Raw genomic sequence first — 137,613 nt, 5'->3', positions numbered from 1 at the left:
TGCACTCCATAGTACAAACAATCCTGTGTTGCATTTTGTTTTCCTCTCAAATTAATTCTTCAGCCATGGATTAATCTTTGTTTCAAGAAAAGAAGGTGGAGCAGGAAATCAGTCCTATATTGCATCAAGCATTACGTGGGCATCAACTAAAAGTCTAACCACTCACTCAAAGCTGTATCAAACAAAAGGGAATTAGAACATGATGTGATTTAGAACAGAGATTCAGAATCTGATTTCAGACACCACTGCATCACTCTGGAAATAACTACTCCCTTACTTGGCTGAAAATAATAGTAATACTAGTCAACATAAACCCTGTCAAGATCCATGACAGGGAATATAATACCTTCCCAACCCAATACAGTAATGCATCATTAAGCACAGTAGTGCATAATTAGCTCTGGTATTAGAGGCAGGAAAGGAGTCTATACCTCTTCTGTGGTAGAGGCTGTGTCCTGAAGAATCCAGCTGCTGCTTTCAGAAGTCTACTCCCTCAGGAAAAATGTGCTTGCTCTGGTCTTTGGGGCTGTTGCAATATTCCTGACCCTGTAATCAATGGTGAAGTACAGATGTAATCTTGCTACTTGTCTGAATACAGGGACTTCATGACATTGTACATATGATCAAGCACAAGCAGAAAACTGCTTCTTAAGAGAAGTATTTATGTTCAACAAGAACAGAAATTATGTATCTGGTATCAGGAGTACTGAGTGATCTTTGCCACTTTAAACACACAGTAGGTTTTCATGTTTAACTTTTTCAACTCTTCTCCAGACACTGATTTTCAGAATACACATAACACCTACCACAGAAGGGAATTGCTACTGCACCTGAACAACTCAGGGAGAGATCACAGAGAGAGATACTTCCCAGGCCATTTACTTGTAGTTCTCTTCATAAAACCAAAAAAAGAATCATGTTGAGTTAATAATCAACCAAGACTGATGCTTGCTCCCCAAACTCTAACATATGATCACCAATAATACAAATATTTGTCTGGTTGCCCAGTTAGTAATAATGAAAAAAGAACCCAGCTGAAGATTCTGTCACATCCAACCCATTCCTGAATCTGTTCTATAAGAACAAAGTTCTCTGCAGTGCAAAATAGCTCAAAAGAGATTTTGGATCCCAAAGAAACAACTGCAGAAATACATTGTGACTTGTAATGTCTTTTGGCAGCTGAGCTCTGTAAAATTTCCTTGGTGCTTTGGGATTGGAGCCATAATGTTTGGTGGTGGTTGGTTTTACTCTTCCAACATTATCACCTATGTCCTTCTAGGTGAAATCTGCTGCTTTTCCACCAACAAATCTGACTCAATCTTACAAACAAGCCAGCACATGGTACTTGGAGGAGTCAGAGACAGAGAACAGAACTGTTTATATTTGTTGGCATTATCTACATTCACCCTACTTTAAGTTCTCTGATACAGGCCACAAGAATAAAAGCTGAGCATCTGGAAATGGAGCTGCAAAATTCCACACTAATTCATTTGAAAGGACACAGGCAACTTAGTACATGTGCATTGTTATCTTTTTCTTCACAGATGAAATAATTGATAGATTTTTGGCTGTACATCATTCTGGTAAGAGAGCAATAAAGACAAAGCCAGCAAATGGCAGGGGGAAATACAGAATTTGGTAGCATATGTCAATAAATTTTAGAATTTGTGGACACAGCAGCAATACAAGTGAATTTTCTCTCTCATCCTAGTTATACCACGGGCATTTACTTTAAGAAGCAGTTTGAGATATGCATTTAAACACTGATTTGACTCAATAAAAATTTCTTGGATCAAGGCTTCTCATTTAATATTGAGAATGACTCATTGTATCCTAAATATCTGACCTGCTAAGGCGTTATTTACTGTATATATGTAACTAGTAAAACTTCATAAATACATACATCAATTATAAAGGTGTTTGCTGTGTAAGTGCAGGGAGGAATCTCACATTTCCAGTAATTCCCCTTCACCCTGTTTGACATGCTCATCAGGTCTTTATTATTCCAGCTTCAGGTATTCCTCACATCCAGGCTCTGATAACAAAGGGTGGGTTAGTGATGAGTCCAAAGGGAAGTGGAGGACAATGCTCCAACCTGCTTCTCTGCCTGGGGCTAATGTTAATTCTGAAAGGCTTAATATCACTCACATTTTTAACACAGAGGTAACAGCATTCCCCTCCAGAAAGCTCTTCTACAATCTGCCTGCTGGTCCCAATGCAGGGAAGGACAAGCAGCATTTCTACCTCCTCTGATGCTCTTTTTCCATGTTGCTGGAGAGCTCCAGGTATAGGAAGGGGACACTATATGTGCATAATTTGGAAGCTGCTCTCTTCTAATGGTTTGCTGGATCTTCAGCTTAGTTCTAAACAAAATTGTTTTCAAGGGTTTAATCCATTATTATTTGGTTTGTGATCTATGATTAGTATTTGCTGTGTATGGCAGGGACCCTGCTCTGGAAGCAGCTGTGCATTTTACTCCTTGGGAAGATCCCCAGGTGTCAGAGCTACAGATAACAGTGGTAAGCTTTCAGACAAAGACTTTCCCTTCAGTTATCCATCTGTTTTCACAGGAGGCCAGGATCAACCTGAGATAATTGGCCTTGGCAGTCTGGATGTGTTTGCACAATTCCTATTTACCTTACATGTGGCTCATACCAACACAATGAGCTACTTACTTTCATTATCACCAGATACATTACCAAGCTTGAAAGAATGCAGCTGTTAGAGATCGAGGAGGATCCCAGAGCATTCCTTTGTTGAGAGCAATAAATTTTGCTCTGTAAAGCACCTGTATTTTTTCAAACCTCAAAACCCAGAGCCAGCCTGAATCAAGATAACAAAAAGGGGATGTTCAACATTAAATCACTATAATTAGGCAACAGCAAACACCATTCACAAGGGCCTGTGAACTGGAAGGTGGGCATCTATTTTACTTACCAACTTAACTTCTTAGCTTGCTTCCACAAAACTTAAAATTTATCTGCCAAAACCTACAGTAAGGGCTTTGTCACCCTCACCCAAACATCACCTGTTTACCATAAAAAGCTTACAAAATACCAAGAATATCTGAAAAAGAAAATATGTGACAGAGGTCAATGTCTTGATGCTGTTTATGCTGATAAATAAATTTACAGGAGATTCTGATGACTCAGTGTAACAATATTATGCCACACTTCAGAAATATACAGCCATTGAAAAAATGTGTAAGAATCAAAACTGACTGTGAGGGTGGAAGTTGATAAACATTATTTTGTGCCTTACATGCTACCCTTGTTTTGCTGAATCATGGGTTCCTATCACAGAAGCAAAGCAAAAGCAGAATAGCACTTACCATCACCTGGCTGAACTTACAACTCAGTCACAGAAATCAAAAGCATTTTTCTAGTCTACTCTAGCACAGAATATTCTATTCTCCACCATATTCTGTGGTAGAGGTGTAGCAAAGCTCAGCTCTGGTCAGGGAACCCTTTCTTACTTGCACATTCAGCAAGTAAGAACCTTATACAGCAAAAATAACCTTGAAATATATACCAAAGAGGCCAATCAAAATGTTCCCCACCCATGGCAGGAAACAGAAAACTCCAAACAAACCATTTCCCAACCCTTTCCTCAGGATCTCCTTCCAAACCCCATATTCAAATATAAGATATGCCAATTCAGACAGCAAAAATTCCCCTGTCTGCCCTTCCTGCTGAAGGAGCAGGAAGGAAATTGGAATACACTTCTTCTGATAACCTCAGCCCCAGAGGGGTTGTTTGCCCAACACCTTTAACTTGGCTGAAATGTGAACCAGAGCACACCAACTATTCACTGTACAGACCCTGGCTCAGGTCCTGAGTGTGAAAATGAACACATGAACACCACTGAGGAGTGTTTGCTTAATCATTCAGCTATGCAGGCACAGGATCCTTACAAGCAAACAATTCTGAACACAGAAGAAACAGAATACTTAATACTCCTTTCTATAAACAGTATTTTTCCTCTAGAAAAATCAATGCTCTTGTCTCAAACTGGAGTATAATAATTTTTATTTTTTAAAATTAATTTCTGTGGTCAAGCTAATTAATTTGTGTGGTTTTGAAAGGAAACCTAATCCATGGAAAAATGTGAAATATAATCTAAGAATGTCTTCCAAAGCAAAGGCTAGATCAAAAGAGAGCTCCTCCAAGACAGAAAAAGTAGCTCAATTTGATTAATTATGTACAAACTAAATAACTTGGGAGACCTGCTCTGTTGGCTGCAGTTTCAGATGACTGGCATACCTCCTGCTTTAGTGACATTTCATATACAATAATGCATTTGAGAAAAAATCAAACTGCCTGAAAAAAAAGGGAAGAAGTGAGAGAACTGCTTAGTGAAAAGAAAGGATGAAAGAGTACATTTATTTTTTTACATGGCTGTGAAGAAATTTCAGTATCATTACTAACTTAATTTACAGATAATCTCAATATAGGATCCAAAACAAACCACGAATGTGCAAACAAAATGTATTAAAAGCAAAAGACATTGAAAACAATGGAACTTCTAAACTTGAGACAGTGGCCTATAGTGGCCTTTGAGTAACTTACTTGATTTTGTCTTGTGATTTAGGATAAACCTCACTTTAAAGGTCCTGAACTTTCAGAGACTTTTCATCAGTGTGGCACCACTAAATGTTTTTCTTAAATCACCTGTTTATTGGACCCCCAAGTTTGTAATCACCTAATTGACTACTGTAGGAAGAACAGCAACAGCTCCTTAGAATGGTTAGAACAGTCATTGAAACAATATCAACAATTCACCTGCTGCCCATTCTGCAAATCTGAGGAAAGACTTGTTTAATCGTCAATGCAAACAAAAAATAAAGCTTTTCTATGGTATATTAGGGTTATTAAAACCAGATATTTGTGTGGATGAGGATTACTTTATGGTATCTACAGAATTATGGGATTCAATCCCTCCTGCAAATGCAGTGTAGGCTAGAGTTTTGGCACCATTTCATTATTAACTACACTTTTACAGTTGTGCCCAAACATGTCCATGTAGAATTTACTGACTGAAGTAAGAGGTACTTGTGACTTAAAGTGTCTTAAAACAAAAAAAAACAAAAACAAAACAAAAAAAAAAGGTGGTTAGAGTACTATGCAAAAATAGCAATACACTCAGTGGGACTCAATGGCCCATTAACAGAAGATATGTCCCTGGAGGGAGGATGGGTCATGGAAGAGATAAAGAAAACTGCCCCACCTGCTTTAATTGCTGGCCCATTAACAGAGGATATCTCTCCAGGAGTTACAAGGTATGGGTCATGGAGGAATTAAAGAAAACTGCCCCACCTGCTTTAATAGCTGGCCCATTAACAGAGGATATCTCTCCAGGAGTTACAAGGGATGGGTCATGGAAGAGAAAAGGAACACTGCTCCACCTGGTTTAAACAGATGGAGATAAAACACACACTGCTGGTTACACCTTGCATTGCAACCTAAGGCATTGTCAATAAAAAAAGAGTTTACAAACTGCCTGTGCTTCACTGCACCTGAGTGTTCTCCCTGTCAATGCTAAAATGCTGCTTGCCTATATTAAAGCTGCTGCTGGCTGCATCCAAAACTCAGTGTTTATTTTAACACAAGTGAAAGAGCTACCACAAATGGCAGTGCACATAGTCATCAAAGTGAAGGAATGGCAAACACACAGAGGAGAGAATCCTCTGATGGAATTCAGTCTTTAGGAGAGAGCCAAGAGCTGCACAGCCCTCCATCTCCTTTAGGTCTTGGCAGAGAGTTTCTGAAGAGAGGCAAAAGTCTCAGAGGGAGCTCACAGCTGCAGTCATTCCTGGCAGATAGAATTTCATAGCCATACTTGGGATTTCTCACTGGTTTAAACTTCTGGCTGGTTTCTGCTCTGAATAAGGAAGTGTGAGTGAACACTGCCTCATATTGGCCTCCTCATTTTGGGATTATTTGAAGTCTCTTCTAAAACAATGACAGAACAAGTCAAAAGTAGTAAAATACTGTGATAGCAATTTTCATTAAGGTAATTCCTCTTCCTGTTTGAAATTTTGATGCTCAAAAATACCTTTTTTGAAGGTATTTCTCCATAGCAGACAGAATGGAAAAACTATAAATAACAGAGAAATTTAGATTATGTCTGAAATTAAACAACTACCCTCAAAACCTGCTGTTATGGAAAACTTCAGGGAAAGCAAGACTGTGACCTTTCATCATTAACCCCATTTATAAATTGAGTCTTATGCCCTCCCACATTTCCTTATCCATTGTTAACTTGAAAGTTAAACATTGAAAGTGAAAGTTCTCTTGTTCATTGTTGCTAATGACAAATACCAACTAACTATTTCCAACATCCCACTTTGGGAGCTTGATTTTTAACATATCCCTTAATATGGAAATACTTTTACTCCTTTTGAATGAATCTGTGACAGGGTTTAATCCCAGCATTCATTTTTGTATGCAATCATTCCACTTAATGGGTGGGTTATTATTATAACACTTTTATGAGAGACTGAAAAAACATTACAGTGAACTACCCACTTCAGTCCACACACAGAGGTGGACACCTCACAGTCAAACTGGAGTCCAAAGGAGCAATCAGAACACATATTTCTCTACCAAGTATGTTACTTGAATTTAGGTTTCCTCATCTTTAGGCTTGTGAATCCCACTACTTAAAACAGCTCCAGCTATTCCTTGGGCTTGCTGAAACTCATATTGTAAAGAACATGGGGAGCAGCCAGCAAATTTAGCTGACTATAAAGATACTGTAATATTTAGGAAAAATTACTTGCTGAAGCTATTTATATACTTGAAGATTAACAAAGAGATTCCCATCAGAATTACACTCCTGCATCTAAATTGCTAAATCTAAATCTAAAATTAAATCTCAAATGCTAATGAAGATGGATGTTATCTGCCACTGGCAGTGCAATTTGGTGCTGTGGTAAGTGCTGTACCATTCTTCTGAAAACCATTTGCAGAGAAACCCTCAGTACCCTTAGATCTCAAAAAACAGAATGACTGCACCAGTAATTTTTGTTACACACATGCAGCCTGACCTTTCTCTGTGTTTAAATGCCATTTCAAATTCATTGCTGGCTAGCAGAGTTTTAAATTATGTTTAGCTTTCTTGTGGCACCTGGAGCTTGTAATGCCACACCATAAATGCTGCCCACTGTCTGCAGAGTGAGAAACTGTTTGCTTTCCAGGGTTTTTCATGAACAGTCTCTAAGTCATTAGTCAACTTGCTCAATCTCTTTTTTCCCCTGACTTATAAACTAAAAGGGAAAGCAAAATATGCTAAGTTGATGCTAAAATGCCATTACATACCTCAGTGATTTAGCAGGGAATAAACAAAGGGCAGATCTTGCCTTTTATAGATGCAAGCTTCTCTTTGTCAAAGTTGTGTAACCTGCCTTTGCCAAAGTTTAATTACACACAGGGTTTGTGGGCTTTTGGAATCACAACTTCACTTAATTTTCATAAAAATAAAAAAAATAAATCTGTGTTAAAGCATCTCCCTGTAAGAATTTTTTCATCACAGGCAGGTGTCATGAGGGAATCAACTGAAAAATGACAAATTAACTGTGACTCTGCATCCTTCAAAGAGACAACACAAATATGTAGACATCTTTGATCTATCATAGCAAATATTTTGCTCCATCAATGCCAAGGACAGGAGGATAAATTCTGATACCCAGGTCTTATCTGATTATTTAGAATTGATCAGTGTCAAAGAAGCAGGAGTTACCAAATCTGGCCAGTGGCCCTGCACTTCTCTGAGCCACAGTGATGAATGAAATGAGAGCTTGAGCATATTTCATCTTTATGTTTTCCAAAATCTGGACTACATTTTTCTTCCCAGAACAGGTACTAAAGGACTGATTCAGATCTCCAGGGTTGCATAAACTACCACAGCCTGTGTTAAGGTAATTCTAATGAAACCATTTCCGTTTACACTGGTTAAAAGTCCCATGAAAAATCTTACCCAAGATGGCCATTATTTCATTTTGGCACATTTACACTTCTGTGTTTCATCAAATGACTGGCATTGGTGTGGAAAACTGAGAAAAGAAAAAACACTCAGATATTTGCATCCAAAACTAGATGTTACCAACTTGTGTTCCCAAACCCAAGGGAACTTGCAAGCGCAGGGAATTTTTATTGCTTTGAATTCTTACAGAACACACCAACCAAAAGTTAAGGGAATCAGGGATGTCAGAGTTTCTTGCATGCTGTCCTGGGCTCAGTGCATCCCCAGTGCTGGCAGACTGTATCTCACCAGCAGAGCTCTGGCTGTAACCTTTCCAGCAGCAGATTTGAGAGTTTGACAGCACTGAGTGCCAGACAAAGTGTGTTACTGAGCTGGGCATGATAAGCCTGTCTACAGCAACAACTACTGTAACTCACCCAGCTCATTCCCACACCAATTGACATTTTAACTGCACACACAGTGCCTAAAGGATCTAGGGAATTTGACAAGGGATTAGTTCAGATAACTTGGCATTATCACTGTCTTACCAGCATTGTATCTTCTCTCTACAATGATATGCTTAATGGCATTTTCTGGTAAGCAGCAAGCCTCAGCTTGTTACTGTCCTTCAATGTTAGGTTTTTAAATCTTGGCAAACACAAGTAGGGACACTCCTGAGTTATATTGCACAGCATTCTATTAACTCACACTGACCTGCTACAGAAATGCTTCCAGGAGAGCTGCCTAAGTAGAATGGCACTGGGTTGGGATGTCCTCTTTAATCCTGTTTATCTGCAATTATCTATGGTAATAAAAATTAGAGATTGGGTTGAACTCCTCCTGAAAATACAGACAAATATTAAACTAAAAGGCAGCATGGTCCATGGGAATCCTTCTTCTCCAGGAAAATTGGTTCATTCACATTCACATCCCTGCAAAGCTCTTTAGGAACTTGAGCAGTGTAAGATCAAAAACCCTCTCATTTAATCTTGCCAAATATCTCTGTGAGGTTTACATGCAATTACCCAACTTTACAGATGAGGTAGAGGCCAAAAGACACGAGTGAGGTCATACAGGAAGTCTGTGGGAGGATGAGGTATTGAACTGGTTATTTTCATATTGATTTATTGTCATTGGAAGAAAATAGACATAGCTCCTCTCCCTGTCAGGGTAGGGTCTGAAACTGCTTGGGATGAGAATCTTGGTTCAAGCTGTAGGATATTTATTAATGTAAAATAATAAGTGATGCTTTTTCAGTGCCTTTGATGGTCACACACTGTACACTAGAATTTGGTGTTGTGGTTGTGGTATTTCTGACAGGGCTACATGAAGAGTCAAATGTTGTGTTGGTCCCACACCATTGATGCTGAGGGAAGGAAATGTGGCAGCAATTAGGAATGCAATGATTCCATGTGGAATTTAGCCAGAAACACCCAGCTTCTTTTAAAAAAATCCTAATTATATGTTCAGTTACAAAATATGGGAAGATTAAAAAACCCCAGGACCATAAGCTTTTCCCAAGTTTCAAGGCAAGGACTGGTAATTTTCTCAGAATACTGTTATCAAGACTGACACAAGTTTATCACTGTATTTCAGAACTGCTACCCTAACACCTACATCTTTAGGCAAAGATGCAGCATCTCCCTCAGTGGCAGCATTTTATTTCTTGCACCATGTTACTGGAAATTCCCCAATTCTTTGGGCATGTCTGGGGGCTTTTCCAAGGTGTGTTTAAAGAAGGTAATTCACTGCTTGGTCTACCTCACCCAAATGTCTTTGGAGAAACAAATAAAGAGGAAGCAAAATAGGTTAAAAGATAATCTAATAAGAGGCAAAATTACCATTGAAGGTTATCTCATTTTTCAAATTATGCTCTTCTTTTTATTGAAATTAGTTTAGAGGTTATACCAAATTAGGTCTTTGCCCAAGTTAAACCTTAATTACCTCTCTCTAAAAAGAAAAATTAATTCAATTATCTATATTCACTAAGAGAAAAGAGAGGAAAACTGCCAAGGCCCATATAACTCACTGGTAGAAGAAATTCAGCTCTCAGGCTTAAGGGTTCTAAATCCTCCAAGTTTTGCACAGTGAAAGAGTGAAAGTACAATTTCTGTGGAGCAGTAGTGACAACAGTATGGGGGAAAGCTTGGCATTTTAAAGCAGACACACAAATTCCACCCTGCTCCTTTTTCCTTTGTTTCCCAACATTTGTTGGATTCTTCCCACTTGCCATGGTTTATTTAGGAGTTCTTGCAGATGTTTTAGATTTCATCTCATCACAGCTAGGCACTGCTTATGCTGGTTTCTTTAAAACAATATGAAATACATAATTTAGTATTAAGCTCCATTTTCCAAAGCCTCTGTTCCCCTGTGCCTTTTGTTCTCATATTACCCACCATAAAAATGGACTAACTAGAAATTATTCCACTAATATTTTCAAGCTTTGGCCATTCTGTCTGCTGGTAGACATTTCATCTATCTCTGTAGTACAAGAATGCTGTGTGGAATTGTGCTGACTATTATATCTGCAGTTTCACACTTTACCTGAATAAAAACTGTGATGCAGTTTGGCTTTGCTTGCTGAAGAGGTTGATCTGTGGTTTGTGGAGCACAAGCAGCAGCTTCCCTAGGCATTGAACCAGCTAACACAAATGGGAGAAATCAGAAACAATCAGAAATGACACTTTTGCAGCTTTCCACTGCACATCCCTGCAAAGAGCACCAGTGAGCCATGCAGGAGCTTTGCTGGTTTCTGCAGCCCCTTCCAGGATGTGGTTTGGTCTCAGGCTGTGCTGTAGCTCAGACCCTGCAGGTTCCAAACACCTTCATGCCAGAGGTGCTGACAGCTCCAAACAGCTCTGAGAGCAGACAGGTCTGAGCAGCAGTGACAAGCTAATTCTGTTTGGTAGGATGAGGTCAGCTGTGAGCTGCTGCTGAAAGAAAGATCCTCCAGAGAGGCCATTGTAGGATGATGAAGTTTTTCTACTTCCTTCCTTCTTTATTCCCTTCAGTCTGCTCCTCTCAAGCAGAGCCAAGTAAAGAGGTCCCGAGCAGCTCTATGCCAGAAAAATAAAGTTTGACAGAGCTTTTCTCTTATGTTCAGTCCACAGGCAAGGAACAAATGGAATATACAAAAGTGAAGCTTCACTTCCTGAAACAATCACTTCCTCAACTCACCTCTCTTTGGTGGGCAAAAAGAGAGCAAGCAAACAAATGTGAGCAGGAAATGCTTTCCAGCCAAACATGCCAGAGATCAAGGGCAAAGACAGTGGAAATGGGTTATCAACACAGGTATACAGGAGCTGTCAGGCTGGGTGGAGAGCTGGGGAAAGCTCCAAGCTCACAATCACACCAGCAAGTGGGGAGAGAGTCTGAGATTGCAGGGCACAATGTATTTGAGTTTCTACAGTGACAGCATTTTTCTGCTATTAGTAAGTTTAATCTTGTATGTTGTGGCATTTGTCCAGTAGGTGAGAGGTTTCCTTAAGTCCCAGGATTTATTCCCTGCTGAAAAGGTGCAATCCAGCTGAAGAACAAAGCCATGGAATTGTCCTTTTTGGTTTGGTACACAAATACAGATACAGTTCTGTCCCTCAAATGAAAATAATTCACAATTTACATACAAAGAATATACAGCACTTGCAAGGGAAGACACAGCACTGCTCTGCATGAAGCTTCAGCTATCCCTGCACTCTGTGAGTTTGCTTGACACATTCTGGAGGCAAATAGGATCTTTATAGTGACTTTTCTCCATTTAACAGAGAGAGATTGAGAGCTCTTTGTAGCAGAAAATGCAGTTTTCAACTTGTATATTACAAGAAGTACTAAACTTCTAGCTAACTCATGTGGACTCTCAGCTATTTTTCTCCTTGGCTCCTGGAAGCAGCTGGTTTTAAGTGATATTTATAGAGCAGGGTGTGCTGCTAACTCATCCAAACAGTAGGCCTCCTGCAAACTTTTAAGAGGCCCCATCTTGTAGCAGGCACCATTTCCCAGATCTTATTAAATGTTAGTCTCAGCACTAGTCTACAGCCTTGCAAAATTCCTTACTGAGCAGATTATAAGGACAGGCAGTGACCCAACAACCCTCATTTTCCTGGGATGATGCAATAACCACTTCATGCTCAGGAAGTTGGAGTGGGCTGAGCACAACGTGAAATGAGCTGCTGAAATTCCCAAGTCAGTGTTTTGTTTCCATGCCACTGGGGGTAGAATTTCAAAGTGCAGAATGCTTCAAGTTCTGTCTTTTATGAGGTCAGGCTAAATGCTTCCCTTTTATATATGAAGAGGGGGTGATCTTTGCCAGATCACCCCCTCTCCTTATATTAAAGAGAAACATTAACACATTCTGCACTTGGTTTGCTCTTATTTTGGTTTCTGCTTTGGTTGAGAGCTCTTTGTGGCAGGAAATGCAGTTTTCAACAGCAGTTCAGGCTCTGCTGGGAAGTGCTGCAAGAAGCAGTGGGCTGCAGAAGCATCAAATCAATTGAGCAGCAGCACATTCTATCACTCAAATTTCTTCTTTCTACTCTGTCTCAGCTTCAAAACTATATTTGATTTGGGCAGTGAAAATTATGAATGAAGGAATAAAAGAATAAAGCTTTGAAGAGCTGGACAGGCTGTGAGAGAAGTGTAAGGATTTCAGCATAATTCAATACCACCCTGTCTCTCAAATCTGCACTTACCTTCTTGATATTTTTATGTAGAGGAGCTACATCTGGCTCAGTCTCTTATGTTTAAACAAAACACTTCTCCCTTTGGCTCTCAGAACAGACTCTCATTTTCTTGTGGTTTCAGAATTTCTGCCCTTTGAAATGCTGTGCTTAGCAGCTCAGGATTTCTGACCATGGAAGTTTCTGTAGGGGGGAAAAAAAAGTTGTCAGAGCGTTCAAAACTGGAACCTAGAATGAGTCCTGCAGGAAGCAGCTCTTTAAAGAGATCCCAGGGACTCTGGGGAAGCAGTTATGCTGAAGAGCTGCAAATGCTTTTTGAGCAAAGAGATGCATTTTTCTTTAAAAATCTAAACCAAGCAACAGGAACTCACTGCTGATGGAAGGGGCTGGACATGAGATGGAATCATTACTGCTAACACAGTAGAATTTTCCAGGGACTATTTAACATGTAGAAACAAAGCAGCAGCAGGATGCAAAATTTCTCCTTAGGGCTGCAACATAAAGAATAGTCTGTTCTTAGGCCAGAGGGAAATGAAATCAGATTAATTTGATCCCAAGTAGTGAACAAAAAAATGCCAGGCATTTTCTGGAGGTCTCTGTTATTACAATGAACAGCCAGGGATGAGTTATTTGTCTTTGAGCAGTACAGCTGTTGAAGTTCTAAGAAATTAAGTCATGGTTTTTAACATGCCCCAGTTATTGCATATATTTCTGTTTGAACTCTAAGGTGGCTTGGACTCTCAGAAATGCACAGATGTCTCAAAAGCCACTATTTACTTTTCTGCAAGATCAAAAGGGACTAAAAACAACATTTGAGTTCATCTGATTTTAAACATAATTCTGTAATTCATCATAAGTAATGTCACTGCAAGTTTGACTTACCCTTTCACCACTGCCATTTTTACTGGCAGGGAACAACCAGGGATGGTACAATCCTTGTCTGGAAGCAAATATCTGAAACAAGCCTCAAATGGACTGCTTGCTGTCTCAATTTATGTACTTTTGGAGTTTTACTAGACCATTCTATGAACCTGAAAGTAACACAGCATTTACCTGCTAGGAAAATCCAAGCAGAGTTCCCCCAATCCTTATCCTGTTTCCCTTTTGCCATAAAGCAAAGATGCAGCAATATATTTCATTGTGTCTATTAAAGGATGGAAAGCTGTTTCTACACAGGGATCAAGCGGTTTGAGCTCTGCTGCAAGCAAATACCTTTGAAAAATGACTAATTGGAATGTTCTCTTTTAATTGGTGTTGTCCTTAAGATAAGAAAGAAGATCTGAATAGGCTCTGACTGCTTCCGAGGTGGGTACAACAGCAGCCTGGTTTATTTTGCAGAACATTCAGTCTACAAAATACTCACCATATTCAGTTTTTCCAGTTCCAGGAGAGAAGTAAGATATCCTTTGAAGATAAATTTTTGCATCTAGCCTATTTTCAAACAAAATAACCTTGGACAAACCAAAATATGAGGGATCTGGTCATGAAATAAGGAGTCACTCCTGTGATTTGGAAGAGATCTGAGATGACTCCTGAAGAGTCAAGAAACTAACCAGAACATTTTCTATGTGGCTTGAATTGCTGAGCTGCAGCATCTGGAAGCATCACAGGCATGTCACAGCAGTGTTTTAGTTTGGGAATTACCCTAAATAGCCTTATTATCACCACTAAATGATAGAGTATGGCAGCTGGAATGCAAGGCAAACACAATGGAATGACCCATGAAGTTCTTTTTCTGAGGTCATCTTTTTGAACTCTTACTTTTTCCCCCCACAGTTTTCACATGTGAAATGTCATTAACACAAATTCCCAGACCAGAAAAAAATCAGCAATAGATATGAGATCAGCAACATGTCAATAAAGTTCTCATTCACTTTCATTTTTCTAAGGCAAAAATAAATATTTTCAAAGTTACACTCACATGCAAATATTTAGCTAACATCACCACTGACTTCATAAAGGAAAAGTTCAGTCTTAAAAAAAACTCTGTTTTAAAACATAATCACCAGACTGGATCTCAAGAAACTGTGCTTGTCTTTTAGAAAAATAGTCTCATTTAAACTAATTTACCATTAGAAAAATTAAAAAAAAAAAAAAAAAAAAAAAGGCTGAATATTTAGGAGAGAGAAAATATTCATGCTTATATAGCTGAAGGCAAAAAGTAATTGCAGACAGACCAAAATCACTGCAGCTGACTCAAGGCATCTCTGAATAAACTTCAAAACAGGTTCTGTGGCTAAAAGTATCACACTAAAGGCTTCAGTGCCTCAGGATTTTCATCATATATTTCACAAAACTTTGGGAAAGCAGGAGGCTGATTGAAATAAACTGCAGAGCTTCTGTCCAAATTATTAAAGCTGTCACTTCTCTTTTAGAAAAAGTTAGAGCAAAAGAGTGCAGTAAATCCTAAATGGAAGGGAACTAAGGCTGGTGCCTTAACAGAAGTGGTTACAGCACAAGGCAAAGCCAAGGAACTGAGCAAAGATTTTTGCAGATTAAATTCAACTCTGGAAGACAGGATGTTTGTCTAAAACCTTGGCAGTGAAAGATGGTTGTTCTTGGCTCTAATCATAATTATTGTTTAAGTCTCTCTGCTATACAGTTACCAATAAAGAATGCATTTGATTTCTCTGGAACTGAGTGTAGAAATATTAATGAAAAAAATAGTGTATAGATGAACTAGATGGGAATATAAGTATTAACCCTTTCCTGAATGTGGCTACTACTGGGCTATCAAATTCTATGGAGATCACATGAACTGGTTATTGCATTCAGGCCAAGCTGCTCTATGGATTTGAACAAATTATCTCCCTGTCTGCAACATAATTTTGCCATCTATAAAACAGGAGTGACTCATTTGTCGTGCACTATAAAGGACAAATAAGAAATGGTTTCTAAAGGATTAATTTTCCTAGAGCCTCTAAAGTAGTGCCTGGAATGTTCTGAACACAAATTAAAATAGTGCTACACAGAAAATACAAACAGGCAGCTGATTTTTTTTTCTCTAGTAGTTTAAGTATCTATTTTAATAGATATTTTAAAATATTTTAGCCTAAAACATGCCTAGGGCCTCTATCACCCCATTGGTTCATTATTCAGTTAACAACCACTAAAAAAGGACTTTCTTCTGTCATGAAGAATGAGTGGAAAAAGCTATTGCATCATCACAGACATAATGTGCACATCTGGTGAGCCACTTGATGAGCACATAATGCCCAAAAATCCCACTTTGACATGAATGTAACCATGCCAGAAACAGCCCCTCTGGTAACAACATTAAAGTTCCTGTAGTGCAGCTGAGCAGTGGTGAGATTTTTGGCACAGTTTTTGTATGGAAAACTGGAGTAGCTACACACAGGGACTTGTATTTGACTTGGAAAAAACACTGAATGAAATGTAAATCATGAAAATATAAAAGCAAAACTTTGCTTTCCCCCCAAAAAAACTGAACAACACCAAGTATCCAACACCCTTGAATAACTGGTGTTTGATTTTTTGATATATTTGTGTGGTTAATATGTACTTTAAAGATATTGAATGGTCACGAAGATACTGACATATCAAAGTAAACACTCCTAGTTTTGCCTGAGCAGCAGAACTTGAAATGCAACATTCCCCTCTGTAACTTGGGAATTTTAATCTCTTACAGGCAACTTCAGCCTTATTTTGCTTAAAGAGCAAAATAACCCTTTGCATGACCACCAGTGCAACACAAGCCACAAGTACCTGCAGGCAAAAAAAAACCCCAAAAATTCAAGGGATTATTGTTGGTGAAGACCAACATAAAAGTTGGTCTAAAATACATTACTTATTCATTTTTATGGCTAGATAAATACTAAATATTATACATAATGGTGTGGCAGCATGACTACAATTTTCATTGTGCCTCTCTTGGGGTTAAAGGAAAGGAAGACATTAAAGTGAGAGCTCAGACTCCTAAAAACTCCAGCACAAAATTTCAAAGAAGGTTCTTCCACTGCAACAAAATGCACTAATTTGAGAAAAAAAACCAGGTACTGCTTTTTTATTTTTTTAATTTTTTTTTTTAAGTGACAAAATGACATTAATAGCCTGGTAAATGAGGGCAATTTGTAACAGTGCTGTGACTCATATTTTGTGAGTTGGAGTTGTGACTAAACAGTTTTTGCATTTGGCATCATAAACTGTGCCACAGAAACAGTTGTTCCATTAACATGATCAGCCACAATGCATTTTATGTAAATAACATGAATATGAAAAAGCAGGTTTCAGAAATCATGACAATTCTGGGCAGATAACTCTCTTTGTTAACCATGATGCAATTAACTAAGGAGAAAACTTTTACAGTGTAAAGTACCTGCCCCCAAACCAAACCCACTTCCAAAAGGGAAAAACCCAAACCCCAAGAGGTTAAAAAATATGTAGGGATGATAAATATCATACTCTTGGGCTGAATATCTTATCAATTGGATAAGGACTGATGAAAAACAAAAATGCACTCATTATTTGAACATACTACTGAGGAGGTTTCTCAATTTACATATTCCTCCCTTCATTAGGAATTAAATAATGAACATGCAGAAAATCAAAGGGAAATATGAAAAAAGTCTGGAATTCAATTATTGTTTCAAAACTTTTCTAACTTTTGAGGCATCTGGTGTATAAAACTTGAGACATTCATTTTTTTGAATATTCTTTTTTTGAATAGTTGGTGAAATGACATTAGACTATTTGTACACAAAGAACTTGGAGGCATTTTGTTTTTAATTTGCATACAATTCTCAGAGTGAATTCCACATGAAGAAGGGTGAGATTTAACAGAGCTCATTCATCATTTCACAAGTTAACAGAGCAAAGTAAACATCTGTCCTCTTATTTATTAGCATCTACCCCTTACTCCAACTTGTCACTTCCTACTGCAAGTTCCCATGCTGAAGAAATTGATGGACTAGTTCCAAACTCCACGTGTGAACTTCAGCAATACTGCAAATTATAACAGCAAGAAAAAAAAAAACCAACAAACTGAAAGACTTTTGATGACCTTATATTTTCTTAATGGTTCACAAGTGAAGACCCAAAATTCTGAGTAAAAAAATACATCAGTTGTCCAGCTCAGCTATTCACCTGACTGTGGTTCCTCTATGGAGCACACAGCTAAGGAAAAAATCCTTTCTGTCATGTAAGAAGGGGCAATAAATCAGAAACAGAGAAGTCTCAAAATGCTTTTCCCAAACACTTTCCCCTGGAGCACAATTTGAACATGCTCTTACCTTCTACATACTGATAATTTTTTCTAGCTATATAATTTCCATACATAGTTGCATTTGACAAGGTTTTTTGGCTTATATCAAAGTGGCAAATACCATCCTGACCAAAGGACATTGGCATTATGCCTACAATAAAACAGTGGCATGGTGTTAAAGACAGCATCAGCTTTCTCCATGCTTTAATGAGATCAAATAACAGCTAAAGGTAGGTTGAAAGGGAAGCAATAAAAAAAATCTGTCTTGCAGGTCTTTCTGAAAAAGAGATTGGAAAGTGAGGCTATTCCAGATAGGACAAGAGAAAGGCATAAACTGCAAAGGAGTTGAACCTACCAACAGCAGCAGAAAACCCCCATCACTAGAACAGTCTTTATTTAGGTCTTACAGCAGTAAATACCAGTTTAGCCTTCTGCTCAGACTTACAGGAAATCTTTTTCTTGGTGTAGAATTCCAGACTGTGACACTGTTCACAGTGAGCTCAACAAAAACCCAAATTGATTGTGTTGAAGTGGCAAATCAAAGGACTCAGAACTGCACATCTCTGATAGCACAGGGTTTGTATTTACACACAAGCCTACACATCACAGCACATCTGTCAATGCCAGTGATTCCATCTGGGATATACCAGTTTTTTACCTCTCATGATAGTGGATTCTCCAGCAACTCCACTAGTAGAGTCTGAAATATGTCAGTATCAGAGAAGAGACAATAAAAACCTTTTTACACTTCAATATTTATTAAATCTCTAGCAATTTTTTTTTTTTTACTATATATTTAGTACTAGTGTGATAAAATTCCTGATAATTCTGTCTCATGCAGATAACTTAAATGAGGAGTTAGCACTATCTAAACTGATGGACCTAGCACTACTGGGGAGTCTACAAGACAAGTATTTTCTGCAGCAACAACAACTAGGTGAGTATGCACAGAACACAGGAGGCTCAGCTGAATATCATGGGCAGGACCTAAGGACAGCACAGCCTCCAGAAGGAATGGAGGGACAACACCCTCTGACCTGAACAGACTTGCCATTATTGTTTGAGTGGAGTTGGAGACATGTTGGGAACTATTATTAGGAGAGATGGTGTTTCTGTAGTTAGTCAAGTAGTTTAGATTTTGCTACTTGAAGTTGCTGTGATTTGTGTTCTCTTTGCCATAGTAAAATATGTTACTCTACTCAAATTGCTGTTGTTTTCATCACAACAGAAATACTGAGAGCACACTGCACCTTCCTGCAGATGAAGACAAAAGATTGCTGAGAGACTGCTGCTATCCCTTCTCTGCAATTCCTTGGTGAATACTTTTTCATCAATAGCAACTATGAAAACAAACTCTCTAGAGTCCAATTTTTTAAAAAATATATTACAGGAAAAAACTGTAAATCTACTTGTAAATCACTTATTATTTTCTCCTACAATTCCCACAGGTTTCAAAACATAATAATTATAAATGCAATTATTAAAATAATAAAAAGAGTTGATAGTCTTTTTGTTGTACTGGGCATTTCCCTTTTTTTAACTGAGATACATTCTAACAGAAATACCACAGTACAAGCCAGATAATTTCAATTAGAAAACATAATGCAAACTATTCAGTCCAATGTTAGAGCATGCATATGTGTGTGTAATACTGTAAAAAGTAGTCACACATCAGAGGTATATAATTGAAACTGCATTTTCTTTCATGAACCTGCTATTGAGGCAGTGACAAGGTTTCCATTTCTTTGTTTTTTGAGCTCTTTAAAGAATGGCTATTGCCACATTTTGTAAACCTAAATATTGTACAAGAAGAAGCTTGTTGGTATCAGGTAAGGAATAATATTAGTAGTGCAAACAGCTGCAGAGACAATTCCTCCAGTTTTGGGGTGAACCAGCTATAACACTGAAAGAAGAGAGGATTCTTCAAAACCACATTTGTGTTTCTTCACTCAGCCACGTGTGCTTCTCCATCTTGGTCTTCTTTTTACAGGGGTACTTGGGGGAGAATCACCAGCTCATGTGATATTTATTGTATGAAAAATTTCTTGACTCTTTTCCTACTTAATATTATCCATGTTTTAGAACCAGTCAAGGAACAATAAATACCTCAAGCATCAGGAAAGTGACAATAATACTGACTTAGTATCTTTAGCAAATAGTGAAACATTCTCTTCTGAGATATAAATTGAGGGAGGAACAGGAAGGATGAACATAACACTGTACCATCATTTGATCACCATGCACCTCAGCTGAGCAGAGGGGAAGGAACAAATTTATTTATTGCCCTCTGCTCATCCAAAGCTATGACAGGCAGTTTATTCAGCTAAGTGCTTGGCATAGCAGTATGCTGTCAGAGCAGTTGTCCCCCTTTAGCTTATTTCTTTAAAACAAAAAGAGAGGGAAAAAAAAAAAAAAACAACCAAAAGAATAAAAAGGAAGAAAAATCTCAGCAGGTTAACAGTTAACCCTCATCTTCTCTCAGCTCTGTGGGTAGAAATTTGTATTGCTGCTGGCGGATCTGAGCCAGTTTTTTCCTTGCCTCTTCCAGCTCTCTCTCCTTCTTCAGCATTTCTTCCTGGGCTGCAATGATCTAGAAAACAGAAACAGCAAGGGATCCTGTCTGTAAAATAATATTTCTTTCTCTCTGACACCACAGTCACAGTTGGCCCTTGTGAGCATTCTCCAGAGAAGCACCAAATTTTAATGACTTCATCAGGAATTGCTCAAATTTTTTCAGATTCCAGGACTAGGCCATCAAGAAAACTATTGTATTCCCACTTGTTTCTTAAAGAGGACTAAAAAAAGAGAAAAATAATTTATCCCCATAGTTTTACCATGCATCCATGATGAATTTCACAGCTCTGCATTCTCCCAACAATCAGTATGGTGAGGGTTTAGAACATGTAGAATAAGCACCATGAGTGACAACAAAATTGGACATTCCTTACTGCAGGTGTCCATAGTATTTTCTTACATCTCAGAATGCCAAAGAAAATATTACAGTAGTACAGACATGCAGAAATAATCAAGTCCAGGATCTTTTAAGTAGCAAGTACAGTATATGATGGACTTTATTCATTATAAGAAATCTAGAAGTTGGTAACTCAGAGCCTTGAAATCTACTTTGTTATTATTTCCTAATAATTATTGTGGTCACAGCAACAAAACACCATAGGTTTCTATCTCTCACTCTCTATTTCTTTGCTTAAATATATGCAAAATCATTGCTTCATTAAGATTTGGGAATGTTTAAAGTACACAAGAGAATTCTGAGAAGATCCATCCATTTAATAAGAACAAAACTAAAAGCTAATGGACAATGGTGATTGCTATTACAGCAAATGCTCAGTGGAAAAGTGCAGACACCTCAGATACATCATCATGATAATGAGAAGCAATCAAGCAATTTCTCATAGATTTCTAAATAGATTTGTCCAGCCTGCAATGCAACAGGACACTGTAACACTGCTCATTTCTGGGATGGTTTTTCTCTGCTTTATTTCTGGAGTGATTGTACCAACCTGAGCAATGCCACCCACAAACTTGGTTTTGACCACAACATCATCATCCTCTGCTTTTCCAAATGCTGCTTTTTGGGCTGCCCTGACAAGGTTGTCTGATGCACGCTTGACAGCATTTCCTGCAGCCTTTGAGAAACAACAAAGTTAATAATAAGGAAAATAAATAACTAACATGGATTTTTCTGAGCATCAAAACAAACAACTTTGCTTGCTGCATAGGAAAGGTATAGGGTTTTTTTTTTCCCCCCAGTGAAAAGCAAATTAATATTTGAAAATCAGTAGTACAGAGAGAATAAAATTCCTCTGTTTAAGAAGCTGGAAAAGTCACAAATGAGTTTTTTCTTCTTACAGTTTGAAATAAAGCAGTAGATGAAATTAGAAGTTATATTATGCTGATAAGACACTTCTTTTTGAGAAAGAAGAACAGAAACAAAAGGTTATGTATATTATAAAATAACCAAGTTTTTAAATTAATGGACTTTAATCAGGGCAAGTTAGCAACTTATACAGCCATAGCTACCTCACATTTAAACTTTTATTTCCTAAAACTTCTCAGATTTCTAAAGAGAAACAGTCAAAGGTTTGTAATACATCTTTTGTTGTGTGAACAGAATAATGCCAGCAGGCTCACACATGCTAGAGACACACTGGCACTAGGAAGGGAAGGCACAGCTTCCAACCTTCCATCCCTCCTAGCAAAGATCAGCTCTGAATTTGTCCTTTCCCCAGCCCCATCCCAGATTTCCAGCTGAATTTCACTTTCAAGTCTTCCTCACTGAAATGACTCAAGGATAAATTATTTGAAATTTGCTCTGCTCAGTCTGGAGCTCATCCAGAAAGAATGAAAACATTTCCAATTGTTTGGAAGGTTCTGTAACAGTGCATTCCAAATTAACATTCATGGGAAACACAGTTCAAACTGGGGTATGAAGGAAAAAACCAAAACACTCAAAGTGCTGAACCCAAGCTATTGATTAAAACCATGTGAAAACATTTCTGCTGGGGGCAAAGCCAGGTGAAAAGTCTCAGTTTTGACAAGTCTACCAGTAAAAATATTTAGTATACATCAACATTTTCTGCTATGATACAGAGCATGATTTCCAAGTGCAAACTGCTCTTCCTTTCATTATTCATTCTGGGGCTAAAATGAAGCTTGGTAAAATGGCAAAGTTACACTTCAGTCCATGCTTGGGCTTGTCTCCTTTTCACATTCCCTTCCAATTTCTCACATTCAATGTCTATTTAATAATATTTGCCCACAGTGACTGAGAACCCCAAATTTCCTGTCAGAGCTGAGAAAAGTCTCTTTTTCCTTTGGACCATCTTGGCACCCAGATATTCCAGAGCAAATTGCACTGTGGACAGAAGCACCTTCCAGTTACTGCCTCCTTCCCCACACCCCTTTGGCAAGCTCAATTTACTTGGATAAAGCACTAAAACCATCTCAGCCCTATAACATACCACTGTTTTCTATAGAAACAAATAGATTTTTCACTCAGCTATTAATTTTTTCCTCTTAAATATTTAAACCATTTTTCTACTGTGAAAAAAAATGATGACATCAGTTCCTCATACTCAGACAGATATTTAGTCATATGTACTTCTGTTGGATTTAATTCTGCTTAGCCATATGTGAACTGTTGCACTGAGTGTCCATTAGTAGCAGCTGTGCAAGTGCAAGAAAAATGGGAATTTTCACACCAAAGGTGGTATAAAAAAAGCAGCTGAAATAGTTTTGACATTCCATTCTGAGCCTGTAGGGCACGAGGTCAGAGAAGACTGCAGTAATTAAAAAAAAAAAAACCAAAAACATGGGTTTTCAGTAATTAACAACACAAGTACCTGTAGCCTCCTCATGGCTTCAGAGTCATGATCAGCCTTCACTTTGCAAGCCACAAGCAGCTGTGCTGTAGAAGCTGCAACTTGTTTGGCAGATGAGATGAGTTTCTCCTCACTAGCATGGCCTTGAACTGAGGCATTTGCAGCTTCACAGAGATTGCTGGTTGCAGCTGCCACCATCCGGGCCTGGAAGGCAGTTCAAAAAAAAGTCACTGTGTATTCTCACAGGATATTGTTGCTTCAGAGAAGGTGCCAGTTTTCTCAAGAGAAGTTGTTACTCACAGCAGAAATAAGTCCCTGAGACCATTGTCCATCATCAGCTGCATTTGCAGGGATTGCTCCAACCTGGAAAAAACAGTTCAGAGATGGTTTACAAGAAAACAGAAAATGCAATTGCTTTGTCTCAGAATTAGACAAGCAGCAATCCATGAAAAAAGGAAACTCCTGTACCTGTGACTGTGCCCAGCACATTCAAGAGCAGAAAATCCAACTGGAAGTCAGTTGTCAGAGTAACTGTGCTTCCAGCACAATCTGCCTGCTCAGCAAGTGTCCACCTCACTACACTGCTTCAGCTGACCCATTCTTGGAACACACAGAAGTAATTACCAGAACAACCAGCAATTAGCAATCTACTGGTGGTTGAAGCCACAGCTGAAGCAGCAGTTTCTTAAGTCCCAATCTTTAAAATAACTTATTATCTTTCCATAATACATTTGAATTTACATTATTCTTTCATCTCTTTTGATTCAAGCACTGTGGGAAGATCAGAAAGCTTCACAGGGAAGCCCCTTAAGTGCTTTCATGCCTAATAATGGCACTTTAGGAGAGCAGCCCAATTTCTGCATGGGCTTTTGCACTGAAGTGCTCATGGCATCAGCAGTACCAGCAACAATTTGGAGACAGTTTTCTTCCCATATTAGATGAAACTCTATAGTTGGTTGCCAGATCCACACTCCCAGCTGCCTGGGTCTGTGTGGTTTGGGGAGAGAAGCTGAAAGATGTAAAATGTAAACATGGTCCAGAAACTTGTGTTTTAAAAGAAATGGCAACAGGCATTCACACATAATGATTTTCATTTCATCCTCTGGAATTCTCATTAAGTGCAGCATCAACATGAACAGAAGATATGTTCTCTCATGGCTATGGTGACACTTTCATGTAACTAAAAAAAAGAAACCAAGAGCCAAGCACTTGATTACACTTGTGAGGTTCAAATAAACATAACTGTGGGATTTTTTTAAACAGAACCAGGTCTGGGCCACATATTGTAATGAGCAGTGAACAATTTACATTTTCATCAGCCATTCCCAAGCTTCTTTCCTACTGTTTTTAACAGAGCTATTAGGAGACTAGATCAAATTTTGATGCTTTTCCCCACTACTGTTGCTACATGTCCTGTTTACCCACCTTTCCCTGAGCCACCAGTTCCCTCTGGGCTGCTGATGCTGACTTCACAAGGGCACTGGTAGCAGCTGCAATGGATTTAGCTGCTTCCAGGATCTGTTCTTCAAAATCCAGAGTCTCATCTGCTTGCTATAATCAAGAAAAAAAAATGTTACACATTCACTTGAAAGCAATTATACTTTGAAGACTGAGGACATATAAAAAGACAAGAAGATTCTGGGACACATCAGTAAAGTCAGTAATACCTATAACATAATTTTCTGCAAAGGAGTTTTGTGAAGACTAAAGCTGGGAATCAACATAAAATATTAGCTTGCCCTTACACTAAAACAGAGTATCACACAAGATACTTGAACAAAGCCATCAACTTCCTAACACATTACCTCCACTAGAGCTACTCTCAACTACATTCAGAAAAATGCAGGTCTGAAAAGAAATTCTTGTTTTTCCTATCAAGATTATCTCTGCAGTGCTATAATAGTGGCTTCCAAGATGGCTAAACTGGGGAAAGCATTTCCTAAATATTTAAAGACTTAAGACATTGAAAAAGAACAATGATAAATGTGTGTTGTCTCATTCACCTGTACTAAGAAATGCAAAGTAGACACTAAGCAAGAACACAGATTTCACAGCTTTCAGTAAGAGCTGTCATTGCACAGAAAGCAGCTTCCTGCAGAGTCCAGTTTAGTGATCTTGGACATAGGAAGCTACAAATGGACTGGAAAATGAAGCCACTAGAACAGACAAACATTAGGCTCACTACATAGTCTTTAGAATGAAATATGCTAAAAATGTTGATTATGCCATTGAAAACAAAACAAAAAAAGATATGTTTTTGTTGTTGTTTGCTGTTAGTGTATTTTAACAATTTTTCTACAGCATCTCCATTATTAGAGGTAGCATAAATAAAGTCAGGGTTAACAAGAAAACAGATGAGTCCCCAATCTCATTGCAAAACAGTAACAAAAATTACAAAAGACAAACTGTTTTATTTTCAAGCACCTCTCATCTTCTACTTTACAATGAGCAAACCAACACTAGTAAGTTACTGCACTGAGCCATGGAAAGCACAACAACCATTTCAGTGAAAGTCAGTTCTTGGCACAGCTGCTGCTCACTGCCACAAAGAGCCCTACACAATTTAGAAATCTCTCCAAGAGCAGCTCTGCTGATAAAGAAGCCATCCATGTATTTATTTTATACCAGATTAGATTAGGAATCTACAGGAAGTTTCCTAAACCTGCTTGTGGGTGACTGTGTTCCTTCACATTGCCTTCTACTAGGTTAAAACCCCCGGAGACAGGGCAGGACACTGTAGGAATATGTTTGATATATAGTTGGATTAAATAACAACCTAATATATCAAACATATCACACAGAGTCCTGCAGAAAAAGGCATCCAGGTTTGATTCATCTTGGTTTAAAAAAAAATCAAAGGATCAACTGCTGGAAGCTACCAGCAGGGCAGGGACAGCAATGCTCTCTCCTGTTGTACCTTATCTACCACACCTTTTTACTTAAAAGTGGGGTTTTTTTGCCCAGTATTAGCATGAAGGTGTTATTAGACAAAATAGTTTTCTTCTTCAGAAAATTACTGGGTTTGGGGGTTGTTGTTTTACAGGAAGCAGAACATGTGCATAACAGAAGGAATGTGTGCATTGCAACACACCTGACTCTCCATATGGAAAATGGAAAAAAGCATTCAGGAAAAATGATTCTACTTAAAGGAAACATGACAGCCAAATCCTGCTTTAAAAACCATAAAGATCTCATTGCTTCTCAGATAATGCCCCACCTTGAACACTGCAAGAAGAACACTGAACAGGTTTTGTGTTACAGAGAGTGGTAACAACATCTGCTCAACAGAGTCCTTGAAGATCTTCCAAGACAGGAGCTTAGAAGACACACAGATATTTACAGAGTGTCAGTGGGGCTGTGGACTAGTGGACTAAACATTTTGGGGGCACATTTACCTGCAGCCAAACAACCAGGATTTAAGGCAAATAAAATAAACATTGTGCAATAAAGCACAGGCAGCAGTTAGCAGGATTGTGTCTCATCAGAAATTGCTCTCTGGGATAAAATGATTCCCAGCAGCAGAAAAATTAAGATGTCTCATGCTATTTGTGTCTGGTTAAAGCACCAAGGGGGGTATGACAGGTGCAAAAATATGAGGAAGAAATAAGGAAAAGAAGCAATTAAAAAATTCCAAAAGTTAAAAAAATTTAAGATAGTGGAACAAATGAGAAGAAACCCTACCTTCAACTACTGGGGGTTTTTTAAAGGTAAAAGAAAAACTGGAACACAAAGATCAAAATTTCAAGCTTAAATCAAATTACTCCCACTCCCTGAACCAATTAAAAAAACTTTACCAAAAAACAGAGAATCAGCCACTAACTAGTAATGAAGATGATAGATTTCCTGCAGGTAGACATTCTAAAATTACCAACTGAGGACTTCTCTGTGAGTTCACTGGATGATGATTCCTGTTAACCAAAGCAGGATATTGTCTAGATAGTCTGTTCCATTGTAGAAAATAATTTATATTCCTGCATTTCATAGACTGAGCACAAGACAAAGCAACCCTTAGCTGGTTAAGTATTCCTACTACAACACTCTATACACTCTGTGTGTTGTCAAAGATGGGCATTAGAAAGACACAGCCTGTTCACCACAGGAAATCCTGCTCTGGGAGGATACAAACTACTAGTCTGCAGCAGAAAAAGAGAATTGGATCCAAATCCCTGGATGTGGATTATAATCCCAATTGTGAAAGAGATTGAACATCAGAAAAGGATGCAAAGGCTGCTGAAATTTCAAATCAAACAAACAGCCGAATGTGATTTTTAGTTTAAGAAAACGACAAACCATTAAGTCACAAGCAGACTGGATACTCAAATTAACATGTTAAATGATGAGCAGGTGTGAGAACTGCATTCACTGGGAAATTACAATGACTCTGGAGGGGTTTAGATGTTGGAAGGAAAACTGCTCCATGGTTTCCAAGCAACACAGATGCTATTTATTGTGCAGTGATCCTACAGAAAAGGTGATGGAGCACTTTGCCACTCCTCAGACTCAGCCTGTGGAATCTCATTATAAAGGACCATTTTTCTTTTTAAACAAAATGGATGTAGTTGTTAAAAATGCAGACAAAGAGCATTCCTTTTTCATGAGCTAATTTATTCCTATCACTAAGCAGGGAGGTGGGAGGGGAAGGTCCTCAAAGGCTGAAGCTTCCAAGAACTATTACATCTGATGCTCCTAAATAACAAAATACTACCCTGCACTAATACAATCATCCAACAGTGAATGAATGGTCTTGAGGCTCTGCTTTTTAGAAAGACTCCCCATTAGCTTGACTTTGAAAATAGTTTTGCACCTACAAAGCAGAATAAAGAGGAAAATAGATACATAGTCCTTTCCTGAAGTTAATTACACAGCCAAAATATATTTTTTCATTTTAAAGAGATGCAACATAGTAATTTCTACTAAAACCTGCCTGTTAACACCAGACAAAAAATAGCAATTCTCTGGGATTAACCAGTTTCATGTATTCCCTCTCTACTGCACAATGAAAATAGTTGGCTTAATTTTATAATATCTTCAGAAACACATTTGAAATTACCTGGCAACATGCAACACTATTTTATATCATAATGAACCCTAGTTTAATTTCATTGAGGAACATGACACAGAAATGATCATACAATGTATCTGATTCTATACTGAAACAGCTCCTCTCTAAGCACAACATAAAATGCTGGTTTTAGCCTAGAAAATCCTGCAGAAAATCCTCAGAAAAATCTTTGAATCCAACTGTGTGTTACTGCTGCTTTCTCCTGCTATACCACACAAATTCAGATGTGAACAAAGGATCTCCAGAAGAAAGTAAGAATGACTAGACACCAGTAAAAGATGTTTGGAAACAGAAATAAATAACAGTAATGATGCCATAACTCTTACAAGCATTTCTAACATTTGGCTTCTCTTCCTTGGCTCGCTTATGGCTGGTGCTTGACTGAAAAATCACCTTTTTACCCTCAGGGCTAAGTGCCACCCAGAGCAGTGTTTTGAACACTGAGACTCATGAAAGGTTTGATTTTTTTACACCATTACAGTGGCCAGTAGCAAAGCACACACCAAACTATGGGACATGTGAATCCTCTGCCTTGCTAACCTCAAACAATGGGGATGGACACTCACCTTGGGCTTGGCTCTTGGTTTCAGCTGCTCTAACTTCTTTGCTGCAGCCTCAATGGATGCTGCAGCCCCTAAGAGCTCTGTCTCTGCAATGACTGTGGGGTCTTCTGGATCCACCCACTCTGTCCCTGAAATTAATGGAGACGGAGACAATAACTTCAGTGTCACTGTGAGCTGCCACTCAGAGGGAACTGCAGTCACACCTCAAGTGTCCAATACAGAATGTACATCACAGAAAACTGATTTTAGTGCCATAACAGCATGAAATCAGTGGTTTATGTCACAGAGAAAACTGTAAAGCAGAGGGGAAAGAAGGATTTGGCAGGATTATTTTCTCATGAAAGCAATTTATTAAATAATTGTGTTAGCAAAGAAGCTTCAAAAAGGGACACTGTCCACACTGGGAACAAAACCAGCTGTTTTGTTGAGTTTGTAAACTCAACTTTGTGTTTATCAGAGATGGTTCCTAGCTTGACAAAGCCATAGGGTACATAGGTCTGACATGGTGGTAGGGAGGACAGGCTGCAGCCAACAGTGTCACCCCAGCCCAGAGCTGGCAGTGTGTGTGACAGTGATGTGGAAAAGGCCAAAGCAGTTTTATCACATCTCAAGGGCAATTTTTTTTTTGCTATTGACTTTTTCATGTTTCTCTTCTATCAAAATTTTTTTGTAGATTGAGTAAATGAATACTTGGTTTGCAGTGGTTTCAGAGTTTTGGAAGTTGTCAGTGCATTATTATTTTTGATTTCCTAACACTATTCTCTGAATTACAAGATTCATAATTGAGGGAAAAAATGAAACAGCCAGAAGAAGTTCATAAGATCTAAGTGTACAGTCTAAAGACCATTTATCAGCTCAAAAGCTGTACAGGATGAAGACATTCTATACTAAACCCTAATACTGGCAGATAAACAGGGAAAAAAGAAAAGAAGGCAGGAAGAATAAATACAGCCAACCCCAAATTTGTTAAATGTAGCAATTCCTCTGCCAAAAAAAATCCCAAAAGATATTTCACAAAGGTTAAATCATTTACATGTTAAATTTGTTTGGAGACAATTTTATTGTGTACCTATAAATGAAAATGAGGAAAGGAAATTGTGAGCAGTTAAAAAACATTTTACTTCCTATAAAAAAAAAATGGTTCTAAAGTGAATAAAGACATCCTCTATGGGCAGCAAGTGACAAAAAGAAATAAAAAGTGTTTTTTTGTTTTAATGAATATGAATATTTAAAGAATACTGAATTAAATTGCAAAAAAATTCCCAGAAATTAATAAATGTGTCCAAATATGAGCCTAATATAAAGATTTTTGAAAAGCACTTAGGCAATAGAAGTCTGATGTTGGCTTGCTTTTTAGCAAATGGAAACTAAAATTTTGAAATACAAAAGAGAATGCAGGGAAAGCTGAAGAATTCAATAAAGCTACTTGAACAGGGAAATAGCATAGTGTAGATCATTGTTCTACAAAAAAAGAGTAACTATATTAAGAGATAAGGAAAGAAGTAGGAAAGAAAAATGGATTCCCATCTATGAAAATTGCTCATAGCTCAGATTCATTTCCAAGGAGAATGTACTGATAACAGCAGGAAATAACTGAGCAGATCTGTGTATATACAGAATATCAGATGATCATCTCTGGGGTAATGAGCCCAGCACCCCAACTCACCCTTCATTGCTTCTGCTGACTGGATGAGCTCTGTGACTGCAGCTGCAACCCGCTTGGAGAAAGAGGCCAGCTGATGCTTCAGCTCTGGGGTTGCTTTCTGAAGAATCTAGAGGAAAAGAATGCACATTAGTAAGGATTCCAGAATGGCAGATTCCAAAGGCACTCTAGTGAAAGGTTTATTTTGTGTAGCAATTGTCTGAGAGCCCAGTGAGAGAAGTGTAACACTGGAAGCAGAGACTTGCACCACAATTCTGGATGCACAGCAGCAAGTGGCACTGCCTTGCAGTGACAGCTGACACTGCTGTTGGAAGCTCTCAATCCTAAATCTGGGACAGAATCATCCAGAACAGAGGCACACATTGGAGTATCTGGGAGGAATATGCAGATGGCTCCTTACCAGGAGGACATGCTCCAGGAGCTCCAGGTAGCCCAGGGTACATTCTGTCCCAAAGCGCAGCGCTCGCTCCCGAACCTCTTCACTCACATCTGGGTGATAGGATGCTTGCTGAGGAGGCAAAACAACATCAGTATCCAAAACAGCTCCCACAAGAGAGGATCAGCACAGGGATATGGGGGAAAGAGTAGGGAGCAGATTTTTTTTATAGTATGGAAACAACATTTCAACTTAAGGACCAGCCATTTCTGCTGTAAGCAAATGGTGCTGGAAGAGCAGCAGAGCTCCAGTTCTGTGAAGGTTCATTAATGCTTGACACAGAGATTTATATGACAATAGCAGTGCTGGAATCATCTGTTAAATACAGAGAGAAGCTGCAGCAGAATCAGGTCTGTGTAAGGATTTCCACCAAGTGTGATATCTGGCAACTGACATAAGCCCGACTAATTCAACCATTTTATTTTTAATAAAAAGTGAAACCTGCAGCCTCTTCAAGCTTTGTGCTTTCTACAATAAACTTCTAGGGAAGTTTTTAATTGAGCAGAAGTACTTCACTGTAACACAGGGAATTACAGAAAGCATCAACAGGAGGAAAACAAAGCTCCTTCTATGTTTTGCATGCAAATACAAGACTGGTGTCAGAGTATTTTGAGGGCATTTTTAAGGTGCAATATAAATTCTATATACTTCACAGCAGCCCTAAAGAGGTGACAGAAGTAGTTTTAGGAAACCCAGAAATATCTGAACATCTACACCAGTGGGGACTCACAACAGAAATGTCTTCTCCTCCAGCCTTGGGCAGAAGGTTTGCCCAAATATCTCAAACTGAAACATGTCTGAAGAGCCAGAACATCACTACCATCACTATAAATAGTGATACTATGCACAGGTTAATTTTATACAAATACCTAATAAATGCAATATCCACTGACTTTAATGAGAGCTGTCTCAGTACAACCCACAATGAGCATCATTTTTATCTTTTGAAATAGCATCTGCTTACAAGAACTGAATTAGTAATCAGCTCTGTAAATTCATCCATAGCAGACCAAGCACAGGCATCTACATAACAGTTAATTCAAACTCTTTCTACTACTTGTCTTAGGCAACAGGCAATTAAATAGAACTTATATTTAAATTCCTGACACTGGGGAAGTCAGAGCTATGTTGTGTACAATTCTACCATAGATCATATAACATGCACTTTTGTTCTTGGCCCAAAGAATAAAAAAATTTGATAATTTCCCAGTGTTCATTCTACAAAGTAGCTTAATATCACTATAAAACTCCTCCAGTGTTTGTCAAATATAAAGAAACCTCAAGTCTCATTGCATCACACAGCTTTTACAGCATAGTGGGCTAAGACTGCTGGCTCCTATTCCTAGAATTCCCTTATCATGTAAATGCCACCTCCAGTAATCAATTTGTAAAATTAATGGCATAAGATTTCTAAGACTCTGAGCAAAACCTGTAGAAACAAGATTTTCTGAATCAAGTCTGGTTCAAGCTGTGTATTTAAAATCTTGGTTAAATGGTATAGCTATTTTCTCATACATTTAAGATAATGCATAAAATTAGTATTCTTGGATACTTTTGTTCCTTATTCCTTTTATGCCTAGATGTTTTTATCATCAGAACAAAGCCAAATGGCTTAACAATCATTTATGTAGCATATAGTGTAGCAAATAGAGCTACACTATTTTTATAGTGCTACAACAAGTTTTATAAAAAATTTGCAATAAAAATTGCACACATTTTTGAAAAGCACAAAAGAAAACAGATTTAGTCAGGGGGAAAAGAACTACTAAAGATAGATCAGAGTGATTTCTTTCACCAGTCCTTTCACTGTTCCAGGAATATTGCAATTATATTTGCAACCACAGGAATATTTGTATATCCTACCACTTGCACAGATTATTTGTTTTCTGACTGGAAACCAAGTAATCTCAGCTCAAATAAGATTCCTCATTATCACAAAAAGAAAACAGTGAATATTAATACCGAGCACAAAAAAAATCCTCTCCGACAGAAGCTCCCTTAAAATCATCTTACCCATTAACTTCCTCAGATGAAAAGCAGAAAACTGAACAAAATAGATGATGGATTTGAGGCAGCCAAGCACAAAAAGCTCTGTCTGAGGCAAGGAAGGGAATCTTTACCTTACAAGCTGTCAGCATGTCAGCCACTGCCTTTCGACTCAGGTTTGCTGTGGCAATCACATCCTCCTGCCTGCACGAGTTCCCAGCTGCAACAGCTTTGGCAGTTGCCATGGTGATCCCTTTTGTCATCCTGATGGATTCTTCAGGTGATGATGTCTTTTCTGGAACCTCACTCGACTGGAAGACCTAAAAGTGAAAGCAAAAGGAAAGTCTGGTATCAGTCAAGTCAGAGCAGAGCAGCCGCGAGAAAGAGACAGCAAATGGAAGCAGCCTTGGAACAGCAGGAAATTAGAAACATATTTGGAGTACTTGGATATCATTCCTGCATGTCATGGGCATGGATTTGAAAAGCCTGCTTGCCTACAGACATCAGAGAGAAACAGGGAAGGAGACAATAAAAAAAGGTTAACCCATTCATTTCATCTGTATTAAAATACCTGCATGACAGCACAGGCAGCTGTTCAAAGCCTTATCAGATGAAAAAATTTACTGTTCCTTTATTATATTCTTTTCTCATCCTGGCTGCTGTTTAGGCTGGTCTACTCACATGAAGAGATCCTTCCCCTGCAAAGACTGGACCCTACCAAGCACAAGCCAATAGCACAGAGCATAAGAGACTGAGAACATCACCACTGAAATATTCCAATGTGTCTGAAAACAGCAGAGGTGGAGCATTGTCTCTTAGACTATATTTAGTTTCCCTTAGAAACCTAATGTAACACCACACCTTCATGAGGATACAGGACAGGAACTTTGAGATATTGTACAGAACATGCCTGGTCAGGTACCAGATCAGGAGGTTTTACAACTGTCATGTGAATTCCCCATGACTATAAACAGATATTTAAAAGAAAATACTTTCTTTAAAATAAACTTGCTCATTACAACAGCTTTGCCCACACAGTGAAAACTGGGTGTTTGATAGAGAGCATTTGACAAGACAAAATACTTGCCACAGTGGAGTTATAGTCTAAGAACTGCTAATCCACAGCCTATACAACAAATCATTTCCTGCTGAAGACTGTCTACAGGGCCTTTTCTACAAAAATGGACTGTAAGGAAGGAAAAAAAACATACTTCTTCACAAACATGCAGGTATTAATTTATGTTACTCATTACCATGCTAGTAAAAAAACCTCTAACTACACTTTTATGTCTTAAAGAGGATGGAAAACAATTGTCATGGTATAACATCTAACTTAGGAGAGAATTCCACACTATCATTAATTCCTGCTTATACAGAATATTAATAATGGGCCATCACAGGTAGGATCATTCCATAATAAGGGAAAAATAGAAACAAGTTTTAACTGCAGACACAGTATGAGAGTGATGCTGAGGAGACACTACCAAAGCCAGGACCAAAACCAAAGTGAACAGCATCAGATTAGAAAATAACATCATACTGAAAGCTTAAGGTCTAAAGAAAAAGGAAGAAGCTGCTCCCAGCTTTGTGTAAGGATATACTTGCAAAACCAACAACAACTATTGAGTTCTGTACCGTGAGCTCCTGTTTGATGTACTCAATTGTGGCCTCAAGGGCTCTTGTCCCTCGAGTAGCTTCATCTTCTACTGCTTTAACAGTCTTCAAGAGGGATGTGACATTTGTGACCATCACCTGAAGAAGAGAGAAGTGAGTACAACAACATGTGAATGCTTCCTCCTGTTTTCTGAGATGGCAGGGTATGAAGCAAGGCAAATTAAATTTCTAATAGGACCTAAGAGACTTCATGAATTCTAATAAATATCAACTCTTGTGTTGTCCATGATATCATGATAATTAAATAAATAAAGGAGTTTTCAGGCAATCAAATTGCTGAAGTTCCACATGTTTATCAAATGTGATTGCACAGACCCTGTCAAATAAAACTTAAGAATAAGGTTTTACCTTGGCAGCACCTTTCAGCTGGTACATGGATGGATCATCTGCTGGTTTGCTGGCAGCTCCTTTGGTAGCACTGATGAGATCAGAAAGGGCCTTTGCAACATCCTTGATAGCATTGATCAGAACAACCTATGGAATGAGAAACAGCTATAAGGCTCAGCCAATAAAGGGTGTCTGTGTGAGGGTGTGATTTTTAGAACACAATTAAAAAAAAAAAAATCTATGTTTTTGCAAACATCTGCAATATGCTTGCTGCCTCCATTTCACTGAGATCCAAACAAACAACTGAAGAAATATTAGGAGTAATCCACATGGAAAATTTGTAGAGTTAATTGAAAAACAAGCTAGATATAGCTGGAAAATGGCAAGAGTTTGTCAGCCTCCACAAATAATACACAGCACAGTCCATACATAATCTGGATAAGCAGCTTTAAATACCTGCAAGCTCTTCAGAACAAAAATGGGATGAGCCAGAGTTCCAATCACAAGTTAATACTATGAGACAAATAATTTGTCAGAAGCATCCCAGCTGGAACACAGCAGTGAAATAAAAGCAGGAGGATTACACAAAGGCCTGACTAGTTCCACTCAATGCCTCTTGATTGTATTCTAAACAAGTGATATCTGAGTATATCCAGAAAAGACCCAGAGGAGACAAACCATATTGTATTGCTTGAAAATGTAAGTCACACAAAGTTCTACCATATGAAAACTTTTCTCTGCAAGAGTATCAGAAAATCTTAAAACATCTCACCTGTGTTTCAGGATCATCAGATCCCAAGCTAGCTGCTCCCAATTTTACTACCTCAGCAAGCTGAGTGATGGTGTTAGCTGATGACTGAGCTGCTTGGGCCAGTTTGTCCTGACTTGAGGCAGCACCAGAAACCAACAATTTTGTGTCTTCAACTAAAGCTTTTGCTGTTTTCAGAATATTTTCCCTGTAGCAAAAGAAGAGGAAGGAGGGAAGGAATGGGAAAGGAGAAAAGAGAAAAAATGTTTTTTCCAGTGTTATGGTGACTAGCAGCTACATGAAAGAGCTGATCTAAATCATCATACCAGTGTCCTTTCATAACATAATACAGGACAAGGGTGTAAGTAAATAACAACAAAAATAAGTATTAATATACAGCAGCAGAACATTTGGGGCAAATGCAGGGGAGTGTAATAAAATGAGCCCATCTTGAAAAGAAACAGGTTGGGCAATAGCATTGGAGAGCATTGCATTTGAATACTAAGAGAAAATCTGTCTGTGAGAAAAGTACCAGCTGTTAAACATCCACACTAGCCAGCATATTGTAAGAAAAACTAAAGCAATCATGGGCAAGGAAGGTAGAAGGAAGAATGGCAAAAGGAACAGAGAGTGTGTCCTGGTCAGGGCTCCCCACCCCCCTCCCACCCATATCCATGTTTTGACATGTGAAGACAAATCCAAAGCAATATCTGGGTAAAAGAAGAAATAATTTTGAATATGTAGTTCATAAACAAGTCAAATCCCAGGTTTCCTATTCCTCCTCTCTCTCCCCTGCCTCGTTTAATTTCATTCATAGGAATCCAAAAAGACATGTCCCAATCTCTACTGCCAGTTCCTCTGTTCCCCTGGGCATTCACTCTTCCATTTTCAGCAACACTGACCTGTGATCTGCAAATGATTCATTGTTCTCAGCATTAAGGGTTCCAGCAGTAGCAAACATGATAGTGGTATCCAGATCTGCAATGATCCCAGACACAGCACTGGCTGCAGTAATACAGGCTTGTGTGCCTTTGTTCCCTGCCTGGAGGGCAGACAAAACCAAGGAGACCTAGAAACAACAAAAAGCAACAAGGTGGTCATTGAAAGAAAGTTGGTCCTGTGAATCATTACTACTCTTTATCAGCTTTAACTTTACCTACAAGATACTGTCTACCCCTGTCTAAATTTGGAATTGTCACCATTCCTGGGATACATGTGAAAATGGTGCAGCTGAGAGCACATTAACACAGGCTGAAGCCATGGTGAAATCTGAAAGCCACTGGCACCAACTCTTCATGTTCATGTCCAACAAAAGGAGAGAGATGCCATCAAAAGTGTTCAACAAAGCTACCCAGGCCATTTATTTGAAGGAGATGATTCCAAGGAATGAGAAGCCCCACAGAGTTTAAAGACACAGTTCTAGGCAGTTCCTGTCCTAAAGGGGAGGATATTGCTGCATGAAACATGTCACTGACCAACCTCACAGTGACTATGGCCAGGGAGTGTCTCAAAAGGCACAAGAGCCATCTCACATCCTAAAATATTGCTCTGGACCCATCTCCCTCTGATAGGAGGTTGAAGTTTTATTGCAAGGCCTAGGAAGGACTAATCATGGGCTAATCCAGCATATGAACACTGAGAGCTTGAAAGAAAAGACCTTTGGGTAATTCAGACACTGTTGTACTACAACATAAAGTTAAAAGAAATAGTTTCCTGAATCCACTTTGACTGGCTGACTCACAGTGGAAGCTTTGTAGATAAACACCATTATTATTATTATTATTATTATTATTATTATTATTACTATTACTATTATTATTTTACCTTTTCTGTGACAGCACGAGCACATTCTATCAACTCCTTTTTGGTGTAGCTGTCTGTAGGGCAAATCTGGAGAGCTCCAGCTTTTTGCACAAGAAAGATACACCCATGGCCAAGTTCCTGCACCCGAGTCCTGATCTGAAACCCAATCTAGATGGTAAAGAAGGCACAGAAAAAAAGGAAGAAAGAAGAAAACAAATAAATAAATGTCATGCTGGTACACTGTGTCAACAGAAATGGAAATACTGTCTCTCTGGTGAATATCTATATTCCATCCACCACTATACCCTCTGCAAACACCCCAAAAAAAGCACAGATGTAATTCCATCTACACATGAAGGACAGCCTATAAAAGGCTCTCTGATCAAACAGGGCAGGAATGGCCCTGGGAGAGCCAGGGACAGAGAAGGGGTAAGGCAGGTACCCCAGTCAAAGGGACATAATTCAGGCACACACAACTTCACATTTAACAATGCTACTTTATAATTTACACAATGCTACTTCATCATTTAAACAATGCTACTTCATCATTTAAACAATGCTACTCCATCACCCAGAGCTGCACTCAAGGTATGTGCAACAGGTAAAAAGCACATGGTCCTGTACATTGCTGCCACTGGGTCAAAAAGTATCTAAGTGTGTGATTCTCTTTGCTTGGTTTTCACTTGGTCTTCACACTCCACAATCAATCACAGCCATGTGGAACACTGAAATAGGGAAAATCCTCTTGTTACTGATTTATTAATAATCCTACACCCCAAAATGTGTGGTCCTTGTTTTGAAACTTGGTAGCTGTAGTCCCTGCATGTATGCTGTCATTCCAGTGGGATGTAGGATTAATACTTAAGCAGGAATCACAGCCATTAGTATCACAAATGGAATTATTTTAACCTCAGGCACAAAGTAACATGCAGAAATGGTAATTCAATTTAAAAATATCAAGCCAAGTGCAAGCCATTGCTTTTCACATAGCCACTGAACACAAAACATTTAAGTAAGTGCATCAGCAGGATGTGTAAGCACAAAGTCAAAAACTCTTTAAAGGACTTTTATGTAGATAATCTGATACATCTGCTGAAAGTGAGATACCCTCTTATCCCATCTTGACAAAGGTTGTCTATGCTCCAGCAAGAAGAGAGAGGTGAAAGAGCTGTGCAGTTTGCTCAGAGAAGATGCAGCAACTCCCACAACAGGTTAATGCAACTGAGGCAACAGCCTGTCCTCCTCACTTAGCACAAGGTGAGTAAGATGCTTCTCCCACTTTACATTCCACTCTGAGCTATGGAGGATGTCCTTCAGCAAAAGACACTTGTGCTCTGACTGCTTGCACGAATCCCACTTTCAGGATGCAAAGTTATACTCAAAATCACTTAGAGGTAAGATTTAAAAAAAAACCATGTACATATTTGTAACTTGTCAAAAAACATGCAAGATTGAAGGAAAGCCGCAGAGCAACAAGTTCAGAGGTATCTTTGTATTTGCAAGAATTATCTTTGTGTTTGCAAGTTGACTGTAAGTGAAAACCACAAGCAATTTAGGAGGTTCTGTTGTGGAATTTATCCACTTTTATCCTGAGCTGTTTCTTTCTAAAGCCAGACAGAGGTTCTGACAAAGCATTTCTGTTTTTTGACTGGGCAACTCTTACAACAAGGCTTGTCACCTTTACTGTGTTGGTGACAGTAAAAGCACACCCTTGCTAACACCACCGTGTGCAGAGAATAAAGAGGTCAGAGGCTGCAGACCTCCTCAGGTTCTGCTGTAGCTGCAGCCATCCTGCCCTGCAGAGCCAAATGCCCATAGTCACTGCTCATTTGCGATGCAAGTCCTCCCAGCTCCTCCGGGTTAGTAACCGACTTAGTCATCTGGAAAAAGAACACAGGCAAGAGAAAAAAGAAAAATGGACAGGCATGAGGATAACTTGTTAATACACCCCCAGATTAGAAGCACACTCATCTGTTTGTCCACACTGGTAAAATGGGCTAATCTGCTTGCCATGGAAGGGATGTGTCCTCCAGCAAGAATTCCAGAGGGAACTCAGGCAAACATGCTTTATTAGAGTCATGGCAACTGGGCAGTTGCTGCACAAAGAATCAAAGAGCAGCAGTTAGAGCCAATGCTTCACTCTTCCACACACAGGGGCCATTGGCCAGGTACAGCTCTTCAGATTTGGATGGAAAGTGGGTTGGTGTGCCAGCCACCTTATTTTGTCAGAGGTGAGCTAATCCCCATCAGCCTCAGCTGAGATGTGGAAGCATGGAAATGGTAAAAGTCTGAGGACCAATGCAAAACACATCTCAGATGAGGGGAAAAGATGGAGAAGAAATAGACAGGATGACACAAAATGTCTGAGTAGAATGTCAGTATAACTGAATCTCTCCTTAGAAAATTCCTACCTTTTAATATAGATAGTTCTGCTGTCTCAAATTAATTTAAGTAAAAGCAAAGGAGGTCCATCCCTGGGCAAAACTAGTTTTAGACAAATTTCTGCTGTCATAGATAGCAGAATCATGGACCTGTCTTGACTGCCAGAGCAATTGACTTTGTAAAAAATCCTGTCTGTGGCACTCATGAACAGTCACCTCAACTCTCTCAACAAGTTACAAACCACAGTACTGTTCCAAGGGGGAACACATTATGCATTATTGTGAAACACAAATCAAGAAAAATCTCAGTTCAACAGCTGTCACTTTTTTCTTTTTTTAAACTCAGGTGAGTTATAGAAATTAAAGAAAAGGACAATGTGTGATGTTGATCTGCATCCATTCATTAAGCATTATAGGGCTCTGAAAACACTGATGTTATTTCACTGGCTACATGAAACAGTAAGTGTGAAAGAATATCCTGGAGTCATTGATAAACAAAAGGTGGCATTTCAGCCCACTTAAATGGGCTGATGAGAAAGCATGTGTTTTTTCTTTTATTTTTACTCAAAAATGAGCCAGATAAAGAGCTTCTGTGGAGAAGAACAACAATACAATCCAGTGCTCCTCCTGTAGAGGACCCCTCTGTGATCACACCACTAAGATGCAAGAGTTAAAAAGACAAAATCATCACTCCTTTTGCTCTTGTACCCCAAAAGAGATAAGGTTATTGCAAATTTGATGATCAAGAGTGTCTCAACATTGTGCAAATAATTCCAAGTTCCTTATGTACACAGAGTTTGGACCCTGTTAAGGTAATTTCTTACCATTTCCTGGGCTGTAACAGCAATGGCTTTAGAATATTTCACAACAGTGGTCTGATAATCAACAAAAGTTCCTTTTGGATCTGGAGGTGTCCCTTCATCCAGCTGCAAGACAGAGGAAAAAACACAACATTAAAAAGTCACAATAAACAGCATACTTTACAGGCAACAGTAAAATATTCAATTCTATGATCTCCTCTCTCTCAAGATACACAAGAGAAAATAGTGCACTAGGATGTACAGAGAAACTCAGCAAATTTTTGAGCCTAGGTTATGGAAGATACAGAGAATATACAGTGCAAAGTTTTTGAGCATGAGGTTTGCTTCTCATGCAAGGTCAAACAATCTGCTCTTCTCAGCCAATAAAGGAAAGTGCAACAATTAATAACAAATAACAAACCAAAAAGTTCATGCCAGAAGATAAAGTAAGATCTCTTTATGTGCTAAAGTCTTCAATCTCTAAGTCAGGATAGGACAAGCCAAATATTTGGATTGAACTCATACACTTTGCAACTACACAGTTCTTCTACTTCAGTAGAATACACTACAAATCACAGCAGAGTGTTTCAGGCTTTGACATCTTCTCTGAAAGAAACTTGCTTCAAGGCTGGCCTGCTGTTCCTTTAAGAGACTAACATGAAAAATAAGGGGAAAAAAAAAAGATAACCTTCCTTAGGTCATCTTCTTGACCTAAGATGATAGTTAAATGCCAGAATATTACTGAACAAACTACTTTGTAGGAAATCTACTAATATGTAGGTTGCAAATGTAGGTTGTAAATATGAGCACTATGGCTCATATCAGTTTTATTTTACAATATGCAAAATCAAATAATCTTCAGGTTTCCTTTGACAACATTTCATGACTGACCACTGAAACAGTACTAGTTTGTCCAAAGCTCTGCAATGTGGATCACCTTTCAAGCACAAAGTGAGGAAGGGGTCAATTTCTATGCTCACCTTGGTCATTGCCTCTGCAATCAAGTCTACCATACCTCCAACCATGCCAACTTCACTTGCAGCTTCATTTAAAGTGACCATGATGTCATCCACAGCCTCCTTCATCAGCTGTGCAGCCTCAGTGATGGCATCATGAGTATGAGATGCCTGGAGAACACAGAATGAGAAAACCAAGACAGTCAGAGGATGTTCTCTCTGCAAAACAACGTGTGAAACAGAACTGTGAGAAATTAAAACAGTAAAGGCACTGAAAATAACACTTCAGCAAAGTGGGCAGAACAAAACTTGTTAACTCCTACAAGGAGCCATGGCACATGACACTTTCAGCCTCAGGTGCCAGTGTTTTTAAATGTCCTCTGAAGATGAAGATGTGCCTCTCTGTAAGGCACAAATCACACCTGAGTTATGAACAGCTGTTGCTCTTTCCTGGCAAGGGTCCCATCCCATTGGGTCATGCACCAGACAAGCCCTGGTTTTTAACCATTTGTTTCCTCCATGAGAGCCTAGATAGCTGCTGTCATACCCTGACTTTGTATTCCCTGAGAGGATGCTGTGAGAAGACTGGAATCCTGTCTTGGAGAAATTTTTCCAGACTCAGGAGACATCAGGAGAGCTGCCACTGGCACTTTGACTGCAAACATATCCCTTGACTGTACAGCAGGTGTGTGCTGGGTTTTCTGCCATTCCTCTCACCCTTAATGCCACACAACCACCTTACCTTGGGGTTTCCTCCCCCTTCTTTGGCAGCATACAGTATCTGTAAGGCAGATTCTGCTAGAGTCTTGCTCTGGTCCAACACAGTCATCTGCTGCTGGTGATTCAGTGTCTTGGATGCCAAACCAACTGCAGCTAAAACAAGGGGCTCAAAGTAACTTGCCAGCTGTGTTACCTAAGAAAGGCAGAAGAACCCCAGAAATTCATTAACCACATTTCTCAGGTGAAACTGAGAGAAAACATTCCCTCTTTACCATTGTGATGTGGGTTAGCTCAAGGAGCACAATGCTTAACTGTACATTGGGTTTGGATCATGTGCCCAGGGATTGTGTCTCCCCTCACTGTCCAACTCCTCTCAATATTTGTTGCCTCTACAGTTTTTACTCTCAAGAATATATGGGATAAGAACTTACTGAGTGAGAAACTCCTAAATCTTGCAATAACCATGGCAAATATACTTTTGGAATGTGCATTCCAACATTTTTTTTTTTTTGGACAGACATTTTATAAGCATGAGTCTGACTCTACTTATAATCCATATAACAGAGGAAGACATTTACAAAATGCCCTTATCCAAAAACCTCAATAAGAATATCTTTCCTCTGGCCCAGAATGTAAAAAGGTTTATTTGGTCTTGGCTCTGAGAATTAGAAAATTCTGTATGTTTTCTCCTTACAAATTTGTTCTTCTGCTCCCCCATTGGAAGAGAAACTGCTATGAAATTGGGGTCTTCCCTAACATTCACCTTCCAAGACTCCAAATGCCTTTGTCATGGCAGAAAGTACCTTGTGGCCCAGCTGAGCTGCCTCACCCCGAGCTGCAGTGGCTATGGGATCAATGAGGTGCCCAATTTCCTGTACAACTGATGTCAGCTGCTCCTGTAGAGCCTAAAAGAAAGAAACTGTCAGTTGCTGTCACAGCTGTTCTCTTATCCAGTTGTGCCACCCTTGACAATCACCCTCAGACATTCAACATCCTCAAAGCTCTTCAGGTGACCCCTATGGCAGAATGCAGAAATCCACACTATGAGTTTTCCTCTCATACTGCTCATTTCTTCTCCCTTACCCTCTTCTTAGGTTTATATAACAAATCTGGGGAGAGAGTGTTGAGAGTAGCAAACTCAGGGCTAGGTGTCCTTTCTCACCCTGATACCTCCCCAGCTATTTTTGACCTTTGAGTATCACTGCACCAATGAGAAAACTGTTAGGAACACTGATTTAAGTGTGAAGAAACACTTTTCATAGCAGAAAATACAGTGCAAGAACAAAAAACTTCAAAGTTTGTGGGAGAAATCCACTGGCAAAGAAAAATTTCACATTTCTGAAGGACAGAGATGAGGAGTGGCCTCCTGAATACAATCTGCAGGACAGAAGTAAACATACTAAAAGAATATTAATGGCCTGGTCAAGACATCAATACTGTTTTAATTCAGAGATCCTTCAGAGATTCAGAGCCCTTGAGATCTTGGCAGCCATTAAGATTAAGGTCACTCTCATAGGCAAGAGAAAAAATTTTCTTTTTGCCCTTTGTTACATTCCTTTACTGCTTTATAAATAACTGCCAATTTTGGTAACATTTACTTCAGTTCAACATGGTGAACAAGATAACTTCATAATTTCAATTAAAATTAATTATGACATATCTCCTGCAATGACTTCTTTAGCACAGCTTCATGTGGTCTGACATGTTTCTAGTGTGCAGTGTTACAGCCCAAAAAAAACCACTCCAATAAACATGTAATTCCAAAAAGCAGCAGGATGAAAAGAGTTAAATACCAAGATGAGAATCTCAATGTGAATTGAGACACAGAAGAGGGCAGAGAAGGAAGCTTTCTTAAAGTGATCATACTAACATCAACTTCAAATTTCACTTATTAAAGGACAAACTAGGCAATAAGAAAATAAAACACTGACATTTACATTATTATGCTTCTAACAGTAGACTAGCTTCAGAAACAAATATATTATGAATCTTCAGAAACTAATCCTGGCCTCCACATGGCAAGGCACCATAAAAACTATGTCATATAAGCATAGGAAGTCAGAGCAATATGTGGGTGGCAGTAAAAAACAACTACTTTCACCCTACTATTCCCTATGATTCTGGGATCTTGGAAGAAGTGAAGCACTTTGGTCTGACTTTGCCTAGAAAGATCCCAGTCAGGACATTTCTCCCCTCACTGGCTGAACTGTGAGTGAGCAGCAGGGTGTGCAGCTCTCCTCTGTTAGTGCCTGTGCCTCACCTCCACTGAGATGTCATCCCTGGTGGCCAGGCTCTGGCTGACAGCAGCCAGAGATGCCTGCTCGATGTCCCTGATGCATCTGTTGATCCCATCAATGGAGAAATCACATTCTCTCTGCCCTGGGGCCTTGTCCCTGCAAGACAGAGACCCTAGACTGAGCATGGTGACAAGGAGCAGCACTTTTCCTGAGTTCACATAGGGTCACTTAAAAAAAAAAAATACAATAAAAAAAGATATTCCCACATATTGCATGCTGGTACACGATCTACATGGAGGTAATATTAGCTACTGTTCATTTTCTACAGTGTTCTTTATTGCATTCACCTTAGAGTGAATTGAGGGTGGAACCAGAGAAGGAGAACAGAATACAAACACCCTGCTGTGCTGCAGGGTGCTGCAGTCATCAATTATAATTAAATACCCAGTGTAACTGGGGAGATATTGTGCATCACAGAATAATTCCCATCATTGAAAAATAACACAGTGCTAACGGCCATATGGCATTTTTCTTTATGAACAGTTGTTCAGTTACTACAGAAGACATACCTGATAGAGGTAATAAGACTCTTGATGGAATCTGAGACTGTATGGGAATGCCCTGCTAGTACAGACCATGTGGGAGGGTCTTTGGGATTGATAGCCAGAGAACGAGCAGTTTTGATCAATAAGGATGAGCTCTCCAACATTGTCTTAGCAGAAACCAGAATTGGCTCCTGTGCTCGTGATCCCTGTGGTCAGGAAGGTATAAGAACAGAAAGAACATTGAAATTATTATTCAAGTTGATCCACACTTTCTGGTCCTAAAACTCTATTGAATTAACAGCATTAAAATGGAATTGTAATTTCCTATTATATTCATAGTCAACACAGAAATAGAACAAAAGCAATCAGTCCAACAGCTTTCTCTGAAACATATTTAAACATGTCTCCCATTAAGAAATGCATTTTCCAGCTGAGATACAAGAGAACCAATGACACTTGTCTAGTTGCAGACTACAGAAAACACACTTTGTCACAAAAATTGTCGTCATCAACAGATGTGCCCTTTCCCTAGTCAGACTACTAATTCCAAGTGATGACTGACTCCTGACTGGATTATCATCTGTGTATGTATTTTACTGCAAATAATCTGATAAAACCAGGTACCACAGACCTGGAGGACACACTTAGATTTCAGTTACAGCCCCACAGCTGTTAGACTGCAACAGCTACTGCATCATCTGATATTGCCATCTGGATCAGAGCATGACAAAAGCAGGAAGCAGCCCTTGGAGGGCCAGTAACAACACATGACCTCCACTCCAAAGCTTTTACAAAGCTGGAGGGGTTTGCTTTTTTATATTGTTTCCCTGTGGAAAATGTATTAATCCTTTATTAGTCTCTTCACATTCTAGTCTGCTGCAGTTACACAGTTTGAGGATGCAGAACTTGTGGATGAAAAGGAAAAAGCCCAGCAACATCCCTTCAATTCTTTTCAGAACTATTTAGGTTCCATTTGTTAAAACTGCTCCTGAGAGAAAACAAAGGGGATATTTACTATTGTATTGCATGGAAGAATCCAGCTACTAAAACATGCAAATCATCTGTGCTGTATGGCTTTGCTAGCAGCAGATTTGCAGCACTTAGTGTAGCCAAACTCTGCATCCTACTGGTAGAAAAGTCAAAGGTTAAACAAAGGACAGCAGAATGCCCTGTGAACACCCAGAAACAAAAGGAAATACTTTGGAATCTTTACATTCACTCTCTCCCAACATGTGATTAATTCAATATTTATGGAAATGCAGTATCCTGCCTTACCTCAGTGCTGATCTGTGCTGGGATACTGACAAATTCTGGGTTAGAAGCAAATGCTGTCAAATTCTCCACAGCCTCTATTAAAGGTGCAGTGGCAATTCTGCACTTGTTGCGGTTCTCCTCAGAGAAATCTCCATCCAGGGCCTGGAAATGAAATTAGGATTGAGCTCTGCCTGAATGGGTTTCTTAAGCCATTTTCCTTCAATTTTGCTAAAGTTTTCCTAGTTTTAAACTGCTGTGTGTTGATGATATTTGAAAACTCCTCCATAAACAAGGCTGATGCAAAGAATGTGATATTTTAACTATATATGTTTCTTTGCTCAGCTGGTCACTGACCCTAAACTTTAAACTACTGCAGGTTTTCACTCATTGTACCTTGATGAGTCTCCCAAGTCTCTCTGATGGGACTCAAGTCTCTCATGTGTCCCAGGACCTCATACTCCAAAGGCTGGAAGGGGCTAACTCCCACATTTTTGTGGTTTGTCAAGGTGGTTGTTTCCTACAGACTGATTTTGAAATTTTTTTCTTCATTTCAGCCAATGAAATCAGATTAGATCAGTTAATGGCTTCCAGAAGGGCTCAGAATTGTGAATTCTTTATGGCTTCACAAAGATTACTTCTGCTTGCATGAAAAAAAACCTACCCCCAAGCAAACTGCTACCAGGAATCTGGAAAATAAAAGATGACTATTAATAGGAGACTGGCAACATAAATGACTTCTGTTTGGTTCTCACAATTATTTATTTCCTTTTTTTTTTCTCTCCTATAGATAAGGTAAAGTTGTCAGAAATAGCTCCAAAAAACTCCATATGCTGGGGAACTTAACACCATTAAACACCTTCACATTCAGCTGCTTGCAGATTCTTATAGTGAAAGCTCATTAAATACATCAGTCCTGAGGAGTCTCATACTGGATGGGCCAGCTGCCTCTCCTAATATTAAAACTGCTGAGTTTTTTTCAGCTTGAACTCAGCAGTTACACCACTGAATACGTTTTACAATTCAGATTTTCAAAAACATAATTAGTGATTTTTTTAAGCCAGGCATATCCAAGATGATAAAAAGATGTTCCAAACTGTTCTGATTCTATCTCAACGGGGGAAAAAAGCAAAAAAGAAAATCCCCAAAAATAAGAAAGGAAGAAGAAAGCACAATTGAGCAGCATTTGTACCTTGATAGTTTTAACCAGGTTAGCAGTGCTGTTTGCAACTTCCTTGGCAGACTGCACAAAGTGTCTCTTGGCAACAGGATTTGCTGTTTTAGATGAGGCAATGCGACAAGCGTTGCACAGAGCAGACGTGTGCTTGGCCACGATGGTGGCAGCTGACAAGACCTGCAGAAACCAGCAGAGAACAGGCAGTGTTGGAGGGGGGGGGACAGTAATCATGCTGCAGCTCTGCAAGATCAGCATCCAAGGCCAGTGTGTTGGGCTGATGTGGCCAGAAATGTGAATTCTGTCCCCATCTGTTAACCCAGCTGGGGCAGTGCCCCTGATCTCCTGGCACACATTATCTGCTAATGGGCCATCTTTAAACCAGCTGGGCAATCATCTTTATCTTCCCATAGCCCATCCTCCCTCCAGGAGATATCTCCTGTTCATGGCTCAGGTGTTAAAAACCAGCTGGGGCAGTCATCTTTACCTTCCCATGACCCACCCTTCATCCAGGAGGTATCACCTGTTAATGGGCCATTGTTAAAGACTGGGTGTGTCAGTGACTCTTATCCCTGTGGGGATATCTCCTGTTAATGGGCCAGGTGTTAAAAACTGGGTGTGGCAGTGACTCTTATCCCTCTGGGGATATCTCCTGCTAATGGGCCATTCTTTAAAACTGGATGTGGCAGTGACTCATCACTGTGGGGATATCTCCTGTTAATGGGCCATTCTTTAAAACTGGATGTGGCAGCTATTCTTACCACTGTGGGGATATCTCCTGTTAATGGGCCATTGTTAAAAGCAAGCTGGGGCAATCCTTATCTTCCCACAGCCCATCCTCCCTCCAGGAGATATCTCCTGTTCATGGCCAGTAAGTCCCAGTGCATGACTGATAAAATTCCATCATCCCACTGGGAGATGCTCCAGCCAGGGGAGGAGCCAAGCCTTTCCTACCCAGATAAAAACTGAGATTTTGGACACCAAGGCACCTTCTTTCCACTGGATTCCAGAGAAAAAACAGACCCTTCCACATCATCCCTGGAGCTTCAGAGGAAACTGCACCTTCTCCAGGAGCACTGCTCCAGCTGAGCCACATCTGCCACTGCAGGAGGATGCAGCCACTGCTGCTAACACCCTGACTGACTGACGGGTGTCAGCTTGGATTCTGACTCTGTCAGTGTTTTTGGGATTGTTCTCTGTAATACTGTATTTCTATTTTAATTTTCCAAGGAAAGAACCGCTATGCCTAATTCTCCTATCTTTGCCTGAGAGTCCCTTAATTTCAAAATTATAATAGTTTGGAGGGAGGGGGTTTACATTCTGTATTTCAAAGACAAACTTCTGCCTTTACTGGCAGATTCCTGTCCTTCAATCCAGGACAGCCAGGAACAGAGTCAAACCAAAATGCTTTGACTAGACATGAACAAAGCCAAGTGCTGTGTGGTGACAGGGATGGTGTCCCTGCAATCCTCTGCAGTCACCTGTGATGGGCTGCTTGCTGGGTCAACCAGGTTCTGACAAGCCATCTGGATTGCTTGGTTGGCACGGGCAAACTGGATTGGGTCAACAAGGCCCTGCTGACCAGCCTGGCTGTTGGGATCCGAGATACCAACAAGGTAAGCAGCCTAGAAATGAGGAAAATAGAAAACAATCCTAAATAAATCATGCTACATGGGTTTGGGATCTCTGATAAGCTGGCCATGTGTCATAGCACATGGTGGTCAGAGATTATTCAGACATCTGTGAAATACAATTACCATTTGTTTGTAAAAATACATCTCCAGAATTCACTGAAACCAAGAAAACCCTTTCACTTGAGAAATTTAATTAGTTGAAACAAAACTAATAGTCTACTGTTTAGACAGCTGCTATCCTTAAAAACATTACTTGTCACTTGCACAGCCAGAGGAGAGAGTTTTAATGGTTATAGATAGTAGCAAATTATTCACTCTATTAGCCATGGTTGGAGGCAGTGGGGTTTTTGTCAAGACTACAAAAACAATCCAGCACAGGCACTTCTGCTGAGTGCAGGTCCCATCAGGCCTGCAGCTGCTGGTCTCACTGCAGCTCCAGGTGTCTGATGGCCAACGTTACCTCCTCTCTCAGTTTTAAGTTTCATGCCTCTCAACAACCACAGCTTACCTGAACTGTCACAATCATACATAAAGATTCCTCACATCTATTACAAATTACCTGTTACCTTAACATGCCAGTAAGGCAACTCAGAGTTAGATGTGGAGGAGATTTAGTCCATACCAAGGCATTACACATTTGGGGAAATCAAGAAGTTTTCAGATGCAGAGCACAATCCCCCCACAGCAGCTCTTTATAGTTCACTCAGTTATCAGATCAGTGGCACCACAGAGATCAGACCCTAATTTGTTGTAGCAGCTTAAGAATTTCGGTCATTTCAAAAATATCTGAACAGCTGAAACAGATTGTTTCTTAGTTCCAATGTCTGAAATTTGTAGTGCTCCTAAAGAACTTTCACAAACTAGAAACTGATTCATTACTTTTAACTGTGACTTCTTTATGCATTTTTCTATTATGATAGTTCTGAGCTTGAGCTGTAAACATGAATTCCATATGCTGCAGCTTTGCTTTATGCTCAGCAAAGCTTCTTCTAGATGACATTTACCTTCCTTAGAAAATATACATTATTGCACTCTGCTCCTCCTGCAGTTTGAGCAATTTCTGTGGATCCACACAGAAAACACTCTGTGATACAAAGTCATCACTTGATTGACCAGAGGGAAGTGACTTTCATTCAGATTTACAAACCCAGAACATGAGCTTGCTAAAAAAAAAAAAAAATCAAAAAACTTAGTTGCTTTATAGCCCTCAGTCTCTTACCTGAGCTGCTGCCTCTGTGAGGCCACAAAGAGCCTTGGATGCAACTCCAACACATTCTCCAAAGACTAAAAGATCCCCAGTTTTTGCATTTTGGGAAATGCCTGCCATCGATTCTCCAAGAACCTCAGAAATTAAAAAACAAAGTTATCTTATATGCATGCCTTCTATACCATTTAGAGACAAGCAACTGCTGGCCTGAAACCAATTTTGGCCCACAAACCCCCTGGACTTGGCTTCCAGAATTTTTAGACTTCACTGAACTGGGCAGATTCCTCTGTGTGGTGTGAAGGGTCAGGCATGTACACCAAAACTGGACTGACAGGGAACATAAGCACTACTACAGCTCAAATGACTAAGAGGGAACAATTTAACAACTTAATTAATTTAACCCTTATTAATTTTGCTGTCCTCCATTAGTTATCACAGCTAACCTGCACTAGGTGCATTTCATAGACTGCAGAACATGACAGCTTCAAAGAAGATGTACAGGTTCAATTAAAAATCACTGAAGATGTTTCACACAGGTTTTCTGATGTGCTGGAGTGTCTGGACTGCTCAGACATTGGGCAAAGCTGTTCTGCACAGAACAATAACAGGGGATTTCACTGCCAAGCCTTCCCATTCATGCTTTGGGCCATTCTAACATAGCTGCAGCCAAAATGCAGCACCCCAAAGTATGAAATCTAGTGCACAGAAGAGGGAGGGAGAGAGGAAAAGCTTCCAGATTATTGTGAACCAGTCAGTTAATGTGAAATTTCTTACTGAGGCAGCACACCTTCTAAGTGACCAAAACCTGAAATTACCTATAAGAGACCTATCTCAGGCAGAATTTATCAAGGAGGGTAGCAGACATTTTAGCTATAAACACTGACTGCAAACTCTAACATTCAATATGCATGTGGAAACTTCTGAAAAACCAAACCTGGCTTATAACTGACACACAGGTGGGAAAAAGAAATTACCTTTGAGTTTTCCATGACGCCCTCAATACAATCAAAATATGAGAGATCACTCACAGGTTCATTTGGGTTATCCAGCATTCCCTTAACTGTCTGAAAGAATGAAAAAAACTCATTATTGACAGAAATCCTGAGCTGTGAAGAACACAGACCATCATGCCTATGCTGCTTATCCCAGTGTAATCTCACACTACACACTCCCTGAGGGTGTGTCAGGCAGGAAATCACAAATTTAAAGGAGTGATGAGAAGAACAGCTGCCATTTGTAGAGGACTGTCTGGAAACACAAAGGGTTACTGAACTGACTACACATCCACCACCTGCCTGCCTCTTACAGTGTCAACAGATTCCCCCAACACAGGAAGAATTTCTGTCAGAAAATACATATAGTTGGGTTTAATTTCTTTTTCTGAGGTGATTCTGAGTCCTGAAAATAACAATGTGACAATCAGTCATATATTCAATACAATTAGATAACAAAACTTGCAAAAAGCTGCAAAATTCAGGAAATTAATTATTTAATACACAAAAATATCTGTAGCACACTTTTTTTTTCAAGTTTTAAGGAAAACTATTTTACTGCCAAGTATCATGCTGAAAAGACTTTAAATCCTTCTGATAGAAGTGAAATCAATTAAGTAGAGAAAGATACCAGCATGTGTATCTGACAAAGTGGCTCCTAGGGGATCTCTTAGAGCATTTTGGGATGATAACCATGTAATTGCATATTAAGAAAACTCACAATATCCTGGAATACACTGCAATGGCTTTTATATCCTTGTGACACTAGGAGCTAGAAATAAAAAGTTAAATTTTTTTTTATGCTCTTGACACAGGCCAGTCACCCCTTGATGTTTTGACCTTGACAGTAAACAACACACATCTAGTTCAAATGAAAAAATATTATTTCCTACTGCTGAAAGTTGCCCTGTCTGTGATCAGTGGAGAACTTTCAACTGACCCATTATTTAGCCAGCCAAACATTTCACTCAGATTCAAGATCATACCTTGCAAGAGCCTGTTTGGCACATGCATCATTTCAGTTTGATGCAGAAGGCAGAAACAAGGCATTAAAAATCTACACTAAGAAAAGTCAAGGTAGAAGATGATAAACATCATCCCAAAGTGGGATGTCTGCAACAACATTTTGCAAGTGGCAAAATCAAGATATTGTAGCTCCCTCCAGTTCACTGGTGGTATCAGAAATGTCCATCTTGTCATGATTTTACCTTAAGTAACAGTAAGTATGAATAATTGGGACTAAATTGTATCTTTGGAGGACAGGAAAGATGAGATGGGGACAGGGGAGCAAATTTCATTCTGGCCAAGCCTACAAGGTATTTACAGTGTGCCATGCTCAACTTGTACACAATTAAAACCCCTGCCACAGATATCAAGTGAGAAGACAGTAACAGGAGCCATTCAGACAAAGAATACAAGGAAAACAAACATGCAGGGCCCACTTCTACTTATAAGAACTTTTAAAATATGGTAATACCTCCAGTTCTCTGAGTGCATTATCACATTCCTTCTGCCCAGGAGCTTGTTGGGTGCACAGTGTGATGAGCTGGTTTATACTCTCAGTCACAGCTCTGGGGAGAAGAGGAGGAAAAAAGAGGGATTCAATGAGTTATTCCTCTTAGTAAAACTTTTACATTGGCACAGTGAAAAAGTGTAAAACTGCTAAAAGGTATTTCAGCACTCCTCCAGGTCTGACACTTAACTGAGTAATTTCTCAACTACCACCCCAGAAGGCTTAAAGGATACAGAAACAAGTATTTGGTATGGAAAACAATGGTTGAATGTAAAGTAAATGTTGTTCACCTTTCTCTAACAAAGTCTTGTGTCTTTCTGTAATACACACACATGCACACAATCTTGCTATATATCTCTATAGTCTCTTAAAAATTTTTTTTTTCCTCTTTAACTAATAACTTATATTCTCCCATAAGTTTATATTTACAGAGAACAAGTTATGCAAAGGCATTATGTTTCTATTGAGTTCACAGCTCTTGGACATAGGCTGAACCTGACATAAAACAGTCACCATCTTTCTGATCAATGCTCTGATAATAGACAAAATTCATTATAACTACATTCATTTTAGACTCATGACTAACAGCCCAGGAAAGGGGCATCTAGAAAAGAGAAAAATCAGTGAAATTGGAGTGCATGGAGAATATGCTTTCCTCTGGCCTTGGAAACTGAATGGCATTTGGATAACTCACTTTTGAAAATAGGCACTTGATAATGTATCAATTACATAATTACTTGGATGGTATCCTACTGTTACAAAAGGAAACAGGGTGTCCTTGTTATATTTAATATGTTTATGTTAAATTCCAGAGCAAAAGAATAGAAACTAATAGACATAATTGTTTAACTGAGACTCCCACCCTTTTCAGCAACTTTGGTGTCCTTGTGGAGTACCTGGTGTTCACCTGCTGAACATCAGTGATTTGTATGCATCAGAAAAATACTGCATGCAGACATAGTAATATATCACAAAAAATTTAAAGTTCTGTTCACTCCCAGAGAAACTTCACACAAAAATATCTTGTCTGTTGTTGATTTTAATCTGAGACACTGACTCAGAGAATATCAGTAATTGAAGAGAGAATTATCAGCTCTGTAGAGGAGGCCACATGGTTTCACAAATATTACTTTACACCAGGTACCTCTCCTCCAGGAATGCATCCAGTGTACACACATTACTCTGAAAACCATTTGGACACAGTATAACCAGGAAGGTGGCCCCTCAAACACCAATCCCAGAGTGGAGGAGGGCTGCTAGGACTCTGAAGCCCACATCTGTTTCCATCAAATACAACACACGAACACTTTGATCCTGAAGAGAACTCAGCCTGCTGCCCTGTCAGAGGCAGCGTGTCCTTGGTTATCTACCATTTCCATAGATGCTATTTATTTCCAGAGAGACAAGACAGATGCAATTTTTTTTAAACAAATTACAATGGAGTAAGTTCTTAAGGAAGTCCTTTAGTGAGGGAGTGGATTTATAATCCTTAAAGTAAGGGGATGCTCCACTGAAGAAATGTAGCATCTAACCCTCTCAAGCATTCCTGATCATACACACATGCACATTTAGTGATAGTTAGCTACAATTTTTAAGCACATTTTATCTAAGAATATTATTCTATTTATTTTCTTTCAGGGATTGAGAGGCTTAATGTTAGCTACTGCCTTTTCAGAACACAGATGGTGAGAAAATAGTCCATAAAATACACTGGTTCCTTTAAAAAAACCAGGTCAAGTCTTCAAATGCTGACTCCTATTTCTACCATGGGTAACAAGTTATACCAGTTGAGGAACTACTCCAACATAAGCAACTCTCCTCTGGCCTACTTCAATTTAAACAGAACTACAGGTTCCAACCACTGACTTAATTGTCAATAGCAGAAGAATATATAAGCACAATATAAATACCACAGAGAAAAACAAATATCCCAGGAAAACAAAGCATGCAACACATCCTTACCTTGCTGCAGCTGCTAAGAGGTTCTTGGCATTAGGAGCTCCAGGATCAACAGACAGAGATTTGGCAGCCAGTAACAGCTTGCTGGAAGCCATAGAAATGCTCTTGAGGTTACCTATGACTTGAATCTGGTCCTCTTTAGTCTGGAAGGCCACAGCAGCATAACATGAAGCACAAAATTAGCAACAAAGAGAGTGTGCTACAATCACACATGGAAACCCAGCTTGTTCATCCACCTGAAATCCCTGATGTACATGAGCTCAGAGGATGGCCCAAGCCTCTGTTCACCCAGACAGGTAGCTTCACTCACACAGCAGAAAAAAACCCTTCCAACAAATAGCTGGGCTTCTAATAATGGTAGTATTCACAAATGAGCAATGCAGAAACTTCACTACTTTTTGAACAATGCTTTTGTTGTCAAGACTCTTATGTGTCTCTGCCTGGCACAACTGCTTCACATTATTCAGTCAGTGTACCCTCTCTGTATTCTGGCATCCTTTGTGCAGCCCACAGGCTCTGAAGCATCTAACTGGGATTGCTCATACAAAAATATCCTCCAGAAAGTCACCTATCCCAATAAAATAGGTTTCTACAAGCCTCTTTCAGTCAACATTCTGACTTGGATGTTATATTACTTAAGCCATTGCTTGAAAAGGGAAATCTATAATTAAATAGTTACAGAAACAGCAAACAGCTGTGACTAGATTCTTCTGCCAATGATCATTAGAAGCCAACCCATTTTTTTAACAGTCTGTTCACCATTTTATATAAAGAGGTTGCATATTATTTAGCTGATATGAACAGCTTTTACTCTATATTTACTACATTCTACTTCCTCCCTACCCCTACATTTTGCTCATCAGCCAAAATACCTAGTATTGCTTCTGTTCAAATGATTACACACAGGAGGCCTTCTCTTTTGAAAGATCAGCCATTAATAACTGAGATGGTTACCATCTCCTGTGTCAGCAGGATAAAAAATTCACAAGGGCCACAAGGTCATCAGCAGCAGGATTCTCATTTCAAGCAGCCATTTGCAGTATCATTTCTACCTTTGCCTTCATTGAATCACCTCAAACAAAACATTCTAAAAGCCAGTGTGGTCCACAGCTAAAAAGAGACAGTCAGGTACCTCACTGCTACTCACTTTCAAAGAGTCAGCTGCATATGGAGCCCAACTCACTTCACACATGTGAACCTGAATGATGAAATTCTGATGGGGAATAACCACCAACCACTGCCAGATCTCTCTACTCAGTTCTATCTTCTATCTGCTCTAGAGAGACATTTCATAAAACACTTCAAAGGACTGACACAGTCAGGACCTTCTGGCCATTTTCCAGTGGCAATCATTCCTTAGATTTGCAGGGTCCTCCTACTAACCAGGGCAAAACCACCTGCAGATTCTTTTTTCTTAAAGTCCTCCCATCTCTTCTGATGCACAATTCCTTTTCACATGCTGACATTTTTTATGCTAAATCATTGCCAAATGACCAATTACTGTAGCTCAGCACAACTATATCCAGTAAAAGAAACTGAAGGTGATACCTCCAACTACCCTGAATGAACTCAGCAACATCTGATATTCCTGATTGTTAAGAGCTCATCAGAGTAGAACTCTGCCAGATTTTAAATCACTGAACACAAGCCCAAGTGCTTGCTGCCAGATCCAAGGATGGCATTTTAGGCAGCCCTCTTCAAGTGTTTGCTCCACCCTGCAGCAGGTCCACATCACCAGTGATACCAAAGCATCTTTTCCTCCATCTACTTAAAAGCATTTCAAAAGTAGCAAAGAAAAGTGCCACATTTTGAACAGTGTTCACCTCAATTATGACCCATGGTGGTTCCACCAAAATAGAAGCAACCCTTCCCATTTGCAGCTCAAACTACACAGAGGAGGACAAAGTCCTATCTCTGACTGGACACAGAAACAAATACCAACACCCTGTGGAAGATGCAAATGCTGAGTTCTCTTTTTTCCAGATAACCAGCCCCAGATTACTCCCTCACAACAAACATCTCTTCACACACCAGCATGCTGTGCTGCACTGCAGTGCCACATAAACAATGTCCTGCCCTGCCAGAGGTTATGGCCAAGATCATCCCTCAATCAGCATGATCCAGAACTTACCTGTGCTTGGCCAGCCATTTCAATACCAGCATCAAGAAATTCATCAAAATCATCACTGAATTTCCCAGAGGCTGCAGCCAGCTCCCCACTTTGGCCACGTGTAGCATGGACAACCTCTCCAGCTGACTGATTCAGGTCTGCTGCTGCCCTGTTCAGTTCACTCTGAGCTTCCTGAAATGACTTACAACTTGGAGGAAGCTGTAAGAGACAAATTTTTTATTGTCAGTCACATCACACCAGTCTTTCATGATTGAAGAGTTCAACACATGCTGAGAATACCAAATGCAATGGAGCTGGAACTATGGGACAGCTGTCAACCAGAAATCTGTTCATCAACTTGTGTCTTGTTTCTTTCAATGGACAGTCAAGTCTGTGAGTTTTAAGGACACAAGTATTGGCATCTCTTCAGAATTACTCTAAACTCTCTCTGTTAAACCAGTTTGGTAAAAAAACCCCTTGGTTTTATCAAAAGACATTGCACAAACATGTTAAAACAATTCCTCCTTCATTCACAGGACAGCAAGGTTAATGATGGATGCAGAAAAAAGGTTGTTCCAGTAGTATAATACAAAAAAGGTTTTTGACATGAATGCAGTTAAACAAAGTAACAATTCTACTCTTTACACAAAATGATCAAGCATTTTTTGACAGATCCCATTGCTTCTTCAAGTAAACTGATCACTTCTAGGTGGGAGATGAACTATAATTTTCTAATTTTCATATTCTTTGGAATGTTAAGTCATGGTTGCTATTTTCAAAACCAAAAGGTTGATACCAATCTATGAAAATTTTAATACTGCTTTCACAAGTCACAGATACATTTCAGCTTACCCATAAAACTACAAAAACAGTATTTCAGTCTAAGTAGCAGCTGCTTGAAAGTGCATAAACTCAAACACAGCTTACACAAAGTATACTTAGGGCACATTTCCTAAATAATGATTTGACACATGGGAACCTAGATCTGCTGTTCAGCTTTCTAAAATACAATTCCACATTAAAAGCCATCTTACTGAATCAACAAGGAGCTTCTTGCTGGATTCCCCAATGCTCTTTAAGGCCACATCCACATCCTTTTGTCCAGGCAGACAATTCACACAGTTATTCAAGGAGTGAGACACTGCTTTTGCCACCTACAACACACAAATAAACACATTCACACTGAGAGAGGCTCATTAACAGGAGACACAGCCCCTGCTCCATAGCCAGCAATTCCTACATTCTGACCCTTACAGGAACATTTTTGAGGCTTGCAACTTTCTCAGTTTGCTGACCTGCAGTCTTCATTTAGGCTCATCCATGTGATAGGAGAATGTTGGCAGGACAGACACACAACTGCTCCAGGCACCTGGGATAAAGCTACAGCACTGCAGATAAGGGAATGCCTCTGAAATTATCTATACATCAATCACAGAAATTCGTTGCATGCTACTTTTTACAAAGCTCTGATTAGAACAAAGAGATCTGCATAAGAAATTATTTACGATGCAGGCCAATTCTAGAACTTTTCTAATAAGTAAAAAAAATAACTTGTCACTCCTAAAGTATTCAAACATAGTGGTGCCACACATGAACAAAACAGGCACTCACTTTTTGAATATAGCATGATATAGATCTTTTATTTGAAAATTATCAGTTTAATGGCTATCTGATTTTTGCAGTCAAGCAGTCTCCTCACATATGTTGTGGGTAAAAGCACAGAGCTGCATCTTTGGTATATTTTTCTAAGAGATGAGTAAAACATCCTCTGATGACTAAAACACCTAAAATACCACTTGTGTTGTTTAACATAGGCATGATGTTATTGTTTGAGAGTTGTTGAAAGGAACAGAAAGTTGACATACCCAGCAGCCTTATTTCTACCATTCTCTTCCCTTATTTAATGCTGATTTGGAGTAAATTCACTGGGTGTTTGACAACTGATGCAGCTGCTCAAGTCCCAGCTTACCTGGGCTAATCTCTGCTGACTGTCTGCATCCCCTGGGACAGCCAGGGCCTGCTTGGCCTCTTGAATCAGCATTGCAGAGCCTTCCATGACATCCCTGGCTGAATCCAGCATGGCATGGGCTGCCACAGGGTCAGTGGTAGATGCTGCAACCCCTCGTGCTGCCTGAGCCAAAGTCTTCAAGGCCTGAGCAGTTTCTCTGGCAGCAACTCCTGTGGTCACAATGGCATCAAGGATTCTATTAGTACCTTTAAAGACAATCTTGTTGTATTTCATGACATGATCCTATTGCAAAATAACACTTCAAGTGCAGCTTAAAAATCTTCAAAAAGGAACATATTTGAAATGCACAGTATAATTTGCTTAGAAAAATTACTGTAGTGAAGCCATGAAGTAAATGTTATAGCCCAAAGAGCACATTCTGAGCACAATTCTCTACACCAGTGACTACATCTTAGCCAAGCACTGAAAAACAAAAGCTAAAACCTGTAGATGGGGGAAAAACTCATATCTAAGCTATGGGGGAAGTGATTGTCTGCAAGAATGGTGTACAAGAGTTCAGAGTCACAGCACAACAATCAAAAAAGAGATTATTAGGAATGATACAACTTGATATAACCTAACATCACTGTGAATAAAACATAAAAATAACTGAAGCAAGTCACAGAATGGATATAATAAAATTACTTTCTGTCTAAAGGACATTTATCAACTCCAGTGCTAAGGAGTAGGACTACTGAATAATAGTCTGAATAATAGTCTTCATCTTCTATTTATCAAATTATTGAAAAGGAACTCATTGTTTTGTAAGGTTTCCTACAATCTGATGATAAGACAGCTACTAGATTTAGCTATTCATTATCAGCTGCAAGTATCTGTACTCCCTTGCCTGACACCCAGTGCCTACTTCTGCACAACTATGTGATAGAAACATGAGTTACCTTGATGAAATTCCATCTGCTTCAAATGAAAGCAACTGTAAGTTCTAGAGCTCAGATGGCAAATCATAACCAATGATGTGGTTATTGCCATAACACATTTTATCAGTAATATTAGACAAAAAAATATTATGGGAGCATTTGCAACAGCAGTTTTCATTTCTAACAGAAATAAGGTCACAGAACATTTTAACATCTATGAGCGAATTTTGTCCCTCCTATAGATCAATTTTCTTATCAAGGTAATTTTTTGTTTCCAAAATAAAAGTACAGGTACAAAAATAAGCTGCAGAATCTGTGTGCCCAGACCTCCTGTTGGCTTTATCTCAAACTATGCAGATGTGCCCAATGAATTAGCCAGAGCAGCTGCACTGTAAATATGAACAGGTAACAAGGAAGAGAATCAGTTCTGAATGTCAACAAACTGTCCCCACTATGTTTGCATCAAAATGTATCCAAACATACCAATATCCAAAATATACCCTTTACACCTTTGGTAAGGATGTAGCAACATTTCCAGTGGCACTGACCTTTAAAATGCAATACATTTTATTTCAGCCCTTCAGAGTTTCAGTGGCACATATTTACAAAAACAACAGATGTCCCAATCTATTCTGATTAAAGACAGAGCAGATTGCATCACTGTTCTTTTATGAAGCATGAGTCACACTCACAATTCTTTGTAACTTACCACAATTCACTACCAGTACTAAAAAAAAATTGAGTAATTCCTTGATTTAAGTAGTCTGTGACAAGAAAACTTTTCATCAAGTATTTGATGGAAAGCAGAGGCTTCACAGAGCCATTATGAATAAAACAGTACCTGTGTAGTGCTCATTGCCCTGAGCAGCACAAGTTAACAACTGGGCCATTGAGGAACCCACTGCTTTGGATGTGCTTCCCAGGTCCTGAGTGCATTTCTCAAGCTGTAAAAAATTGCAAAGGACAAAATAATTAGTTTAAGCTCAAGGAAAATAGACTTCATTTTTAATAGTACTGAAAAAATCCTCATTGCACAAAAACCTGAACTTTCACTTCAGCTAATGAATACATACACAGTTTTTCTGAAATCTGACCAGCAGGTTGTTAAATAAATTAACATATTAGGTAGTGTGAACAATAAAACTATTCTATAATTAGCAACAGAAGTAAATACCTTCACCTAGAAAGGACTTTTTTCCCCCAAAATAAACCATCTCACTTTCTAATCCTACTAGAACTGGCTGTCCTGAGTTCTCAGCATTGTCACTATTGGAAAAATTCTTTTTGACAAGACCAAAACATTACTGTTACCAAATTGTAATTTGTACAATAGACAAGGAGGCTCTATAGTCCTATGAGTAATTCTACTACAGAACACACTCTTGGTGTAGTAACATACACTCTTTTTTAAGAGAATCAGTGCAAAATCCTATCAGCATCATCATTATCTAAAGCCTCATTGCTTTGCCTCTAAGATTTAAGTTTTTTAACAGCTAACTTTGTTTGTTTTTAAATGAAGAACATCCGTCCTCAATTACAGTTTCTCCTGGGAGAGGTTTTAACTGTCCATCCATAGCTGCCATCTTCGCATCCTGCAGTTCATTTTTGAGGGTCTGGACTGTATTCAAAGCAGAATCAATTTCCATTGGGCCACAAGCTTCATGAGCCTGTTCAGAAATCAGATCAGTACCACAGTTAGCATGCAACTTTCAGAAACAGGAAATGCTTCAGATCTAATCTCCTCTCCCATATTATTTCTCTTCCTACTGCAGAGGCCATTGTGAGCCCTCTAAATGTTCTACAGCATGGATTCCAAACTCCTGAAGAATATTTTCAGTCTGTGAAGGGAATAACACTCTGCTTAGAGGACCAGGGGAATGAGGTGCACTTGTCTTGTGTACATGTTTCTTCACTGTGCATCATGACCAAAACCACACTGACCCCCTGATGTGGCAGCCCACACTCATCAGTACAAGAGAGGAAATTTTAGCATTAGCTCAGCTGTAGCCACCTCAATGCTACAATCTCAGTTTCAGGTCTCAGTACAAACATGCACACAAAAAAAAAAAAATCAGACTTTCCACTTGCATTTTTTTTAAGGCCCACATAGTGTGGGTGAAACACAGAGAGCCTCTGCTTCTCTGAATTTTAGAGATGATGATTCCATTCACAATTACAGCAGTAAGCAGAGTTGGGTTCTCACTGGTTTGGTGGGCATGAGATGTGCTCCCTTTTCCCTGCTCTCCCTGGAACGTAGCTCAGAGTCCTGATGTGCTGCTTTGCTCACATTTGTCTGGTATGGAAAGGGTAGCATAATCTTTTAAAGTTTTCTTGTCACTTCTCCCTCCCCTTTGTGTCACGATAGAGGCCACCTGGGAGTCTGAGCAAAGTGTACACAAAACTGCAGTGAGAGGTGAGCACTGCCTGATGAGCCATTCCCCCAGGGGAGACAAAGTCCTCTAGTTTCAGCTGATTAAACCAGTATTTTCCTACCTTCTGGGAGGCAGTTCTTAGCTCAGCCAAGCTGGTAGCAAGATTCTTTGCACACTGACTGAGCTGCATTGCTGCTGCTTGGTCAGTCACTGTGGGGACAGCAGCTTTAGCAGATGCCACCATTTTACTTCCAGGCTGTTCAAAGAACAACAGTGAACACAATTGGTTTTACCAGCTCATTTTCTTTAAAGAAGGTTTAGGATTCAGTAAAACTGCTTCCTCCATTCACACACTCATGAGGTTCCTAGATTTTTCTTTAATGACTAGCACATTCCTGCTCCTTAAATTGGAACACCCTGTTACAAATCTGTCACATTTCCAAGTCCTCTGCAGCAGGACTCAACTTTGCTTTACTGGGACAACAACTACTCCTTTGGTTCCAAAGTCTGCCTGAGGCCTTTGAATACTCATGCTACTACTTCAAAATACTGAAATGTGAAATTTTGCCATTCAGCATCCATATGGTACAATCAGGTCAAGGTGGCAGAGATGGCAAATTTCTATGTTTCTAAATATTAACCTCTGCCAAAATCCTATGAAATTAAAATTGTAAATCAAGCAATGCCCCTACACAGGGATTACTGCTGATACAACTAAAAAACTTTGCTGATTCTCATAATCACCACTGTACACATATACAGCCACAGGGGAGATGGATCAATATGTGACTCCAGAGAGAACCATACAGCAAATACTCAGAGTGAGAACAATTTACTGCTTATTTATCACAGATGAAAACATACAGCACTAAAAAATTGCTTTTTGCATCCACTGCAATGATTGATTCACTTCACCTGAAGGAAATTCTGGCTGGAATTTATTAAAGCAAGCTGGGCACTGAGGTCTTCTGCCTGAGCTTGACTTCCTCTCACACCCTGCACCAGCTGAGGAATGTGGTCTGCAACATTCTAAAATGGACAAAGGGAAAAGATTTTTAGTAAATAAACAAAACCTCAAAATCCTCTGAAAATAAAACAAGCAGGCTTAAAGACAACTGCAGTTTCTGAAGTAAAATACTCCTGGGTTGTCACAGAATTAATCATTGCATGGAACCAAATTAATACTCAATAGTACGTTTTTAGAGATATTCTACTTTAAAAAATCATTATTCAATCTACTTATTAATTAAAGGCTCCTACAAGACAATCCAAGATTTTTATGCTGAATTGTGTACATTTAGTATTAATTATTTTCTTCACATGTTCAGATGTCAGCAGGCATACCTTGAAATCTGTGATCTTACAGCTTTAACTTCAAGCTAGGAATCATGGTAACCCTACAGTAAGGTCTGTCACTTATATTTTTATGGTGACATTTAAGGTCCCAGTTGCTTGGAAGGGGAACACATCAGAATAGCAGATGCAGTTGTTACTTATATGACCAATGACATAACTGGTAAGTTAAACAAGAATTTCACTCATTATAGTGAATAGTGATTATAATATATATACAGTGATTATAAACCACTATTGCCACTCCATTTTTCATTACAAAAATCCAAAGGTTACCTCTATCCCACAACAGACCTCATTCCCATTTCACTGCATATATGATTCAACAGCCTGTTTTGATGATCATGGCACTACTCCCTTAAAGATCACACTCATACACTGGATGCACAGCCAAGGCTTAGAATCAGAGTCAGGGAATCACAAATTCCTGAGCAACTGGACCCCTCTGTACAGTGCTTTCAGCACAGCTCTGCACATCTTCCATCACTGGCTGATCTGTACCAAAACTTGTAGTAAAATTACTTATTTCAGGTGAATTGGCTCTTACTGAACAGTTACCCACCTTTTCTAAGGTGTACCAGTCAAATCTTACATGGCATTAACAGTAGCTCAGCTTTGCAAAGCTCTACAAACAGCAATGCACAGATAATACAGTAAATGGGGGCTCTCCAAAATCCATAAACATACATACTGGTTTTATTTGTTGTGGATTTATTTTTTTTAAAGCTCCTTTTGAGGTTGCAACAGTATTACAGAAGGTGATCCTCATCAGTTCCCCCTAAAGCAGAACTCAAGAGTTATTATTTGTCACAGGCTGTGCTGTGTTTACCTTGCAGCTCTGGACAAGTTGCTGGTGGGCTGCTGTGTTCTTATTGGAAACAGCTGCATTCTGAGAAGCTGCAATAGTCTGAGTAGCAGCAGCTGCAGCTTGCTTGGCTGCAATCTTTGGAGAAAAAGAAAGCTAAATCAGTGCTAAAATGGAGTAATTCAGAGGATGAAATACACATTACTATAGGTAACTTTGACAGTAACAACATCAACAAATTAATACATTTTATCCCTTAATTTGAATGCCTTAAGAAAACTTCAACTGACTGCCACTGCTCTTCTCTCAAGCTGAAAATTATTTGAATACTGTTATCCATCTCTAATTTGCCAATAAAGAAAAAGGCAGAGTTAAAAGCATTCTATGCCCTTACTCTTTCATAGCTTAGGTTCCAACAGGAGGAAGATAAGTGAACTACAAACAGCAAAAATGGTGTAAACTATGAGCTCCTTATGAAGGTCAGAGAAAAAAAAGGCAAAGTGCACACAATGCCTCACACTGCTACACTGATACCTCTGACCCAGGATGCAAAGGAGCCAATTTCTCCTGAGATTGTTCTATGGCAAAATCAAAGGTACTAAAATGACAGAGAGGTACAAAATACTGGTATTTCTGAGTCTAAAAGCATTATGAAGACCTTCTTCAAATGTTATTATCAGCATCACCCCATTACAAAAATAAAAATTCAACAAGTCATGCAAGGTTGTACTGTACTAACAGGACCACTAAACAGACCAAGCATGAAATTTTTTGTAAGGCAGTATATAACAGCAAAACATAAAATACTCTTTGCATAAAACTTTCTTGAATGCAATTAGAAAATTACAGACATTAGCCCATCTGTCTTTTCTCCATTTTAGTTGAGAATGTGAAGATCAAACTTTGCCTACAAAACAAACTTCCATGGTATTTTATCCTTACTAAATTGCCTCTCTCTTGACTGGGCCACTAGATAGGATGTACTTTTTACTTCCATTTCTGCTTCTTGACTCTGAGTAATTTCCCAGTTCAATTGGATATGCTGTGATTCAACTATGTACAGAAATTCATATGGAACTCTCTATCCTGAGATACTGTGTGTAAATGGCTCATCATAAAGACAGCAATGAAGCAGTTACAGCTCAGCTGTTTAATTTTAGGACTAAGCCATCATCAAAAGCCTTCTGAGTCAAATCCTTACACCACCACCTCTGTGATACAAGTCACTCAATTTTCTGAGGACTGTATTATGATATACTGGCATGTTTAATTCTAAGCTTTGTACTCTGGAACTGAGTTTATGGAGCTGTCATTCTCAGCTTAGCACTTGCACTACATGGTTTCCAACCTCTAATCTGTTGACAATTTTCTTCTTGATGGCATTCTGTGCAGCAGCATTTGTAGCAACCCTCAGCCCCTCTGCTGCTTCTCTCAGACGCTGCTGCTGATCCTCATTTTCAGGATTGGCTGCAGCTCCCTGCAAAAAATTTCCAAGCAAAAACCATAAGTCTGAGTAAAAATGAATGGGGAAAAATGTGGATGAACATCAAGACTTAAGTTCAGACAGCATCTGCTACATCAGCATTCATCTTCCTTGAATTATCTTAAGGAAAGTTAGAAGAACACTGATGTATTACAAAATTTCAAAGCAGAAAGTCTGTTTCCAGTGGAAGGTGTTACTGTCCATGTCTGGAACTTACAGGAAGAGAGCTGAACTTCAGGTGCTTGGGAAAAAAGCCTTTTTAAACTCTTCCTCTATGATCTGAAATAATGTACTTGTATGAACACAGATTTTTGAAAAAATCCTAGTTTTTAAAATTCTCAATTCGATATGTCTTTCAGTAACTGCAGTTCAAAACTAGAAGTTTAGCATGGTAGATTTTCTCCATTTGAAATCAGAAAATATGGGAAAGTCAAGGATAGGCAGCCAAACATACAGGCCTTTTGGAGCCCCAGCAGAATGGCTGGCCCTGCTGCCATAAAAATCATTTTAGGATCTGGGAAACAAGTCAAAGGACATATTCTCCCCTAACAGATTGAAACAGGTTTCCAGGACAAAAAAGGGAAGATAAGTTGTGATATTTGCCTCTTGTGAGAAAGAGGAGGGAAGGATGTTGAGGGGAACAACACAGGCAAGATTCCCCAGGTGAAGGAAACTGTTTCTTAGACAGAGGGGCATTGGTTTGTAATAACTCAAGTAAGAGATTGCAGTGGTTTTGTTGTTCCATTTGTACTGGTACAGGACTCTGCACCATAACAGGTGGTAACTGCCCTACATGACTTCAGTCATGACCACTGTACACACAAGAAAGCAGTGCAAGATATTTTAAAACCAAAAAAATCCAGCTGGCTAATAAATTGGTTTTTGGAATGTACCTAGGGTAAGTCATTAAATGCCAAAGTTTTTACAGGATAAGAGAAACCATCTTTACTTTCAGCCAGATCCTAACCATAAATCCCACACACCCTCTCTTCGTTGTGTACAGCCTTACAATCTTAAGTTGATGATTCATTTTTCTGGTACCTTTGCAGCTTCTACCATGCGTGCTGTGGAATCTGCCAGGAGCTTTGCAGCAGCCAGAAGCTTCTTGGAGTTCTCCATGTCAATCTCTGCCTCTGCATCAGACCTCATGGCATTGACAAGGTCGGAGGTGGCCTGTGCCAGCACCCGCGCCTGCCGCACCATTTCACCTGGGGAGCACAGCTGCATTTTTACCTTCTCCTCTCTGCATTTCAGTCTTGGTTTCATAATTCAGCATCATTCCCCAAGGCAAAAATGAAATTACATTCGCTGAAATATTTTTTTGTTTGAAAATTATACACACAGATATATACATATATATACATGTAACTTGAAAGTTTCGTAAATGAATTTTGGGTTCCAATATAAATGACAGAAACCACAACAGTAGAGATCAAGAAAAAAGTGTAGTATTTGCAATCTACATAGCAAGACAAAATATATATATTTTTAGGTAATTTTGAATATACAGGTTCAAGGAAACTCCTGTCCCAGCAAACACTAATAATTTTGCTTTCAAATCACAGTAAAGATTTCACTCCTTCAATAAAAATTATCCATCTTCTTCCAGTGTTTCTGGGGAATTATCTTTTGTCTAATATAAACTAGGAACTTTGGCAGAAAGCACTTAGCATCATTAAGATCATTTTAGCCAAAACCATCTTGTTTTTTGTTTTAGAAGCTGTACTTTTAGAAACATCTCAGAAGAAAAAGCAGATGTGAGTTTAAAAACCTGTAGCAAAATCTATGCATAATAACACCAGTCACCAGCTGCCTGCCTTCTTATTTGGAGATGAGAAATTGCTATACAATTCTATGAAGTGAAGCAGCAGCAGAAAACAGAAAATATTACTGTGTTCCTTTAGCACGGTTTTGATTGTTTTCACTGAATATTTACCCCATCTAGCACACAGCTATGTGCATGTTGCTGATTTATATTATGGGCTGGATCACTACCCATAGTGACAACAGCACTAGCTTAGAAGCACAAAACAGAGAAGGATTTTTATTTTCTCAACTTGAAAGGTACTGTGGAGGTTCTTGGACCTCTGGTGCTCTATGGCACCAACTCTGAAGCTCTTGGCTCCTACTTCATTGGGTTATCTTAAATAAGCAAAGCAGCTAAAAAGGTTATTTATTACAAAGCACATCTTATTACAAAGCACATCAAAGGCAATAGCAGACAAGCAATAGCAAAGCAGCAGCAATAAGTGAATGCAAATGACTAAAAGCCCTGGCAAAAGCCAATGGTTAAAAGCACCAACTCTCCCCAATACAAACTCTTATATAGGATTTTTCCAGCAAGCTAAGATGCAAACTCAGACCACCACTCCTTAACCTATTAGAATTCTAGTATTCTTAGCACACCAGGTTATAGAACTACACGTATACCCTATCTTGTTCTATTTGAAAAATGTCAGCAATATTCTTGCTATAGCTGTATTATCCCTAAGTCCTGTATGCAACTGTGGGCTTGGTGCCTCTTGCTGAAGACATCAGTGTGTTTCAACCTTCACTAGAACTTGTACTGCTGCTGTGGCATTTGAAAGCTTTCATTTACTAAATAAATTAGTAAGTTTCAGGAGTGAGTTCTAACCCAACTTCTACTTAAATGTCTACTTGATGCGCGAGTGGCTCAACATACTTCAACCACCCAAAATTCAACCCCCGCACCCCGATTTCTCCGAGTGATTCGGACAGACCCAACAGCACACGCACGAACGGTGGCAAGCTGTCGTCAGGAACTCACCAGCATCTCCCATGGAGCTGAAGATGCTCTCGGTGACACACATGATGGTGTCGGTGGCCTGGTCGTAGCGGCCGATGGGCTCCCCGCGGCTGGCGAACTGCCGCACGTGCTGCAGGAGGTCGCCGAGCGCCTGGCTGACGATGCCGGCGGCTGCGCTCACCTGCTTCAGCAGCTCGCTGTCGTCCGTAGCAGCCTGGCAGGCACGCACACAGTTCTCCACTGAGCGGTCCACCAGCTTGCCTGCCTCAATCAGCTGCTCCTGGCACACCGGGGAGCTGATGGTGGGACTCACCACCTGCAGGAGAGAGCGCCCGGATAACACGTAGCGGCTCGTTTTTAATGCGCGGCAGAACCCGCCGGGCACGATGCTGTGCCCCTGTGACTCACCTTAGCACAAGCCACCAGCTGGGAAGTAGAGAGGGCACACTGGGTAGCAGCAGCAATGACCCTGTTCTGCAGGACAGTGTCCTCAGCCACCTGTGCTACATTCTTGGCCTTCAGCACGACCATGGCGGCGGCGTTGGCAACAGCTTTGGCCAAACTCATCAGGACATCCTGGTAAAGTAAAGGGACAACTCGGTCTGAGACAATAAAAGCACTCAGGTGTTAATTCCTGCAATCCCTAAGTTCAAATAATTTTTTCCCATTTCCCCACTTAAAATCTCATCCATATACTTCAGATTTTTAGTAGGATGGAGTCTTCTTAATGCTTCAATTGTTAAAATGACCTGGTTTTCCAGTAAAGAAAATACTTCCAATACATTTATTTATGATGTCAACTTGACAGCAGGCAGAAAACCTTGCATTTCAAAAATCAAACCCACTACTTTTTGTTTTGCTTTTAGATATGATAAACCATCTCTTTACTTACCCACTTTCTCTAACACACCATAATATAGGTAAGAATGCTTAAAATCCTTCTCTTAGCCAAGAGCTGTAATACATATATTTAACACAAATGAGAATTCTGATGGAGTTCACAGATTCACTGCTGGATGAAGTGGTAAAAGAGGCTTATAAGTTGTATTAGCACACACAGTGCACTCCAGAGCTCTATCTGCTGCTGGAAAGAACCTTCCCTTGGTTTTGGTTAAACACATCCTTGGCATACAGTGAAAAAATCCACACATGATTTTTATAGAGGATTTAAGAGCACTGGTCTTAAGCTGCTAACAGCAAACACTTAAGTCATGAAGCATCATGATTTTGTAACTGATGCTACAATTCATCTTAAGGAATTTTTGTTTGTAATACAATGGTTTTTTCTACTCAGTTTACCATGTATGTCTACATGTTTACATGTATACACACAAACATAAAAAACACATAGACTCCACTATATTTAATGAGCAGAAACATAGTACAAAAAGCTCTCCATGAAGTATGACAGCATCTGTATGATGCTGGGGTTCCTGTGAAATCAGCACTCTGTGATGGTGTACCTAAACCAAAATTTATTCAATCAGCATAGAGAAACTCCAGCATTTTCTAACCACACTTCAAGCAGCCTGGCTTTATGCAGGGACCTCTTCATTACAGAACTGCACAGTTCTGACAAGCAACCCCCTCGTTACCTGGAACCTTTCATCTGTTTCATTCTCTCCAATTTGTCTCAGTAGCTCCCCACTTGCTTGTCCAATGCTTCCAGCTGCAGTCAAAACTGTCTGGCGAGGCTGGGGAGAGGTGAAATGCATTAATTCAAAGAAAATACTTGCATTTTAGATTTCCTCAAGGAACTACTACATTAGTGTGCAAGAAATATGGCTAAAAAAGAGGGAACCTGGGAAGTTTTTCTTTACTCACCTCTCCTGAAGTAGGTTGCACAGCTTTCAGCAAGTCTGACACAGCACTGGCCAAGGTTCGAGCAGCTTTCAGGAGATCTTCTCCACTTCCAATTTCATCATCCATGAGAGCAGCAAGCAGTTTCACACCTTTGGACATCTCAGTGAGGTTGGAGGAGATAGTTGTAATTGCACATCCCACAGCAGTGTAATCAGTGTCAACTGGGTCCCCTGCAAAGCAAATGTTTTCCAATGATCAGAATGCAGCTACAACAAGCTACACTCTAATGAGAGATAAGTGATATTTCAAGACAGCCAAGCAATGCCTACTAAATATGTGTCACTGAAAAAAACCCATTAGATTGCTATAAATTTTCAGATTTCTACATTTCTTCTGCAATAATCTATCCTCTAATAGAATGACTCTTTATTCAATGCAATGTGCTGAGAAGTCCATGGTTTCAGCCTCTTTCAATACAAAAGAACTTAAGGTAATAGAGTCTTGTCTCCTTTAAGCCACTGGCAGCTCCCTCAACTTGTATTTTGCTGAAGAAAAACCCACTGTCAATAAAAACAATCTCTCCTTAACAACTGCCAGATCAATGATGCTTTCTTGTAGTAATCTTGCACTCTGTACTCTGTTGGATAAGCAAGCTATATTTTATCTTTACTGACTGTTACACCTTTAGAGAAACTGAAGATAGAAAAAATTGTGTTGGGAGGGACACCAAGTTTGCTCCACTCAATGTGCTTAGTTATTGGTGTGTTTTAAAAAAATATTCTGCAGCTGCCCAATACTCAGTTCATACTTGATTTAGACTGACAAATAAGAGACTGCAAGGAAATCCTTCCCATTGAAATTTACCTGCTGTTAGGTTAACAACAGATGCAGTTCCTGCAGTGATTGCATCAACTTGAGAGTGTATTTCATGTTTTGATTCATCAACCTTGTTCTGAACCCATACTCTTGATGCCTAAAGAGCAATAACAAAAAGAAGAATTAAGAACTGCAGTGAGGTTCTGTAAGGCAAGATACTATGTATTTATCCCATTCCTTTGTGAAATTTTAAAGGTGAAACAGAAGACAAGCAGCAGGCCCTTAGAGTGAAATATGAAAGCAAGCATTTTCTTCTGCTAATTCATTAATTAGATTTGCTCTCACATTTCAACAGCTGCCCTTTTAAGGTAAATGCCATAAGAAAAGCTAAACACTCTTGACTGACAGTCCCACATAAGCAATAACCCTCTGTCTCCATCCTCCTGCCCTAACCTAACAACACAATCATGTTTTGATCTTATTTTCCATGTCTCTGTGAGGCACTAAGTCCAGCCATTAATACTTGTTTATAGTTTGTGTTTAACTGTACATATGCCCAGAAAACAAAAGCATTCTAGGCAGGTTTATGCAAGGAAGTTTGCAACATCTGATCTCAGAAGGCTGAGATGGACCACTGTGAATTTCTTAAAGAGAGCACAAAATTTTTGCCCCATCTTAAAAGCTTTAGCAATACCACTTTAGATCTGAGGACAATGACTAAATTGGTGTGTAAACTACCCAAATCCCTTAGGCTCCTTTCTGATGGATTAGCACTCACCATGTCCTGCCCCAGAGGTGGCAGGTTGTCCACTTCACTGAGGTCAGCCTGTGCCTGCTGGACAGCGTGCATGCTGGTGTTGATGGTGCCCATCAGGGCTTGCTGAGCTGAGGTCTGCAAGGCAGAGCAAGGCAATGGCTGTGCTGTGCTCCACACAGCACTGCAGGCACATGCTGTGTGCATGAAGAGACCCTGAGTGACAGCAGGCCATTTCAGAGCTGCCTTTTCCCTGGCACAATGGAGAAAACAAAGCCCTCAAACTCTTCCCCAAGTCTTGGTTCTGCTCGTGCCATTTTACATCTGCAGGACTTTCACACACATATAAAGTGCTCAATTTTCTCAGTTCAAACAATGGCTGACAGACACACAAACCTACTGCTGCATTCAAGCAACATGAAAACTCCATTTGCTTCTAGGAGATCATTACTGATTTCCTGGGACAGCCTCCCAGTGCAATCAAGGATGATTCTAAAACTAAATTGTCATCAATATGCATAAGCTAACAGGAAACTGAAGGGGTTTAGGCAGAGCAAGATGCTGTCTGTATTGGGTATTTGTGGCCAAGTTTTAGCTGCAGGGGTTGCCTCTGGGAGAATTAGCCAGGGGCTGTCCCATGCTAGAAGGATTTTTAGCTTTCATCTGTTTCTCAACATCCAACTGCATTTTAATGGACAATTAATTAAAGTCATTTTCTCCAAGCTGATTCTGTTTCGGCCATGAAGAAAATTGATGATCTCCCTGTCTTTATCTTGACCTATACTGATGTTAAGCTTTCTTTAATCTTATATACACACTTCTTCAGTTGAGGAGTAGGAATGCCTGCTGAGCAGGCATCTGGCAAACAGCCAAGGTCAATTCACAACACAGACTACACTTCTAGTAGTATGTCATGATTTCAACCATTGATTATATTCTCTAAATGCTGTTCAGGGCTTGAGAAAGTCTTTCCATTTAAATGAGAAAAAGCACTATCAGCTTTAAGCCTGCTAAAAAATTTCAAAGTTGGTGATATATATATATCTAGTGATAAGCTAGAATAAGCTACAATTGCTTACTTTTGCCAATCTTTAAACCTCTTTTTTTTTCCCCTTTGAATATTTGTTTTAACCACTTAGAACTAAAAGAGGGTGGAAGAATCTGTTTAAAGAAAATGAGGAAATAAATCAAATATTTAAAATTTAAATATTTAAGGGATACTCAAAACATTGTTTTGGTAGAACAGGCAGGACACGACTCCTGCTTTCAGAAATGCGCACAACATCCTGTTTCTGCCTACATGCTGCACAGACAGGCTTCACAAACAAAACAAGGAGGCTTCTCACGAGTGGGGGCATGTGTCCTCTGTGCATCTGGCCAGTTGTGACCTGCTGCTGAGGGGAAGGCATGATGCCAATGTTGAAAGTCTCAGGGCCACTGGAGCCCGAGCGCATCACGGCCGGCAGCGCCACCGAGCCATGCTCCACTTTGCCAGTCCTGTTAAACTGCTGCTGCAGGATGGTGGATCTGGGGAAAAAAAAAAAACATGCAGAACAGTATTAGTGAGCTCCTGGAAATGCAGTTCTGAAAGCTGTTCTTCCTCTAGGATTTAAATTGCATTTTATAACATCTGGAAAGCTTTGTGGTTATTCCTTCGAACCGTTTTCTAATATATTGGAAAAAAGATAATCTGGGGCTTCTGGCAGATTAATTATTAATAGCACTAATTATCAGGCACCAAGAAAAGATGGCAATGTGCAGTTTTGTTAAACATGATACAATAGCTTTATCCCTTTTAGAAGCATGGCAGACAGAGCCAGAACAGGGTTTATGAAATAACAACTGCTTCATTTCAGTTATATCACAGGCTGATCAATAGAAAATAGAAGCATGAACCTTGTGGAGATCTTTTGCAAGTACTCCCAAGAACTGAGATAAAAACTTGCTTTCTTCTCCCTTTATGCAAACAAGCACACATAGTACTTGCAAATAATTTGGCAGTTCCACCAGATACTGGGCTGGAGAATAATAAATAAAGTTACTGCCATCCATGGTCATGGATTGCTTTGCCAGATATACTGCTCATAGTTCAACATGATTCAACATTTAATAGCTAGAAGCATTGACAGAAATTCAGGCTGCAACAACAACACTCTGCTGAGGGTTAAAAAAGAATTGATTTCAACTATGAAAAAAACCTTGTATTTATCTACTACAAATTTTGGGCTTCTCTGGACAGCACTTAACAAACAGTATCTTCTGGAAGTGATTTGGAAAGGGCCATAGGAAAATAAAGCACATCTGAACATGTGTGATCCATCAAAAGACCACAAAGACACATGAAATACCTAACAAATCTATGTCTCATAAACCATATACTTAACAATAAATCAAATGGACTTTTCACATACACACTGTTGAGACCCTCAAGAGTTCCAAGAAAAGACTTGAGTGGCTCATTACAGCTTAAAATGTCCCAAATCACAAATTTGTTTCTATTGTCTCATTGCATAGAAAGATTTGACATTCCTTTTCAGGAGTGTGGCCAGCTCTACAGTTCTGTGTTTTGCTGCATCCAGTTCCTCTCCCATCAAAACCATAACCTGATCTACTTGTACCAAACCCTTTCTTCTACCCACACCAAATGTCTGATGGGTTTGGCTGGTGAAATAAGCCAGCTCTGCTCATAACACTGTGTACAACTAAACTAACAGGTGTCAAATCTACTGGAAACCATGAAACTAGCAGAACCAAGTAATTAAAACCTTGTAAATTATACATGAAGATGAAAAAAATACAACTTTTCAGCTCTGCTTCAGCATCCCCCTCTCTGCCCTAGCATTTTATGGAATTACAGCCTGAGTGCCCTTGTTCAAGGGTCAAGTTAACACAAACTGCTGCCATTGCTGGCTGTCTTAAACAGCAATTTTGTGACAAATATCTGTTCTTCAATCCCTGCATGAAGCTGGGAGCCTGCTCAATTGCCTGGGGACAGTACTTCCTTCTATTGAAATACTCAGTAGAAAACCATTCTTCAGCAGTAATAACTGTACTACTTCATTTGGAGAAGCTGCCACAGCTAAATGGGGCACCCTTAAATACCATTTCCTCCTGTTGCATGCACTCACTTCTTAGGTGAAACAGACTCTTCCAACATGGTTGATTCCTCATCACCTTCAAGCCCAAATCTATCTTTACTTTGTTTCTGGAGGGGGAAAAGAAAAGATAAGTTAAACAATGTGCTGCTGCTTTCTCTCCACCATTTCCTTGACATTTGTCACAAATCTAAACAAATGACCTGCAGAGCCTTGTCTGGTGCTGAACACCATCCTGAACAGTAAGTGACAATACAAACTCTCCCAGAGAAGAGGAATTCTTCAGCATTTAACAGCCCAGGTTCTATACCCTGGCAGATGAAGTATGTGAAGGAAAAAAGCCTGCTGGTGCCTTTTTGAACAAAGGTAAAAGGAAAGTGCTGAAATGTTACTGTAGGGTGCTACCTATTGATGCCTTAAGATTTTAGCATTTATATTTTTCAAATCCTGTACTGCATTAGTGCACAACTCTAAACTCCATATAAAGTGTTAGTTAACTGTCTTCACATTTTGGTCAGACAAAACAATCCCTCTAGGCTTGAGATCCAAGGACACCCCTCAGCCTCAGGCCCCAAAAAGTATAAACAAAGCAAACTGGGGGAATACAACTTCATTATCTGAAGCTGCAATTGGAGGATTAACCCCTGATAAGTAAATGGATCAAACTTATATCTGTCTGAAAAACTTGTGACCATCATTCACTTTGAGTGTAGCCCTTTGGGGAGGATTTATCTGCCCTTAATGTACCTGAAAGCTCTTCATTAAATATATCCACTTTTATTCTTTTAACTTTGACCTCTGTTGCTATGTAAGCCTGAAAAAGGCATCACTAGCAGTAAGAAATACATACCCATAAGTGAGGACAATAAATTGAATACTGTCTCCAAGTCATTTTATCATAGGAACATTAAAGTTCAGGGCAGTCTGACTTCAGGCTGAAGATTGAGGCAGGGGTTTTTTAGTGCCAAGAAAGATTTGTAAAAATACATAAAAGCACAAAGTCTAAATCACTAGAAACAACAGGAAGCTACAAATCACAAAAATGTGCCTTATAAAAAGAGCCTATTTCTACTTGTTGCCTAGTGCAGAGAAATTCTCTGCTTTCCTCCTGCAAGCTGCATGATTTGTAATCTGAGTCCATATAAATGAATATAAATAGAGGAATATCCACTATGACTTTCCATTCAAGAGGAACTCCTTAAGCACATCTACATGAACACACTAGAGTTTGATTTTATGCATGAACTGAAACTCCCTATTTCTAGTCAAGATTGTGCTTTACTTCTGTAATAATGTGAGGTAAAAAAAAAAAAAAAAAAAAAAAATCTAGTGTTTTAAATTTAAATGTAATTAACAGCCTTGATTTTTCCAGAAGTAGTGCCTTACTTGCAGGTAAAAAAATACAACATCAAAACACATGATGCAACACTGATTCCATGAGAGCAAAACTGCAATTTGCACATATTCCAGTTTTTGCATTGGCTTTTTTGCTACAGGCCAAGATGTTAATACTGTACCTTCTTTAGGATGATATCAATGTAACCTGCAATTAATTGAGAGATCTGTTCTCCTTCAGTGGTTTGTACTGAATAATAGCTTTCCTGATATTCACCAAAATCCTGGAAAAAAAAAGGAAAAAACCCAAAACTTCTTTGAAAATGTCAAGTAAGTAAATGAAGAAACAGTACCAAATATGAGTGCAAAAATTCAAATTCTGAAATTGCATCAACATTTTATTATATTCAAGAGTAAGTTAAACTTCTCCAAGACTCTAAACCAGTCTGCATGCAAGATTGAGGGAAGAGAGAAAAAATGCTTTTTATTTCAGTTTAATCACAGATGTTTCATAACTTTAAATACTCAAGAGATACTTCATCTAACTTTATCAGTCACTTGAGGATGGAGGAAAGTTTTTTTAGAATTAAAATTTAGAATTAATTTTTTAGAATTAATCCTAAAGCATAATCATCCATACAACTGTAAATTAGGTGCACATTAATCAAGTGAATTTGCCTTTTGCTCCAACACTTTAAACAACCTTTCATATACAAACTTATGCTGCAGTGGTCTCCTATGGACCAAATAATTAGCAAAATATCACATTCATGAAGCTTCTCTAAGTTCATAATTATCAAAAACATGAATGAGCCAAATTTGTGTACATTCACATCTTCCAAGTCACAAAGTACATTATGAATGACAAGCACCACAACTATTTACACAAGTGTGAATAATAATCCTTTCTTAACTGTTTCATTAGTTAGGAACAAACCTGATTTAAACAGTGGTTTGTTGACAGTACATCTGAGACACTGGTCTATCTAGAAGCACCAAACTACACATTGAACCTGACTACAGCATGTGCCAATTTATTACTTGAGGACTCAGTGACACTCTATGGCCAGAAAATTAAGAGATACAAGTCACAGCACAGAAACTATTCCAAGTCTCCTTGCCACATAAATCCCCCATCCTCTGAATATCCACAGAGAGATTACCAGAGTGAAGCTTTTAGGTGAGGCAGCCCAGCGTTTCACAGTTGTCAGGGGCCATTCCTGCAGCACTTCCTTGGTTTTCTCATCCACACGCATCACTGAGTCTTTGGTGACCCCCAGCAAACGAGGGACCAGCTTGTTTTTGCCTTTCATTTTTTCCTATAACAAGGTGTGGAAGATCATTTTCCATACAAATGCAGCTTCCCACAAAAGAAAAAAATAGAATATACTGACAGAAGGAAGCAACTGGCATGCAGACAATGACAATTTAAAACTCCAGGCTTGGTTTGTCTGTTTACAATGATTTTCAGCAGTGCATTAAAAAGCTCTGGTCTTTACTGCATCTCACTCCTCCAGGAAACTGAAATATCTTAGTGGTCAAGCTAGAGGGAGCTGAGATAACCCATAATCCAGGGTGCAGGATGGTCACACAAGAGCTGCATTACCTTGACAAGGAAAAACGAGACCCCGTAGGTGCGCAGGGAACGTGCCAGCTTCACATACTTCACTTTGGCTTCTATTTCTGACATCTCACCACAGTTTTTGTGCTCCTGTAAGAGAGTTCAGAATCAAATAGGCAGAACCAAACAAAAAGGAAAAGGCTACAGCTTTTATCTATTTTAGGGTGTTTAGTTAATAATCAATGCAGTTGGAATATTTTTAAAAATAAACTGGGTAGAATTGTTAGCAAAATTATCATATAATGCCTCACATCAGAGAAAAGAAGCAACCTGGGCAAATAGAACACTTTGACCATCAACCATTCAATCTGTGCCTCAGACTATGTACATTAAATCCCTTCTGATACAGTTTAAGTTTTTTCCATCAAATGAAAATAATTCTAAATCTGAGTATCAATGATTTCTCTGAATAGTTCCTCCTGAAATACTCATCTAAGTGTGTTCTGTAACTCAGTATCTATTATTTAAACAATTTGGTCATTAATAGATTGATGATTACATATAAGTAATGACAGGTACCCATCTTATGGTTAAATTCCACCCCAGCATCTGCTCTCCTATCCAGACCACTGTGCTGAAAACCACATCCAGATGTCTCACTATTTAAATCCTGCTTGTGGGATTCTCTATCCCACCCCACCTTCCTCCTCAGGTGCTTCTGAACTGCTGGTTGCCACCTCTTTGATGCTCACAGAAGGCAGCAGGGGGAGCACCAGGTACATGGGAAACACCTTTTCATTCCCCTTGTTCTCCCTCCAAGGGGGAGTGCTGGGAGGAGCAACTGCAACTCCAAAAACCTCCTGCATCCCAAGAACACCTGTCAGCTCCAGCACAGACAACACAAGCAGGATCCCAAAGGAGCAGGGAGCACAAATGTAGCACCTGCCAAGCTCCAGAACTTCATGACTTGGGAAGCAGCTGAGCTTTTTTCCAAAAACAAATCTCACATATTCTACCTTGTTGTCCATTCTGCCCAGATCAGTGCCCTCACTGATGAGCTTCTGGTCCATGAAGCACATAATGATTGAAACTACTCATAGATCATAAGTGACATGGGTAAAAATCCTATGGTATGAACAGCATGGCCAGGATACTCAGAAGTGAATGAATCTGGTTTTTGCTTAAACTGTAATGTCAATGCACCACCTAAGGGTGCACATGATGAAAGTGTCAGACATACTCATCTGCAGGGAAATACTGAAACTCAAGGCAGAACAGACTCATTAATTATAGTATTTTTCAGCTGGGAATGTAGCAGACAAAAGAAAGGATGTGACATGTTCCTGCTCTTCAACTTGTCTCCCTAGCTGAGATCACAGATCACTCTGTGTCCTTCCATATGATTTTATCTCCCCTGTTGACCTCAGAATTCTCCAACTTCCATTGTATTGCCAAACCTGTATTTCAGTGGACAGAGATACCTGGTGCATCTTCTCAGACTCTGAGACCAATCCTAACAATATCAGTACATTTTACCATTTATACTTCTCCAGTCTTTGACAATGGGGAGATTCCCACACACACACCAGTGAATTCAAGCATTAACAAGCAGAATTGAGGCACATGTTTGAATGAGGCATGAAATTAAAACTGGCTTTTTTTTCCCAGGACAATAAATCTGCTGAAGAAATAAAATAAAAGCTGTCCAATACTTGATACTTCATTTTCTGATAGTTATATAGTTCAAGTATAGGCAAAGTACACATCTAGGAAATCTCAGATTTTTTTCTTATAAAAGTAGTGAAATTACAGTAGTTTTTTCAATCTCACAAATACCTGAAATATTCTTTTTTCAGCCCCTCTTTGTTTGGTATATTCTTTAGGCAGGAATTCTTTCAGGCTGGGGGGGTGGAAAAAAAAGAAATTCCAAAGTTAATGATTTTTTCTTGAGGAGGGATGCTTTCTACACATCTTTACTGGCACTAGGTCCCCCAGCCTTCTAATATGGGCGTTAAATAACTCCACAACAAAACTAAGCAGAGCAAGAACAAGTGGTTACCTCACCACTTGAGTAGCTGCCCCATGTAGTACCTTTTAATGTTTTGGAAAAATCATCAAAAATAAACAACAGCTGGGATACTTTCCATTCTTAAATTACAGGATGCCTCTCAGCAGCTGAGAAGGTTTCACATTTAAATTCACCTACACTTACTGTAATCTGGGAGAAGGGGACATGGAGCTGAGACACTGCTGTTACTTTACAGCATCACTGATTTACTGGCATATGGCAGCAAGTTCTTTCTCTGTGTCATCCAAGAAGTGTTAGAACACTAATATTGTACTGAAAAACTAGAAAGTAATTTAAGTGGACACTTAATACTATTGTGCTGTCACAAAGTAGAAAAGGAGCAGTTTTAATTTCTACAGCACTCAGATTCTAAGGTTCTCAGAACACAGATTAAATCAAGTTCACCCTCCCTGCTCAGTCAGAACACCTCATCTGCCCCTCCTTGCTGTATAATAAAATAACTCTTTATCTCAGCCAAATTTCACCCTAATCTGATGGCACATCAGCATGACACCTCAACAAATAACTGTTCTGGATTGTACCTTCCCATCTGGAATACTCTACTCTGATGAAACCATGTCATATATTCAGAAGGTCATTTTCCACCTGAAGGAACTTGCACAGTTAAAATAATTAGTCTCTAAGGATTCCCCCTACTTTGAACTTGAATCATAGAAAGAATCACAGAAAGAGAATGACTGGAGAATGTCCTCCTTATTTTGATTTATTCAGTAAACAAGCAACATTGAACAATGAAGGCTAGACTATCTACTAGGATACAAAGTTAGAAGTTTGGAGAAGGATGAATGGTTTTAAACAAGATTTGCAAAAAAATGCTGCACATGTGGGTGGCAGTTGGATTGGAAGTTTTTTCCTTCTATCACTTTCCACTATTTTTAAATCAAGAGGTAACTGATCATCTCAGCTGAAAGAGTGAAATGCCAGTTGGGAACAGACTAAAAGTATTTTAATTCTACCTATAATCCAGATATTTTCTTTGCAGACCCAGTTTCACTCTATTTTGCTTTTTAATGGAGCTAGCAAAAAGAATGGAAATATCATTTAGCCTTCTCTAATCCCTTAAATTACACATGTAAGAATGGACATTGAATTCAGTAAAAAAAAAACCAGCTAATAGCAAGCAGCATTGATTTAACTTGGCTTACACTGAGTTTCCAGTCCCTTAAAAAATTACATGAGTGCCAACACTTTGGTTGTTTTCATTAGCATAAGTGTATTCTTGAAAAATACAGCTTAATTCAGCAAACCAGGTTAGATTTAAGAATTAAGAATTTAAGAATGAATCAGCATCAAGCTCACTTATCCTTTGCAGCTTTTCTGCTTGTCAGTGTGTTTGCAGAGCAGTGGAGGTGTGCAGTTTGAGGTGCTCCTTTCCTACCTGAAGATGAACAGTGCAAGCTCTTTTTTAGATATTCTGAAAGGTGCCATGCAAAATTACATCTGTACCATGAAGAAGGACTACTTTTAAATTGGTAGTTAAATTCTTTCACAATTTACTTTGGTATGAGCTTCAAGGGGAATTCCAACAACCAATACCAATGTCTTAGCAAGACACAAGCAATAATCTTTGTTTGTGCCAAGAGTATTTTAGCAAGGACAAAAAAGGACATGAAAGGTCTCTCTACACAAACATATTGTGGACAAGGCAAACTAAACTAAGCTGTTTCCAAACAATTTCATTAAATACTAGTGCTATTCTGTTCTGCTTTTTGTACAAGCTGACAGATTCTCCTTAAGGGAACCTGTATCATCTTAAGGTTTTAGCAGTGAGTGACTGGATGCCTCTCAAATGTATTTTACACACTACAGCACAGAGTTTATATCAAACAAAACTACTTTCTTACTTGAAAAGAATCAGTGTTTGTGCACCAAACAGCAGAAAATAGTTGGATGAAACTTTAAAAAAATCTCACTCTTTTCGAGGGGATGAAAAAAAAAAAGTTTTTTTTCCTGAAAGGATGAGAGATGCATTCTCAGAAAAAAATAAAGAGCATTTAACTACACTATTTCTATGTATTGTTCATAATGAGCCAGGATCACTTGTCTCACTTAGACTCACAAAAAAAAAAAATCATGAGCTTTCACAACAAGGCTGTCATGGTGGCCATGTAAAATAAATGTATTGTCACTAAATCAAAAACATGTACACTTCAAATTAGAACACAATGACAACACAAGGGACTTATGGTTCTGGAGCAGGTTCATCTACAGAGGAAAAAACTGAATTATCTCCAAATGAGAAATGCTTAATTTTAGACTGATTAAACACCAGGACAGAGAGTAATTGCACTTAGTTACCTGCCAAGTTTGGTTTAAATGCAATCAAAGCCCTGAAAGAAAATAAAACAACAGCAGAGAAAATGCCCTACAGAATGTAAGAAGGTTCTGAATTTTGGAATTCTGTTTCAAAATTATTTCCACTAGAGTAACATTCTTTTTCTAATAGATTGTTCATTAATACCTTTCATCTATATTAGGATTAAAAAAAGATACTGCACATTATTTGAGTGATGACTGGTTCATGATGGACTCCAAAATATCCAGCAATGCACACAAAGTAGAAATATCATCCAGCCAGCAGCTTCAGTGCACCAGAAAACACACTCACTATATGGGAGCTCAAAAAAAAGAAAAGAGAAAGAAGCTCTCCATGAAAAAAAACAAGGAGCAGCTTAAAAAATCCTAAAAAAATTAAGCAACTGAATGTTGTTCAACAGTTTGCAAAAGTCACTGGTTAAAGCTTGGAGAAATTACTGATTTAAAAATTAAAAGCAACTATTTCAGTGAACACCCAACTCTTGAAATCATGACCCTGACACAACATCAGGAATATTCTTCAGTGAGTGGAGTGAGAAGTGAAGGATAAGCAGACAATGGACAAATCCCAGAGAAAAGTTGTTGTGTCACAGCTCCAGGAAATAAAAATCAGGAGTACACTGATGCTGTCACACTGGCCCCCTGCAATTCTTAGTTCTAACAGGAAAGGTTCATGGGCCAACCAGGAGCAGACAGACAGTAAAAAGAAAAGCTGATTATTAATTGGAACTGAAAGATGTTTATCCACACAACTGCACTGCTACTTCAGGAAGAGCCTTGAGGAGGGAAGTGTTTCAAACAGCCAGTGCTGCATGTTCCAGAGCAAGACACCACTTCAAAGAGATTCCCTAAGATACCATAAAACCCACAGTGGCTCACAAAGGAAGCACTGAGCACTCTGCCAGTGGAACAGGACACAAATCAAATACCCACCCATTGTTTTGTGCCTCCAATTAAGGTATTTATGAGCCTCATATGTAGGCAAGGCTTGATGGACTGTGCAGTAAATAGTTCTCTTTTACCTTCCTACATTGCTTTCCTCAGACTTCGGCCCTTGGTTAATCCTACTGCAGGTAAACCAATCAGAAAATCAAAATCAGTAGAAAAATGGGACATCTAAATTTCAGTTCAACTTCACTTGCCCTCCTGACAGCAGTAAATTAAATATCACCATAAAGATTAAGGGATGAGCCAGTTGTAAGCAGGACCTCTGTCCATGCCTGAAACAAAGAGCACAGTTCTAGAAATCCATTCACACAACACCATGAGAAGGTGAATCTGACAAAGTTTGAATCTGAAAAAGTCTGGAAATTTTCACTTCTACACAGGAGTATTCACTTTTTTCAAATCACAAAACTTCTTTCCACTCTTCTACTTTCCTGGTACTAAGTGTGTGCTTAACTGGCACTCTGGGAAAGCCAGTGCCCTGATTAGTGCTGTCTAATAAGCCACTGCCAAAGGTCCCCTCATCAGCTGAGGTTGCTGATTTATGCAATAAAGCTCCTTTCACTGGGAGATTTGCTACTCAAAATACACTGAATCTGATTACCTCTGCTTGGAGTAACAAAATGTGCTTAATCTGTGACAACTCAATATTAGTTACACTTGAGGTCACCCAAATTTAGAAGTTAGAAGTGTTTACTCTAAAAATCCAGGTTTATGTTTGTGTTCTACATGAGGTCCAAACTGGATCTGTGCTTGAAAGCCTCCAAATTCACAAGCCTTCTCAAAGGAGACAGGATGGGAACCATTCAGAATGTCATCACGAGCCTGGAGGAGATAAACAAAGATGTGTCAGAGACACCCAAAACAACTATTTAATCTCAAATTGCTTGAAAACTTGAAAACAGCCAGCAACACACCCTTTTCCTTCTGAATGTCTCAATCATTCCATTCTGGATGTGTATGTGACTAATAAAACAAAGGGCTAGATTATTTCATTGTGAGTATCTATGGATTGCATCAGCTTTTTGATCAAAAAGAGAATCTGACAGTCATTTCCTGATGTTTAAATAAAATACAAAATGCACATACACTTCAGACTGACCTGAGATTCCACATTCCACATTATCCAGAGAAGAGGGAGAAGAACTAAAAAGAGCAACTTGGGACTAAAGACCAATTTTAAGGAAGCAGGATGTGAAAGCCAGTGGATTTTTGGCTCAGTGTCCATTACTGGGTTCAAAATTTTTAATTAAAAAAATCAGCAAAGCCTCTGTATTATCATGTGTTTTTGAGAGGCTAGACAAAAAAGTGAAACTAAAGCACATCCAGAACTGGAATTCTAGAAGATGGAGCAGCAATTATTTTCTAGCTAACCTACATAGTTTTCCTGAGACAAGATAGAAAGTACTGTACCTGAACATAAAGCAAATTAAGCTGAACAGGATCTCTTGAATCTACATTCTGGTCTGAATAAAAGAACTTTCGTCTCAAGAGAAGTGTTTCATTTTCATCCACTCCTTGCTCTCTGAAGGTCCGGCTGTGATCCAGCCAATTTACTGCAACAAAGTCACAGACATGCACTTAAATCCACACTGGAAACTGTGGAAAAGTGTGAAAAGCCTTTGTGAAACTCATGGGATAATTGGGGGTTCCACAGTGGTAGGGGAAATTCACAAGAAATGTCACTCTCATTTCTGTTTCTAATTATCAGTGCTTAAGGTTTGCTACAAATGAGAACTGAAAAACAAGGATAAACTACAGCACAAACATTGTTAATACAGAATAAACAACTATAGTAATGTTTTACCACTAAACTTAGATCTTCAAAGCTTCACAACAAAATTAGTTTGCCACATTTTACCTCTAAAACAAGTGATTCTGTTTATCTTTCTTACCCCTGAACACAATTTTAAAACATCTTCCTGCCACTTACAGTTAACCCTAGTGTTACAGCAAAGCAGAAAAAAAAACAGTTATCATAACTTGTCTTAGTTCTTTGGAAAACTTCATGTACAATTAAAACTTACACCTTCAAACACAAAACTACTTTTTCATGGCTTTCAGTAGGAATAAATTATTAATATCCAACTTTAATTAAGGGACAAAAACAATCCTTCACACTTAAGTTGGAATACCTCTACCAAACCAAAAAAACACTTCAAAACACCTGCTAGCTGTCAAAGCATCAACCTGCCCATTCACTTCATTTCAAAAATATTCAGCTGCAGACAGTACTGCATACAAAGGGATGCAAATACAGCCAGGAACCAACTGAATAGTCTAAAAATGCATTTCTGCATGGCTTATTTGCATTATACTATGGAAAGACATCAATCAGAGAATTACCCTGGAATACATTACTCACAATCATCATCTGTATGAAGCTTTGCCTTCAGTTTTTCCATTTTTCTTTCATCACGTAGCAGTGTCCTATCTTTCTTAAGTGTTCCTGTACTTTCCTCTTTTTTCTCTTCAAGATTCTCCTGGATTAATGAATATTCCTCATAATTTGTTATTCCTGGAATTATAAATAAATCCAATATTTGACCTCACCTTTCCAACACATGGTATCTTTGTCATATTGTCATTTACCACTTTCAGAAAGGTATTAAATATAAGGATTTTTTTTTCCTGTTGCCTACCAAGAGAAGCTGTCAGTTTAAAAACATGATGGAATGTAAAATAACTGTAAATTCCAAAATGCAGACAGGCTATAGTAAATTTCCATTAATGCAAATTTAGCCTACAATTGCTTCCTGAGGACTGAGTAATTTCAGCATGCCCATGATACAAAAGAAATGTGGCAGAGCCAACTGAGGAACAGAAACCACATGGAATATATTATATTTTTTTGTTTAAAGTGCTGTGACTCAACTCTTCCTGTGAATTTTACCTGAAACTCAATAAAAAATCAGTTCAAAATATTTAGCATATGTGCTAAGTTGTCCCCTTATCTTTGTTCTGTTTGTTTTTTTGTATGTAAGCATGTTTATGTTATACCAGACAGCAAATTAAATGCTCACCTGACTTTCATTTATGAAGTCAAACTAGTTTTTGAGGTAAATTAGTTACATCACATTAGAATCCAACATACAAAACCTCAAAACTGAAATAGGCAATTCACTTTCCAAGTAAAGTAATCAAAATCAAATTAAGGCTGCTTGAATTCAAAATGAGATTAAAGCACTGTTTTAAGATTTAAATTAATCTATGTTGGATGCATACTTGCAGTGCATGTATTAAGTATGAATTTGTTTTCAAAAATGTCTATTTAGCTAAGTATTGAGACAGACTATAAGAAATATGACACATTTTTGACCAGCTGCTCTGAATGGCTTCTGTATGTTGCTTTACAAATGATGCAATTTTATGATCAACTCTCAATCATAACAACACAAAGTCCTAAGCTTGGGTACATTACAAAGTCAACAATGCTCCTCTTTTGTCCAATTAACACCAAGAATAAATTCAGTTCTAAACCTCTACCTCAGAGCAGGAAAAAGTAAGAAAACGTAACGTACAATAAAAAAATTGGTACCTGTACTGTTGGATAACTTTGTGAGTTCAACTGCTAAACCCCAAAGTTTAAGGATACAGCTGACTCTCTGGAGACTTTGATAAAACCTGAACAACAGGTTTCAAGAAAGTGTTTGGTCATTAGTAACTTGAAACAAAATTAAATTTTTCACATGCATGCCAATTTCTAGCTGCATAACACCCTAACAATCAAAATTTAAGTATGACAGAAAAACAAACTCTTAAGCATGTGGGTCCCAAAACCTTACCTATCCTGCTGCAAATGGTAACCAGCAATTCCCCCACTGTTTTAGAGTCATCCACCATGACTGTTTTCACTGAACCATCCAACATCCGTATTTTCTGAGGTCTCTGTTTCTTTTTGTACTCCAGTATATCCTAGGAAGCAAACACAACTGTTTCTAAATGCTTTTGGAAGCCACCACAAGCCAAACCACTGCCTCAGATGCCTAAACCAGGATTCCCTGCCCACCTTCCAGGGGTGGATTTTTCCTTTGTTACAGTATAGGCAAATGTACTCATTTAATAAACTTGAGCAGTGACTACTTTTACATCTGCCAATGTCATTTTTCAAGATTTGTCCTAAGTGGCAAGACCTAGTCAGGGCAGGATAGACCAAAGAACCTTTGTGCTGTGAAATCCAGCATTTCAGGACTGCAGCAAGCTGGCCACAACATGAACCAGCACAACCTCACCACCTCAAACCAACCCCAACACAAGGTCACATCAAATATAAAGCATATAACAAAAGTTACTCTTCAACTTTCTGTTAATCATTCTATGAGGACACTACTGACCACAACAGCTCACAGTCACAACCTGAATGCAGGAAAAAACTGACATGTGAAGCACTGCAAGGAAGAGGACTAGGTCAAGCTCAGAACAGACTCAAGACCTTCCCACCCCTCTAAGTGCTAAACATTCTTCTTGCTATTTAGGAAACAAGTTTTCCAAGAATATGGTGATGAAGGAAACAAGAGACTTGCACCATACCCCATTTCTCAGCATGTAATAATCCAGTGTTCTTCCAGCCTCCAGCCATATACCTTTTCGAGGATCATCATCTGACAAGAATAATCCATAGTCAGAGGCTGTGGAACAGAACAGAGACACATTGAAAAATAACAAACCTAATAAAGTCAACATGGTTTTATTCAGGGGTAAAACTCTATTACACTTACCTTCCATTTTCTATAAACTTGGATAGAATTTTTTTTCTGTGCTTCATGAAATATTTAGTTCAGCAGCAGACAGCAGGGTACATCAGGCTTGGCAGATGACTTAAACAAAAGCTTCACTAAGCAATCACATCTACTGTGTATTATATTTGTAACTACTTTTCTTTGAGACAACCTTTTTTAAATGCTCACAGGGCCTGCTTTGGAACTAACCAAGAATACAAGCAAGTTTGGCCTTAACCACAGTGCACTATTTCAAGCACCAGTTCTATTTTCAAAACACAGTTTGCTTTCAACCCTCCACAAATGAGTTTGTAATAAACTTGGAAATCTTTCTGGTAGATGATTCAAATTTAGGTATTTAAAAATACACAAGGCTTCTAGAATTACATCCACAGCAAACACAGCAAAAACTTGTATCTTTTGAAGGCTAAACAATGTCAATTGATTCCTTCAGAACTATAAAATTTTCCATTGCCACACAAAAACAAACCCAGGCTTAGTTTACAAAGACTAAACTGTGGATCCACAAAACAAAGTATCATGACTGTTAATTTAAGGCCTATCCATATGCATGGATAATCAATACAGATCATACTTCACAAACAACAAACAACCACTCAGAGCAGCTGAGCCTGCTCTGCTTGCAGCTCTGCAGGTTAAGCTGCCCCTTCTCAGGTCCAGCAGCACAGCCTGTTACAGCAGCTCTGGGCCCCACCTTGTTTATTTTCAGCCATGGGTTAGAGAGCCAGGTAAAAATACCAACAATTTTCAGGTAATATTTCATCCATAAATGCCACACATAGCAATAATTTAATTTTAACAGCATTTTCCTTAAACACAAGATTGTTTATGCAATTATATAAAAGACCTTACACGTAATTGATAGAAGTGGAACTGACTTACAGATACCCAATTTAAAAGGAATAACCTCTCTAAAAACTTTTCTGCTGACCTTAATTAAAAACTCCCCTGAAATGTCAAGTGATCTGTACATATAGGGATACTTATGATACAGATTGAATACAGAATCATTCTCTAAGATTTTAGAATTTGTGTCTATAAATAGGTTGTGACCTTTAGAAGCAGACAAAATGCCTTGCACAGAGCATTGAAGTACCAAGGAAGCACAGAGTGCTCTGATATTCATTTCTGATATTCATGCACCTGGTATGAAATAGCAGGAGCTCTGCACATGAAAATCACTGTCACCTTTGTGCTAGGACCAGGCTTGTGGGAGAAGTGAAATGTGCAAAGCTGATAGCCACAAGAACATTTTCTGTGGTGCAAAACCAACTCTACTGCACCACTGTGAGTCTTCTGAACTAACAGGCAAACACTCACATTTTAACATCTACAAAAAAAGGGAAAGGATATGTTGGAAACATTTCTGTTCGTCACTCAACTTCATTTTTTGAAGTTTGTCATTGCACTGCAGCCTTAACTAAAGGAAAAGCCCTACTATAAAATCTGAGAACTTCTTGGCTTTTCTTTGATGTTCATGATATTCAGGGATATTTATCATTCAACTTCTCTGAATTCAACAGCTGCCTACAATCACTGCCTTGAGAGACCAGCATGGCAAAAATGCACAACTTTTATTTGAAAACTGAAGCTCTGTAACTAGATTTACAAAGGACTCCTGCAAAGGAGAAGCAATTCTCAGTAACAGTAAGTTCATCACTAGTAAGTTTTTCTACCAATTCAGACAAAAATTTTGAAATGGCTGTAAAGGTTGAGAGCTTAAACATCAATAAACAACTTGCTTTAAGAATCACTTTCTGGTAGCATTATATACAATGCAGCACCAAAGGGCTTTGATGTATCCAAATTTTTTGACAACTTTGGCTGTGCTAAAACCAGATGTTTTGTCCATGGTGCTTCCTAGTCTATATTCACCTAATTGACTCCATAGTTAGAGACAGTTACCTTTGATTAACCATGGTAACTATGGTATGCACAGCATGGTGATGATTTTAGTTATTAGCCAGTTTCAAACATTTCTCTTTGCACATTTTGGAGGTATCCAGCTATTCTTTTGTAATTCATGTTGTCACTTCCTTTGTGCTGAGGCACAAAATAATTCTGTGCAGATCTTCTTAGAAAAGATTTCCAGAAACGCTGATTTAAGTAGATAATTTTAATAAAATGTTCTTCAAGCAGGAGAACAATTTCTCATCCATTAGGCAAACAAGATATTTATTTAACAAGTCAAAACTTCACTAGAGACATCCATTGTGGGAAAACCTTTGTCAGGACAAAAGGAAGAAAAACAACCCAGCTACTTTCTGTCGCTTAAAAATCCGTTTGCACTTGTCCCCTTTCACACCAGAGCCCTACAATTTGAAATTGAGGAACTCACCTTGCCCTGTCTGAGCCTCTGGCACTCGCTCTCTGATGACTCTGCAGGCATCATACACAGCAGTGGAGGGCTCAAACTGCATTGTCTTCACCACATTGCACTGACGGACACAGATCTTCAGGGAAAGGGCCACCATGGTGCTCACTCACTGCAGGCTCCCACTAAAGCACCTGAAAAAGGCAGAAATGGCACTGCTGCTTACAGTTTTTCATTTATAGCTTGAATATATTCACCTTTTCAGTAAAGAAATAAAACCGGTTCAGTAGAATTACATCTATTCGAATGCATTTCTATATAAAGTCTCATTGGTATTGTCAAGCTAGAAGTTAGCCAAAATATGTCTTTTTCTTGGTATAAAAAAAGCAATTTCTCAAAAATTTCATGTACACATACTAAATGTTCATACTTTCTTTGAGGTAGGTTGAAAGGATGCATAAAAAAACCCAACACACTTATTGGGTATATTGGCAACACATTTACTGTTGACAGAAAATTATTTTCCTCTCACCCTACATTTTTATTAGCTGGTAACCAACAGCTTAAAATAACTACTTCATCAAAAGCAGGATTTTCTTAGCACATAACTTCTCTTTCCTGAAGATTCTGAAGTGTTATGGTTTTTCTCAAGTCTCCACATAGACCTGCTAGACATTTTTAGCCTGTTGCACAGCTACAGAGAGCTTCAAGTATGAACCATTTTTCATTTCAGTTATATTTCAGAAACTGACAGCTCTTTTTTTACAGAAATGGGAAGCTACAGATGCTTTTTGTATTGTTTCATTCTGTAGATACTCTGGGTTTTGTCTCCAGTGTCTTCCCTTGCTGTTTTAACACTCCAAACCACTCTTCCATCACTAGACTTTCCACAAGGATCTCCAAGATCTCTTCAGAACTTAAATCCTTTCTCCATAAATACAGAATGCACTAAAAAGCCCAAATAATTTCTGCATAAATTTATGTGTGTGTTTCCCAGGGGATCTAATGACTAGCTTGAAGAACTAGAAGTTTGTTTTCCTCAATTCAGGAAACCTGTTGCTGTGTCCTCCCACCACCACCTTTTTTTTTTTTTTTTTCCCCAGGGTCAAATTCAACTCTAAGAAAGAAGGACCTAAAAACATTAGTGGTCTGATTTCCTTCAGCCAGTGCTCTTGGTTTCAGAGAACCAAAGGATGCTTCATCTGAGAAAGAACTCATGAAAAATGCTCCTCTTATTAGCTTCCCCCAACACTGCATTGTCAAACTCAAGAGAAATGTTTTCATTTGCCTCCTCCAGTATATCCTGAGGCTCTAAATCTCCCCACTTGGCTTTCAGTAATAAATGGGACAGACAATTTCCATCTCCTGGGTAACAGCCAGAACAGGACAGCTGTTTTTTCTCAAAAGATCTAAGAACTTGGTCAAGACAAGGGCTGAGATCAAAGGAAAAAACAAGGGGAAAATATCTTCCACATTCCCTTTATCTTCTATACATTGATTCACACCACATTTAAATATTTCTCTGTGCAAGTAATGGACTCTGTGCTTCACCCAAGATCACTCAGTCTGCAGAATCGCTCACCAAAAATTAAAAGGATCCTGGAAATTAAGAAAATTTTCCATGAAACAGTTTGCCTGGTACTGTCTAATTCTCTGAGAGTAATAAAGTAGGAAATTTCTAAATCAGGCTGTGACAGATCTGTGCTTGTAAGGTGGGAGACTAGAATAATAAATTATGAATCTGACAGCTTTGGGAAGGATAGAAGCTGCTTTGAGCTCCTAAAAAAGCCACAGAGCATAACTCAGAGAAGCCAGTGCCTGCAGATAAATATTAGAGTGTGTGTGTCAAGGCCTTGAGCTGAACCATCACAGGGCTCATGTTCTGGAAAATCTGAACAATACAAAATTCTAACCAGTGGTTGAATTAAGATGAGCAGGCCTTGGTGTCCTCACAGAGATACCTTGCCAACAAAGCAAACAAGCACAAATATTGCAAACACAAACCATCCAAGATAATAAGATATAAAGTAAGTAATAAGATATTATCCCAAGATGTTATCAAGGACTGAAAAGTAGAACAAGTAACAAACCATTAATTTGAACAAAAGGTCCAATATTGTCTGAGAAATGTCCTGAAATTAACAGGAGGAAAGTTGATTCCAAAACAACCCCACCCTTAATTCCCACTGCAAATTAATTTAAAATTGCTTTTTCCTCCTGGTATCATCCAAGAGGAGCAAAACAGAACTAACCAACACCTAGAAGGACTGCCAAAGCTGAATAACCAATGAATCTATTCATATCTTACTGCACCTCTTCCTCCATCAGTCCCAACAGTAATTTCTAGACAAGCTTTTTCTAATTAAACAGTCATTTCTATACACTGCCTGTGCCACCAGAGCAAATGAACAGCTTTGGCATGGATTTACACTCAAACTTCTTTGTGCCACTTCTGCTTCACCAACAAATGGCTTTCTCAACAATCTCTTTAAAAAACCTTCTGTAACATTATGCAAAAATGAGTTGTGAATTCATCTATGTTAAAATGTTCAAAGCATTGAGATGGATGACACACATATGATCAAGTTCCCTAATTAAAGAGCTTGCATGATTTTTCTGTCAGGCTCATTCAGTGAGTACTAAATCAGTGTAGGATCCAACTCTACACTACTGAGAATTTCACAAGTCAAATCAATACTCTGAATATAAGCCTCAGGTAATGTACAAAACAGGTCTCCATTCCACAATACCTTCCTGAGATAACCAACATGATAAAACCACAATTACAGACATCCCAGAAATGCTTTCCCAAGAAACTAAATTGTACTTAAGAGTCCAGCTCTGCTAGACTGGGAAGGTGGCACTGGCCTCATCAGCTCCTGTACACAGAAACAGGGAAAAGGCAGCAAACTTTATCAAGCATTTTACAAAGCCTCTCAAGAGAGATGTAACACAAGGTAAATGGCTGTTTCTCCCAATATGACAGAAGTTTGCATCACCTAATTTCAACAGGAATCAACTATCATTAAGCCAAAAGCATAAAATAAAAAAAACCAGCAGAATAAAGATGCATGGGAGAAAGGGGATTTAGAGAGGAGACCAGTTAGTGCACACTGAGCTCCTTGATCATTTACCTACTCAGCTGGCTTAATTCTACCATTCCTATCCTGGTATCTGTGGTGTCTGAGCTGATGAGGCCAAGATTTTATCTGTATATTCTGAACTGCAGTGCTAAGCAAACAGAGAATACAAAATGTCAGCTCAATGCTATGTGGGTAGCATGTGCATTTCACATCCTCACCAGCTGAGTGTCGAGGTCACACAGCCCAAAAGCACCTGCATTTCAAAACCAGGCAACCCTGAAACAGCCACCAAGGACACTGCCAAACACTCACCACACCCATGCAGTTAAAGGAAAGTTGTCACTGCCAGTGTCTATGGTTAAAAGCAAAGCTCTGCCATGATTTAGGAAAGGTTTGTCTCCCTGGAGATATTTCTTAACTGGTTCATTCAAGCTTGAGCAAACAGAAATCTAGGTCATGAGACTGTCACAGCCTAAAAACCTGCATGTGTACATGCTAGTAGAAGCAAAGCTACATATTTTTATACTAGACTAAATTTGTAACAAAATCCAATGGAACAGAAGTCCTTTATTCTTTTCAGTGTCCCCACAAATTACCTGCTGGTGCTGGGCATCAGCAGTACAGGACACATGACATTTTCTGTTGGTCACAGAGGCTGAACATCTAATTCTATCATACATATGAAATACTTGTTTAGTGGACTGGTGCCTGCTAAGACCTCTGTGAGGAAAACACACTCTGAAATACAAACCCAGTTAAACTGATAGTTTTGTATACTTCCAAAATTATGAATGCAAATCAAAGCATCATCCTTCAAAAATGGAGCATAATGGAAGCTCCAGGCAGGCAGACAGGCAGCTGATTGCACAGGCATAGAGAGAAACATCACACATTTTACTCTAATTCACAATGGCACCTGTGTCAGCATTTTATCATAAAAGAGGCAACACTGCAACTTTCAAGGAGCTTTCTCTTCAGTGCTCCATCACTGACAATTTGTAACTCATTTACCACAATGTTCTCAACAAGGCTTAAGGGCTGCATTAATAGAATTAATAGAATTTCCAGAATTCTGGAATTCTAAATAGAATTTCTTAGAAGACTAAGCTGATTCTCCACCAGAGCACCAATCTATCATCTGTGGGTTGCATGCCTGAAACATATGTCCACATGTCACAGCAAGGCCACCATCAACTCCTTGCTGGAAAAGACACTGTGAAAATGTCATCAGTGGTTATTGCCACTCCACTGGGAACTGTGTAGTGAGGTGCTTTCAGGGATAGCAATCACTCATGCACAAATGTCACACTTGGAAAAACACTGGGCTGGAAGTTGTCTTGTCAGTAAGGTTAGAATCTCTTCTGGTCAGAAAGGAAATAAAACAATATCTTTCAGTTTCCCTTTAATTAGCTGAAGTGGAAGGAAAGAGCAGTAAAGCAATAGAGTAAAAGCTGATGTCCTAAATGGGCAGTAAGTGCAAAGACTTCAATTTGGAGGGTTCAGAAGTATCCTGAGAACCTCAGACACACACTGTCTGTCGTGGCTAATCAGAGTCCTGAAGCTTGAACAAGCAGCCAAAAAACCACAACCCTTCCTTTCATTGGTTAGAATACAAGGAACTTCACACTGTACATTGTTTATTCTGTTTGCAAGTATGCACAGACAATTAAAATGGAAGAACTCTCACCTGCCCCCCTGCCCTAAGAAAAATCCCTGCTCAATCTCTCTACACACACCCCCCTGATTAACCTGATAACCAAGTTCACTTTAAAAACCTTCAAGAGTCTCAGGAAAAATTCACTGCATTTATCTGTAGCATGCAGCATGAAATTTTACAAACTACTTGGAAAAAAAAAAAAAAAATCCCCACAGCAGAACAAAGATAAACCAGGACAAGCTTTGAAAGGTTACTATGAGAGCAGGCTGTAATTATTAATAGTTACCATTCTCAGTCCATGCTTTTTAGTCATGCAGCAACAGCATCTCTTTTGCTAAGAACATAGCAAGGAGGCTCCCTCAAGCAAGTTATGAAAGAGATTAAAATATTTGAGTCTTAGAGTTGTTTATAGGACAGTCAGCTTATTAGCAATTGAACTTCAGCTTGCTTTTTAAGTCAAAAGGCATATTTGCAAACTAACTTGCCTGTATATATATCTTCAAAAGGAAGTGTGAATTATAAGGAACTACAGGAGGAATGTCACTGTCTCAAACAGAGCTAAAGCAGCTTTTGGATAAGATAAGCAAAGAGCCTGACTGGAGCTGGTTGTGACACAGAAATCACAAGCCTGAGGAGCAAGAGCCTTCACCATGGCAGTCAAGATGAAGAACATGGGGTTAGATTTATCAAGGTTTTGTCACTAAATGGTAAAATTGGCTTTGTGCATTCTCTTCTGAGAGCATTACAGTATAGAAATGTTAATGCATCTTATTCTAGTAATGATTTTTCCTTGTTCTTTTTGCCACTTCTTACAAGTATTGAGATGAAAGAGTTAAGTCATCTTCTCAGCTATTTGTTTCATACCAATTCCAGTCATGGCCCTTTTTCCTAAGGCTTAGAGAAATCACTTATTACATGATCATATTCTCCAGTCTCCCTGGCAACTGTTCCAAAACAGTCAATGTCTGGTATAGGTTAATCTGCAGGCTGTTAGGGACAATATTTACTTGACACTTCAATATTCACACATCACATTTATTTTTCAGCTCAATGTTTCTCTTCATAAACAGAGCCACAGAAGTATATATTTCACAGACTCTATAAAGAAACTTTCATACTAATATGCACAAGCTTTTAAATTACTGGAGATTTTATGTCATTATACAGATTAAAAAAAAAAAAAACAAAAAAACAAAAAAAACCAAAAAAAACCCAAACAAAAAAAAACCCACCAAAAAATAATAGGACCTTACCTCAAAATTAAACTTCATTTAATAGAAAATAAATTTGTCTGAAAGTACTATTTGATCACATGGAAGGCTTCCAGCAGCCAAGTCTGTAACACAAAATACAAACAAGTTACTTTCTTATCCCCAGTTCAACAATTTCAATTTTTCAAGTACCTTCTCTGTCAACACACTGGAAAGAAAACAACTCAGGAAGTTGTAAGTTTCCTTTTCCCTTCTGGAGCCAGAAGTTGCATTGCCAAAATGTCTGTGCTCAAGAAAATAAATTTCAGTCCAGGCTTCTAAATTACAGATAGGACCTTATAATAAATTAATTAATGAGTTTTTACAGGCAAACACTTTGAAACTGCCCAGTCAATTATGAAAACACTTTATAGCACAAGTCTGGTGTTAAATTAAACTATCAGACTGACCTCTCAGAACTATTTATTTTGCATTAACTGTGGTTTTCCATGGTTTACTGTCCCTGTGTAGAAAACAGTCTAAAGCACCACAACTCAGGTCTCTCTGGAAATCTCCCTTCTTTAAGTATGATTGTGAAAAAAAAAGGTAGAAATAGAGTTCTGTTTTGGTTTTAAAAGATGACAAACTGGTTCAAGGCTTCAGCTGTTTTGAGGAAGCAGGTTTTCTTGTTTGGATATTTTCAGGCTTTATTAGACTTTTGTTTTCTTTTTCCCCTAGGTTTCTTAGGATCTTTTGTCAGCTTTTACTCTAAACAAAAGCTAATATATCATAGCAGTTCAATAATCATGAGGATTATTAATAATCATGAGAGAAATCAGTTTGGGGTCCAGAATTGCTAAATGGCTTGTGTGCAAAGTGCTCTGAAATAAACACCAGCTTCTCTCCCAGCATCCGAAAACACCTCCAGGCACAGCATCATCCTGGGTCTTGCTGCTACCAAAGGCTCATGTTCCATGTGTGCAGCATAGAAAGCTCTCATCCCATTTTTGTATCTCCTGGACAACCTAAAAGTTCAAATGAAGTTCTGATCCACAGCAGCTATCCAAATTTGAAACCAGTTCATGCATCAATTTAGAAAAACCAGGGTGTTAAAGAATAAATTTACACTTTCATCTACATAGTAGGGAATGCCTTTCAGCTGAAAAAAGCCCACAGCAATAAAAGAATTCTTGCAAATGTTAACCAACCAAAGCTGGCAAAAACATTTCTGATAAAACAAATTCATCACTGAATGTTTTTCTTGTCTTGTTTGGTTAGAAAAAGTGATTTTTTGCTTTCAGTGGACTTTTAACCAACATCAGCTCTATGCCCACACAACTCTTAACTGCAGGTTAACAGATTCAATGCAGGCAGAGTAAATGTAATATAGTTCAGACAATTATTTCAGAACCCACTTGATCACCTGCACCTGCATTAAAACTGGCAATGCAGTAGTTTGCTACTTTGAAATTTAGATGTCTGATCACACTCATCCAACTTTTCACTGCCTGCCAAGTCTCCAGTAAAGCACAAATAATGTGCAGCTATGCCCAATTAAAGGTATTCCAGCAGCCTGTGACTGTGGAAACAACACTCATTTTTCAAGTGGGTTATTTATTGCTGAAGCAGCCATGTATTTTTTTACTTATCAACAGGGAAATAAAGAGACCCTAAAAAAAAACTAATAATCACTGTCTCTTTATTCTATTGTCCTCACTTCCTGGAATGTAGAACTGGACTGCCCAGAAGCTCAGTCAGCAAAGCAGCTGCCCTGAACCCAGGATTTGTTTACAATCTATTGGAGGGTGGGAGCAATGAGTGCATTAAGCACCTAATTCCAGAAGTTTACACAGGGCTTCTTGAATATTTGGAGTATTTCTTAGCAGTAGACTCCTGGCTCCTCCCTCCCCTTCTTTTTCCTTAGCAGCAGCTACATTGCTATGAAATGCTTTTGTTTCAAAACAAAAGTGATGTTATTTACAGAACAAGAAAACTGATGAAAAAAAGTGCATTCTACTTCAGTCTTTTCTCAAATCTACTGGAGATTCCTATGCTGTGAATTAGAAGTAAATTACAGTTTTGCCTTAATAGATATTTCATAGGTATTCTCTAAATTCTTGGTGATAACAGTTTAATTCAGTAACATTTGGACTTCAGGCTCACTGAGATTAAACACAAATTCCAGCATAATTTCATATTACATTTCCTGAATGTGGAAGATATTTCTGCCTATGTATTTCCTTTGGGTTTATCATGTGTGCTCTTCCTGTGCTGTATTTTGTGGGCTGTTCTTTTTGTTTGTGCTCCTTTGATTGTCAAGGGTTTTCACCATATCCAAATCCTAATCTATGGTCCATTACATTAATCCTGTTGGCATTCAACACCCTTTACTGTATCACCTCTGCTGAATGAATCTTAATAATTAATAATTGATTAATATTAAGAGCTTAATATTTTAAAGCTATAAATGAGGTAATAGTTACTTTGGGACATTGGGAAGTTTAGTTTAGGACATCTGGAACATTGGAGAGCTCAATTCTATGATCAATATACTAAACATTCAAAATTCATGTTAACATATAAATTTATGCTATATGGAGTGAGAAAGTATTTTGAAATCAAACCAGAATGATGCAAAACAAATTTAAATTCATTTCTTTGCTGGACCAGGCCATTCTGCATTAGAGAATGAACAAACAGCACCAGTCCTAGAGCTCCTGAGATGAAACCTGGTTACCAAAAAAATGCAACTACTCTGAGGGGTGGGAGGAAGCAATTCTGGGTTAACTCTATACACATATGTAGAAATATGTTGTTACTTTAGACATGCAAGCACAGAGAGCTGGTCATGACCTTAGCTAGGTGTTCTCCACAATCCATCATCAAAACACACTCTGCATTTCAACACAGTCAAGGAGAGAAGTTTCCAATAGGAGGAAGACAATTGTATAGACACAGCCCAAGGTACACCCCAAGCTGAAAACCCCATCAGCACTTGAGAAAAGACACACCTTCAGAACACTAGAAAATGTGGAGAACATCCAATAAACCATTTCTGGGGGAAGTAAAGGCCAAGGCACAATTTGTTGATTTTCTTGTATGCTCAAAGCTCATGTTCTCCAAGTACTGTGATTTGGTATCAAGCCTCCTATACAAAATTTCAACATTAACCATGATTTCTAAACTAATTTGAATACATTTCCCTCTCCAAATAACAACCATTTATACAAGTGAGTGAAAACACAAAAAACAGATGAAGAAGCTGAGTGTCTACCTCCTGCATTTACTTCTTGAAGGAGGTACATATTTTTTGATGTGACTGTGGGAAGGGGAATTTAAAAGGCAGCTTTCATCACTACTACTTATTAGTGTTCCTCAGTGACTGAGAATTTTCTGTGTTTACAGACTGTGCATGTTACTGCTGTTCACTATACCAGAAATGCATAAAGCAGTTCCCTTTCTGCCTGATTTGCCTTGGAGGACATTAATTCAGCATTTCAGAAAGAAACAGCACTTCTTTAACTATGCAGCTGCCAAATCGATTCTTCCTGATTCAAATATGCTTTGAATTTCATAAGATCTTTCCACAGACATAAATCTTTCAGTCCCAAGCACTTCCTGTCATTTTAATTACTTCCCCTCAAGTCCCCTAAAGAACAAAAGAGATGCTTTGCAGTGTTCACAGACAGGATGAACAGCACTTACTGTGTCCTAGGGGAGAACACCATCAGGAAGGGCTATTCAAGTGGGGAAAGAAGGAGAGCCAATGCTGGAAAACACATACTTAAGAAATACATACTCTTAATACTCAACTGCAATTGAAAATATGAGAAGCTCAACCTCCTTCTCACTCCCCCCTCCCAGTAAATGGAGGAGAGATGCCTTCTCTTGACACACTGAGCTTTCCAAGCACATGTTTTTGGAATGAGACAGCCCCTAAATTAGGTTAGAGAACACAAAATAATCCTTTTCAAGTTGCTCCCCCTACTTCTAGATATGTGGTGGTCTTAGACCAAGGGATTTTTATATAAATATTTTATATTTATTCAGTAGGGTGAGGAGCAAGCAAATCTCCATCACACTTGTGCACTGATACAGTCTTGAACCAAGTCAGACCCCCAGATTTGTACAAAGATTGTCAAATCCCAAGTAATGTCCTTTCCAATCACCCCCACACTGGGAACTGCTTCCATTTCAAATCTCCTGCCTCACTATGGGTCACCTTGAAGTCACCTCCTGTAAGCTTGCTCCACACACCAGCCCAGACCACCATAATCCTGAAACAACTTAAATCAGGTCACCCTGAGGCAATTTGGGAAAGAGGAAGCATTGTTTGCCTTCAGGTCAACTAAGCTACTTAAATACTGCAAAAAAACTTCAAGTACTCAAGAGCCTCAGTCACTCAGAACTGGTTTCAGTTGCTTATGGTGACTGCAGACCTGCAAAACTGCAGCTGCAGATGGAGACAATGCCCTTTACCTGCCATTGAGAAGTGGAGTTAGCATAGTTGCCTATAAAGCTGAAGGATTCTGTGGCTAAAAAAACAAACAAAAAACCCCCCTCAATCAAAATTCCCCCCCAAAACAAAACCATCAAATGCAAAAAAAAATTTCAGCACATTCAGCACGTCAGCAACAGATCAAACTGTTTGTATGGAAGAATGAACTGACTTCTAATTTTAAATGACAGAGATCCCAGAAAGATAATTTTCACTGATTTTCCATTCATTGCCCTGGAGTTGAAGCTAAAAAACCCAACTAAAGCAAGCAATTATCATACCTGGTCTTTTTGAAACCCTGTAACATCAGTGTGCACAGAGTGAAGGCTTTGGAAAGGAAAAGGTAAGACACTGAATGCTTAGCTCCAGTCAGCATTCCAGTATTTTCACAATAACTTATAGTTGATATCCAAAGTTAATTCCAAAAGTTTTTTCATACAACATCTGTCCAAGGGACTGATTCCACTGCATACATCTGAAGTGTTTATTCCTTCCAGGTTTTGAAAGGAGAAATTGCTGTTATAACTCAGCTGAGTTGTCTTAAAGCTCTGCTAAAATCTCTCTGGTTTTCATCCCAAAGCCTCACTTCAGAAAAGACATTTTTTCTGTGTATTAATTCTCCAAGCATACAAAGCCTATATTCAATGTTTAGGCAGAAAAATACATTTATGAAAGCAGATGAAAGCAACCCAAAATTTATAGTGGAAGCAACACTCCCTAACCTTTTTCTCATTCTCTGCCAAAAAGCCAAATCACTACATTCAGAATTTGCACTAAAAGCAAAATTGGATAATCATGACCTGCATCCAATTCTGCATTTAATGGTTTTATTGGATCAAGTTAGCACATAGGTGACAACTGACCTCAGTGTCACAGACACACAAATTGTGTCACACGAGAAGAGCAACAGCAAATCCAGGCAGACTCCAGTTAATGATAAATGAAGCTGATGTGTAACATTCAGATCACAGCAAGTGAGCATGTCCCTGAACACTGGTGAAATAATCAAACTCTACTTTGGTAGGTAGCATTTAACAGGTCAAAATGCCAAGTGGCAATACCTGAACTCAAGTTGCATCTTTATTGTCCTGTTTATAAATATGTGGTTTAGATAATAAGTGGGTTTTATCATAACTTTTTAATTGTGCTTTAAGTGATAGAATCCACTTCTGTCATAGTGCATGCTGGAAGTAAAGCTGACTTGTCTGAAAATTCAGAGCAGCCCAACTCAGAGCTGTGTTCTGGATTTTCTTTCACTCCAGCTGCTCTCATGAATGATTAACACTCAAGTCTTCTACAACTATGCATTACTGGACAGCACTCAGCTGTATGAGCAGATGGACAAGCTTTTGGAAGCAATTCTGCCAAGAATGTCCAAGTCAAATGCTCTTTTTGGACTGGCATGGGGAACAGCATGTGGGAAGAACCACACTTCTAGTTGACATGTTTGCCACTTGGAATACTGCCCTGAACTGGCAACTGGCAAATATTTACAGAGAAAACTTTTTTCTTGGTTAGAGCCTGACAGGGGGCACATCAGTCAGAGGGCATGGAAGATGACAGATCAAGTCTTGTATTTAAAAGCACCACTGTCATCAGATAAGTAATATTGACACATTAAACAAAAGAGTTGAGAGGAAATACCTCTGTACAAATGAAATGTATATAAAGGTGCTGTGCAGATATCACAGCATATTTTTAAAACAACAAAATAAAAATTTACAACAAAATATAGACAACAGCAAAAGCATAATCTAATAGTTGTATCTGCAGAACCTTCTGCCTTGATATCTGTGCTTCAGTTGAACTGACAGGTCATTGCTCCAAAACTATCACAAAAATCAGGCAATAAAGTGACACCTAGCCCTGCTCACCTGCCCAATGATTGCAATTCTAAGACAATAAAACATATTCTTAATAATTTCAGAAATGGAAGTAGCTGCAAAGAGGGACATGTAAAAACAACCAGGACTGTGGCAACTTGAGGGGTTTTCACCACAAAGGACCCAAATGTACCCTCACAAAAACACAGGAGCTTTCCTCAGAAGGGAGGGGGTTGAAAATTCTCCCAGAAACTCCTGTGCTCTCTACTTGACGCCCAGTTTCTCTGAAGTTTTCATCTTCCAGTTTCAAAGGAGGTTTTCTTCCCTTTCCCTTTAATTTCCAGCAGCCCCACAACAGCTTCCAATTTTCCCTACCAGGCAGTCCCTTGAAACAACCAGGATTTAGGCCATGTTCCAGGGCATCTCTCATTCTCCACAGGGATTTAGAAGCACTCCCACTTTTTTCCCACTGGTCTAAAACACAAGCAGTTGTTTCTGTCTTATGGTCCATTTTCACTATTTTCATTTATGCAGTGCCCTCTCTGAGGACTAGAATAAACTGTCAGCTTTTAAAAGTGACAATTACAGCAGAGATGCCAAGGCCCTAAACTACCCTTTGAAGAAGAATTATAAGTGCAACCACACAATTCTCCCTGCTGCACAATACAGCTGAATTCTAAAAGTGACACCAGGAAAAACTTACTGAACTTACACTGTACCTCCACATCTTCCTCTGTGGCTGCAAAAGCCCTGCTTTAATCCAGTTGTCCAGAACAAACTTCCACTGTAATTCCAGGGCTTTATTTCACAGAAGGCATTGTGCACAGCAATATGAGCTGGAGAATGAGAAGACATTGTCAACAAGCAAAGCACATTTCAGCCACATGGTCAAATTCCAGTTGTGACCTTATTCCAATAAACTGCAGTGATGTGAGCTAACAATACTTGAATTTAGCCCAGAGGGGAAAAAAAATCTGTGTTTCTGTAGTTATGAACTATAAAATCTAAATTTTCAAAGGTCCCTGCTCCGAATTAAATATTCACAGAAAAAGAAACTTCCAGTGAGACAAGTTTCCAATAAATTCAGGGGATTACATGATTCAGTCTTCTCAAGGAATTTGCCTTCCCACACAAGCTGTAAATTTGAATGATTCTCAGAATAGTTGTTCTTCTATCTTTTCTGTAACTAAGATTTGTAGACAACTATGTCAGAATATTCATCCACAAGAAGTCAAATTTCCAAACAAAACTAAATTTTACAAATGGATGTAATGATTCCAAGACAATTAATTACTGTGCTATTTGATATCTGTTAAAGATAACTGGAAATCTGAGGTTTTTTCCTGGACAATCAGACATCCTGGTATTGCTCTTAAATTTATTTCTGAGGAATGTCTAGTGTAAGATTAGAATAAAGACTGACTTAAGGAGTTCTCTGTTGGAAAACTTTGCAAAAGTTGTTTTACTGGTAGTTTGAGGTTGGGCCATTTCTTTTTCTTAAATCAAACTGTGGGGAAAGTTAATTCTTTCTTACAAAAATACTTCTGAAAAAAAATGAGTATTTTCAGGCAGTATGTACATTATTCTTCACTTAGCAGTTGAATTCTGGATGCAGAATGCAAAGTGTGCTTGACCATGTGCATGCTCAGAGTTAACTGGTAAATCAGCTGATTTAGCTTGGCTCACACTGTGCAAGAAAAAATCCACATCACACACAACTATGCAACACAGCCCTGCACAGTTAGCTGCATTTTCTACTTAACTGCAAATGGTTCTGGTAATGTTTTAATTTAGAAATGGGGAATAAAAAAAAAAAAAATCACTGGTGTGCTCTAGCCAAGACTGATACCTTTTGTACCTTTTAATATGCTTTCTTAGACCATTTTTAAATAATTTCAGGTAATTTGACAGCTATGCCTATTTAAAGCCATAGTTTAATTACTTCTGATTCTGACATGATTTGTTTCATACAAGGCTTTCCACTGTCTTGCTTGATTGAGTCTAAGATGAGCCTACAAAAAAGGAATTGACAAAATGAACCAGAGAAAGGTGAATATGTACATTTTTTAGCACTACTATCCAAGGGAGCACTTTGGGCATGCTAAATGACAGCCTGGCCAAGTGGAAGGAAAAGTAAAACAGATTCTAATTCTGGATTTTCATGTACAGTTTTGAGTATGATAAAAAATACTAAAATCTAGGCCATGAAACACCACTTTAATTACATGCACAGAGTTTCTGGAAAGACAGTACTGGAGGAGTTTACAGTCAATGAACCAAAGCTCACTGATTCTTTCCAAGCATTCTCAAAGAAAAAACACAGTCCTTTCAAACCATATGAACAACCAGTAAGCAAAAGAGGCAACCAATTTACATCAGGATCTCTATATGGAGACATTTCCAAATCTGAAACCTTGCAGTTGTCCTCAATCAGGGAAATCTAAGTTTTAAAATGTTCTTAGCAACATTTGACTTCATCATTTCGAGCCTACCCAATAAACAACCTCGACTACAAATAGCTTTATTCAAAATTATTTCTTTATTGAGCAGCAGATCAAACCCAACTTACATCATAAGAGGAAGCTGTTATCCTATTCCCTTCCTGTTCCCTGCTTCTCAGAGCTGACATTTCTCATGCCTGCCCACAATTTCTTACCAACATCCATGACTAGGACAATCTAGAAAAAGAACTGACAGCCAAGTCCATTTTTGGAACATTAGTTTGCAACCAATATATCTGAGAGCATCTGCAATGCAGAAAAATCCAATCAAGTGCAGAGCTTGCTGTCCCCCCACTGAAAGTCTTTTATGCTCCTGACATGCCTTGCACAGGTTTCATCCCAAAAATGCAATTTGCAAAGCTGCCTCTTGCTGACCTTCCTGGCTGTAACATGTAAAGTCAGGAGGATCCTATGTGAAAACTGCAAAATCCAGCTATTTATATTTTAACATCATTTTCTTACCTCTGGAATACAACATCAGTTCAACTATAGAAAGTTAATAGTTAAAACTTGAACAAAGAACAGAGGCCAAACACCAGTTGCTTTCATTTCAGCACTTAATATACTATAAAATGCAATGAAATTCAACTGCAGCCACTCTGGCTTTCTTATGTCACTATTTCTACTCTATATCACATTTCTCATGACAAGACAAAATTTAACTGCTTAACCAGCATGCAAAATTTCATGCAATAATTATACAGAAAACTTCACCAACCATGTGTTTTTCCATTGACATTCAATTAATATATTCCACTATGGACATTTCAGTACTATTTCAACCATTTCTGCCATTAAATGGAATAAATTGTGGCATTACATGACAATTGTGACAGAACTTACAGTCTGACACCTTATTACTTAACAAATCCATGGTCCCACAAACTAAACACTACTATTTAGCCTAAATTGATTTGCTTCACATTAACTTCATAGTACCAGCTCTTATACCCCTAATAGTACCTCAGGAGAATGAACAAATGAATTAAAAATAAATTACACTACCACATGAAAAAAAATGACTGTTTACATAGTATTGTTATGAAAAATACCAAAGTCTTTCTTATTTTCAAAAACTGGATTTGAAATGCTGGACTTCGGGGCTCTGGTGCAAGGATATATTTAGTGCTGATATGTGGTTCTCATCTCAGATTACACTATTTAAAAGGCAATGCATGTGTTGAAGAGAATTGTTAATAGTAAATATGAAACTCCTGATGGAAAGTTTCTGTGGATTAGGTTAAACTTTATAGAGATATAAAATCAGGCATTACAAGGGAGAACTTGGACAGGTTTGTCACACTTTTTAGCCTCCAAATGTGCCTTTATTAATTCCTCATAATTAATATAATTATATAATTCCTATTAGAATTGCTTTCTATAAATTCTCAGTTCAAGATGGGAAGAAATTAATTGCTCTCCCTATTAGTCAAGACCCTTTCCCCACCAGGTTGAGACATAAATAGGGTCACCACACCCTCAGTAAGGCCCAGATAAAAACTAAATCCTGTGTTTTCCAAGCCCTTTACCCTTGAAAAGGCAACCAACCACACAAACCACAAAAGGAAGAGCACCAGAACTGAGTATTTCTTTTCTACAGCCAAGCTATGAAATCTTGCACAGCCTTACACAGGTGCTTGATAGTTTGAAATTGTTTCCTCTGTTCTCTGGATACAGAGAGGAATAATTGTGCCCTTTCCAAAGCAAATATTCAGCTTTTAAATGGAGCAGCAATGGCTGTGCAACCTGAAGACCAGAGGGTAGAAAACAGCAGACTGAAGGGGAAGATAAAGAGAAGTGTTTGGCAGAAATTCCTTCTCCTGTGTAGTGCTTATGAAAAAAAAAAAAAAAAAAAAAAAAAAAAAAAAAAAAAAAAAAAAAAAAAAAACTATCTGTGGCATTCCCATTTGATAAGAAGCTTGAGACACAACCACAGGAGGCTGAAGATCTGGGAAACCACCATTTGTGGCTTTCCAAAACAACTGCTTTATGCAAGTCAACCACTGCAGAACTACAGCTTGTGCTGCCCCATCCAGAGTCCCTGTCCCTCAGTATTAGGGAAAAGTCACCCATTTGCTGACCCATGCTCAGAGCTCAGATTTTCAACTGAACCAACTTCACTTGGATGCAATGGAAAAAAAAAAATAAATAAAGCCCCTCACTTGTAGTTATATGAATGTTAGCAGTATAAAGCAGATGCTAACTGTGTTTAATTCCTAAATGAAAAAGTGACCTCAATCACATGCATGGCACCTCTAAGCAACAACTAAAAAGTTACATTCAGTATAAAAAATAATTTACAATATTTGAAAATGGGAAAGAGAAAAAAACTACTTAAAATAACAAACAATGACAGAGCTGTCATATTAAAGAAGCTAGACCTTTCAGATATTATTCCCTTAGGAGCCTTTTGCAGCAAGCAGGCAAAAAGCCAAGTCAGGAAATTCAGGCTGCAAGAAAGAGAAAGCTGACAGAATGCAGGTGGTGAGTAAGTTAAGTGTGCCATGAAGCAATGGTGAACAGCCAGGACCACAACAGTACCAGTGGCTTGCAGGAAAAGAGGTTGCAGAGGCAGCTGCAGCATTAAAAGAATTAAAGCATCAAATGAAGACTGAGACACCCCAGCATCTCTCCTTCCAATAAACTCAATTTACCACAAAGTTCTTGTTTAAAGATGATCCAAGTATGGACATCAAGAGTTAAAAATTTTTACATTAGTGCACAACTGCAATGAAAATGTAGGGTTTGTTTTGTTTTGTTTTCCTGCATAAATGGAAGGATGGTGAGCTCCTGTGAAACTAAACAGAAGTTCACAATAATGAGATTGAGATATAACTTGACAGGGACAAATCTGTACTGACAAGTTTGCAGACACCTTTCTTTTAACCACATTCCCTGCAGGAAGAGAAATTCTCAGTAAAATCCCCAGATTAGGAAATTAGTATATTGAAACTGGTCAATCAAAACCACAAGTAGGTTTTTGAAGAAGCTGAAAAACAAAGTACTGGCTAAGGTCCTGGAACTCAATCTGAGAAGAAGTCAAGGACACTTGGGGACACTGTGACACACCACAAGCCTTCACCATAACAAAGAATATTTCAGCTGCAACTTCAATGTTGCCCTAAAATAAACCCTCACAAGCCAAAAAGTCAAATAAATTGGGAAGCTGTGCCTGGACAGTAACTTTATTGTTGGACTGACAATGCAGTGGAGGTTGGGTCTGTCAGGCTCAATATTTTCCCCTCTGTAGGGGAGGGGAGACCCTTTTTATTATACTATGTCCTCCTTCTTAAAAATTAGTATATAATTAAGACTATTTAAATAAATTAAACTCAGAGCTTTTAAGAGTTACTCTACATATATATATATATATATATATATATATATATATATATATATATATATATATATATAGTGAGATAAGGAAAGAAAGTAAATGATACTTTTTTTTCTTAGTTGTATTCAAATTTGGAACAGAAGAGGCAAAACTTAATGGCAGTAGCTGTGACCATTGATGTATAGCAGCAGCCCTAAATATGAGAGATAAATATCAGCAGGGCAGTACAGGGGTGAAAATTCCAGATAAGTCAGAATGTTTGCACTTCAAAATCAAGCCAGTATTCAGAAAATTAAATATAACTCATGCTAAAAATCAACTGTATTGACAGAAGAAAGTCATGCCAGTGGGGACAGGAGTGGCAGTGGGAGAAGAAAATGGATTTTATTTACACTTGAATGTTCTTGTACCCAAAAATGGCCTCAAAATATTGGGGGAGCTAAACTACCATGCCAATCTTCATTAAAAGAGAGAGAAAAAGAACAAAAGATTTTAAACACTTGTCATATGATGAAGAGACCTTTGTTTTCAGAGCAAGATAACTTCACCAATAGATTCTCTCAAAGGGAGATGTGCCCTTTCCATCACATTTGAATCACATTCTGACTGAAGTGTTTTCATGTTTCTGCCTCCTCTCACAGCAAATTGAGGTAATGACAAAAAAATAATCTAGCATTTCCCACTTCTAAACTATGACAGTATGAAATCCTGGCAACAAAAAAAAAAAAAAAATTTTTTTTCAGTTCATGTGTTTTTCTAGAACTCAATTATTGCAGCATGACAGATATTAAAATGCAATGTTTATTATGGCACTCCCAGTAAAAAGAACCTAATGAATTGCACGAGGCACAAAAATCAGCACATGACCACTGTTTCAATACTTATTGTGTGACATCTATAACTCTACTAAAAAAATTAAAATAAAATAAAAAGAAAAGGATCTGTACCAAAGTAATGTTACCTGTTTATGACCTCAAGCATACAGTTTTTAAAATGCAAATACATTTGTTGCAGCATGCTGAGGGCTGGAACAGTGCACTCATTGTAAGACATGGCTTTAACCAAAATAGAAAGCCATGAATGGGGCTTGACAGCAGGGGAATCCCCTTCCCTTCTACTGCTATTTATAACTGAAGGCAAGTAAGGTCATTTCCAATTTCACAGGCAGTTCTTAAAGCAACTTTTTCTGCAGGGAAGGGAGAAAAATGAAAGGTAGAAATATGCCAAACACAACATTCTTAGGCTTCACCTGCACAAGACACATTAACCACTTATACAACACAAATTAATAAAAGCTAACATTTAGTGTTCTGTGTAGAACATTAAAATTAATGCCAAATGCAGTGAACTTGGAAGTACATGGCACTGAAATAAGGAGTAAACAAGGAAAACTAATACAAGCCTCCCCACAGCTTTTCAGCTGAAAGTCTGTATTTTGCATTGGTTGGTCTCATTTGACAATTTGGTTTGGCAGCAAGTCTGCTCCATGTCAAGACTTCACTCCTCAGAAAAATTTTCTTTCAAAAGGAATTTCCAGTTTCTAGCTCAACCCAAAAAAAGGTGTATAAATTGATATACATCATTATTTGCTTTCACACAACAAAAGTATCAAAACACACCCTTTTTTTTTTTTTTTTTTGCACTGCTGGAATTGATCACAACCACAATAATCAGTGCAGAGCTCTGCATTCTCTTTGATCACCTGAAGCAGGAAACAGTCTTTGGAACCATGTTTACTAGAGTACTTAATACAGAAAACTGATGAGAATTCTGTTCTTGAAAGTTGGCAGCAGAAGTTTCACTCCTGATGAAAGGCTGTCATAAACCAACAGCATATCAATATAACTTTCCTTGAAATGAAACAAAAGGATTTCCAGAGCAAAATACAGGTGGAATTATATTAACTGTTGATGAGATTCTCTTTCAAAGCTCAAAGTAGAACCCAGATTAGCAGCCAGGAAGTTTGGCACTATTTGAATTAACATCCTCTTGTTAACATGCCCCAAGTCTTCCAAAAACTGTATTTAAGAAAAAGATGACAAGTCACCCAAGATCAGCATCTCCAGCTTCACAGAATTTCCACGTGCACCACCCCACACTGCATGGACAGCAAGGGCAGATTCCTCACTGGTTTGCAAACAACTGCTGCATGTCTAAATCCCACCCCTTAATGTGCCATGACAGCAGCATGCATGCAAGATTCAATAAACAGTGTGAATAAGATCCTTATTTTCACACAGAACACACAATCTGAGAAGAAAACAGCATTAACAATTGCTCAATACAGATGATGTGCTTTGTGATGCTGGAATAAAAGTTTGTTACTTGGTAATGAACATTTCTTGATATTCGATAAGAAATTAGATATTTGTTGCCAAACATATCCCACATTTAAAAACAAGGCTTCTCTTCAGTGTCAGCAGCAGGCAACTGGAAAATATGTTCCCTATTAAGAGCAGCTGAGGAGGAACCAAAGAGAAGCAAGTGTCAGTCCTGTAACCTGACAAGCTTCTAACAAAGAACTGCTTCTTACAGAGGGCAAGTGGTAGCTGGACACAGGAAATTATTTTTATGGCATTCAGCCCAAGTGTTGAAACTCAAACCTTGCTAGAGTGACACATTTTTTCCCAAAGTCATAATTTTAATAAAATAGGATTATCTCTTTACAAAATAGGAGGATGGGATACTAACTCTAGCAATGTGTAGATCAATGAGGGTTTGCTATGCAGTTTAGTGAGTTTACCTTCCAAGAAATAACCCCTTTATTATCACAGACTGTACCAATATACAGCTGAAAAATATTTCAGTAATGCTCCCCACAGCAGCAGTCTGGGGGAAAAGAATGCCTAAAAAACTGGAGTATGGGAGAGGAATGAGGCAGGACAAATTCAAGAACCAAATCCAACAATCAAGACTGAAGAAGCTTCGTTTTGAGTTTTGGGATAAAGAGTAACAGAACATAACTGAGATTGGATCCATCTTCACTTTAAGAATGTATAATATTTACAGCATACCAAAATGGGCTGCTCACATTCCAGATGGATGCAATCTGCTTAGCATGACCTTTCCCCTTTCTCTAGCTGGCTATTAGAAACAAACAAGTAACTTAAAATCATGCACTTAACAGTTCACCTTAATTTTAATTATAACTAAACTTATAACTTACCAAATCCTAAACAAGGTACTTTAAGGAGAGAGCAAGCCACAATCTAAAAACCTATTTACAAGTTCTTCAAGTTGAAATGCCATTAATGCTGAGGAAGCTGGAATAAACTTAAGTTACATGTCACTGCAAGTTGGGATCAGTTATGCCACTGAGTACAAAAAGAGAAATACATCCCTGGGAAACAGCAGCATTTTTAAATTCTCCTGAACTGCTGCCAATTATTTTGGCTTTTATTTTAAATAATACAACAATTGGAACATATTAGTCTTTTTTCACTGAAAAAATATATCCTTTTGCAAATTTAGAAAAGACTTTTCACACTAGTAATTCTGGTGTGCAAATTCATTTCATGAGTTTCTTAAGCATCATCAGAATATAGAAACTCAGATTTGTTATTTCCATAATGCTCAGTGAATATATGAAACTTTCTTGGAGAATGGCATGAAAAAAAAGGGTAGAGGGATGCAAGTTTAATAAAGCTTCAAACTCAAGCTGTAGGTCAGAATACACTTTCAAAGTCAGTATTTCAAATTAAATTTCCAAATCTTGAAAAAACTTGACATTTCAAGAACTCAGTTTGCTGTGACACACAAAGTTACTTTCCCCTTACCCATCAAGGTTTCTACCTTTACCTTTGACAGAGCAATTACATACCTGCAATGCTTCTGAGAAGGGTAAAATCCTGATTGTTCAGCCATGCCTGCATATGCAATGCAGGAAAACAACATTACCCCAGGCTCTCTCTGTAAATTGCAGTTTGGTGCTGAAGTTGAGCCCTTCTGCTGTGAGATACCCACAGCCCCCAGAGGGGCTCCATGCTGTGGGAAAGTATCAGATGACAGCACAACTTTGCCTTCAACTATCAAACCCATTTTTGTCCAAGAGAAAATGCAGAAACAAAACATGAATGCCAGGAATTTATTGATACTGGGTATGTTGCTCCATTCTATGTAGGAGAATGCTACAAAAATAGTTCAGATTTCAATTCAGTTCTTTGTCAGTGAAGCATAAAGACTGGTCCTTGTCTCCAACTCACAATAACTATGGTAAAGCACTCAAAATCAACACCATGAACTCCTGGGTCTATTTATCCTTGCAAAGTCACACAAACCATCTTGAAGTTATGTTATTTCCACTTTCCAAAATGAATGTATATTTATTCTTTTTGACCATCATCACTAAATAAGCAAATTTATTTTGATGTGAGGGTTGAATTATAATAAGTAATCAACTGCCAAAGCCACAGGCTGTTAGAAATGTGACACATCATATATGTGCTCATTTTACAGACACATTTCCTCAGAGCTGTTTCTCCTCATCCTCAGATTTCAACAGATCTTCAATGACTTTGATTCATGCCTTTGTATATAACTAACTAAAAATCTGGGTTCAGCAGATTAGAAGGTATCAAATATATGCAACAGAAAGCACAATTTCACTATCTTATTAATAACTTATATTGTCTTCAGGTGTAGTAACTTGCCATGCAGCAAGCTCATTCTTTTGAAAGCCCAGAGTACTATTTATAAGACTGTTTTGAAGTAATTTATAAAGTGTAATTTATCTCTGTAGACTCCCTCAAATGTTTCCTATTGCTTTTTTACTTTAACACTACCACAGTGTCTCTTGGAATTACAAATCTAGGGTTTATGTTCTATATTGCATATAATTTTCTACATTACCTGAAGAAACACTTTTTGCTACTCTAAACCTAAACTCATAGGAGTAACCAAGAGCCCTAGGAAGTCAAATTATATTTTAGTTTTCAAGATCCCATGGTCACCATAGAAACCTAAACTATCAGTGGCCCAATTTTGCATTTCCAGCTTGTTATGTCTGTTAAGAGCACCTTAAAAAACAAAGCAGGTGCTTACTTCAATATCCCATGATTGTTGCCAGATGAAAACTTTTCTACTTCTAAGCTACTTGGAGATATCTAAAGTATGATTTGCTTAGATTCAAATGGACTCTTCTAACAAGTATTTCTTTCAAGCATCTGTAGACTAACCAGGAAAAAACAGAACTTCTACCAAACACTAGAGGCCCAGAAGGAGGAGAAATTTCACTTGCACAAGCCTCCAGCACCCTGATTCATTCATCACATGTCATGGGAGAGTCAGATCTCATAGAATACATGTATTGAAAAATGTTCCAAATAAAAGAAAGCTAAATTACAGAGTTCTTACAGAGCAACTCAAATTCAGAAGGAAATAGCAAAACTACTGAAGACATCAGAACAAGTGTTGATACAAAATACAGCTGTTTCTGTGATGACATGGTTACTTTCTGTATCTGGTCATAATAACACAGAGTATTTGACAAGCAGTTATAAAGTTCTGGTTAAAATAATGAAAGGTAAACACAAAGCAAGAATTTTGGCATGAGTATATAGCCCAGAAAAAAAAAAAAAACAACAACAACCCAAACAATTAGTCATTACACACTACCTGAAACCTTCAGACTTTACAAAGCTGTAATTAAAGTTTGCAGAAAAGCATTTTAAAACGCTTTTTTTTTTCATTTTTCTTTCTATCCTACCATTTTCTGGTCTTCATTCCACATTTCTTCCTTTAGTTTTAAGTGTCTTGTAAACAACTTTTATAAAGCAACTCCCTGCTTTATCTTCTCTTTTTACCCAAAACACAATTATCTGCAATCCCACCTTTCTTTTGCATCTTCTTCATGGGCTAAAATTGTGTTTCACTCCTTGGCAGCTACACAAAGACAAGCTGCACGTGAGAAGATACACTTTTTGGGTGGGTGCTAAGACAGTACTGGTGCTTGATAGCAGATGTTTTGCAGGTACTTGGAATTTATCTGCTGTAGCCTCAGGCAGGATGAGAACCACACTTTATTGGCTGCTACAAGCAAATTGGAAGAACTGCTGTCCCTTCTTACAAGTCCCAGATGCAAAAAAAAAAAAAAAGACCAAAACCTACACAGCAAAATAAAAAATTCCATTGTCTAGGAATGCTTATTTCTAAAAATTTAACTGGCACAGCCTAAGATCACAATTCACAAATGTTTACTTATAGAAATTAGCATGCTGTCACAACACATGTGGACCACATAATTAAATACTATTTTCAAGTATGGTAACATGAGACAAATGAAGGCAAGGAATTATTACCAGAGAAACACACAAATGGTTTAGGGCCCCCTAGAGCTGTAAATCTTGCTAAAATCACCCCTGATCCTGAAGACTCTGTGTTATTATGTCAGATCCACAGATGCAAAGACAGATCTGCTTTAAAATCCATATGCAACAGCTGACTTCCTATTCTACTTGTCACACATATTGAGGTAAAAATCAACAATCTAATCAGAACTGACATAAAATCGGCCATAAAATGGAGTTAGAATGATAAAAATTTGAAATATGTATTTACATCTACCATCATTTAGGAATCTTGCTCTAACTACACATTTTGCCTTGAGATATTAGAAGGTGATAATATGAAGCCAGTATGATTAGCAAGACATTTAAAAATTAAGTACCCAGTGAGGTGAGGACAAATCTTTACAATTTCTTCAAGTCATGTGACACTTAATACAGAACTTCACTTAAACCCCAATGGCAAATCTTTGAGAGCCTTTTTTAAGGTTTCTTACTTTCCAGCAGAGGAGACAAAGGCATAGTGCATTGGGGAAGTATTTGGTCTTCCTATTGCAGTGAAAAATGGCTGAAATAATACATGGAAGACAATTTGGCATTCATTTGTCAGCAAATACTGCTGGAAGACTCACAGAAAGCAGCTGAAGATTTGAGGAAACAAATATTAGAATAAATCATGGAGTGTGGGAGTTTCTTACATGCCTCATTTTAGGGTATATGCTGGATTGTTCCAACAGTGAAACATATTGGGAACTTCTCTTTTTGCAAGTCACTGCAGGACTGATGTATCAGAGTAGACTCAACAGTAAATTATTTCTTTAATAGGAAAAACATTTTATGAGAAAACTGTGCAAGTGTACACTTCTGTGATTGAATCTGATCTTTACATCGGAATCTTTTTATTTTTAATTCCAGTTAAAGCAGTCACTCCATAACCACACATGGAATTCTTTCACTGAATCATTCATAGATAAACTAACACAGCAACACTAGAGGCAGAAGTGCACCATGTGCTACAGGATGTCACTTAATATATATTAAAAAAAAAAATTTTCAAGCAGTAGAATACCTTGTAACAAGATGGGGAGTGATCATGAAATTCACATTCCCACAGTAAGTTTTGCTAGTTATCTTGTAGCAAAGGGCTTAGAAGAGTTCGCAAACTTGTGGTTTTTTCCTATAAAGGCAACTGTTCAAAACTGGCTGATGCTTTTTCTGTAATGACAATGGGCTGTCAGCATTATCCTACCTACCAGATATCTTCAAATATCTCCACACCTAAGGTGCTCCTTCTAGGTGAAGATGATGTTTTATCAGGGAGCAAGAGAGTAACTGCTTTCCAGAAGAAATTCCCATTACAGAAACTGTTTTGAAAATAGATGTTTGGAAATGTTTCCACTGGAAAAATCTCCTATAAAAGCCTCCAAAAGCTTTACATAATTTCCTGAACTTTAAATACTTTTTAAAACCCCAACATTTTTAAAAATCTCCCAAAAGATGTGCTTCAGGAAAAGAGAATAATGCAACACCTTCCCACTAGTCTGCAAGAAGAATTAATTGACAACAGGGAAGATGGAAATTTAATAGATGAATCCCAAGAAGAATGTCTGCATAGTTAGTATATAGCAGTGGAAAATTAGTATCATTATTTAGTAGGCACAACCAACAATGCACTTCTTCCACTTGGATCTGTCTTTGTGAGGCATCTTATTAGGCTAGGAAAGTCATTAAAATCAAGTATTGAAGTAAATTGAACCTAAAACCAGCCCTTAAAATGGCTGTATATAAGTGATGAACCAAAATTAAAAAAAAAATAAAAAAATGAAGGCATGTTCAATCACATAGCTCTTATTGAATTATTCCTTAAGGAAAGTAAAAAAGGACTTTGTTAAAAAACAAAACAAAACAAAAAAATCTAATGATTTGTCTTCTCCTTTATTAATTTCTATTTTCTGTGTAATGTGTATAATAATAGTAGAGTAGTAGGGGTGCAAATTTAAAAATAATACATATATTTCTGGTGTGTGTGCTCAACAAATCTTTTAGTGATAAGGTGTGAGATTAAATAAAAAAATCTTTCAAAACCATTGCCTTAAAGGACCCAGTAGACTGGCAATATTATCCCAGAGAAGTTAAGGCAGTGGCTGATTATACCAAGATCCATAAGGAAAACAGTGCTTTGTTTTTAGTTCTCAACATAAAGCACCAAAGGATTTTTACCCTGATATACACAGACTGCATTTGTAACACTTTAGACTGCAATTTATCTCTGAAAAGGAATGATAATAGCATTGAGGCAGGAACACATTGTTCCCACACTGATACTCACACTCATTACTGAGCTGCTTGTTGCTCCCATCCTGATCTGCTTGGTTCCTCAGGCCACATCTCCCCTTTTTACTGCTTGAGGCTGCCTTGGTCTGTGCTGAATAACCTTCTAACTGCTACACAAGTAGCTCACCTGAACCACAACCTGGACCCAGTCAAGCTGTTTTCTGCCTCATCTCTTCATTACCAAAGCCCTGCCATTCCCTTGGGAGGGGTATTACAGAGTCAGCTAAAGCTCTGACATGAAAACTCCAAAAATATATTCTCTGCCTAGGAAAAAAGAACAAATTTTCATTCACTCATACACCACCTCTGCTCCATCTGAACTGACCCCCTACATAGGCAGGTACACCACATACAAAACTCATTTCATTCCCTGCAACCCCTCTTCAATGTCTGGATTTCTTTTGTACTTAATCCATAGTCTGGTCTGCCCAAGCTCAGGAGGCAAAGTTAGCCACCCTTTTTTCACAGGTTTTAGTCTTCAGCACACACACCTACACTAATCAGCTGGTTTTCTCTCATTAGTATCACAGTGCAGCTGAACAGACAACTCAGCAAACAAACAGGCTTATCTGGACCTTACCCACAACTCCTAACAGAGTCACTGATTTTTATTTCTTTTTTCTATTAAAAAACCCCAAATATTCTTCAGAGTTGGTACATACTACACCTTGGGTTCTTGCCTGGGGTCTGTACATCCTCAGCTATTGCACATAACATTTCCAAAGAGTACTTTAAACATCACAACAGAGTGATCTCATTTCCCACAGCCTTTGCCTTTTTCAAGTGAAGCTGGATATTTATCTCTTCCCCCCTCTACCAGTGTTTTAAGTGAGACCCTGACCCAGGAGACACCATTGGTTCCTTTTGCTGACCCTGCATGCTGGCTGTGCAGTAATGACTCTGGCTCAGTCCTTTCCCCAGGGACTTCAGACATGCCCTTGTCAGATGTGTCCTTGCACCACAACAAAAAATCTTCTAAGAAAATCCTTCAGTCACAAAGATAAAGAATTACAAGAATTGCAAGTTACAGTGAACTGAAATGTTTAAGTTGTGCCTCTTGATTTCATTTACTCATATATTCATTTACTTATATATTCATTTACAGGCCCATTGCTAAATTTTGATTCTGTCCTGGCATCTAAATAGATTTATTGTGTCTAAGGATTATGCCCATCAGTTGTACACCACCATCACATTCCTGACACCATCCCTCTTACTATCATTAGTCTTTTCTTAAACAGGCACCACCACTTCTGTCAGACATTGATAATGTCTTTCCTGCTGCTGTTCTGTCTGCCAAGTCCCACTTTGCCATTTCCTGCACTTGGCACATGTAAATTGAACAAAGCTAAAAAGTACTTGCTGTAAATTACCTTAAGCCTAATTAATGTTTCCAGTGGTACAAATTCAAGTGAGCAATTTTTGGAACTATTTTATGCTTATATTTATGCCAACTATACACAAAGTTTAAATCTCACATTCCAGAAAAATCAGAACTTTCCTGCTAGTACAGAACATGACAAACCAAACCACAGGATAGGCTGGACTTGATGTTGCTGGGACAAAGGGTTACTTACACATTACAGATATCAACTCTCAAGAAAGGTAAAGAGAGATCATTATATGAAAATAAACAACATGCAACAAGAAAAGGATTACACAACTGAAAGCCTTTTTAAGCTGAAGACAACACCATTGTTTAAAAGGTTCTCACACCACCACACCAAACACTAAACTCTTGAAGATATTAGAGCAACAAATCACCACAGCTGGCAAATGTAAAATTTTATTCAACTCTAAAAAGTAAATCAGCCATGTAGTATGATTGATTCTTTATCACCTCAATTGTTACTTGCTGTGATTTAGAAGACTGAGAGTCTCCTGCTTGTTTCTGGTTTTCATGTCACTTTCTCATGAAAATAGGAAATCTCAACCTTAAAAAAGTTGCCGTTGAGAAAGACACAATGTTCATTTACAATTCACTTCAGGCCATACTTTTTTCCTGCTGCTCAAGCACAGAAAGATGAGCTACCTACTGAGAATGAAAGGAAAGCAGTTTCAAGTGCCAGTCTGGCCCATCTTGGCAGGAAAGCAACCAGTAGCTGCCAAATAAATGGACTACAAATAAGTCAGCACCATAAAGATATTTTAAGACAAGACTTACTGCTATATAGTCACCCTCACCTTGTGAAGTCAGTCAGTGCATTTTCTAGCTTTATGAAGATGCTTGAGTAAAAAGGTGCTGGAACTTTGAGAATCGAGGAGGTGGATGTCTGGGGATGAAATTCCAGCTTGCAACTGGAAGTGGAAAATACCAAAATGTTATCACAATTTGTTGAAGTATGCAGGCTGATCCAAACTCAATTCCAATATAAGCATGGTTCATGGGAAATGGTTCTCTGACTGCTGTGAATGGGTTTTCAGCAGCATCAGCAGGGACAGAAAGCTACAAAATTCATTGCACACAGTTAAAAGTCTGCTGTTAAAATCAAGCACTGGACTCCTTAGCACCTTCTCATCCTCAAGCATACCAGCCTCACTCCAAAGGTGGAACTTCCCTGCACCCAGAGACAAAAGACACAATTCCCTGCACACTGATCAGCCCCAGGATTGCTTCACGTGCTGTGGATTAGCACTTCCACATCTAAAGAGCTCAGCCTACCTTCGAGGCATTCTTTGTATAAAAGAATACACTGTTTAATCACAACAATAAAGTATAAAGATCTTAAAACGCAGCATGATATCCAAAACCATAATCTCATCCACAGTGTTGCAAAACCCTAGATTATTTTGCTTAACATAATCTAGAAGTTGTAAGATAAACTACTGTGAAAAAACCTTCTGCTTTATCATTTGCATCTCCTTTGCCCCAAAATTTTTGCAGATCAATTTACTGTGTATTTTTATAACCATATGTGGTCAAAAGCAGAACCCTGGAAGCAAAAGCCTGCATTCTCCTCTACCTGAAACTGCAATTTCCACCTCCATTTGTCCCAACTGAAACATAATACCTCCGTTTGCCCCAAATGAAAAATGTCCCAAAAGTAAACAAATGAAACATAACACGACTTTATTAATACAGCCTCCCCCCATTTGCAACAACACCCAACATTTTGCTTGCTGCTCTCCATTTGCATCAGCGTTCTACTGTCTGTAGAAACATGCATAAGCAGACTTGCCAAACATTTTAAAGATTCAAAAGCAGGGAGGAGAAAATAATTTCTGAAAGCTGGTACAGTAGTCTGTAAAGACATTCACACTTGTTACCTAATTAGGGCCTGAAAAACACTGCTTAGCAAAAAACTCTGCATATTAAAAAAAAAAAAAAAATCAGTATCAAGATGTCTACACATTTGGCAGCTTATCAAAATCTCCAAAGGTCAGACAGGACTGGCAGCTGAGAATCAACTCAAATGGTGTTTTCAATACTATAATGCTAAAATTATGGATTGGAGGGATACTTGAACAAATGGTATTGCTCATATTTCATGAACATACAACACTGATAACCCAACAGTTATGTGACACTACAATGCCACAAAAAGGAATGGAGGTCAGATGTTTATGGTGGCTAATTATATATTGCCATTTTTGCAAGCCATCTAGACTGCATATGCACAGGTTTAACAGATACATATCACATAGGTAAGTATATAAAGTGATAACACAATTATTAATGCCTCAGAACAACCTTGCTGTGTGGAGTCAAATCTTCTTACAAACAATACCAAATAAAGTTTTCACAGCAAAACTTCTAAGTCATGGTGCAGTTCAAGCTATGACACAGCTAGACAGTTCTTCCAAGCTCACTCCTCCACTCCAAAATAAGACTTATTTCTACTGTAGTGGTGTTCCATACTGACAGTTATATTTATAACTGTAGATGGATTTCCTAAAATAAGTAGAATTCAGTCATTGCATTAGCTGGCAAATGATGAAAGAAGTCTAAGTAAAACTAAAACAAAACAGGCTCAGAGTAAAATTACTTAATCCTTTGCAGTTCAAATGCAAGTTCATTTTTCTCAATATTGTCTACTTGTAACCAATCTATCCATCACAGGCACCACAAAACCTCTCCCCTCTCAGGCACTACTACAGTGCAATGGCAATGTCTCAAATCAACTTAAATTAGGCTGTGCTGCATTCCATTACATGATATCATGCAACAGATGTTACTCTAAAAACACACAGAACAATTATTCAGGATAAACTCCTGTAATCTGAATGGTAAAATGAATGGGTATCCTATAAGAAATGGCTGCAGACTTTATCTAACTTTATGCAGAGAACTTGAATATTATCCAAGTTTGCCATAGCTAACCCACTTAGACTGGCAACCAGAAACGAGAAGTATTCTTATCTTACATATGCTAAATAATTTTGTCACAAATAGATAAGCCAGAATTCCACTTAACCCTTTAGTTCTGCAGTGACCAGTGAATTAAATGAGGCATTAGGAAATTCAAATGAAATGCACTTGCAAAAGGCAAGAGGCACTTCCCCTCCCTCCTCAGCTGCATGATAACCTCTAATCTCCCTTGAAAATGTCACATTATGAAAATTAAAGCAGAAATGGCAGTTCAGCCAACTTAACTTAGTTAACTTGTCTAACAGCTGTTCTGTTGGAAGTACGGCTGACCATTACATCATACAGATGTGAAAGCTTTTCATACACTACAATTTGGGAGGTATTTCTAATTAACACTAGCAGCTTGCATTCCTACTTAAAACACACTGCCATGGACGTACAAATAAGTCACGTCTTACATAAGCAAGAGCAATCTCAGAAATGTGTTGCTTCTTTGTTTTTAAATCATAGGGATATTGCTCCATAGCTACAGGGATCTTTTGAGAACTCCTCAACGCCTCTAAGTAACACACTTCCAAACCCAAAACTGCTTTGAAATTTAACATGGTTCAAACCTTGCTCCCAAAATAGAGGTCTACAAAATAAACTTTTAAAATTTTTGGAGGTAAGTGGACAATTGTTTCATCTGACAAGAGGTTTTTCAATCAATGAATATTCCCACAACCTTTCTAACTAGACGTTTTAATGCACAAAAAAGTAAAGCCTAGAAAAACTGAAGTGACTGGTCAGGAGAACAAAAGAGCGATAGAAGGTGAGCACGAAGCCAGCAGAGGCCCCGGTTCTCAGAAAGGTGACAGGCAGTGACAGTGCGCCGGGGCTCTGCCGAAGGCACAGACAGGTATCTGCCAGGAGGGCGTGGGAGAAACGCAGGAGGAGCCCAGCCCCGCTGCGAGCACACAACGCCTCGCACTACGGAAGGGTCAGCGCTTTGCTCAGCCCAGGACACGCTGCCTGCCGGGGCAGGGAGCCGGAGCCGCCGGACGCTGCAGCGCCAGGCCCGGCGGGCACCGAGCCCGCAGCGCGGCCGCTCGCACAGCCCGCTGTGCGCTGCGAGCGCGGCCGCTCCCGCTCTCCCGGTTCTGCCCTCCCGGTCCCGCTCTCCCGGTCCCGCTCTCCCGGTCCCGCTCTCCCGGTCCTGCTCTCCCGGTTCTGCCCTCCCGCTCCCGCTCTCCCCGCCGGGACCGCCCCGCCACCCGCCGGCCTCGTGGGAAGATGCGAACGGAGACACAGATAGATGCAGATCCACGCGCATGGAGACGCGCCGGGGTCGTCCTTGGGAGGTCGTCACTTCGCTACGTATGGCGAAAAGGTTTTTGTTTTTTTTTTTTCTACATCGCGGTCGCCAACAGAGCCCAACAGCTCCGTTCCCCGCACAAACCCAGCTCCGAGCCGGCCACGCCGCTCTCCCCCAGGCATGATGCGAGGCGCCGGCCGCCCCAGCACCTACCTCCTATTCCAGCCCTACACGACGCAGCGGAACCCCGAAAGATCGCTGCCTCCCTCTCATCCCGACGGTAGGTGAGCCGAGGCCGCTCTCCTCTCCCCTCCCCGGGGCTCAGCCCGCACGGCACGGGGCCGGGCTGCTGCTGTCCTCGCTGGAACCGGCAACTTGTTAGGCAGGCAGCGCTGCCCGCAGGCGGAGCAGGCAGCGGCGGGTGCCGCCGCTCGGAGGCAGCCTGCACCGAGAGCCCCGCGCTGCCGCCGCTCAACCCCGCGCCGAGTCTTCCCCCTCTCGGCGGCTCCGCACAGACCACACGCTCTGTGCAATATACAAACGCGGGGCGCTCCGAGGGTCCTGCGGGCTCCTACCGGGAACGCTGTTACTGCGGCATTGCGGAGCGCACCAGCCCCGCCGCTCTCTCGTTTCCTTCCCTCCTGCCCGCTCCCGCCGGCTCCGCCGCCGCCCGCAGCCGCCGCCGCTGCGGACTCCAGACGCAGACCCCCGCCAGGGAGGGCAGGAAGCGCGTCATCACTCCGGGCCGCTCCACCGCCCTCCGCCCGGCCCGCTCGGAGGGACCCGGGCTCGGCTCCCGCCGGTGCCTCGGCCGCGGGCGCGGAGCTGCGCTTCACCTGGGCCTGAGGGAGAGGCGCAGCCCAGCCACAGCCTCAGCCAGGCGGTGAGGTAGCGGCGTTTTCGCCCTGCCCGCCCGGCACCGGGGCATGGCAGCTCCTTGGGGAGAGGAGGAAAGCTGGAGCAGCCCCACGGGCAGCACCAGCAGCAAGAGTCGTTATGGGGGCATGAGGCGCCCTGGGCTCCTCAGGAGCCCCCAGACGCTGGGTCCGGTCAGCAGGCGTGGAGAGGGACCCGCACCGCCCACGGAGAGTCGTGCTAAGCACTTACAAATCACGGAATCCATTAGGCTGGAAAAGGCTACTGAGGTAATCGAGTTCTAGTGATGCCAGACGTTTCTTGAACGTCTCTAGGGATGGTGACAGCACCACCACCCCAGGCAGCCTATTCCTTTTATCGCCCTCTCTGTGAAGAAATTCCTCCTAACGTGCAATCAAAACCTCCCCTGGCATAGTGTAAGACTATATCCTCTTGTCTTATTCCTGGTTTCCTGGGAAAAGAACCCGGGCTGGCTACATCCCCTTTCAGGGAGTGAAGAGTGATAAAGGAGCTTGCACCTCCTGCGGGCTGAGCACCCTCAGCTGTTCCTCACAGCGCCTGTGCTCCTTTCCCCAGCACTACTGCCCTTCCCTGGACCCATTTCAGAAACTCGGTGCCTTTTCTGAATTGAGGGACTCAGAACAGAAACACATCTCGATGTGTGCCCGCACCAGGGGAGGAATCACACCCCTTGTCCTGCTGGCCACGCTGTTCCTGAAACAGACCAGGATCCAACAGCAGCAACAAATGAGCTGCTGTACCTGCAAATGACATTAGGGCTTCCCTTACACAGTTTGTATCATTTCGACACTTCTAACACTGTTAGAGTTGTATAAATGTAATAAGTTGTAAGTTGTGTAAATGTATATTTCACAGCAGTATATTGATACAAGTATGAGAAAAGAGATACCTACTCCAGCTTAGAGCCTTAAATGAATTAGTGCCGTATATACTGGGACCTCTGAAAAACAACTGCAAGAGTTGAAAATCATGCAGTTAAAATAATTTCACCTGATTTAGCGGAAGTCACTAGTAAATATTTTTACTTGTAACCAGCTTAAAAGAGCTGTGTCAGTGTACAGTTGGTTTTGCCTTTCAGAGTAATCTTGCTCCAACAAATTAACCTTAAAATGCTCACACAATCCAGCACAGTTACACAGGTTATATCAGTACACTTGTTGGGCATGTTTAAGGCATTTTGTAGGTATTAAACCCAACCAGATTATTTTATACACCTACCCTACAGAATTTAAAACATCACAATTTTAACATCCCTAATGGTTATCCTGAGCTGTGCCAGCTTTATCAAACAAACAAGAAGTGTCTGCTGTTAACTAAAATAGAGGCTACACAGGATTTGTCTTATAACATCCAATACTTCACAATATTACAAGTTTTACAAATGGGTTGTTGTTATCATTGTAACTAAAGAGATACTATCCAACCTGTTATTAAAAGAAGGCTAACTAAAGTATTCTTTTTTTGTGATTTAGAGGTACTTTGGCACATGTAAGTTACCTGGGAACATCATAACATTTACATAAAGAGCAGTTTGGGGTGTTTTGGTTTGTTGATTTTTTTTATTTGGTTTGAGTTTTTTCCTGGCCTTTTACTTCCATGATGATAAGCTTCCAACAATGTGGTTTTCCCTGTTTGGCATAAACTTTCCTCTAAAAATATGCACAATGATACATTTAATTCCTCTCTTCATGTAGTATTATCCTATTTCCTGGCTGCAATACTGCTTCAAGAGAAACTTCCTGTACTCCATGACTTTACTTGATTGCATTATCTTTTTCTCCCTTCACTTTTAAACCTTTTCCTAATCTATGTGTTCTCTCACATAGTAACATGCAAGGCCACAATTCCAGTCTCTTTTGCCCCTTGTCATTTCTGTTTCCTCTCACCTCAAAGAAAGGCTGTTTAAATCTCTGTGCTGCATTGACCTCAAATAGCTCCTTTGAAATCTCTGCAAAGAGATTTCAGAAAAATGTCAGTAAATGTACCCCCAATCCCAAAGAGCAAAATTTCACTACAATGTGGAATGCAATGTCAAGACCAGGCTCCCCTGTATCATTTTTGTGTCTGTGGTCTGGACACAAACCAGCTTTGTTTGGTTTTTTTTCCCCACTCTGTTTGTGTCATATCAAATACAAGGTGGTCTGAGCACATACCTGCATTCTACAGTAAGAATCCTTGATAAAAGTGATGCAGTAATAAATAAGGTATTCTGTCAATCTGTCATGTGAGGATTCAGCTTTTATTATTTTGGTAATACTTCTAGGCTTTATTTATGTTCAGAAAACATTTTGAAATTAAGGTATTCTATTGGACACCTGACTTCACTTCTAAGATTGTCTTTTTCTGCCACATGGTGTGATCCAAATTGGATGTGACTTGTATGGAATTATGTTGAACTTTTTGCTTTGCCTGAAATTCACATCATGCAGCAATAATGGATATTTTTTCAATTGCCTGTATTTTCAGGATGCTGATAAAGCACTGGAACAATGCCAGGTATTTTAGGAAATGCATTGCTGTTTCCCTGGATCACCAGATGTTCCAACACATCAACTCTGTTTCTGGAATAAAGAGTAATTTTTATTGTAATTCTTTAACTAGGTGTGCTGGTTTTGTACATATGATATCTGGTAAAGAGGGAAGAAGACACAGTCAGTAACTTGGAGGATGAAAGAAGTTACCATAAAGAGGGCAGTAGATTTTTGAGAATCTGTCTCCTACAACAATCTTAGGTCAGTTCATTCAAATGGGTGAAGAACGCAACATTATAAAAACTTTATGAAAAAGATCAACTTTTACAAGGTCTGTGTGGGAAGAAAAGAGCCACTTCTGCCATTAAGTGTGAGACCATAATTATACATAATTCATAATTCTGTGTAATGTGTCTTAAGGGTAAGTGTGGGGTCCTTGTCTGGCAGTACTGAGCAAGCAACTCTGCCTGTGTGAATGTTCTTTGTTCACATCAGGGTGGTTTATATCTAACTGATGTCTACATCTTGTTGCATTCTTGTCTGCAGAGGCATTTTATAGACATTTGTGCTAATGCTGTTATTTCTGCTTCCTGCTCTAATCAGAGCACATCATTTTCTTGATGCATATGTTCCTCATGAACCTATGTTCATGCATAAGTTATAAGGATAACAGTCTCAGCCAAGCAATTAATAATTTCTGATTATGATTGTCAAGTTCACATATAATCAGCTTTTTAGCCATGGGAATAGCAAATTAGATTTTCCCCTCAGTAAAATGAAAAATTTATCCTCTTCATATGAAATCATGGGCAGCACATAATATAGTATTCCATGTAATTTATATTTCTATAAAAATAGATCAGTACATCCCTTTTGTGTCCTGTGAATCCTTATTTTAGACTGTTTTGAAAGTAAACTCCCTTTTCTGTGACTTCTGTCACATTCCCCAACCTTTTCTTTTTTGTTTTAAAGATCTCATAACAGAAGAGTCTTTAGATCTGCTAATTGTAATCAGAGCTTGTGTATTTGGCAGTTTTCCCTTAGTCCCTGACCAGCTTTATCATTTCTGCCAAGCCACCCCTTCCTTCCCACAGCTTAATGCTTTGCAAGGCTGTACCTGAGACAGCTTGGCCCTACCCTGGAAAATGGACCCATGGATTCCTTCCCACAGATGTAATGAATTCTGCAAAATTATTTGCTCTTGTTGGATTGTATTTACGACCTCAAAAGCAAAATTCACTGTTTCAGTGCAGACCTGCATTCCTTCCAGAATGGTTTAGTCTTCACTGTGCTGTATGCTCCTCCTCCTTATCTTGCAGGAAGGGGGAATGAGAGATCTGAAACTTTTGTGTGGATAAATCCCAGATGCTTTGCTTGCTGGAATGTATTCCGTAGGAACGTGCATTATTACACATTTTGTGGTCAGTTTGCTGAGAAAAAGATGTATCCCAAAGCAAGGGAGAAGTACAAGTTCTCTTATATCACACTAGCCTTGTGCTCGTGGAGGCTGTGGAGAGATTTCTTTAGTACATCTTTTTTAATTATGCAGCATGAGCTGAGACTTCACTGGGGCTTGTATCCTAATGGGAGCTTGGTGTCATTCTTAGGCTTCACATGCCATTTCTGCACCCTGCATTTTTCAAATGACCTGGCAAAAATTTGATCATTAAAATAAGGCACAAAACAAGTTCTTTGCCTTTTGAATGCAGTAGGTGTCTGTGAAATGTGTGTGCATGTACATGCCTAGTCATTTACCAAAGAGAAGCAATTAGTAGGGACCTTGGCAATTTGGGCAGAGGTTTTTTTGGGTTTTTTTTTTTTTTTTTTTTTTTTTTAAACATAATGCAGCAGATTTCAGTAAGAGTTTAACTCAAGGCAAGGTGGGAATTGAAACATACTGCACATAATTTTGTTCCAACTTTGCAGGCAAGGTTACTGATAGATAAATTATTTCTGGTGAGGTGAAAGTATATGCATAGGTAAACCTCATAGACAGAGTTGATTTGGGGATTTTTCTTTTACTTTTGAATGAGGCTAATCTCTCAGTACTTGGCAGGGCCAGATCCAGGCACAGGCAAAGGAGGCAGCAATAGTGATGGCAAAGCCCTGAAAACCAGCCTGGCAGCTACTGCTGCCAGGAAAGGGGATGAGAATGTATGAAACAGGAAAAATGGGTCATGTGAACCTTTGCTGGGCCCTGTTCACTTTTCTGTGGCAGAAAAAGCCAGATCTGTGTGTAATATATGCACTTCATCCTCAGGGCAGCACCACCTAGTTTGCTTAGCTGATAAACCTTGAGCCACCTCTGGTGGTTGGCTTGCATTCACTGTGTATCCCAAATAGAATTATTCAATTACTCATTAGCCACTTCACAAATCAAACAGATACTGCTTTAAAAACAACTGTCAGGAAAACTATTGATGAATAGTAGCAGGCACCCATGGATATTTACAGACAGACAAAATACTTAGACCCACATGAAAATGAAGTATGAAAGATTAGCAGCACAACTGAGGAGAAACTCATCAGTTCCAGCAGAGCAGCAAGCTGTGGGCTCTTATGTGGTGTGCAGACAGAAGTGGCAAGGTGGAGAAATGCAGGAGAGTGCTCCAGATGTCAGAGTTGCAGAGAATGCTCTTAGGCTTTGGTGAGCCTTTGTGAAGGGACCTAGAAGCAGCCTGTTCTGAATTGGTGGACGAAGTGAGGGATAGAGAATAACTCTATGGGATAGAGAATTAATAAGTGTTACTTCTACTTTTCCACGGTTCTATCCAGATGATATTGTAATAATGTCTCCAATTGTTGCTCAGTTCAATGAGTAACTTTCTCTGGCAGCACATTTCCAACCACGTTTGTCTTCTGAGCTTTCTGAGATGCAATATTCTTCCTTTGCCCAGAAGTGTCATCTCTTTTGTGGCTACTAAACTGGATTTCTAGACTGCAGATTCACCCAAACATCTAAATAAATATAATAGAGGCTTACTTACACTGTATTAGGTGCAGCCACCTCTGTGAGACAAATATTTATGGATTTAGCAGGAATGCTGCCACACCTGGGGCAAAAATGAGTTTCCCTTCACTATTGCACTTTGAGGAATGATCCTGAAGTGTCACAATGTCCAGCAGTCAGTGTCTGGGGAGAACTCATCCATGCAATTAATCTACATGCTACAATACTCAAAAACCCCTTACTTTGTTAAATGTATTTTTCACAGAGCTTCAGTAACTATTGGCACCTTTGGATTCCTTTTGTTTTTGTCAGGATTTCTTTGCATTGCCTCGATCTACCACTCTGACAAAGCTCTGTGTGTCAGATTGTTTTTCTAGGCCCTGATTCAGCAGCCAGCATCAGGATTCAATGTCTCAGCAACAGCAGCATAGTCAGAGCTGTGACTGTGGCAACAGTGAAAATGAAAAACTGCTCCATAGTGGCATCCATTTTCTTAGAGGAGAAACAATCCAACGGGCAAGGAGCAGTTTGGATGTGCATTCCTTCTGTCTTGCTGCAATCCCACCCAAGCTGTGCACCTCTGCCACTGCCATGGCTTCAAGAATGTGAATTAAAGGCACTTGCAGAGTATTGTATGGAATGTAAATCTTCTAGAGGAAATGCAATTTCCATTCTTGGTGTCTGCATCTGTGTGATTTGGCTGTGACCTTACGTCTGGCTTCTCAGTGAGCACATGTCCAGCCACAAAATTATCTTCCTGATTGGACACCTCTAGCTCTACTGGCAATATTCATTCCCTGGAGGAAGATCAGACACTTTCATGCTTCAGAATGATGGCCATACAGAGGGGTACCAGCAGCCTTCTTTTGAGTACCTGAGCCCTTTTCCCCTTTGAAGTTTAAGATTTATCACTGAAAGTCACTGTAATAGCAGAATGAAAGGCAGCAGTTTGCCAAGCCTTGGCTGAGAGTCACATGTGCCTTCAAAGCTGGAGCTGTGTAACACAGCTCAAAAATCCCTGTTCTTTTTCCCAGAAGCAAGCAATCTTTCTGTCTATTGTATTTATTTTCTTTTTTTATTTTTTTTAATAAATAAATATTCTCACTTTCTTTTATCTTCCTCTCCCAAACTAGTTCCAGTCTTCTTTAGGATCTTTTCTATCAGCATACCTAAACTGCCCAGTCTGTCTACTAAACCCTCTGGTCCTGGGAAATCTGCTCCATTTTGCTGTTGAATTTTTATCCTGATTATCTACCTGTAGAAACTTACATTTTTAGGAAACTGGCTGAGTGGAATTAGGAACAGCATACATTTCTTGGATTCTTGCATGGCAATTCTCAGTTTCACAGCAACAGAACTATGTAATATGCTATCAAGAATGAATTCTTCAGTTCATACTTTTAGATTTTTACAGTTCACACTGCTGTGACAAGAGGTACTTGAGATACTTGGCATTAAGTCCCCAATTGCCTGAAGGGCCCTGCAGCTCCTGAGCTCTTGCTGCCAGCACTTGGCATCTGTTCATTCATTTGTTCATTTAAAGGAGCATGGACATTTCTTGTAAAGCCAGGCAGAAACTTGTCTTCACTGCAGAGATAAAATATAAGCGACTCTGATACAAAAAAGAAAGGTCAAGTTGTCAGATTAGTTTTGCTGAGCCTCTGTTACTACTTTTTATAACTATGAAAATAATGCAGAACTATTTGGCCATTGGTTTAGGCCAGAAATGGTGAGCAGCCTGCTAATAGATATCTTTGACATTTGTCAAAGTGACAGGAAGGAATTATTGTGCTATACAATGTACTATATTTGTTCATGATCCAATCTCTAACAAAAAAAAAAAAAAAAAGTATCTAAGTGCTTCTCAGTTGATTGAAGTCTTCTTTCAGGAAGCTACAGCTGAGTTACTGCTGCCTCCTTTAGGAAAATAAAGCTGAACTGGGTTCTCTATTCTCACAAAAGCTTGTGGAAATTTTGGATATTTTAGGTAATATAATGCACAGCCATTGCTTTAAGAATGGTGGGCTGTTAGGTGCTGTCTCATCCAGGACTGGCATTCACATCTCCCCCTTAGACAGCAGAAGCAGAAATTTTTTTGTATTTTATCTTTCCAGTCATTTTGACCAGGCAGGGAGTGTTTTCCCCTCCCCTGGAGCACATCCTCCAAGGGCTGTCAGCTCCTGCAGCTCTCCTACCTCCCTATCCCCTGTAAACCACTTGAAAGGGTTCTCCTTGCAGTTCCAGGCCTTTGAACCAGTCAGCTTCAACCATGTTTTGGATTCTCGAATGGCAGGAGATAAATAATATCAATAACACGTCAAGGAAAACTCCCAACTTCCTCCTGCATTGGTAGGAGATTCCACTTTTTTACAGCCCAGATCCCAGGGTTTCACCTGTTGCTGGTGCAGGGGTTGTATTAAAGACTTGCCACAGATTGTATCCGGTTTAAAAGTGGATCATTGTAGCCACATTTTTTATAGCAACAGGAAGTCTCGTTGGCAGCATATTTTAATTATGCTCTGAAGCTAATCAAGCAAAGAGAATCTGTTCTGAGCACAGGAAGCTGCATATACACATTTGAGTGCCTGTTTCCAGGGGCAGGTACAAGTGTTTAAGTGTTGCTGAACCCCCAGCACACGAGCAATCTGCTGAATGTCTGTAAAGGGCTGGCTTGCATAGGAAGGGGAGGATCCACCACCTGCTTCCTCTGAACACTCACCCGAGGGAGACAGGCAGCTGTGATCCAGAGACTCTGATCACCTCTGCAAAAAGCCCTAACTCCTTTCCCTGGTGGTAAAGAGACTGAAGAGAAATCATGTACCTATAACAGGGTAGCTATTTTATTTCATCACTGTCTGATGCTAGCTGTGAACTTAGTACACCTGAAGTTGGTTACCATTATTGCTGTATATGAACAACTTCTGTGACCTGTAACTGAAGGCAATAAGGTTTCCACTAAAAAGCTCCATTTCCTTAATTTTTCGCTCAGTTTAGAGTTAATTTTTTCTTTGGTATTAAGGGCAGAGGTGTATATATATTGGAACAAACTCACTCTTTGGAAGTGGATACATGGTATGCACGGTATAACATCCATGGTATGAATGAATAACAGCTACAAGTGCACATACTGCTTCCCAAAAGAGAAGCTTTTCCAGTAACTCCTCTTACTACACTGCTATAAAGTCTCATTGGCTGGAGAGAGCACTAGCCCTCTCCAGAAGGCTCTAAATTATATTGGAAATTATTTGAAGCACACCCGTATTAAGTTCATGTAAGTAAACTACACGAGCTGAAATGTCACTGGAGTGTTTGGTGTGTCTTGAACGTTTTTACAAAGCAGAAATAATTTTATCAGATTTTAATCACTAGCAGATTGTTATGCAAATGAAGCTTAGCTGGTATAAAACAAACAGGAGAAAGGCAGGGCTTACACCCACAACACGTGTGTACCCAACTAAATCCTCCAGCAGGTTCAAAATGTTCCCTACCCCTGTTGCCCACGGGATTTGTTTTCTCTGAGCACGTCCCGTCTATTTCAAGCACTCCATAAACATGCACTTTAGCTCTTTAGCGGAAAAGGGAAGAAGAATATTATTTGTCTACTATCCTTATGTTAGAGCCTTCAGCTGAGTATTTAGCCAACCAGTTTGGCAGGCCTTCCTTGGCTTTGCATTGAAGATTCCTATTTGCAGCTTGCAGAATAGTTCTGCTACTCTCAAACAGAGTTTGCAGAGGTCCGTTCAGGATCTGCTGCGTTGGTGAGGAAGTTCATGGATCCCACCTGGCTTTGTGCAGCCTGTTAAGCGTCACGCGTGTCTGGGGGTTTGACACGCTGCTTTTCAAGGTGACTTTGCTAAAGCATTTTGTGCCTTGTCTTTCTCCTCGCTGCATCTGCATTCCCTTTTCTGTTGTTGCTCAGTATCAGTGATAAGAACACTTTGTCAGGGTTCTGTCGTCTCGCGTTCTTGGTGAGTAACGAGGGGGTGGATACACATTCAGATGCAGAAGCGCAACAAAGTTCTTTTACAAATGAGCTTGAAAACCGCAATCCCCGCTTCCTACGGCTCTAACGATGGAAAGCTGCCAGGATCTCCGGAAGAAAAGAATCCCCGGGACAATGCTACTTTTGTCCTGGATTTGTTAGTTATCTCGAAACACCTCGGGACGCCTCTGTAAACAGATATTAACCAAAAAGAAACTGGACGCAGGGGAAAGACGAGGGGCCGGGCGCGTCCCCCCGCGCGCGGGCAATGCCAAGCGCCGGGAGCATCTGCTGCTCTGCGGGGGCGACAGGAGACGCTCCAAACGCGCTTTCCCGTGAGAGGCCCCTGGGCAAGTCCCTCCCCGCTGCCGCAGGCACGGCCCCGGTGCCCGGCGGAGCAGCAGGGAGCGCAGGAGGCGCGGGGCAGCCCCCGCCCCGTCCCTCGGCCGGCGGCGCTGGGAGGCGCCCGGCGCGGCTACAAAAGCGCGGCTCGGGGCGAGCGCCGCGCAAGGGCTGCGGCTGCTGCGAGGAGCCAGGCTGCGCTCGCCACGGTCTCTGCGAAGGGAAAATCACGGTAGGGATGATGCAAAAGGGACGTTTTCCTCGATGATGTTTTCTCCCTTTAGTGGTTTTGTTCTTGCACCGTTTGACTTCGCTAAGGGTAGCGTGCTGGGTGGGGGCTGTTTTGAACGTGGGGTTTGCTAGTCCTGCCTGGAATGGCACTCTCTGTGCCTTGCTTGGTAGCAGTGTGTCCAAGAAGGATGTTCATGTCTTTTTTTCTTTCTGTGCGTCTGCAGGTGGATTTCTCCTTCAAACTTTTTCCCTTTCAGGACCTGCTGCCTAGCTACAATGATGTGGTTCTTGGAAAAGATGAGAGTGTCACATGAAAATGGAAACCTCCCCAGCTCTTCCTTCCTGGGACTGCCACAAGGCCAAAATCTGCCAGAAAATGCCCGACCTAGGGCTGCTGCTTTTCCAAATGTGATCACTCCTGACAGAATCCCTGAATTCTGCATTCCCCCCAAGCTGACCAACTCTGGCTCCATTAGGAGCAGTGGCTTCCAGCAGGATCACAGTTCAGTGGATGGAGCTCTTACTTCTGGTTATAGCTCTTTCCCACATCTCATTCAGGTGGAAAGTGTTGAAGAGGAGATTTCAGCCCTGGAGGAAGAAAGCACCAATGCAGACCCACAGTCCCAAGCAGCGCTCTCCCTGCCCCACTTTCCCAGAGCCCCCACTTCCTATGGCTTCTGCACTTTGCTGGAGAGCCCCCACACCAGGAGAAAGGAGTCCATCTTCCACGGGGATCCACGTGGTGCTCTACCCAGCCTGAAGCTGTCTCGATCCAGAGCTAACACCTTCAGTGGCAAAGGGAGTATGTCCAACCCCATTGCTATCAGCTTTGCTTCTGTCAGACTGCCGCCCAAGCATCTCTCTCTGCACAGGCAAGGCGCCTGTGACAGTGACACTGCCTCTTCCAGTGATTCTTCTCCCTTCAGTTCTCCACTTCTCAGCAGGTCACCTCCCAGACCCTGCTCCCTGATCAAAGCACAAAGTCAGGAGGGATTGCTCTGCAGAGCACTGAAAGACAAGAGCAAACACAGAGTGCCCAGGAACAATTCTCTCTCTACAGAGGAGAGCAGCTCCACTGATAACAGCCCCAGTGCCATCAGGAGAGCCTCCGAGGGGCTGCTTGGCATACGGAGCTTTAGCACCTCCCGTTCTCCCATGTTTCCAGTGGACCTGACTTGCAGCCGTGAGAGGCTGGTGGGAGAAAGCACCGTGGTCATGGACAAGGGAGGGGTGTTAAGGCTGTCAGCTGAATACTGCTCAGAGAACGAGAGGCTGCGCGTCCGCCTGATCAGTGCAGAGGGTTTGTATGACGACTCTGTGGAGCCCAAAAACATCAACTGCCGTATCTCCTTCTCCCTGGTGCCAGGCAAAACACAGAAGCAGAGAAGCACAGTTATAAAGAGAAGCAGAAATCCCATCTTCAATGAGGACTTCTTTTTTGATGGCATTGCAGAAGAAGAGCTCTACAGCCTCTCGATCAGGATGAAAGCAACAAATAAAGGGTGCAGTATGAAACGGGATTATACCTTAGGAGAACGGGAATTGTCTTTACTGAGTATGTTGTCAGTGTAGTACTTAAAATACTCAAATTGTCTTCTGCAAGTTTACTACTAAATAAAATTTTAGGTTGCCTTTTACATTGCTGGGTTTCTTTTTTTAAGAATACTTAAAAACATTGTCTTGCTTGGTATTACTGTGCTCTTGTGCCTTGTTTTGCTGTTTAACACTTCAAACTCCGAGGTGTTAGGGGTTCAGAGTTGGCTGTGGAGCAGACCTCTCCCTGTAGAGTACGACAGGAGAGGGGAGGAGGGCTACTTTGCCTTTAGGATAAAGGATCAGGCTGTTCTTGTTTACAGCTTGCAGGCTATAAACTTCAGGTGGAAGTGTTTTTCACTCTTCCTGGTCCCTAAGTAGGTGACAGTGTATGCACACAACACATCCTGAACTCTATTGCACTCCTTGGTACAACATCAGTTCAATGGACCCTTTTGACACCACTCCTATTTGCACAAACTCATGTTTTAGGGAGTCCTGTATTCAGAGGGAGAATGATCTCTTTTTACAACGGGTGGATTTGGATTCCCAGAGATGGTGGATAACAAGATTTTAGTTTCTGAGCAGCAGCTAAAAGCCACTGGAGGCAGGGCTCTCTTTACACAGACCTGCAGTATCAACACTCAAACAGCCTGGGTGAGGCTGCAGCAGGGTCAGCATCTTCTTTCACCTTCCCTTTCCATGGTCGGTTTCACAGCCCAGAGAATCAAGTTGCCAGGTAATTGTGTTTTGATCAGGAATGTGCCTGAGTGCTACAACCCTCAGCAACTCAGCTATTGAATCCTGAAGCAGATAAGATATCAGTACAGCGAGGGCAAAGGACAGTTTGGGATCTGGCATTAAATTCCTGCTTCAGCTAATGATTTGATGCATACCTTGCTCAAGTCATTGTCATACAATTAGTGGAATCAATCTGTCCTGTCTCCAAGCACGAGTGGCTGAAGCAGTTGCTTCAGTATCAGGAGAAACATCCTCCTTTTTATTTTTTTTTTTAATTTTTATTTTTTTTTAAATATGATTTATTTGGAGCTGGGTAAAATGGATAAATGAGTGTGAGGAGCCAAAAGTGTCTTGAACATCCAGGCCTGTTGCTGCCTCCCTCAATTAAGTTGCAGGCTTCATTATGTGAAAATAGATAAAGCCTTAATGGAGGAGAAATCCATGCAGGCAAGGGGCAGAGAAAACAAAGGTTTACTTTTGTTTTCCCTTTGAGGCTGTAGAAATAGGGCCTCGCTAGTGCCCAAATACAAATCTTAAAAGCTATTTCACAAAGATTTTAGCAGAATTTTCCTCTGGCAAGAGTCTAGTTGTCTGCAAATCATGGGACTGCTGACAGGGAGACTGTGGTATTCCTTGGCCAATTAATAATTTGATTTAGTTTCAGACAGAAATACTGCAGGAAGGGTAGAAGAAAATTCCTTCTGATATTAGAAGAAGCCCAAAGGATGTTAGTTGTGACCACAAGTGCTCAGAAATGCCAACTGCTAATCCTTGATCCAACTCACATGAAATGTTTCTAAAAACAGAATCCTTGCACAAAGGACAACTCACACAGGTGGATGGCTGGGTGTATTCCCAGTAGTAGCCAATAGAAATAAAATGAAATAATAATTCCTTTGTACTAAGGGAAGGAATTAAATGTACTGACACACTGCTCAGATGGAGATGATGCACTGCCACTTTCACCCTTGAATCTGGGCAAATTCACCATAAGGGAAAACTTAAAGGAAGTGGGGAGAAGAGAAATAAAAAAATATTACTTCAATGAAGAATCAATAATGTTGCAAAAAAATTTAATTAATTATTGCACAGGGCCTCCCGAAGGGAAGGCAGATGCTCCCTCTTCAGGCTTGTCACTCATCCACCATCACATTTTTAATTCTTGGGGTTTAGAGTCTCTTCACATGGAGAGATTGTTTGAGATAATACAGAACAGTTACAGACCCCAGAGGATTGTACACACTCACACTGTGGTGGGTCCTGTCTGTCCTGTGCCATGCCAGTGCTGTCCTACAGGGACACAGGATGATGGGATGGGTCAAGGTGGGGAGAGGCCTTTGGGGATTATATCCCTGATTCCTGCTGAAAGCACAGCCAGCTCCAGGAGATTGCCCAGCACCATCTCCTGTATTGAGCTTATGGTGTCTCCAAGCATGGAGACTCCAAAACCTGCTTGGGAAACATAGTCCAGTGTTTTACCAGCAGAAAAGATTGGATTTTTTTTTCTGCCTCAGTGAAATTTCCTGTATTCCAATCTGTTCTCATGGTCTCTTGTCCTGTCACTGGATCCTGCTGAGCAAAGCCTGGCTCCATCCTCTCCACTCCCTTCCAGCAGATATTCATACACACCAATGAGATCTTCCCTTCTATTCCAGTGGGCATCCTGCAGTTACTGCCTAAAAGAAATGTGCTTCTGAAGTCTCAGCTTTTTTCAGTTAGGGAAGGAGTTAAATCCTTAAGGAATTTCTCCCTTCCTGTCATAGGAAGATAGGTTCCCAGCTGGGCTC

General features: G+C 39.4%; 2 protein-coding genes across 13 annotated transcripts; one reads left to right on the top strand and one right to left on the bottom strand.

The window, feature by feature from the left end:
* Nucleotides 1-18,420: 18,420 nt before the first annotated feature.
* On the bottom strand, nt 18,421-123,489 carry TLN2 (talin 2). Of its 12 annotated transcripts, none has more exons than XM_079318234.1 (60): nt 123,255-123,489; nt 119,261-119,374; nt 103,327-103,459; nt 96,345-96,448; nt 90,397-90,544; nt 87,850-87,947; nt 87,105-87,234; nt 85,685-85,837; nt 84,733-84,875; nt 84,017-84,144; nt 79,806-79,869; nt 78,015-78,119; nt 77,572-77,727; nt 76,591-76,692; nt 75,107-75,183; nt 73,325-73,505; nt 72,003-72,116; nt 71,273-71,381; nt 70,430-70,638; nt 70,201-70,299; nt 69,014-69,181; nt 68,627-68,921; nt 66,880-67,046; nt 65,704-65,832; nt 64,380-64,493; nt 63,113-63,226; nt 62,319-62,453; nt 61,364-61,492; nt 60,667-60,769; nt 58,909-59,117; nt 57,974-58,093; nt 56,961-57,158; nt 54,833-54,972; nt 52,835-52,928; nt 51,340-51,429; nt 50,378-50,500; nt 49,006-49,149; nt 47,543-47,704; nt 46,375-46,515; nt 45,124-45,305; nt 44,578-44,710; nt 43,121-43,222; nt 42,340-42,510; nt 41,622-41,768; nt 40,666-40,767; nt 39,221-39,340; nt 37,482-37,628; nt 36,560-36,726; nt 35,682-35,865; nt 34,931-35,056; nt 34,544-34,660; nt 33,043-33,228; nt 30,887-30,994; nt 30,490-30,595; nt 28,827-28,951; nt 24,624-24,749; nt 23,499-23,561; nt 23,220-23,402; nt 21,378-21,503; nt 18,421-20,446 (listed from the first exon to the last, which is right to left on the bottom strand). In XM_079318234.1, the coding sequence occupies exons 5-60, from the start codon at nt 90,530-90,532 to the stop codon at nt 20,318-20,320; spliced, it is 7,629 nt and encodes a 2,542-aa protein (XP_079174360.1). In that variant the 5' UTR covers nt 90,533-90,544; nt 96,345-96,448; nt 103,327-103,459; nt 119,261-119,374; nt 123,255-123,489; the 3' UTR covers nt 18,421-20,317. The 12 variants fall into 12 exon arrangements, with proteins under 12 accessions (XP_079174360.1, XP_079174354.1, XP_079174363.1 ...); XM_079318228.1 differs by having other exon boundaries at nt 103,336-103,459; XM_079318237.1 differs by having other exon boundaries at nt 90,397-90,566; nt 96,366-96,448; nt 103,336-103,459.
* Nucleotides 123,490-132,932: 9,443 nt separating this feature from the next.
* LOC306807844 (C2 calcium-dependent domain-containing protein 4C-like) lies at nt 132,933-135,189 on the top strand. The gene is made up of 2 exons (XM_079317789.1): nt 132,933-133,136; nt 133,777-135,189. Exons 1-2 carry the CDS (start codon nt 132,997-132,999, stop codon nt 135,122-135,124), a joined length of 1,488 nt encoding a protein of 495 aa, XP_079173915.1. The 5' UTR covers nt 132,933-132,996; the 3' UTR covers nt 135,125-135,189.
* The last annotated feature ends 2,424 nt before the right edge of the window (nt 135,190-137,613 follow it).

Source organism: Erithacus rubecula (assembly GCF_903797595.1).
Source record: "Erithacus rubecula genome assembly, chromosome: 14".
NCBI lineage: Eukaryota > Metazoa > Chordata > Aves > Passeriformes > Muscicapidae > Erithacus > Erithacus rubecula.
This window is presented reverse-complemented; position numbering and strand designations above follow the sequence as displayed.

Excerpts from the sequence above, each read along its gene's own strand:
- TLN2 (XM_079318234.1), bottom strand. The coding sequence starts at position 90,532 with ATGGTGGCCCTTTCCCTGAAGATCTGTGTCCGTCAGTGCAATGTGGTG. Across the intron at positions 37,629-39,220 it reads CTACAGCAGAACCTGAGGAG|ATTGGGTTTCAGATCAGGAC; the intron begins GTCTGCAGCCTC and ends TTTACCATCTAG. Across the intron at positions 35,057-35,681 it reads CTGATGATCCTGAAACACAG|GTTGTTCTGATCAATGCTAT; the intron begins GTGAGATGTTTT and ends CTCATTCCATAG.
- LOC306807844 (XM_079317789.1), top strand. The coding sequence starts at position 132,997 with ATGCAGAAGCGCAACAAAGTTCTTTTACAAATGAGCTTGAAAACCGCA. Across the intron at positions 133,137-133,776 it reads GCTACTTTTGTCCTGGATTT|GTGGATTTCTCCTTCAAACT; the intron begins GTTAGTTATCTC and ends GTGCGTCTGCAG.